We start from the raw sequence: 123,069 nt of genomic DNA, 5'->3' as shown, positions 1-123,069 counted from the left end.
TCGTATTTTCCTTTGACCATTTCATCTATCTCCTTCCTCTGAACCCTTGTTTCCTTCTCACTTTCATTCTTGTAGCGCTTTTTTTCTTTTTTCTTTTTTTACTTTCATTTGATTTTTTGCACAGGTTTGAATTTTGTATCTTCAGTTTCGAGAGGAAGCCTTTAAACACTGATGCTGTAATACCTATAATTTTCCATTTATAAAAAAAACAAGCTATAATCATCTCCGAGACAATGGCCCCTACAAAAGTTGCATCTGATCTCTCTTTCACCAACATCATAACTACTACTGGCAGTACTGCATATAACTACTGCCACATAATCCATTTACATCCACATGCGTAAAACAGCAAGACCTACACCAAAGACGGAAACAACTGCTTATGACATTATAGTTGGATGCTTCCAGCTTAATTTGCTCTTACAGAATGGATATCCGGGATATGAATAGCAAAGAGGTTCAGAATGCAAATTTCCATGGGATGAAATAACAACTTTTAAATGTCACGTAAGGCTTGTTTAGTAAGCTTATCTACCAGTAGAAGAAAATAAGAAATAAAAAATAAAATGAATTTCTCCATAAATTAAAGTTTAATTATACATAAGTTAATTTGTAGAAGTTGTCTCGTATAATTTTTCTATGAGCTTATGGAAAAGGTCTTTTTTTTTATTTCTTATTTTCTTTTCTTAGGAAGAAGTGTTTTTGGATAAGCTTACCCAAACAATTTCATAATTGCTTACTCTATCAAGTTTGTTTATCTTGTTAGATTCATCCGTGTTAGACAATTCCTCCTTTATTAACAACCTGCATCACATAAAAATCGTAACAGAACAATCCAATATAGCTATTAGTTGATCAAGACCAATTGTTAAAACTGATAAAGTATATATCTCAACTTACTACCGATCTTCTCCATAATCATTTCTAAGCTTGCGAGACTCACGTTGTATATCATTCCTAAGCTTCTCAGACTCAAATTGTATATCATTCATAAGCTTTTCAGTCTTATGTTCTATATCATTCCTAAGCTTCTCAGTCTCATGTTGTAAGAAAGAAAAATGGTGTTCGTAAATTCCAAGTTTTCAGCATATTACAGAATCAGACAAACAAAACCAACCTCGTCAATATCAATAAAACAAATTGAGGTAAATAAAATATAAAGGATAAAGAAAAAGTGAAATTAAGACCAAGACCAAAAAAAACTAAGCAGTTCCTAATGTAAAATTGATATCCTCTCGGCGTAAATGTCTCAACATAGTAGCAACAGAAACAATCATACATACTACGTATGTATTTGCCACCACATGAATTACTACCCAACCATTTGAATCACTCTCCTAACTCCTAAGCAAATGTTTAAACAGGTATGCAAAAGGCATTCTCCACATATCTATTATGTATTAACAAAGAATCGTTGATTTAAGGTGCAAGTGTTGGACCTTTCCATTTGGGAAAAAAACTAGTGGCCATAAGGTTTTCTGTTTTCACTTGTAATCACAAAAATCTCACGTTTCAATTTGAGAACAATGTTTTCTTTGTTTCCTATACAAATATTTCAAAAACAATAAATAAAATTAAAATAAGGAAGCACTTTGTAATTAAAAGTGAAAACAGAAAATGAAGAAAATATTTTGGCAAACCATTCAATTTCTAAATAAATCTTATGTTACCCCATTATTACATGAGATAAAAAAAAACCTTGAGGAGGATTGCAATTATTTTTCCAAGACATTTTACCATTGTTGTCAAATTCAAATTCTTGAATTAACTCGTAAACTTTATGAGTTTATGATTCTAAGTAAAGAAAATGAGTTAATTTACCATCAAACTTTCTAGAATAAACTCATGAAAACTTGCATAAACTTGAGCCAAAAAGCAAGTGGATGAGTTCAAAATCAAATACAATTTTTGCCCAATAGTTACACTGTTCTATGCTACTTATGCATTGTTTTTGAAGCCAACATAAATGTAACAATTTACAAGGGCTCAAATGATTTCAAGAAATTGGCTCTTTTTTATAAATATTTTCACTTTAGAAACTTATGTTTTCATGAATTTATGTATAATGTGACTATTAAGTAGTTTTATCTTATGTAGTAGTACTAATTTACTGGCACATATTATTGTGGTTCAGTACTTTGCTTATTGCAGAGTTGAAGTGGTGAATGTGTTAAGAGTATTATGTTATGCATATATGCTATTAATAGGGTTTTTTAATATTAATTTTGATTCATAATAAGTAAACTCTTATGAGTTTACTACTGGAGTCTACAAAAGCTCCACCAATTTAGGTAGTGTCTTAAGTTTGACAACCTTGCATCCTACCATTTCTAGAAACACATGAATAATTTCATGACAACATAGAGCCATTTAATTTAAAGATCTTCAAATTTATCCTTACCATATGCAGTTTGAAAAACAAATGTCTAAACATCAGATATGACCATTTTAATTAACCATACATAATTAGTATATTGAATTTTTTTCTGCCTCTAAATTAAAATTTGTGATTGCTTTCTTCCTTTGCCTTTTCCACACTATCTGTTTTTACAAAAATCATATGTTAGCAAGCTTTCCCAGAGGTTTGAACATGTCATTAACTACCTTATGCAGCACAAAGTTAACAACTAAAATGAATATAACAATTAAGAAATGTGACGATAAAAGTTGAAGAGTTATCAGATCATGAGCTTCTACCAAGTCTCAAAATTGAATTGTTTCAAGAAATCCAACATTGAATAATTTAGTATAGTCACACTAATTTCAAAAGGGACTATGGATGATAGAGACAACTGAGAAGATCTAGAAGAGAAGCATTGAGTGGAAAGAAGGAGAAGTAAAGAAAAGAAAGAGATGGGGAAAACAGTGAAGAAACAATGTGATCAACTTCAATTTTGTATTTGATTTTGTCATAATCGCAATCAATTTATTAACGTTTAATTAAAAAGAATATTTTATTTGTGTTTTTGTTAATTTTTATTTTAAGATAACACATGCTTAACAATCAATTGTAAATATTCTATTAGGATAGCAAAATAATCATAAATTTCAAGTTAATTTGCATAATCTGTTGAGATATGAAAATAATGATTATTTAGTTGTTGACTTATTCCTGCTTAGTAAATACTTAATAATCAATTTTATATTGATTTTTCCGTAATCATGGTCAATTTGTTCATGTTTAATTAAGAATGTTCGTTATAAGGTTACAGAAAGTCGACATCTTTGTGTGACCTTATTTTAAAATTTAAAATAATCATTCAATTATTTAAATATATTTAATTTTATAATTTGAAAAACACTTGAATTAAAGATCATTTTAAATATATTCAAATAATTATATTATTATTTTAAATGCTTTAGATAATATGAGTCACCAATATGAATCTTTTAAATATGAATGATTTTGTAACTTTTCAATCAAATGAATAACTAAAATAAATTATTTAAAAAAGATAAATAGTCAGATTAAAAAGAAATCAAATTCATCATTTATCCTTGTAATCAGCCCTTTGATCACCTCTATCTCTACATTTTATGTTTAATGTCTCTATAAAATTAAAACTCAGATCATGCAAGATTTTAAAATTTCAAATTTTGATTTGAATTATGATATCATTAACTTTAATATATAATACTTTAATTGATATCATTAATTTATTTATTTGATTATTAACATGTAATCAATTAATATTTATTTAATTTATTCAATGTTGGTACTAATAGTAATAGTAAACATATTATTTTGATTGAATTTTTAATAATTATTTTAATTGTTATTGAATCAAATCATGGTAACATACAACTATTTACTATTCAGCATCTTAGAAATAATGAGTTTCATTACATTGATTAGCATATAATGATTGATTGCTATATATATCAATTCATTAAATATTAATATACACGTAATTAATTAATGAATCATTATATAATATTTTTGTCATTATTATATTTGATTTATTATATAATCCAATTCAATATAATGATATCTTACTATGAATACGAAAAAATTAATTGTATTTATTATTTATTATTTAGAATCAATCAAAATTAAAACATTTGGTTATCACATGTCATCTTCCCTTTTAAAAATTATTTCAATTAATTATGAAATTATTGGGAAACAATCAAATTGTTTGAAACAATCAAGATTGAATCACAACATAATTTTAAATCAATCATATCCATATTTTCAAGTATATATATTTTATACAACTACAAATCAAACACAAAGTTAGAAATTTTATAAAAAAACATTAACAGGTTCTTAACAATCATTTTTAAATATTTTGTTCAGATATGAGAATAATCATAATCTTCAAATTAATTTTAAATTTATAAAAATAAGACTTCGGTTGCTTTTCTAAAAAGTTAGACGTAAGTTTAAGAACTTTAATAGAAATATATACAAACACTAAACAAACAGACTCTTCATCCTCTAATTAAAAGCAAATACTATTATTAATCCATGTATACTCTCTAAATTAATTTTAATAATTTTAGTTGCAAATGACATTTTTTAAAATATTTTTGTTTAAAACATTTACATTAATCCTAATATTTTAGGAGACTTTATACCAATTTTAAAATATAAAAAACTACTCTTTTTAATATAAAAAGGCTCAACATTAATCCTAATATTTACCTTAAAATCATACTTTATTCCTTATTCCTTACATGCAACTCAATATTAATTTTACCTGTTTTTCCAATTATCGATTTTTCTTGTTACGACCATTTCAATTTATGGCATGTCCATTTCCTTCTTTTGCTTACTTTTCCTGTTTGTGGCTTTTTTGGGGGGTATGTCTTTTTGAGGTGTGCTAGAGGGATGGATCCATCAGGATTTATGGGACTTGAACACCCAATTTCTGCTTTGACAAAGCCACGCTGGGCTATTGAACTACAATCCTAAGAAAAGTTAGTTATAAAAAATAATTTGGTTATGTTTCAGATTCTACAGAAACATAATCTGTGGGGGGATTTGAATTTTACTACATGTGGTTTTCTTTATTTAAATTCTGTTTCTATTTTTACTTTTGTCCATAGAAGAAAATTTGATGAAGGAGATCAAACGAAGAAAAAAATTAACTATCGATTGGAGGTTTTTTAAGTTGCAAATAATAAATTGAATTATTCAAGTTCGGATTGGTTGATATGAAACTTGCGATATTTTCGTTTATAATTATTGAATATTTTAGTTTTTTTCAAGCAACGGAAAAAACATTTTTTTCCCTTACCTTTCTGTTTTGCATTTTCGTTCCCCAGAAAATGACTCTTCTTCACTGAATAAAAAAGTCAGTGGTAACATAAGCAATGGATTGCTCATTCCTGTCTCACATTTGGAAAACAACATCACAAAATATTGTCTTCGATTACATTACAGTGGAATGAGAGAGAATGAAGAACATGTAGTAAATAAAAGAAGGAGAATGAGACAAAGTATGAGAATATAATATGACCATTCGTGGGAAACATTATGGTTCATATTTCGATCAACCTGGTACAAGAGGTAACATGTTAACAGGCAATGCATTTTTTAATTACATTTGGTTCATATTTCGATCAAGCTAGTTAGTGTAAATGAGACTAAAATATGTTTGTTGTTAGAATTAAAAACATTATGTCTTGAAAATAATAATTAGATAAAAAGGAAACAAATCTCAATTAAGTAACTAATATGACCATTCGTGATCAACAATTATATCGCAACTAACTTTAAATCCAAATAAGTGCATTAGTCACCAGGTAATTATCCCGAGCAAGGAAACCCATTTGGAGCCAAATCTCTCTAGCGTGTGAACAATCAAGCAAATAGTGAAGAGTATCCTCGAAGTGATGTGAGACACGAAGCTATGCCAGATAAATGGCGATGCATTCTCAATGCATTGTTAGGAAGAGCATCTCTACAAATGAAACCTTGATGGTCCTCTTCCAACCACAACCATATTTTAAATCGAGTTCCGTCAATTCGAATTGTTCATAAATATTTGTGACTAATTTGATATAATGTAACTAGATTTAAAATGTAAACAAAAAAAAAAAAATAGAGTTTGAAAGGAATGAAAATTGACAAAAATAAAATTAAACACCCAATATAAGAAAATTTACAAAGGATAATTTCTAAAAATACTCTTACTCAAGAATGGTAAATTAAATTTGCAGTATTATTGTAAAAATAATAATATTTGGAAAGAATAAAAAATTAATACAAAATAAAATTAATACTCATGTAAAAGATTAAGAAAGTTACGTCATTGAATGAGAATGAGAATAATTTCTAAAAATATTATTTTTCAAATGACAATTAAAATTTATAGTATTGACTATTGAATGATGATGAGCCACCACCTGAGTTTAGAACTTGGGATGAAATTGTTCATGAAAGTTGAGTGCTGACCCTGTGATTTATGAAGTTCGTTAGTATTAGAAAAAAAGAGAGAGAGAGAGAGAGAAAAGAGTAAGGGTTTGTTCGCCCACAATTGCCACAAATGATTCAAAGAGTAATCGTTGCTCCAGAAATTTGAGATTTTTGCCAAGTTTTTGGTCCAGTAGATTTTTGTTTATTTAGCATATAGCTTCTGCAAATAGACACCATGCTATGATAAGCAAAAAGTAAATTATAAATTGAAAAATCAAGGATCTCAAAATATGAATAAAAATAACTTTATCCAAATTGTACAGTGATCAAGAACAATTCCAACTGAACAAGCATATCACAAAATATTTTGAATTCAGTTAATATTTCATTCACAGATTCTCTTGAACTCGTAGATAGCAAATGATACATGAGTGGTCTTTTCTAGGCAAAGCAAAACAGCAAAATTGAAAGGCTTAATATCAAAGTAATTAATAAAATATTAAAGCTTAATCACTATGTAAAATGCGGTGCTGCCATGCAACTTTCTTAAGCGGTGCAGCTATAGATGAATTAGGCGGTGAAGAAATGTTTGATCGGTGCAATTAGATGGTGAACTTAGCATTGAAGTAAATGGTGCAGTGAAACAACAAAACATGCTATGTAATTAAAATATAGTCGCCTTTCAATCTGTTAATGGCTAAGCAAATTATGATGACGGCGTAAAATTTTGAATCTGAATTAAATTTTACTGACAACATACCACCCCGATCACAGCATCATATATAAAAGGATCCCATCACTATTGTTCGACACATAACAAACAACCTTCCCCCTCCCTGTATGAGTTTAATTTATTTCCATATAATACCAAAACACATAACTGATTCATGCTCCCTGCTGTCTAGTTTCCTTCCAGCGCCATTATGACAATAGCTTCCAGCATTTCGGGGGCGGGGAATAGAATAAGCAAAAAAAACTGAGAGATCTTGAAGATGAACAAAAAATTCACGCACTAAATAACCAAAAATCATAAGAAATTCCTATCACAAGTGAATAAATGAGAAATCAAAAACAAATTGAACAAGGTCCAATTCAAGCAAGCGTATGAACCTAAGAATAGTCTTTCGGAAAGTAGGTTCTGGAAAGATGGGATGTATAAATAGTTTCCGGGATGAGAGTATTTTGGGAAAACAATTTTGAAAGGGGAGTGTATTAGCAAGAAAAGGAAGTGAAAATAACAATTGCATAATATTTTTCCAAGCCCTCTTGGGTTGGCTCTGTACCTGAATTACATGGGCCTTTAGGCTTTTGGTGGACATTTACTTGGGTGTTGCTTGGTGCACCCAGCTTTATTGCTGGTGCATCCAGCATTTTTTTTAAAATACCAAAATTGCCCCTGCACTTTTTTCACATTTGTGATGGATGTGTGTGAGGGTGGTCCGTAAATCGTATGAATTAAGTTGATCCTTAAGGTTGATACGGATTAACTTGATCCGTAAGTCTTTTATAGAACAATACGGATCAACTTGATCCATAAAAGTCTTACGGATCAAGTTGATCTATAAGGCTTCTACGGATCAAGTTGATCCATAAAAAGCTTACGGACCAAGTTGATCCATAAGACTTTTATGGATCAACTTAAATGACTTACGAATCAAGGATATTTTTATCATTTCACCTTAAGTGCTGGGTGCACCTAGCAACACCATATTTAATTTCTGCTTTTTTTAACCTGCTTCGTGTACTTCTCCATTTTTTAAATATCTCTAAATTATCGTTTTCAAATATTTTTTCTTTATTTTTCATTTCACACAACCAAACATTCTTTTAATGATCTACTGAAGTTTATTTAGTAAGCTAAGTCCCGTAAGTGACACATTTTTAAATACCGTTTGGCAACTATTTTTCTTCTCGGAATTATTCTTATAGTAAATAAAATGGATTTTAGAAGAAAAAACATTTTAATTTTTATAAAATTAATTTTAAATACGAAACTTATACATTATACCTATATTTTGTTTAATTTGATTTATTTCCTATTTTTTGTCTCTCGACCTTATTATGACTTTATTTAAGCCTTAATTTTATTAAAATCTAGACTATGAAAGGGGTGATTTTACAGGGAGATTCGGGAAGAGTGATAGCTGACAGTGTTGACTGATGGATTGGATGTGTTGCATTGCACCAACTAAACTCGTAGTGAGAATCCACGCTCACGCTGCGTCAAGATTCAACAGTGCAAATTCCACCCATTCATCTACTTTGCATTGCATTACGTAACCCGCGTGCGATACGTGATGTGACCCTACATATTAGATTTCCTTTTTTTTTTAATTATATTATTAATATGAAAAATTTATAGTTAACTATTAGTTTCTTGACCAAAAAATCTCACTTATCCTCTTTAATTTTTAATGACACTTTTCTTTTTTAATTTCCAAATCAATCATTTCCACCAATAACTTATTAATCTTCTCCTTTTGTCTAATTCATTATCTAATAAAATTTAGTTTTTTATATAACTAAGTTTTAAGAAGTCTTATAACATGTTTAATTTACAATGAAAAATGTGACATGTTTCAATGTAAGCTTAACAAATAAGCATAAAAGTAACTGCTTCTTTGACAATTTCTTTTTTCTTGTCAAATGTAATTTTGTAACCAATTTCCAAATATGTTCTTAGTTGCCCAACTTTTAATTATTTGTTTAGTGATAATTGTTTTAACTTTATTTATTTTATATCACATCCTTAAAAGGTATCAAACGCCCGTCGGGTTAGGTTAGAATTCCTTATTGGATTCGGTGACAAATGAAACGCCCTGAGTCTCTGTGGGGCACCCAAAAGAGCCAAAACAAAAGTCGTCATTCCAAATAACTTGTACCGTGGTACGTATTACGAGGAAAAGTAAAGTTTTGCACTTCTTAAATATACATTTTAAAAAAATTAAAAAATGAAATAATAAGCGAAGTTTTTAGTATAAAAAAAATAGTAAGCAAATGACTTTAATTTTCATGTATTTTGTACGAGAGTTAATCAATAAAAATAATATTTCACATTTAAATTTTCATTATAACAGAATAAATTTATCATGATAATATTTAATTGAATGATAAAAAAATATATTTAAATTAAATTTCAATAATAAATATATATAATTAAATAAAATGCACCCCGCGCGCGCACTCTGCATGTATAATATGTTCATGTATTACATACTTTATAAAAATGATATGTGAATCTGGAAAAAAATAATAGTACTGTACTATTATGACCAAAAAAACATATATGTTCGTAGGCCATAGCAAGAAGATTTCCAGTATGAAAAAGGAGAGATAACCAGAATTTTTTCGTTTTGTTTTGTTTTATCAATATAACTATTTGGAGACATTAAGTAATACAATTAATTCTCCAATGATCATTTTATCTTTATGAGAATATCAGACAAAGGAAGCTCAAAGATAGTCACAACAAACATATTCGAAGCCTTTCTATACATACTAGAGATGCCAAACACAAGATATGGGAATTGTTGAAGCTTTAACGTTACTTTTTGATTTCATTCTTGTAATCAAACCTGTGTGAATTGTGAAAAATCTCTTGAGTGTAAATGTTGTTCTTAATAATTGTACATTTATATCTGACCATGAAGATTGTGAGAGCTTTACCCTTATTTTTCTTATCCCTGTTAGTTGCAGAGAAATTGGAGGGAGGGAAAGAATGATATTTTTTTTTGGTTGTTTAGTAGGAGGGAGAAAGAAAGAAGATGACTTTAAAAAAAATGATAGGACTCATTGTATTATTATTATTTTTTTACCTATTTTTACTGGTCTCTCTCCTTATTCCTTTAGTATTTCTTTTGAACAAAACACATTTAATTTACACTTTATTTCTCACATATATCTATTCATGCCTTTTTATTTTCATTCATACTATTTTTCTTCTTTTTATCAATCAAGGCAATTATTAATTTTAGTTTAAACCTAAAGAGGTTTTGTAGCAAATAATACTTGGAATTATTTATTTAGAACAAGGGAAATACTAGTTGAATTGAGTCTAAAGAGAATAATTTAAATAATACTTATAACATTGATAAATTATAATAAAACTTAAGTGGTTTATCAATAATTTAACTTAATTTGGGTGAGATGAACTAATATAAAAATTTGTGTAATTTTATTATATAACTCTTATCTTGTTTCTATCTAACCTTATGTTTCAAATATCCTTTTAAAGTTATTTTTTACAAAAGGTTTAGATAAGAATTTTTAAATCACAATTTGTCATAATGCTTTTACATCATTTTAAGAACAAGCAATATAAGGTCTTTTAAAAAGATTTGCAAAAATTGATTGAAACAAAATTCAACCTTAATTTCTTCATGTGTATTGGTTGCAATTCTTAAGAAGAAACAACTATTCATATGTTAAGGGACTGGATGTCCTAGGATTGCAAATATTTGAAAGTCTCTCAAGGTTGAAACTGAGTTTTTTTTTTTTTTTTGAAAAATCCCTCAAGGAATGGATTATTTCTAATATTACTAAGAATGACCAGCATAACATTTTGAATTGGCCTTAATTTTTTGCTACTTTATTGTATGAAATATGGACTACGAGGAATGTGCTACATTTGGAGATAATAATTTTTGTTTCTGATATAGTGTCTCCTAAAAGGCAGCATGCAACTAATATAATTATATGGTCGAGCAAGGACTAATTCTCAGTATTTTCGGAATGCAAAGCCTGAGTATTCAATCATTTATACCAAATGGAAGGGACCTCCTTCGGAATGGGTCAAGTATAACATAGATGGTTCAGTGTACTCTAATGACAAGACAACCACTTGTGCAGAAGTTTTTAGGGACAATCATATTCATATGGCATTTGGCTTTATGGATTTCACAATAATCTTGGCCAAACTCTGGTTCTCATTTGGGGAATTTATATTGCTCTACAAACAACTTGGAATATGGATGTTAAATGAGTGACTCCCTCATTGCTATTCAATTGTTTATGAATGGATGCCCTGTAACTCATCAACTAATGGAAGGATAGACCTTGGAATATCATGCACTCCCACACTTTTTGAGAGGAAAATTCGTAGATGAAATAGTCAAACATCCTTACTTTGAAGAGCCCACAAAAGATTAATTAATGTGAATCTATTTTTGAGTTCTTGGAAGACTTGAAAATGATAAATGTCATTTGTTTCCGTAGAAAGTGCAATACTCTTCCTCTATCCTTACTCTAAAAATTATAGTACGAAGAAAAAATGCGATCTAATAAAATTAGATGGACAGATAATATTGAAACATATATAAAAGACATTTAAGTGCATGTAACTCAAAGTTGTTGGTATAACCACAAAAGGAACCAAGAGGTTTGATTTTCAATTTAGGCATGAAATCTCAAATAGAGATACTATTTTATTTTAAAATAAGCCAATTCAATAAGTAAGAAAGATTAGTGGGTGTTAAATAAAAAATATATATCAATCATTTTCCACTTAATTAATTTATAGGAAGAGAAAGTCAAAAGCTGCGGTTTCTATAAGGCGTTTCTCATTGTATAGTGGAGTTTAACGTGGCACCCCCAGCCGAATCCCAGAAAACATAACCAAAACAGCACAAGCACAAAGTTGAAGCGTGAAAGAGAAATGTAAACCAAATAACATCAATTGTTTGGTAACGTGAAAGAAGGAAGGTGGTAAAGTAAGTCAATTGTCCAACAAAAGAATGGGTAGCAGATATTACTGCAGCATCGATCAGGCGCACAAAGTTAGTCACGAACACAACACAAAACAGCCTCGAGTAGAGAGAGAGAGAGGGTGAAGAGATTCTGGCACACTCTGGCAACAAGACAAAAACTGTTCAATGGCCCAGCAAGCTCTTCATTCACTTTGCCACTTTACTTAGCCCTCACCACACCTGATGAAAAAGAAAACAATGGATGCTATTCTACTTCCCTCTGATAGTCAGATATGTTTTATTTTTCGGGTTAATTGTACTTTTATTTTCTCAATTTTTATAATTTTAATTGTAACAACTAGGTTTTTTACTATCGCAATGTGTCATTTAGTCGCAGGTTCTAATTATGTCAATTAGTTCTCACATGTGTCACAGTTATTTCATATATATTAACAAGAAGAATAATGTTAGTTTATTAAAATAAAGCACTAAATTATATAATTATTGAAAGTTGGAAGATTCAATTGATGCAATTTAAGCTGAGGAATAAAATTACAATAGAAGACTCAATTAACACAATTATAATATAAAAGATTAATAATTTTAATACTTAAAGGATTAGAAGTGCATTTAGTCTTTATTTTTTTAAGAATGTTATAGGATTAAAAAACAATATATAATTTAATTTTATGTAAAATTAAACATTTTAAATATTTTTACCATTCTTCTATAAAATCGGTTTACTCAGTGATATCAAAAGTTCAAATTATAAATAGTTTGATGTTATTTTAATTATTCTTTAGTTTTATTATTTTAAAATTATTTTACTAATAACGGTTGATATAAGTAATTGATAATAATTTGTAATTTTTAATTAAGTAATTTATGGTTTGAATCTTGATTGATTTTTAATATAAAATAAATCGTGTTAAAAAGAAAATATTTTTCTTATATATACTCATGCAGAACTCCAATAAAAATTAATCACCACTTCTCATGAAATTATTTCATATCAATATTATTTTTAGCAAAACAAAAGATCTGAAAAAAAAATATCAAAAAATTTACAATATTCGGATAGGCTGCTCGTTGGTCATTTGTGGTCAAGATATTTGTAAGAATAACTTTTTCATCTATTACCTTTAATTTGCATGAATGAAACAGCTTAATTCTAATGCAAAAATTTTGGTTACACGAAAATTCCTGGCAAGTGAGCCATTTCTCTAATTCTCTCTAGCATTTTCCCTTTTGCGCTATGGTGGTTTAGAGCACAAATTCATGTCATTTGAAGGGGTTTATTTGGCTTAACTAGGGTTTTGAAATTAAGAGTGGCTGAGAAAAGGCAATAATTAGGAACTGGACCAGCGTGCCGGGTGTGCGAGAGATAGAGAACCAACATGACCTCTTGTCGGTTGTTCTGCAAGACAAAACTTGCAGTGTAGTCATCACTCTCCGTGAGTGCAAAACAACCCTACACTGTTCCTTTTTTATGCGGCTTGATGCATTGCTAGGAAACAAAACTCTTCATTCTATTTCTTTGCCCTCATAAATTAACATTCAGAATTCCCACTTGTCTCTCTCTTATTCTATGTCCAAACTTGTTACTAGTCTTTAATTTCCAGGTCTCTCTCTCTCTCAATCTCCTTGAAGGTTTTGCCGTGCAATTAGGCTTCATGCTCTTCAAATCTTAGTGTCTAATTTAGCTGCCAAGGTGTGTCTTAATTGAAGCTCCCTAGGGACCCAGTTGATAGGCACATCTCAAATTTTTCTTCAATTTCCAATAGTTTTGCTGTTTTTGTCCTCTGTCTCTCTCCCTCTCTTAAGATTTTTCTTTTTCATACAAATTGTACAACTATACATTGTTTCCACTTTTCCAGTGCTACTAGTGCTACAATATACGTACATTTTATTCTCCTCCGATAATAATAGTATTATTAGTATTGACTATAGTGAAATTTAATTGGTAGGTTTAGCACCCAGAACGTCAATGTCAAGATAAGCACAGGAAAAAGAACAGTTGTTGGTGTGCAAGTAACCCTTTGATTAAGCCTGTTCTTCAATTAGAGGGGATGAATTAGGGTTGAACACGTTACAGGACGATCCACAATCACAAATTAAAGAAAATCCATTAGTGAGATGATGATTGTTTAAGGAAAAAATTATCAGATTAAAAAAAAAAAAAGGAATTAGCTAGGGGAATGAGATTAAGTTTTAGATCTTGGCCTTCTTTATATTAAAAGTTGATAATCAGATTTGATGGACATGAGAGAGCAAGATAAGGTTATAGAGATGCCTAGCACTTTGGGTTATAATAACTCCTCTTCTGGTTCCAAGCTATCATCACCAATAGGTGAAAGAAGTAGTGACCAATTACCTCCTCATCAATCTCACACATTAGTTTTCACTGATCCACCCCAAACTTCTTCACATCATCATAATCTCTATCCCCCTTCACTCCCACCAAACCCTCTTCAACTTCCACAACCTCATCACAGACCCAGAAGAGATCCAGATCCAAGTTCTATTATTTCTCCTCCTATCATAAGCACCACCCCAACAACAGCACCACCACAACCACACACAACAACAACATTATTCAGATACCGAGAATGTCTGAAGAATCATGCTGCAAGCATGGGAGGTCATGTCACAGATGGGTGTGGAGAGTTCATGCCAAATGGAGAAGAGGGCACCCCAGAATCCTTAAAGTGTGCAGCTTGTGAGTGCCACCGCAATTTCCACAGAAAAGAACCTCATCAAGGAGTACTAGTAGAGTCACAACTACAACATGTTCTTCTCAACAAAAACAATAGGAACATAAACACTATTATTCATTCTCCAGACTCTCATCACCACCTTCAGTTTCCTACACCACACTCTCATCTTCATGGTGGGCCGCCTGTTGTTCAGCCCGTGATGTTGGGCTTTGGGGGATCAGGCCCAGCTGAGTCCTCAAGCGAAGATCTCAACATGTTTCAGACCAATGATCATGGAGGAGGAGGGAACAACTTGTTATTATCATCAGTGCAGCAGCAGCCACCACTACTCTCATCATCATCTTCAAAGAAGAGGTTCAGGACCAAGTTCACACAGCAACAGAAAGATAGGATGATGGAGTTTGCTGAGAAACTTGGGTGGAAGATCCAGAAACAAGATGAACAGGAACTGCATCAGTTTTGCTCCCAGGTTGGTGTAAGAAGACAGGTTTTCAAGGTTTGGATGCACAACAGCAAGCAAGCCTTGAAGAAGAAGCAAATGTAATGTAAGCCTAGATTAATCAATTAATTAATTCCATCTCTTTAATTTAGATTGTTGATTTTTTCTTTTATATTTTTCTGTTCAATAAAAATACTCCAGCCAGGCTTTAAACTCTTAGAGATGTGAATATTATACAGATAAGGAAATAGGTAGCTAGCTAGATACATTAGTTGAAAGCTGCTATTATGTATTCTCATCTGTATGTTATTAATCAAATTAAACCATTCAATTTAAATTTGCAATATAATCTTCTATGATGTGTCCTTTGATTTATAATAAACACAGGCATATCAAAGAAAAATATCACCAATTATTATTTCAATTCTCACCCTCTAATTGCTTTTTGGTAGACGAAAATTTTCTCTGAAAGAAATTAATTAAGACTTAAGTCTAAAACATAAGAATTTAAAAAGTGAACTAATAGATGATATATAGAAAATTAAAACCTTTGTTGTAGTGATGATCTTGGATATATATGTATTAGGTTATAAGCAATAACTTAAGATGGCTAGCTAGCTAGGTCATGCATTATCCTGGGAAGTACTACTTTGTTGTTGTTTTGATAATAATAATCAAGGGGGTGCCTTGCCTCGGTTCGTGAATCCATTCACTTTTCTTGCAAAATCAAATAGTTGAAGGCTTTGGAGAAAATAGGATCCCACCACCACATCCACCCAACCACACAAATTTGTCAAATTTGTCCTGTAATAGGACACCGACAGATGAATTAGGAGACAGTACCCGCTCTTTTCTCAAAATGCCTTTCTAGGTATTCAATGTGTGTATGGTCTACCAGAATAAAATCATGACATAACCAAAGTGAAAAGAAAAAAGAAAAAAGAAAAGGAAAAAGGAGCTGCAGGGAGAGAGGAAGAGCTGAAGAGGGAAGGACAGAGATTTCAGGCTTTTTAGATATATATGTATAAACTATGTATTTCGATAAGTGCAATACGATTTTTCTACAGGACATGATATGCACTATGACACCATGCATGCGTTATTATTTGGTTCTTAAAATATGTCACACTTAACGTCGAGTGGTCATGAAATACTGAGTTATGTGTCTATGATGATAAGTATTTATTATTCGATAAGTTATTTTTTATTTGACATTCTTTATTTTATTATTATATTGTTATGAACACTGAGTTATGTGTCTAAGATGATTCTAGTAACATGTCCTTTATATTTTTGCATTCATCTATATTTATTAAGTTTTTTTTTTAAATTTCAAGTAGTTTTAGAAATTATTTTAATTAATTTTCTTTAAAAACAAAACAAATACCAAATTACACATTTCAATATTTTCCCAATTACAAAATGAAATCATTTTTGTTCATTGTGTATGTTAACTTTTCTACATAGCAGAAACTTATTTCTGTTGGGATTCTTAGACAAAGACACATTAGAAAAAAAGTTTCGGTAGAATAAAAAGGGATGTGAATTTATAATATACAACGCAAACATGTTTTTATTGTGTACGTCTACCCTATTACTTAGCAAAAACAAGTTTCTGTAGTGTCTTTCTCTGAAAATTGCAATGGAAACAAGTTTTTATTGTGAAAGACATTTTCGTCAAATAAATATCAATGCCATGGAGGGTTTATGTAGCAATGAGGGGTGCCAATAGCAATCCCTTCATGGACTCAAGAACCACAACAATCCACGTACGTGTCCTTCTCATAAAATATACAACATAATGAAGACATTCACCAAGCTTAATATGGATTTGACAATATTTGATCTAATATTTGAGCAACATAAATCAGCTCAAGAAGTTAAAAAAAAACAGCCTAAGAGAATTGGCAAACTATTAAGAGAAAAAAGATTGCACCTGATATTGTAAAAAGTTTTACATAGTCATTCGATCACAATCCATCATGTATGATAAGTTTATTAACTTTTAAAACTGTTTTACACCATTACTATACAAACATTAAACTCAACTATTAATCAGGTCTTACTTGCAACACAACCAAAAAATTAAGTAAATGTAAAGTAGGAAAGATAAAACTCAGTCTTGTTTCACCAATCAATTAATTATGTCTACAAGAAAAAGAAAAAAAAGATTAGGCGTACATCATATGAATAGCCCATAGAATCAGCACAAATTGCTATAAATTACGCCCAAACAAAACAAAGAAGAAATTATGAAAATTGAGGAATGAATTCTCATACGACATACAACAGCAAAAAAAAAAAAAAAAAAAGCTCATCACTTTGTGAGAATCAAAATACAAATTCACTCCTCTTGTATGTATTATTTCTCTCATTTTGTTTAACAAAAAGCCCATTCATAAACTAACAATACTAACGCTGATAAAAAAAAATCACAAACTAAAATCAAATAATTACAAGAAGATATAACTTAGGTTACATGATTAAGAGAAAAGGAAGAAGGAGAAAAGATTGTTGGTTCGATTCTCTTTGTCAACAAAGTTAATATTTATCAATAAAAAATCAAATAATTACCAATTAACCAAAACACTTGCAGCACAAGGTCTATCCGGGACAAGCAAGGAATGAGCAATGGCTTTTACTAAGAAGGGACAAGTGTTGGTTTTGAACCTGCTTGATGGGTAGGCAATGCCGGGGCTTTCATTAAGTATAACAATTAACAATTAGAGTGTTGGCTCATGAGCTATATGCTCATAGACATAGTAGCTAGGTTATTGGAGTGAGAACAATCAGAGTTTTGGTGCTGAGCTTGGTCGAAATTTTACAGCAACAATGGTTGTACAACATTTGAGCAATGGAGGCTGGTAATAGGGTTAATTATTCAAATTCAGACCGTCTTATAGTTGTTATCTTTTGAACCACAATTAAAGGCTCAATTTTAGAACGCAGTTTAAGTTTTGTTTGGATAAAATTCTTCATAAAAACTATTAAAGAAAAAAAATTCCCTAAGCTGTTAAAACTAACTTGTATATAAGTTATAATTAATTTTCGTAGAAACTATATATTATGAAATGATTTTAGAATAATTTTAACTTAGGATACAAATTTATGTTTTTTCTTATAAATATTTATGGAGAAGTTTTTTTTTTATAAAAAAAATCTAACTACATATATACAAAATTAACATTTAACATCAGTTTTGAATCAATGATAAAAATAACAATCATCGTTAAAAGTAGATCATTTTTAATATCAGTTATAAAAATTAATATTGAAATTTATTATACAACATTAATTTTCTCCAAAATCAATATGATATAATAGCAAATAGCAACAAAAAAACAAAAACGACATCAATTCTAAAAAAATAATATTATAATGCATAATTTAATATTAATTCTATCAAAATCAATATTATATAATACTTACAACATCAATTTTGATCAAAATCGATGCTAATTTGATGCATTACAACATCACTTTTGATATAATTGATATTCTTTTTATATTTTTTTAATATTTTATTTATTTGTTAAATGAACCAATTTTGACATTATAATATTTTGTTTATTGTTGTGGTTATACGGTGATCACTTATATTTTACTAATTTTATATTTTTTATGAACTTTTTTTTTATCAACAATTAACAATATATTGAATGCATCACAGGTGCTAGAAAGAAATTAACAAATACAAATAACCAAGGTGGCTATACAATCCGAAACATAACACAAATTGCTATATCCTAGCTCACGAACCTTGGTCTATAAAAAAATATTTAGCATAACAAAAGATACACTTCCTAACACTACAAATATTTAAATAAATCATCCCTCAATTTAGATATTGAACAATGGAATCATGTTTGAATATTCATTAAAAAAAAAAAAAGTCATCTTTGAATATTTGATCAACTTTAGTGTTACGGTGAATTCAATTTTTTCAAGGCTCATACACACAGACACACTCACACCAAGATAGCTTCTGCTACAAACTAAAAAAACTAAAACCTAAATTGACTTGTAGTAGACTCCAGTTATCAAACTTTTTTCAGTTCCTTACAAGTATCTAAATAGTTACAATATTCAATTGATTAGATACTCCAAGTATATTCAATTGCAAAACTCCACTCTTCTTTTATACTCTATGTTTTACTTTGTCAGTCGAATTTTGATTTTGGCTTTGACATAGTATCATTGCATAAATTCAATGCATTCATAGGAACTAGATTTATATTTGCAATAGAAGCACATTTGCATTGACTACATTCATGCAGCAAACAAACACATTTTCACGTCACAAAAATTAAAAAACCTGAAATAGCAGGATAAATGGCAAAAGATAGAACATGGAATGGCAGCACCAGCGACGAGGCGAGGGATTCATGTTTCTACTTCCTTCACCCACAAAGACTTTCATACCAGATGGGCACAAGGCACAACAACGCCAGACACGACAGCAACGAGACCCACAAACACGTTCACACATGAATCAAAGCTAGCTGAGGTGGCAGTGGCCAAGCTCGCGTTTAACAGAGGGCCAAACAGGAGAATAGGGGTTCGTTGGAGAAATTAAGCCAGGGTTTCAAACTGAGCTCGAGAACGTGTAGGGTGCACCATAGTTATTATTATTAAACTGATGTTAAAATTGTACTAGTAATAATGATTTTTCAAAAATCATGTTAAATTTATGTTAGTAACATTAATTTTTCGAAAACTTACAAAGATTCATTTATTTACAAAAATGATTCTGCAAACAATTTAATATCGATTACAAGAAAAATTGATGTTAAATTAACGATGTGTATATTTTGTAGTAGTGTTAGATTCTAAATTTTTGTTTTAGATACAATTTTAATAGCAGTTATTTATAAAAGGAATTACAATTAAAGGAATGATCCGTTAGTAATGGTTCTAATTTTAACTACTATTAAAATGTATTCGTTCATTTAATAAGTAATAGCAATTTAGAAAAGAATCACTTTTATTTTAATTAAAGACTAAATATAGAGTAGTACTGTTAAAGTGTTATGATGGAGAAAATCAAATGAAGAACAAGCTAAAAAGGGAGTAGATGAAAGATAAATAAGACGTGGAAGAGAAAATGTGAATGTAAAAAAAAAAAAAGGTTTTATTAGGCTTCACGTAGCCCGAGTCAAAAGAACCTCAGCAACTGGGGAATTCAGCCACAGTCGTGGGAACAAAAGAAAAAAAGAAAACAGACTCGTTAAACCGTTACTGATATAACGGTCAAAACATTGCTAAAACATATCCAATTAGCAACATATTAGGAGTCCCTTAATAATCCATTGAACTTGGAGTCCTCTCTTACTTAGTCTTGGTCTCCCGATTTGAACCCCAAGCCACTATCATCACAACAACAAAATTGTAAGCTAATGAGTGAAAAAAGATATATTACTCAAGGTTTGGCCTTATATGAACAAGAAAACTAGAAATGTAACAATTAATAATATTTATACTAACCATAACATGTGTTATTATGATATATCATATTATCATAGTAATCATAAAAAAAAAATATTATCAGCATAGATAATTACTAAATTTGCATTCCTCATACTAATAATTTAATTTCCATTAAAAAGAAAATATTAGTTAAACGACAAATCATTAGTAAATATTTCCACTGGTCTTTTTTTTATAAAAAAAATTAATTTTAGTATAACATAAACTAAAATTTATTTCTTATCCGGCAATAATATTTTATTTTAATTATTCTAGATAGTATAGCATGTGTGAGAAAGAGAAAGAGGATTACTGGGAAATTTTGCCATAAGCCCATGAAGCAAAAGACCCAGACTTCTGCGCGGCAGCATCAATGGTCGGTGCGGGGGCATCGACGGTCGGTGCTGCGGCATCAATGACGGAGTTAACCGTTGGTGCGGCAGCGTCAACGGCGGTGTCCTTGGCCTGCCCTGCTTTGGTTTTGGCGTCATCAATGAAATCATGGCCCCAGGAAGTGCCCACGCACACGGCAAGGCACACCACCAACACAACAAACATCACATTCTGGGTCTTCATCTTTTTATTCTGAATTGAAATGATATCTTCTTTTATTTATTGGTGAGAGAATACGTACTCTTTTATTCTTTTTTTTTTTCTTTTATGTTAAACTAATTTGCTTAGGGGTGTATTTATAGTGAGAAATAGGGTTGCATGTTGTGCAAGTAATGTTGCGGGGCACGCGCAAAAGCAACCAATGTTGATGGATTTAAACGGTTTTTTTTTTTAGCAACTCAGTCCTTAGCCACGAAAATAACCCAAAGAAAATGTCTCACATATAGGGAGAAATTTTTACGGAATGTGAGTTGCTATCGGTACGCATAAATATTTGGTGCTTATGAATTTCAGAAAAATGTTTAATCCTTTGTAAATATAATAATAATACCTTTATTAAGATTATGAGTCGGAGGTGGAAGGAATATATGAGAAAGATTTGGAGATAAAAATAAAAGGAAACAGAAGATGCAAAACAATATAAAAAAAGTTGAAAATGTAAACAGTACGTGAATAAAAGAGTGTGAAAAAAGCTTAAATATATTTTTAATCTAATAAATTTGAGTCATTTTTAGTTTTAATCCTCTAATTAAAAGTTTTCTTAGGAGGTTTGAACACCAATAATAAATAGTAACTATTTTTTCATAAAAAATAAAGTAAATATTTTTAAAAAAATAAATTTATTTTTATATAATTTTTTTATGACTTAAATATATTTTGAATCCTTAAATTTGGGCCATTTTTTTTGCTTAGTCCCTCAAATTCATAGTATGTTATTTTTAGTCCCTCAACTTCATTTTAAAGGACTAAAATTTTCTCTTTTTAGTCCCTCAAGTTCACAAAATTTTCTCTTTTGATATAAGAAGTCTTTTTCAAAGTTTGTTTTATGCTAGCAAAGCTACATGAAGATTTTTTTTTTTATCACTCTGTCTTTGTAAAAATGTTTTCTTATTACGTACAACTTTATTATTTTGTCATTCTATGTTGACGAGATGCTTGTTATTGAGAAAACTATTCACAAGATTGATAGGTTGAAGATACGGTTAGGTAAATCATTTATAATGAAAGACATAAGAGTTACTAGATTGATTCTTGGTAAATGACATTGAACGAGTGTTATAGTGATTCAAGATGAACTATAATATGGTGGTTAACATATCTTAAACTACTTATTTCAAGCAAAATGCTAAAGAGAATTACTTAAAAAAAGTTGAAAAGTTAGATATGAAAAACGTTCCTTATGCATTTGCAATCATGAGTAGTTTTTTTTTTTTTTTAATGAGCAAAGTTAGAAATTTTATATATAAGTGGAAAAAGGTACAAGTGGTACCTGAAAGTTACAATATTAAGCATCCACCACCTAACATAGCCGTACAAGGCAAATGGTTATTGCATATTTATGGATACAATGCACATATCTCGGCCAACACAAAGACTAAGTTGTCCGCCATTAATATTTTCACCAAAGAGACTACTATATTTACCAACGAGCTAGACTTCCAAAAGGCACACACACACTTGATCCCAAAAGGAGATGCTCGTACGACTACTATATTATACAGCTTTGCTTCACTTCCATACTTGCCAAACAACTGTTGCTAAAATTAACCTTTAGATTGATAATAGTTAATTATGAGTATATTATGAGGTTAAATTATATAAGAATTTATAATTTTTGTCTCTTAAGTTTTGCAAAGAATATTAAAAGTGATGAATTTATAATATTTAGTGAGTAAAATAAAGTCCAGGAAAGTGAGCTTATTAAGGAAAGCAAGTTAATTGAAAAAAGTAGGATTAATTGACGAAAGCAGGATTAATTAAGGAAAAAATAATAATTAATAAAAATATAATAATTGAGGAAAATATGACTAATTAAGGAAAGTAAAAGTGGACTTAATGCAAGAAGCCCGTTAATCTGCAAGAGAGAAGAAGAAAAAGACACACAGAAATTCCAAGAAAATATAATTTCTTATAGAAGACAAATGTTAAAAGAAGGAGAAACAAACATTGGGAGTTATTCCTTCCCTTCATTTCCTTTCTTATCTTTTTTTCCTTTACTAAATATTTCCCTCTTGCAATTGTAAAACATTCATGACAATGAAAGACTAAACCCCCTTTGTTGGGAACTTAGCAGCCAACATGTAATTTATCTTCTTATCTATTTAATAATTTTACTTTTGCATTATCCTTTCTTGTGTTTAATATTATTGATTGTGACTTGATCACTCATTTGCATGATAAATTTTAGGGATAGCATTGGGAAACATTATTTTCTAATAGAACTGGGAAATTGTATCTAAATAAAGTCATCACTAGGAATATATTGATATTTGTTTAGCCTGTTATACATCTTTATTCTTAACGTGATTGATTATTTTAGCTCTGCAAAGGAATTTGGGAGAAAAAATAGATAAATTAGACTCTTTCATGTAGGGGACCAAAGTTAGAATATACTAGTAGATGCAGATGTAAATTGGAATAATTATAAATAGAGAAAAATCATTAACATTACATCAAAGAGTAACTCTGGTAGGCTAAATTTCCAACATTTTCATCTTCTGAATTTCATTCTACAATAATATTGTATTTTCTCATTATTTCTATCTTTAATTAATTAATTTAAATTCTTGTTTAATTTTTTCTCTTTTTAATTTAATTTTCTGTCAATTTAAATTATTATTTTTCTACAACCTTCACAAATCCTTTTTTTAATGAAATATTCATCTACTAAGTACAAACAAAATCACTGTAGATACGATACTCGAACTTTCATTTTAATTTTACTACTTGGAACACATTGATGCACTTGCCAATTTATCAACATGGGTCTACCTCAAACTCAAAGTAGCTTAACAAAGCCTTAATACAAACCACATTACAAGGGGACGGGTCCACAAAAAAGAGGGTATCATTTGCAACCTGCTTAAGAGATACGTCAACATCTTTTGACCCAATTGTATAACCTGTCAAGCTCCCCACTCCAATTCCCTTCTCATCATCCCACTTAGGCCCTCCTCAACAAAAAAAAATGAAAGGTGTTATTGGAATCACCTATCTAAGACCTCTAGTAGTAATAGACTTCTTTAAAATAATATGATTCATTAAAATAATTTTTTCAATCAACGAACATGATTTATGTTGTTAATAGTCTAATAAATGTATCCATTTTATGAGAAATGAGTGGATATCTTATTAATAGATTTTATAATAAATTAAGGATATAAAAGAAAATAATCCATTAATAGTACTATGATAGTATGATTCTTATGATTAGAAAAAAAATACTCCCGTATATTTTTTTATATAAATTACTGGAGATAGTATTTTTTTTTTTTTCATGACCCCTTTCACTCGTACTAACTCATGTTGGCATTTATATAAAGTTGTTATAATTACTTATTAATATATAAAAAATTAGACTAATTATAAGTAATTCTTCATTACTTGACAATGATTAACTTGCTTTAAGTACAATATTAATTTGACAACATCATGGATAAACAAAACTTAGTATAAAAATAAAGGAGGAAAACAGGGTAGAAGACTGCTGCAATAATGGTAGGGGTGCAGTTAGATTGTTTTACTGATTTCAGCTAGAAATACACTATTCGCTATTTATTGTTGATAATGCTAACGGATGTTCATACAGTACTTGGTAGCCACTGGATCTTCAAGAACCTGCAAAGTGTGCAAAAGAGAAATATTATTAATCAACAGAAATTGTTATATATACAAACAACATGTTCAAATGGAGGCAAAATTTTCAAATATTGTAGAAGAACAAAAGGTCTAAGCTTGAAAAACAAAGTGAAGAAAGTTTTATCTGCATTAATTGGGTACATAGAACAAGCCACAAGATACTCATTTGAGATCTCAGACAGAAAACCAGAACTTTCTATGTCAAATCACATGGCTCTTGTTGTTCTTCATTATGGCTTGTCTTTTTTTGTTGCCCTTTGGTTCAAAGCACATGGCAGTGGTTTGAACTAGCAAGCGTAGGACCATTACTAATAAGTTATCAAGCAATGGACCGGATAGGATTATTAGAACTTTCGACGAGCTCAGAGAATCAAATTCTCATTATTAAGTGCAAAAGACAAGGCATTATTAAATGTATAGACAAAGTACTCGAGGGTGTACAAGATAATTTGGCCATTATGGTAGATGAAAACAAATGGACCACATAAAAACTAGCATTTTCAGGGTTTCTATTTAAAAAATTCCCATCTTATTCAATGGACCCCGCGGCATGTAGTAATACGTAGCACGGCCAAAGTATCATCAGGTGTAATTTTCTTTTTAATTTAGTATTTTGGGGCAAATTTTAAATTAATATTCCTATGGGAATAAGTTGTAGTAGATGTTAAATATAAAATTATCAAACTATTATGATTTTTATTTTACTTTTTACGTTGAAATCGTAAAATATTTTATGATTTTTTTAAATATGACTTTAAAGTTATAAATTTTTTTTTTTTACGATTTTAAAGTCATAAAACATATTTTTTTTTTAAAAAAAATAATCATTGAATTCATAAATAAATTTACGAATTCAATTATTTTTATAAAATGTAAATAATTTTTTAATTTAATTATTTAATAAATAAATATATGTTTTATTTTTTAGTTTTATTTAATATTTTTATATTTTTTACTAATGTTGATTATTTTTATAAAATTAAAAAAAATAATATAATAGACTTAAATTTAAATAAAAATATTAAAATTTATTTTATTTAACAAAAATATCAAAATATTATATTTAAAAATTAATATTATTTGATAAATTATAAATTAGTATTAATAATAAAGTATTTTAATATTTTTATCAAACAAAGTACATTTTAATATTTTTATTTAAATTTAAGCTTTTTTTAATTTATAAAAATAATAATCCTTAACATTAGTAAAAAAATATATAAAAAAATATAAAAAATATTAAATAAAACTAAAAAATAAAATACACATTTAATTATTAAATAATTAAATTAAAAAATTATTTATAATTTTTTAAAAAAATACATTTAAAATAAATTAAAATTATAAATTCATTTACAAGTTCAATAAAAATTTATACTTTAAGACATTAAAGTCGAAAAAATAACTCTTACGATTTTAAAGTCATATTTAAAAAAATGAAATCGTAAAATATTTTATGATTTTAATATTAAAAAAAGTAGTCGGTATTACAATTTTTTATTCAAAAATCATAATATCCATTACCACTTACATCTATCTATTGAATATTAATTTAAAATTTACTCCAAATGATAAATTAAAAAAAAAATACACCCCCTTATGATACTTGGGCCTACCAAGCACCCGACAATCATATATAGTGCAAATACTAATTGGATTGTATCATAATAAACTTCAATCAGAGAATAGATGGTCACATCACATGACATGTTATTATGTTATTAAAAGAATGTTATATTATAGAGCTTTCTATACAACGTTAAAGCTAAACTATGTATAGGGTGCTCAGAGATTTTATTTTTTTAAGACAAATGATTCCAGAAACTACAAGAGTTGTTCTTTACTTACCAATGGCTTAGTTAGTTGTTGCTGGTGTTGGTTTTGTAACGAGGAAATGGAACTTGGCCATGTTCAATGCGTTTGACATCTTCTTTGAGGATCTCATAGTGCCTTTTAACATCCTCAACTGATCTTCCCACCACATTGGCCACATTCTGCCATCTGTCAGGGGTTTCCCTGTCATATAAAGCCAGGGCTTGTTCAAACAATTTGTTCTGCCGTGGAGTCCAAGATGATGCCATTTGTTGATAATTTCTTCTTCTTTTTTGTTTTCTGTACTAAGTCACTAAGAAATGGGATAGTGAGGGATGGCAGAAGGGTAAGTAAGAAACAATAAGAATGAATATTATAAGTCAAGAGAAGGCATGGGAAAGAGGTGACCAACGTAGCTCCTTATAAGTAGGAGAAAAAGGTGGTGGTGTGGGGTTTGAACCTGGTGGACGAATATATCTTCCAAGAGGACACTGAAGATAACGTGACCCGTCCCCTTAAGAGCCACAAGTGAAGAGGGACAATGGACAAACAAGTGGAGGAGGAGAATCAGGATTAAAAGACAAGCTAGCTAGCTTTTCAACGTTTTAACCAAAGATGCCTCTTACTACCATTTGGTTCATATCTTTGGCAAGTGGAGTTTTAATTCCTTTCCATTTATGATTTACCACTTGGTGAATTACTTTCCAAGAATTTAATTTACCCTGCCGCAATCAAACCAGGAAGTACAAACGCCTGAAAAATATCATGATATATGTCGTATGCATTGGTCTCATATAAATTCATTTTCTTTATTAACCATGGTATCTTCTACTATCTTACAACCTCAAATTTGCTACATCCTTAAGGGCGGAGACTATTTATTAATTAACCGCCTTAATCTTGATTTTTAAGTAATATGAAAATATTTTGGTGTCCCAAAACAATTATCAAAGGATATAGGCTAAGAGACAAGAGCACCTATCAATCCTCATGTGTCACTAAGACTCTCCTTCTAGTATCAAAGTTTTAACCTCAAAGTCTGATATTTACTTGTGTTTGGTGATATATATATATATATATAACTTCGTACCCCATTGCCCAGAGGCCCTTCGCACGCTATGCGAAGGTATGAGGGAGGGATGTTGTAGGCAGCCTTACCCTTGCATATGCAAAGAGGCTGTTTCCGGATTCGAACTCATGACCAACAAGTCACCAAGGCACAACTTTACTGCTGCACCAGGGCTCGCCCTCTTGGTGATATATATATATATATATATATATATATATATATATATATATATATATATATATATATATTCATTTTCTTCCTATTCCTATAATTATCTCAATTTTAAGCTTTAGTTCTTATATGAGACAGCTGCATAAAAAATACGCTTTTGTTCACGTAATTACATAATTAAAAAAAAAACTTCTAACGGTATGCAACCCCAATGAAATATTGATTTGGTTTGTTTAAGTTTATTTTTTAAAGAAAAATAATAAAATAAATAGTTACTATATTATAATTTATTTTAATACATCCTATACTATCAAATTAATTCAATCTTATAAAATTGACTTTTATTTATATATTTTATCTTAATTATATATTTTTACCTATATATTTTATCTTCATTATATCACTAGTGAATATGGAATTTCTCATAACATGTGTAAAAAAGTTTAGCACTAATTATGCATATAAATAAAATTCAAAATAATATAAATACACTTTATCTTTAGTAAGCCTCACAGTGGACCAGTTATTACTCTTTTTCGATTAAAATACTACAAAGCATTGTTTGTACTGCATTTGTGTTTGTGTACTGAAAAGTAAAACGACTGAGCTCGGTTATGCACTAATGCTAACTATGCTAATCAATTTCAAACTCTTTGCTTCAACTAGAATTAGAAGCGAATAAATACATCTTTGAGTGGATGTGTATCATTGGGCCACTTTACATCTTTGAAGATTATGGGACCAATAATTGAATTCGTCGTGTTCTGGTTCTTTTTATAAATTAACTTTCAAGGACCTTATTTACGAGTATATAGTATATACGTCGCCTTTGATTCTTCAACTATCATATTTTCCAACTAATTAAATATTTATTTTTCTTATTCTGCGATAAATAAATATGCATGCATCTAATGGATGGTTAAAACTTAGCTGATTATTTTTATAGTTTGTTTCCGCCAATCAGGGGCAACTCCTTTTATAGATGAAGTAGCATTGGCTATTGCCAAAGGAAAATAACAAAAATATTTATTACCTTACATATAAGTTTTCTTGATAAGTTTACGTATTTTTATCAAATATGTCTCTTTTGCTTAGAGTATCTCCTATAATCCGAATAAAAAAATGCATATGAATAAAAAAAATATCTCCTACAAGATAAAAGATTTTATATAATCATTTAATCACAACTCATCATATATAATAAATTTATTAATTTTTAAAATAATTATTTTAAAGTAATTCAAATGATTATTTATGATTGAAAGATAGTGTAAAACTATTTTTCACATTACATAAACATTAAACTCATAGTTTAATGACTTTTTTCTTTAGTTTCTAACTTTTTACATTTTTATTGCATTTTGCTCTTAAAAAATGGCTTCATTTGGTCCCTTGTACTGATAAAACAAAACAATAGTAAATTGCACTTTTTTTTTCTAATTTCGTCAATTTGTACTCGACACCTTTCATTTTTTTTTTTACTTCTATACTAATTTCTTAATTATTTGTAAAATATTAGACTAACACATCTTGTACATTACACTAGTTGTCACTGTTAATTGTTTGGAAATATTACACCATGTATCTCTATATATAAGGAGAGTTGTTATTATTTTATAAACCTTACAAAATGTGCAATCTCAATAAATCTTAAGGAGAATTAATGTAATTTATTTAAAAATAATAATATACCGATAAAAACTAGTTGGCCCTTTGTAAAAACGAAAAGGCTAACTTCCCCTGTCCACCATGAATAAGTGTGAAGTAAAATAATGAAAGACGAATCAAAATCATTGAAATATAATACCCAATTGGATCCGTAGCTATTATTCGAGAGAGTGATTTTGTTTTATGAACGAACATGGCAATTGGATTTTGAAAGGATATTTTGGTTCATTTGGTTGATAGGACGGACGCTAGAAAGCTCCTACCCAGCAACTTGACTGCAGGGACCTGTCCTTTCGTGATCTCAGTGGGCCTTCTTTCATGCATTCGCATAGCTGCCAACTCATTTTCACCTCCTCAGTAAGAAGTTAGGTTATGTTTGGTTTTTTTTTTTCTGGAGTTTCAAATTAACTTTGGAGAACAAACTTATTTTGGTGACATATTTAGTTACTCTTAAAAGTATATTTGTATATGAAAATTTTGTGTTTGAAAACTCAATTTTGTAAAAGTAAGAGTTGAATTGTTTTTACAAATTGGATTTGTAAATTTAAGTTTGACACAAATTACTTTAGTTTATAAATTTTAATCTAAACATGTACTTAATTGATCTTTTAAATTACCAAGTTTATTTGTAGAAAAAAGAAAATGTTGCACACAATCTGATCACAGAAAAAAAAATTGCTTTTGCTAAAATTGAGCTTGACTTATCTTCATTGGGGACGCTCAAGAAAACTAATTTTAAAGAAATAACTATAACTGTAACTAGTTATACAACTTTCCCTCTAAATTCATCCAAAAAAAATCCCTAAATTTGTAGTATCTCCAAAACATTAGAGAAAACTGATCAAAAACAAGGCATAATTCACTCAAAACATCACAAAATCAAATTCAAGCTGAAAAGGGGGAACCCATCCAGAGTTGACACTGAGGAACAAGGTTGTTGAAGACAAACGCAGTTCCTTCAATTTCAAAAGTTTTATAAAATTTAATTCCTTTATTGATCCCTCTAACAAGTTAGATGAAAGGTCTAATGTCACTAAATCAGAGAGAGTTCCAAGAGTTACATGCATATCACCAGTCAGAGAATTAGCTCCAAGAAGCAGAAAAATCAGAAGAAACCTTCATTATATGGTCTTCAATGTTGGATCAAGATATTCTACTCTAAAAACAAATGAAAAAGGAAGGGAAAACAAAAACAGAAATAAGCAGAATGCATGAACCACAAATGGAGTTAAGTAATATTCTTTCTGGCTTTCCAATACAATTCTAAGAATTGAAGCAATAAGTCAGAGACTAAAGGACAGGTTAGAATCATAACCTTATAAAGCTTAGTTGACTTCAAATCAAGAGAACTAAAGTAATCTAATTAAACATTCCCATACTACCCAAGCAGGGAACAGATACAATCAATGCTAGTTATTTCTAGTTTCTACATAAGTAACAGTAGAATTCATCGTTAGCAGGTGAGTGGCTAAACTAAACAAAATTTATGATAAACTTTTACATAAGTAACTTGTGAGTATAATTTTTACATAATTAATTATTCATAGTTCATAATTAATACATACTTTCTATGAGCGGTTAATGTTTAAAAAATTATACTTTCAATTAATAAAAAATTATCTTTAATATAAAATTTGAAATTATTAATTATTATAAAACTAAAAAACTTAATATATGTACAAATCTTTATATAGAAAATTGTAATTGAAAGAAAATAAGAAATATCAAACGGGTGTAATACTGTAATCTCTCTGCCTACAGGTGTGTATGTTATTATTTTTTCTTTGATTAAATATATGATTTAATTGTTATATGTGTTGTGAATTCTCAATTTAATCCCTATACAAATGTTATCGATTTAGTCCATGTTGTCATGCATTCATCATTAACTCTCTAACGTATTCTTAACTTGTTCTCTATGCATGAGATCAATTTAATAAATTTTTACATATAAGAATCAAATTGAGATTTAACGACGATAGTACACGGACTAAATGATATGCTTCACCTTACTCTTCTTGGTTTCATACAGAAATTTGTTGAATACTTGAATGGAATATTCAACTGTTCTGTTGCTAAAGTTACGCCTACGTAGCATGTACGTGCCACCTTTATTAAAACCTTTGCATAGCAGAGATGCTTGATACAAAGTGTATCAATTAGAAAATCTTCGATTTCAATTTCAACTCTTTGCTTTTTTAAACTTTTTCACCATTTGTTCCCCTCTAGGACGAACTTTACCTGTTGCCATGACTCACATTTCTTCGACACGGTGCTCCACTTTTCCCCGCCATCGCTTCCAAATTCCCTTCGCTCTCAAAACAATATTACCATTTGATTTAGCGAATATCATATAGTTTTGTCCTACACTTCCTCAGAATCCAGAATCATGCAGGTAAACCACTCAATTCCCGCACCATTTTTATTTATTTATTTTAAGGAAAATTAATTATGATAATCCAGGATTAGCATTCAACGTAATCTTCACTTCATTTGTTGGCATCAATTCTTGTTCTGTTTCGCAATTTGCATGGATGTCATTACGAGAATCCTGTGTCCAGACAAGACCGACACAAAAATATAACAACTAAAGTTGAAGTTTTACACCTATAAAAAAATTATTTGTTATTAGTTTTTTTTTTATCTGTGAGGTATATTTGTTATTAGTTTTAATTAAGCAAAAATACCTCCTATGTTGTTAATAAAAGGACTAATATATAACTTCCATTTAAAATAAATAGAATTATCGTAGAAGCATAGATAATCGTACCATAAGCACAACGATTATCCATTAGATTTATTAGGGTCTATTTGGATACAAGTTAAGCTTCTTGTTGGAAATATAAAGTTTTATTTTCCTGTCGAAAAGCTCTAAAAAAATTCCTCTAACGTTGTATCCAAATACACCTTCAACGCACTCTGGAGTTGAAACTAGTTTTCTTTTGTTTTGGACTTTTGGTAGCCGTGCAACAAGAGGAGTATTTGATTGTATTACCAGATAGACAAATAACTAGTTCTTTATTAATAATTAGTACTGGTTTATAAACAAGGTTAATTTGTAAATACATCTACATAATACTTTTTTTTTTACTATAGCAATCACATGGTTGCTTACATATAGACTTTTTACTGTTCACTTCTGATGGTACTTTCTTTTGATTATTTATTGTGGATTCAAGTTTGTTGGATTCTGGATCAATGACCTGCCAATGATAGAAAAAGGGAAATTAGGTCAGTGAAATTGTGTTGTTGCATATATCTCACAAAGGTTTTAATGTTAAGAATTTGATTAGAATATGGAGGAAGAGTGTTGAAGACAGCTTAATAGAAAATAGATGGTCTAGACCAAAATATAATGAGGTGAACAACTACTAAAAGGATAATGAGGAAAGCACGGACTGAATAAGCTTCAGTTAGATAGAATACAGACTGAGTAGATTATAAAATGGTTAATGATGATCGCCCGTCATATTTTTGTCCTTACTAAAAAGCACTTCGATAGGTTGAGAGAAAGAAGATGTTTATAAACTATTATTGGTCTCGACTCCTAAGTGAAGTGAGATTATGTGGCTACCGGAACAATGGGGATTATGGAATATGCTTTTAGCAAAAAATGAACTGTTGAAACCAAAATGATTTTGGAATATCTGCAAGCAGACTATTTAGTCAGATATCAAGAATTGGAACTGTTCAACACGATGCCTTAATTACTGTTAGAATTGCTTGTTCTGTAGGGGAATGCCACTTGACCACGCTCAATGCGTCTGATATCTTCTTTGAGGATCTCATAGTGCCTTTTAACCTCCTCTACCGATTTTCCCACCTCGTTGGCAACATTCTGCCACCTATCTGGGGTTTCTCTATCATATTTAGCCAGGGCTCTTTCAAACAGTTTGTTTTGCCTTGGGGTCCAAGATGATGCCATTTGAAATGTATGAAGGTGAAGTTTCAACTTAAGAGGAGTCTTAAGCAATGGTACTATTAACAGGCTAAGTAGGAGAGTGGAATAAAGACTTCAGAAAAGTGTGGAAGTGGCTTAGTGAGTGTCACAAACTGGAAAGAAGAGAGAAGAATTGATTGCTTCTGTCAAGCTATGGTATGGGAAACCAATAACCAAGCTAGTCCCTGATAAGTAGGGAGGAAAAGTATTGGAGACGTTACAATTAGGCCTGTTGGATGAGTATATTTTTCAAAAGGACGGAGATAAAGTACTTGTTCCGCGTCCCCTTGGAACCACTTTATGAATCGGAATAGTGGACAACAAGTGGAAGAGGGAAATCAAGATCAAAGGACATGTCTTTTACTCTTATTCTTTGAACCAAAGATACTCCTTTATTTTCTCATTGGCAAGTTGGACTTCTCTTTATTGATTCTAGTCAGTGGCTTACAGTGTCAAAATTCAACATGCAATTACCAGACATGCTTTTAATTCGGTTATGTTTTGTTTTCTAAGAGTGGAATTATGGATACTGTTGTCTATGTCTCATTTAAAAGTAACAACTAACAAAATAGATAGCAAGCCTTGCAGCTCTATGGCTAGTTCTTTGGTGGAAATGGTGATCTTTTGAAGGATTTCACAGTGACAGTAAAGCATCAAGCATGTTTGGAGCCAACTCTCCTCAAGTCTTGAGATATTACATGAATGCTCATATATGGATTTATTTCATCTTTAAAATGCTAAAGTGTGGACAGCACACATGCCAAACTATACCATCTGCGGAAAAGTGATGATACATGAATAGCAAAACACATGAACAATAGCTGTTTTGCACCAAAGTCCAACTTTGAGTTCATGCCATTTTATCCTTATTCCTTAGTATTGGTTTTGGACATAATTTATTGAAAACATCCAAGATTAAGTACCTTGATGCGTGCTTGTTGTCAATGACATGCTCCTAGTTGAAGAATAAAAAGGTGAAAAAATAAACCTTTAAAAACTTGCATTTTGGGATAGATGTGTTGGAATCGAAGGCTTTTTCTTAATTAAGAGTAAAACAGAGTATGAGTACAAGTTTCATGAAAAATGGTTTGGCATTGTTTTCTAGGTGAAAAATGAGGTTCAGAGGTTGCATTGTTTTGGTATCTAGCAAGAGATGGAGAGGCTGATGCAAATATTACACATAGAATTCAAGTAGGTAGATGAAGTTGAGTAAACTGTTCTAGCATAATTTGTGATCAGAAAGTACTTATCAAATCTGAAGGAAAATTCTACCAAACAACTTCAAAGACAATTAATAATACTCAATAGAAGTGTCAAGAGAAGCAAAGCAAATAAATTAGTATAGGGATAGAGAAGATAATAATGCTAATTTAGATGCATGGACATACAAGAAAGGATAATCGTAGGAATGAATATATCTTGGTGAAAATTTGAGTAGCAACTAATGAAGAGAGGATTACAAAAATTTGTCTGCAGTGATTTGGTCATATGGTGATGTTACAAGAATGTCGATGGAGATTCTAATAAGAAATGTGAATCAAATGAAAGGTAGTCTGGTTAAAAGATAGATCAAAACCTAAGAAAATATTTTGATTGTTGAGAGATTGATTGTGTCAATGATCCATGCCACTAAACCCTATCTATTGAAATTCTTTATGGATTTCGTTGTTCCTATTTCTAAAATGTATATTGCCCTATTGGATGATCTGAAGAATAGTTCCAATTGATGGGACTACTTACTAATTGTTTGGCATGGAATTTCATTGTATACTAATTCTGAACCATAACTCTTCTTTCATGGCATACCCTGTATTTAATATTTTGAATTGATAAAAGTATCAAGTATTTTTTCCTTTTGAAACTCATCTTTCGTTTTCAATCTTTATATTGTGTATTTCATGTTGAAGAACCATCCTATGTAGTTCTCACAGTGCATCTTGGGAATACATGATTGATCTGCCTTTCTTGGATTGACACTTGTTTGATAGAGATAAATTGCAACATGGGCCAGCTGGAGTTTATCTTTCTTTATAGTTCATCAAAAAGATCAAATAAGGATTCCTGCAATAACCAAAAGAATGACAACTATATTAGAAAATTTTTTGATAGCATTTGAAAACTTGATCAGCATGGCTATAGATACTTTTAATCTGCACTGAAGTTCAAAAGTATTTGTTTGCATTCATCTATTATGCCTGTTTTATCAGTTTAGGGCTTAAATCATTTTGAAGATTCTGGCAGAAGGATGATATCATATAAGGACTATTATTCTTTGAGGTCAATACAAATTAAAAGCATGTATATTGATGTCTGGTTTGAGGAATAAAAAACACTGTGATTACACACTATGCATTCTTTAATGTCATTCTGACAATTAGTCTAATTTTGGAATCTAGCTTTTTCAAATAATCTCTTTATTTGTGTGTAAGGAATAGAAATCTGCTACATGAAACAGAGCATGTTGTACACAAATTTTTCTATGTATCTGAATCTGATTAGTCATTATTCTCCTATATTCATTTTCTTTTTTAACTTGTACAATGCCAATTTTAATAAATCCCATTTGAACCTCCAAACATACAAAAATTGGCAATTTCAAATGGAAAGCAGCAATGAGTGGGTAATTTTTTTCATGGGTTAGAAACACATGGGTGTTTCCTAATTCACTGGATCAAAGACTAATCTCATTCGCATGATATGATTCTCGCTAATTCAAATTTTTTTTACACGGATAAAATTATAAGTTCTCTCGTTAAATAGATTGTTCCTTCATTTGAGCATGAACACAATAGACCTCACCATTGTGTCAATCCTATGAATTTGATGAGTTGGTATTTATTTATTAACATATTTAATGGTAATTATGTACCATTTTTAGTCATTATTCTTTTCACTGAAGTGAACCAACCCTTAATATTGCAGGGTCGTGGCATTAATATATTTATCGTATTGGGGCATATATGTATGGGGATATTCCTTGGATGATACACGAGTATATATCATTACATATTTTGCTTTGATTCTTCCACTAGATACTTCTTTAACCGAAAGATGATCTGACTTTTCTTCAAAAAGTAATTAATTATTGGACAGCAAAGTTGATGTTGGCCATATTATGATGATAGATACTAGAAGCAGTTGGGTTCATGCAACTTGGTTGCGTTATTTTGCATAAGGAATAATGTTCTGTCCCTAGGAATTTATATTGTGTTTGGTCCTTTTGGATCAAGTAACAAATCTGGTTGATGGAGAAAGAGACGCTTGATTGCATGTTTGTTATGGAGTAATTGACTAATTGTTAGCTTTTAATTTAAAATTTGAATTATTTAATAATTAAATAATATTGATTATAAAAATAAATATAATGTTATTTTAAATTATATTCATAGATGTTAATTATTTGAGCTTATGATTGATTAGACTCTCATTTGGTGTCTAAATGACTATGCTCTCATTACACAATTTATTATTATAATGTTGTAAGAAACTCTAACTACCAAAAAGAAAGGAGTCTTTTTCTTATATTGTTGACTGGAGATCTGATCATGTTACAAGGAATTCAGGCTCCTTTTAAGTTTGAGAAAGCATTAGAATCATGAAATGAGAAGTATACTCTTTATCATTATATTTATGTGTGCTCGTGTTTAATACAAAATTTAGTATTAATAAAGATTTAATGCGAAAATAATTTAAAATTTAAATTTTATTTTTTTAATTTATTATATTTTTATAATATCATATATTATCCTTTAAAACATAATATATAAAATTGAATTCTATTTTTACATAAATTAAAATATGTATATTTATATAAGTTTTATTTTTATTTCATATATTATATTTATATTTTAAAATAATATCTGTGATTTAGTAATAATATTTTTTATATATATTAATATATTCATGTTATTTTTTTTAATATAGATAAAAAAATAATGTCACTAAATCACATACATAAATATTTTAAAAAATAAAAAATACTATCATTTTATTTAATTATGTATCTTTATTATATAATTTAATTCTTTAAAAAATCACATACATATCTCATTAAATAAATTTAAATAAAAATAAAAATACTATTATAATAAATAACAAAAATATCTTAATATAATTTAAAAAATAATATCATTAAATCATATATATAAATATTTTAAAAAATAATAAAATACTATCATTTTATGAAATTATAATTTATATAAAAAAATATACATTAAAGATAAATTATATTATATCTTTATTGTATAAAATAAGTTTTGAATAATGTGATAAAAAAATAAATACATAAGATTATAAAAATATAATATAAAATAAAAATAAAACTTATATGAATATACATATTCTAATGCGAAAATAGAATTTAATCTTATAATTGTATTTTAAAAGATAATAAAACTTAAATTTTGAATTATTTTCGCACAAACCTATATTAATATTATATTTTATATTAAATATTCAAATGAATACTTAGATAGTGATAAATGAGTGTGTTTCTCACTTCAAATATCATGGTTCTAGTCCTTGATATATGTTGTGGCTAATATGGATTAAAATGATGTTGAATTTTTTATTTTTTATTTTTAATATTTTGAAAGCATCAACTCTTTTTTTTGTGTCCAATCTTTTTTTTTTCCTTCAACGGCACCAAAGGCCCAAAAAAAGATTACAAAATAACCATGCAGAGGGGTAGAAACCCCTAAACTATCTTCGATTGAATATTATTCTTATTTGAAAGGTTTCAAAACCTTGTCTTTGCTATGCTTTGAAAAATTATTTGGGGATTTTTTCCTTATTAAATATTTAATAATGTACCACAAAGTCATAGTAAAATTATTTGAACTTTTTTTAGAGCGATATTAAGCAATTACATATGCGAGTTGCTTAAAAATAAGCATTTACTTTATTGACGTAGAATTTTTTATCGTTATATCATCTACTTCATTGCTTAACAAAAATTATCATTAAAATATTAGACGTAACGTTTCTTACCTGGATCGATGTTTATATAAGCATCTATTCTTTGTATTAAAGTGAATTTTTTATAAAGTTTTTTTTAATTTATGTAGTATTATAAGACTCACAAATTTAAAAATAAGTAAAATAATCATGCATTATAGATATTGTTAAATCAAATAATAATGAGAAAAATGATTAAACACTAATAGTGTAAAAAGTTATACACACTCATCCAAACACAATCTATCTATTGTAAGTTTGTTGACTTTTAAAATAATTACTTTAAGAGTGTGTTTGGATGAGGTAATTTAAAATTCTTAAAAATTTTAAATTATGATAATTTCAAATGCTTCAATTTAAATTCTTTTATTTTTAAAATTCTGTATTTGGATACAACCTCTATCTTCAACAATCACAGAATTACCACCAAATCATGAGAACGCCGCCGCGGCTGCCACCCCTGACGACCGCAGAAACATCGGACTCGCTATCGACTTGCTCCGCCGCAACGAGCTCCCCCCTATCGTACCTCACGCTCGACTCTGACAACGGAAAAAAAACCCTCCTCTGGAAGAACAGTGGCTTCATCCCTCTATAATACCTAAACGAAAACACCCTCAGCTTCCCCAATGATCCGAATGGCGAAGGCCATTTGCTCCAGAAATTACTACTCCCTCTCCGATATCGCCATGACGATACCGTCGCCGATTCCATCACCAACCTCTTCGATGCCAGACTCCGTCCAAATCCAAATGAGTAAGACCTCTTGAGCAGAAAATCCCTTAAACAATCCTCTGAGTTAACGTTCGCCTGAGAGCATGTTGTAGGAGAGGTCGTTGCCGGCGAACTCGTTGCCGAAGAGGGCGAGGTACTGGATGTGCTGCCAAGTGCCGTACTCGAGAGGGATCTGGCCGAAGAAGAAGTTGCCGCCGAGGTAAAGGTGGCAGAGGAGGGGCATGGCAGCGACGGGGAGAGGAATTTTTAAATTTACTCCCTTTAAGATAGAATTTAAAATTCTATTTTTTCAACTAACTAAAATCCCTTTTAAAATTCTAAATTTTTGAATTTCTTTTACTAAAATATCCAAACATTTATTTTTAATAAAAAAAGAATTTAATTCCTTATAAAAAATATATTACCTAGTTAAATTATCTTATCCAAATACATTTTAAAGTAATTCAAACATAATTTGTAATATTAAATGAAAGTGTAAAACTATTTTATATTATTAGTACATAGGCATTAAACTCAATAATAATTACGAGTTTCTTTTTTATTTTTATTCTAATTTTCTCAAATAAACTTTTTCATTATTTTTTAGGTCGGAGGATGCACGTGACCGCAAAACAAAATCATCTTTTTGATAAGTTTATAAAACATGCAATTAGTCTAATTGTCCCAAAATATTGTTCTTTTTTTTAACCAAAAAATATTGTTCTCTTCTTTTTTATGCTTCAAGGTCTATTTGATTATATTTTTACTTGTTGGTTTTTAAAATAATTTCACATAACTCATCAATCACTTTCTCATTTTTAAGTTTTGAAAATTGTTTCTAAAACTAAAAAATAGAAACTATTAAGAGATGTTTTTTTCTCTTTTTCTTCTGTTTTCATCTTGCCCAAACCTCTCTCTCAATTCTACATTGTTCTTTGGCACTATCTTAAATTCTTAATATCCCATTTAGTTACACACCCTTAGTTATCAAGCAGATCCCACCACTTTTTTTTATGTGATGGAGATTATTCATTATCATTGTTTCCCACTCACAAGTGATGAAATGGAAAAGGGAAGATTCGGCGAGAGGGTCGTGGGGAGAATTTCCAACATGTGGTCCATTTTGATGCCAATAATATTGTCATGGTGTCTTTGCTTTTCACACACTCCCAATAAAACAATGTAGAATGCATGCACACGCTTTCCTTATTTTATTATCATAATAAGGAGTGATACGATCGATCGTTGCTCATATTCCACGAATTCCGTAAGAACGAAAGGACATCCACGTTGACTCCCTGTATAGGCAATCTATGAAAGATTATGGTTCTTTTGATCTCTGTAAAAAAAACTTTCATCTTTTGCGTCATTAACGTTTAATTATTCCTCTTTTTAGCACCAAACACACAGAATATTAAGAAAAAAAATTGACAAGAAAATTCATTGGTGCTTCGTGCCTCCTGGTCCACACGGGCGCTAGAACATAGCATAAGATCCTTGGGATGAATCTTTGTGCACAAGATTGGCTAAAGTAAATGTTCCACTGAAACTGGATATGCTTGGAAGATTTATAAATTTACTACTTGCTGTAAGAGATATTACTACAGGCTTTACAATAAATCAGTATGTCTAAAAAAAAATGACGCTGACCTGACCAGATAATATCTATACTAATAATAAAAGAAATACTTTTATTTTATGTTTACATTTTATTGTATAATTTTATCCTTAAATTATTTTTTAAATTTTTAATTTTTTCTTTTAACCTACGTTAACTTCTCTTCACTTTTAACCTACGTTGTTAACTTCTCAGAACTTTGAGGGGATGAAGTTGGTCAAGGAGAAAGAATGATATCCATTAATTATTCAATCTGATTCATAAGTTATTGTGAAGTCTCTCACTGGTTCTGGAGCCAGTTGTGTTATTCGTCTTAGATTGGTTCGAGGAATTCATTCTTTAATGCAACGAGGTAATGTTATAATTGTTCATACTTAAGTAGAGAAGGCAATAGATGTGTTGATGCTTAGCTAATTTTATTTGTGATATAGAGTTGGAGTTCATGAGTTTTGAACATCCAGCATTTGTAGGTCATTTGTTAAATTCTAATATAATGGAGATCATCACCCTCAGGATTTATTTATTTGTAATATTCTTTTGGGCTTTCTAGCCCATATAATACCAAAAAAAAATTAACACCCTTACTAAATAATTGAAAATTTTAAACACCCTTATTTCAATGCAGTTTTAAACTGAGAGACTAATTAATTATATAATAATTCAAAATTTTGAGGGGTTATTAATTTGCTATAAAAGTTAGTAGAGGATCAAAATCACAAATATTGAAATTTAAGAGTTTAATAATAATGTAAAATAATTTTATATTATTATTCAATCACCGATTATTTGTTTGTAGAATTTTAATAATTATTATAAAAATTAATAAATTTATCAATACATGATAATTTGTCAATGAGGGTATAAAAATATCTTATAATATACATGCTTTTTACTCAAATTTTAGTGTATTTATAAACTGATATTTTAAGAGAAAATTAGTATACCTACATTTCTCAGCTCAATAGATAAACTAACTTCAAGAAGCTTTCACCAAACTCAATTCTGAGTCTTTAAACCCGTGAAAGCATGATCAAACGAGAAATCAAACAACATGTCGAAATACATTCATCCCTTCCAAACCTTACGTTTGAGTGCACCACCTAAAACCAAACACAGGAAAATTAAAAAGGTCAGCAATTCTCAAATTCCCTCAGCCAGGTTAAAAATTAATATTCCCCTGCCCCGAGTTTCAACCTTACGTTGCCCATTTGAAATGCATGCTTAGACATTTGGATTCAAAGATCATGCAAAATTCAAGCAGTAATTGATGTGTCCTTTTACCTTGGCCAAGTCTTTTGCTCATACATATTAGTAACAATCAATTATCAAAGTCCAATATGATAGTAACAGTCAAACTACTGGCTATATATGAAGGTTTCATGATTTTTCATGTTATTGCAAAGTTTGATATTTTCTCAATCTCTATCACATCGTAAATCCGGCAACCAACGTCGTTTTCATTACGTAAATCATTAATTTTTTATGTACATTTTAATTAAGGATGAAATAATCGTACTAAAATTAATATGTAAACAAAATTGAAAAATTCTCGCTGGATGGTTAAAAATTATCAAATCCAACATGTTACATGTACGTTGACAGTTAAGTGTAATAAACAATTATAAAAATATATTTATTATAGTTATAGAATTTTTTTTGTCAATTTTTATTTCTGCATCAATGTTTTAAAAGTATATGAAACGATTTTCTTAAGTTACTTTAGAAAATGTAAATTGAATTAACGATATTGAAAAATTATATATTTACTTGCAATTTTTCTGGTATTTATTTAATTTTAACAGAAACTCGGGTGTTCTTAGTAATTCTCAGTTGGTTTACTTTGAGTTCCTAAAAGGCAATTAATTAGCCTATAATAAATTTTAACGGGTCTTACTTCTTATTTAATTTTTAATAAATTTTAATAAATAATAGAACGGATTAAAAAAAAGAGTGTTAAGAGAAGTATTATTTCCTTCTATCACATTATAATTTTCATCCTAGACAAAAAAATAATAAATAAATAAAAAAGAATAATAATTTTATAAAATTATTCTTTCATAATTAATTCATTTTTTATTTTTGTAACTCATATTATTAATATGATAAGGACTTTAAGTGAAAAAAATAATTAATCTTATATTAAAAAATAAAAATGACAATTATTTTGAAGAAAAAAATCTCTTTCGACGATCATTAATATGGAACAGAAACAGCACCAACAATCCTGAGTGAGTCACCTTAACAAAAAGGAAAATTACAAATACAAACAAATTCCTTTATATTGTGTGAACAGAATCTTTGTCAATACATTGGTTTCAACACAATTGAAGACTTTAAGTTGAAAGAGCATTCTACCCTTACGGGCGTATACCCCACCTTTGGAGAAACAAAGAAGGAACGCGCAAACTTCTAGCATGCTACGTTAACAAGTAGTGTTCACTGATTGTGTCGTGTTCAGTAAAACAAGGCTAAAGATTTTGATCTTGATAAAATATTTAAAGTATGCTTTTCGTTCATGTAAAAAAAAAATTGTATATTTTTAATCCTCATCATTTTATAATGTGTGATTTTTTTATTAGGAGTAAGGCTTGAACAAGTCCAACCTTTTTTACACGAATAAAAAGCATACTTTAAATATTTTATAGAGATCAAAACCATATTTTGATCGTAAAATAATTTGAAATAAAAAAACAAAGATCTCATGAGAGAAAAAAACAAAAAAAGTTAAATTAAAATGACGTCTTGCTCAGCAAGTACTAATTTTGAAATGGTTGCAAGATATTCATATTGAATGAAGAAATATTTAAATAGATTAATGATTTATATTTGGACATTTCATTTTCTTATAACTTATTTTTCATCCTAATTTTTTTTCTATTTTTTTTTATCTTTTATCTCATCATATATATTTATCAATTTCTCTTTTCACTTTTTTTTCCCTCCATTACTGTAAAAGGAGGAGAGTAATGGAGGAAAAAGAAAAAAAAAATGAACAGAAAAATTGATAGATGCATGTGATGAGATGAAAGATAAAAAAAAAAGAAAGAAAATTAGGATGGAAATAAGTTAGGCTTAGCTAGCCAAGCACTCATTAAACTCTTCTTGTATATATGTAAAAAAATTCATCTAGTTGATTTAACAGCACAATGTGGAATAATATCTATCCACTAATGCTAGCTAGGCCTAAACATGCTCAAATTTGTTCCTTATAAGATGTGAACGGCCCCAAAAGGTAATGCAAACACTCATTAAACTCTTCTTGTATATATGTAAAAAAAATAAAAATCTGTTGATTTAAAATATAAATTAATTTAAAATAATCTTATCTTATTAATAAAATTATTTTTAAAATATTTTTCTTTATAATGATTCTTTTTATTTTTATATTAAATTTTATAAAAAAATTAAATAAGATTGAAACTAACTTTTTTTAATTAAGGTTAAATTGATTCGGATGTCCCATATACTTTTATCAAATTTTCAATTAAGTTTCTAAACTTTATTTTTTAATCGGGTATCTGAACTCTCATTTTTTATTTTTTAAGTGAGTCCTCCCATCTAATTGATCTAATTGATGTTTGAAAAAATTAACCTCTAAACAATAATTAGAGGTTGAACTAATGCTTCTGAAGTGACACATATTTATATATTGATGAGAGTTTTCTTGGAGAGTTAATAATAGCGTGTAGGTTTGCAAAGGTTGAAATTCTACAAAGTATGTATCATCGATTAGAAGTATATGACGAAAATATTATTTGTTCTTTAACACAATAGCCAGTAATTAATTGTACTATGATTTTCTCAAACACATCCGCAAAATAGCCGAGTGATTTTATTGTCGTATCTATTTGCCTCAGTGCATGTCCGAGAATGACTGCTTTCAACTTCAAATTTAATTACAAATATGTGTATTGTAAACAACTCGACTAGAGATTCTTTGAAATCAGAAAAAAAGTTAAATTCATAAAAAAAAACTAAAGATTCTTTGCACTTTTAATTATGATTATGATTTGTTATATAATTAAGAGTTATTAATTCCAATAATAATTATTTTATTTAATATATTTTTAATCAACCGACAATATATAATTATTTTTTCATATTAAATTTTTCAGTAAAATTTGCTTTTTTTTTATACCATGCAATTTTCTATTTTTGACTTTGCAATTATCCTATTTATTTATTTGACTGATACTATTACTCTATTTCTTCTGTTTTTTTTATAGGAATATTCATGGATTGATTTTAGTTAAATTCAAGATCAAATTTGATTGGTTTGTTTCGATTTGTTTTTCACATTTTTTTTAACCCAACTCAACCCATCTATGAAAGGTTTGATTCGATTTGGGTTAATAAGTTACCCATTTAAGTATGATTTTTTTTTACTTAGAATTACATTTTATATCATGATTCATATAAATATCTAATGTAATTAGCACTATTATTAAATGTCTAAAAATAGTAAAATTGATTCATTTAATACAATTAACATAATATTCTAAAATAAATTAATACAAATTAAAATAAAATATTATTCAACAAGATTTACTATAATAGTTAGAATCATAATTATTTCCTAGAAACTAATTTCTTGCAATAAGCTTTTGCAATCAAATTTGTTATTTGCTGCAATTATATTTGTTGAAACAAATGAAAAAAATATGATTCATTAATATTATAAACATGGTAGAAAAAATAAATATGAAAATAAGATAAAATAAATATGAAAATGAGGTAAAACAAATACTAATGTACTTCAAAGTAATACGTTAATAAGAAGTTTTAACACTTAGAGTTCCAATATCAATCATATTTAAAGCAAAAACAAACAACTCTATAAAATTTAATTGATTTTGACCGATTTAATTCGATTTTGATTCAAATACTTAAATGATTCGACCCAAACTGTTTTGATTGATTTCCATCAATTTGGATTCGTGGATGATCGTAAACACCTCTATTCTTTTATAAATAAAAAAAACTTATTTTACATTTCTTAAGAAAATTAATTTGTTTCATTATCAATTAAAAAATAATTATTTTTAAAAAATATTATTTATTGAAATTTGATATTAAACATAATTTTTTTATTAAATGAATGATATTTAAAAATAATCTCATTAAATAAAATAAAATAAAAAATAAATTTTACTAATAATTATGAAAAAAATTGAGTTGTTTTTGCTTATGAAAAAAATGGAGGAGTATTCTTGGCAATTGCAATTGCAATGATTACTCCATATATTTGGCCACTTGATAATAATACTGCCCAGTGTCGACTTGGGAACAATAGAGGTTCCTAGTTCCTACTACGTCACAGCCACCACCCTGGGACCCACAGACACCACATGTGTGTCCATGACAGCCCTCACAGGTAGGTGAGCCAATAACGATGACTGTTCTTTGCTCTTTTTTGAGGGCACTATAGTGTCTTCATCAGCTGGTCAAACTGCAACTGCCACTGGGATTGCCACGCTGTTTCGCTACCCTTTCCTCGACTTAGTCCTTTCCTTTCTCTATTCTCACCACAAACTACCATTTTCATTTCATTTCATTTCGTCGCTAGTAATTTTCTCCATAATAATTTGTCTTCCCTCTCCTCTCAGTCTTCATTTGATACAGTGGTTGCTGATTCTATTTTCAGTGCCATGCTTCGCTTTCACCCAAGATAGAATCTTTTTTCTTTTTCCTTTGGTGGGTTATCCTGATTGAATGCTCTCTCTCTCTCATTAATCACAATCAATTCCGCGTTATCATAATCAATTCTGCTTTATTAGCCCTATATTTATCTTCTCTTCTTTTTCCTTTTTTTTTTTTAAATTTTCTTTTTTTTCTCTCTCTCTCTTCCTGTGAACTTTTTGTAGGGTGGAACGTTTATGACTTATGAGGAAAGAAGGACATCGTCAACTGGGGGTTTGGAGATAATAAGAAAATATGATAATAATGAACTCAGACACGTGCTGCTACACTTTACTTTTAATAAAGTTTCTTAGGAACCGTGGGGTTTTGTTTTTGTTCATCATGCTTCTCATTGGTAGAGCTGCACGAAAGCGTTGTGAACCCTCTGAATTTAGCTTCACACGATCAAGTTAGTAGAAAGTGGTGATTTCACTGTTTCAGTAAGTGCTCATTTGACGCCTCGTGGATTTACTGCTACAAAGATTTTATTTAATTATTGATGGTGGGTAGTGGCATATTTGGAGAGTGTGATCATGATGATGGTTTGGAATTAATCAACTTGGTTCTGTCGGAAGGTTTCTTCTTATCGTCTTCGTTAAACTAGGTAATTAACTCTCTTCCCTTTTGTTTGCTATTGTGTTATCCAGTTGTTACTTTTAACCACCCTCTAATTCTATTTTAGGTTCAAATCGTTTCCGGTATACTATACTCTCAATTGTCATCTGTTTTCTCTCCTTTTCATGTGGCAAATTGGCTTCATTTTCTTTTTTTTTTTTTAAGTTTAGTTTCAGTGTAAATTAACTGAAAGATATGAAAATCAAGATTTATGTTTAAGTTCATTTGTACCATTTGGAAAACTTATTGATTTGCAGTAGTATTGTTTAGGTAATGATGTTCACTTTATTGGCTGGAATTACTACGCCAACGTATATCAACCTTCTGTTTCCCTTCTTATGCTTACTTTCATATTGGTGTTTTTTACTGTGTTTTGAGATGAATACTACCCGGGACACTTTTTTTGTGGTAACTTCTTTGTTTTTTTGGCATATAGCTTTGAATTTTGCTGCCCAAAGTTATTACTCTACGTGTTGAAAATCATGAATTAATAGAAGTTAGATGTTTCACATGCAGTGAGTTTTTGTTTAAGTTCTATGCATGAATTTGCGCATGGAGTGAATTAACTTGCTTAATGCTCTTTCCCTTTATAATTTGTAGCTAAGGATACTCCCCTGAATGGGAACTGATGGCGGTGAACAGATAGAGACATTACCAAATCCTCGCTCCTTTAAGGTACAGAAAATAGTTTTAGTGAGGATTTGTTTGACATTTTACATTCAATTCCTATTGTAATTTTGAGAGAGAAAAAAATAGAAGCCTTTTTTTACTGGGTCAATCTTTAAGTTGTTCTTTTCAAATTAACTGCCTTTGTTCTTTTTTTTTTCTCCTTTTATTTGTTTGACCTAGAAAAAAAAAGCAACTGACTTGTAGCTTGGCTTTTACGTTTAGGATATGTGGGTGCTTTTTCAACGGAAAATGTTCCGTGGACACCCTGATAAAAGTCTATACTCTGATAGAGAAAGAAATAGCAAAGAGAGAAATGATAAATGTAATAGGTGATATGATACCACAGGAAGAAAACTGAAAGAAATGAGGGATATTATTGAGTATTTGCACTATTGGGGTGTAAAAAATATTACCCTTTTTAACAACTACTTTGTATATTGGATGGAACTAAGCATTTTATTGATGGTAATTCTTGTTTGAAGGTACATCGTACAATGTGCACAGAACTCAGGAAATTAGTTGATAGGATATTGCGGATTATTCCACAGATAGAAGCAGCACGCCCTTGTGGAATGCAGGCTCTGTGTTTGCTGAACAAGGCAATTGATAAAGCCAGACAACTGCTGCTATACTGCTCCGAAACTAGTAAACTTTACCTGGTGTGTAGTTTTTTTATTATTTCAGCTAGATAAAGCTATATAGCGTTTTATAATCTGCATAAATAATATCTTAAACAACTAAGGAATGGGGACACCATTTCTTCTTTGGGAAAGTTCAAAATTTTTCAAACAAATTATCTTATGTTGTACTATCATATCAGAGACTTAAGCAAAGTTTTGGAGAAATAAGTTTATGATGCGTAAAAAAATATTGAGCAACTGACGTTACATATAATATCATCATTGATGATCAAAAAAATAAAAATAATATCATCATTGATTATATTTGTAGCATGCTGCATGCTAATTCAGCTGGTTCTAATATCACTTTCAGGCAATAACAGGGGATTCCATACTCTCAAAATTCCAGAAGGCAAGAAAATCGTTAGCCAAAAGCTTAGTCCAGATTCTGAATATGGTTCCAGTTATGTTGGCTGCAGAGGTTAGTCAAGTTAACACCGCTATCCATTTTTATGTGTCTTGTATACCGCTTTAGGTTATTTTATTCACTATATTGGCTCTGGGAGTTATAAGGTTGGCTTGGTGATTAAGAGAGAAGGAGGGGAGAGAAAAGTTAACAACTAACATTGACCTTTAAAATAAACTATATTGTCTCTGTTTGTTGCATCATATATTTATTTGGAACTTCATTTAATGCCTTTGTTGGCATTGCAATGTCTCTTGCAGATTTCTCGACTAATTGGTGATCTTGAGTGTGTGACATTTGTCTTCGACTCTGCTGAAGAAGCAGCTGGGAAGGTTGTGAAACGATTGCTCCAGCAAGATCCTTCAACGTCAGATAAAGATTTAATGGAGGAATCTGAAATAAAAGATTTTCAGTTTGTAGCAGCAAGACTTGGTATTACATCCCCAACGGCCATCCTAATAGAGAAACGATCTATTAAGAAGTTGCTAGAAAAACTCAAACGAAATGACCAGACAAAAGAGATTGTCTTGAAAAATCTTTTGTTTCTCCTGATAAAGCACCGGAAATCAATCACAGGAGAACAAATGGAGGTCTATTCTCAAATTGAAGTACCAATTACAACTGAGAACTCAGGTCATGAGTCTCAAGAAAACCTTCATGTCAAGTCAGACCCATACTTGAGCCATGGTCAGTATAGAACTCATGCCGGTGATTTGAGCAGACTTACACCTCCTAAGGAATATACATGTCCAATATCTTTAAGGTTGATGTATGACCCTGTTGTCATTGCTTCAGGAAAAACATATGAAAGGATGTGGATACAAAAGTGGTTTGATGAGGGTAATACTATATGCCCCAAAACTAAAAAGAAACTGGTTCATATGGCATTGACTCCAAACATTGCCTTAAAGGACTTAATATTAAAGTGGTGTGAAACTAATGGAGTCTCCATTCCTGACCCGAGTAGGCTAGTGCAAGATTGTCACTCATGGGAAGCTTCCTCCAACTCCATTAGGAGTTTTGGAAGTTCTTTGTATGATTTGAACTTCCCAACGGATTTTAGTAACATGTCTCTTGGATCATTAGATACCAATTATAATTCAGATTCCTCCCACACTAAGGCCAATCATAGCTTAAATTTGATGTTGAACAAGAGCAGTGACAATTCACACAGGCATCAATCTCGTGCACGGATACATGATGCTGATTGGATGCATTTGTCTAAACTCCATGAGCGTCAATGGGAATCTCAATGCCAAGTCATTGAAAATATAAAAATGGATTTCAAATGCAATTGCCAAGCTTTTTGCTGTGTGTCATCTGAGAATTTCATTGACCCACTCACGAGATTTCTGAGCACTGGGTGTGAGCGGCATGATGTAAAAGCTCTGAGAGCAGGAACTAAGTTGCTATTGGAATTTATGAAGTGTTGCAGGTATAATTTATTTTGCCCATGCAATTTGGTTCTTGGTCAATTGCTAGTTACTTAGTATGGCTTACATTTGTTTGATTTGAATTCTTTCTGTGAGTCGTTACAGAATTGATCAACAACAACTATCCTTTGAATTTTGAAAAGCAAGATTCACTCACTTGGTTTAGAGTAACAACGAAAGCTTGTTAAGCTTTTCTTCAATTTTAAAACTCTTTCCAAGGAAGATACATTGACATTATAGTTTCTTCCAATTTTGAATTATATACTTGGAACACATTTGATGGATTTGCTTCCTAAAAGCAGGGGGCAGGGGAGTTTCTTTTCTGATCTAAAAATGTTGCCGTGCTTTATCTATGCTCCTGTTTTTTATATATTGGATTGACTTTGTGGTTTTCATGCAGAAATGGTATGACCAATTTAAGTGAAGATACGTGCATTATGTTGGAAAGTCTTCTTGATACAGAAGTGATTGGTGAAGCTCTCACCATAATGGAAGAACTGACAGGGAATTGGTATGAAAAAACTAACATTGCAGCTTCCAGTGTACTCTCTTCTGTTTCAAAGATCCTTGATTCAGGTAATGAAGAGTTCCGACGAAAAGCTATTAAAATAATGAATAATTTTTCATCCAATGGTCAAATTTGTCCCTACATGGTGTCTCTCGGGTGCATCCCAAAATTACTGCCATTTTTTGAAGACAGAACCCTTTTGAGAGACAGTATACATATTTTGAAAAACCTTTGTGATACTGAAGAGGGTAGGGTTACTGTTGTTGAAACAAAAGGATGCATATCTTCTGTTGTTGAAATACTTGAGACTGGCAGTGATGAGGAAAAAGAACCTGCGCTGGTTATTCTTCTCTCCTTATGCTCTCAACGTGTGGAATACTGTCAGTTGGTTATGTATGAGGGGATTATTCCTTCTCTTGTCAACATCTCCAACAAAGGAAGTGATATGGCAAAGGCTTATGCATTAGAACTACTCCGTCTTTTGAAGGGTGATAGCGAGTTTGAGTATGAAGATTGTTGTGAGCCAAATCTCAACGGCTCTCAAGAACCTAACAACAATCACTATCAAGAAAAGAAATCGTCAAAGAAACCGTCAATTTTGAAGAAACTGTCACTCTTCTCAAAATCCATTTCAGTTGCACCAAAAACCAAGAGATGAAACTGAATTCCCATGCATTTTGACCTTTTGTATATATCCTCCAGAACCTTTTTATGTGCTTGATAAGAGACATTTTGGATTGCTGGATGACAGATAGGATTTTTATATAGGGTCTTTTAATCTTTGTAGTGGGTATGGTCTACTACATAATTTTGCAAAGTAACTGCTGACTGTATGAAGTATAGTTCTGCTTTATGGTGTATAGTTATTATTTTGACATGCCAAGCCGGGGATGAAGATGGTAGAGAAGTTCTCCTTTTTTTCTTTTCCTCTCAAGATGTCAACGGGACGTTTGATGCCTGTGGCTTGGTGGTCTCGGATTCTAGTTATAGGAACAGCCTTAGTTGGTAAGGCATTGAGCTGCCTTTCTATTTGTTATTGTATATGCTGAACAGAGTTTAGGGGAGATATTTTGAATGGTTTATAATTATATTGTTCTCATACCACTCACTGTCTATATTATTTTATTTTATGTTCAAAGAAACAATAAGCATTCACATAATATTCGCAACTATTTCTTTTTCTTTGAAAAGAATAGCAACCATGTTAGAAGATTAATCTCTCTAATGTGTACGAGTAATATAACTAACGTGCTATGCGAGTCCCATATTTAAGTGCAGTATCTATCTGTGAATGTGAATGCGTGTTTTAATATCAAACTAGGTTGTCTGTCCCTTTAGAATGTATAGTTTTTTGTATATAGTTAGGCAGATAACCAAGATAGATTGAACTGCTCTTGTTATGGTTGGCAAATACTGAAGTCTGACATTGAATAGTTACATATGTGAATATGTTAATTATAGATGAATGTGTCACTTATTTAAAGTATAATATTCTACTTTAACGTGTGAGCCTGATATAAGTGGAACATTATAAAGACAAAACTGACACGCAAAGCGGAAGAGAAGAGAAGTCACTCAAATTTCAATATTTCACTCAACAATTATAATTGATACATTGAATATGGTACATTGATTGCCTTTTATAGGTAAATATGTCCAATATAATGATATAATATTAACACAAGCCAAATATGTTAATTCTTTTTTGTTCATTTTATTAGATTATTTTTTAATTTTTAAATATATTAATTCTTTTTTGTCATATATTCCTCTTATAATTAAGAACGGAAGAAGTAATATATTGTCCTTATATTTGTGTTTGCAAAAATTTCTGTCCCCATATCCATATTTATGAGAGTAAAAGAGTGAGCTTGAATGCTTGATATCTGTTATGAACTGCTGGGTTTGGGCTCGTGTAAGCTTAAGGGCTCTACTATTGGTACTTAAAAAAAGAAAACTCCCATCTTTTTACAAAAAGGTATGTTTTTAGTCTTTTGGTGAAATTTGATTCTCTTAACTTTAATCTTGAAACTTATCCTTGAATTTTACAAAAAATTATAACACAAATTATTTTTTCAAAATCGTATCATAATTAATTCACTTAAAAAACCATTTCAATCCATTTTATTTATCCAAACAAAATTTAAAAACAAAAAAATAAAATTTAAAACCAGGCCTATTTTTGTTTTAATTTCAATCCTTTTTTCTTTTTTGTTCTTAAATTCATTTTCGGTTCTTCCCCATTTGCATTTCTTCCGTGGAACCAGTAGTCAAAACTTGAAATCAAATCAGGAGCGGGGGAAAAAGAAAAGAGAGAGAAGTAGGGTTCGAAAATGGCAGCAGAATCATCAGAGGGCGAAGAAGAAACCAAGTTAAGCGGAGGGAGCTTATTGCTGACCGTTGACGACGACTTAACGGAAATGGGAAAGAAAGCCGCTTGGAGCGTCAGTTCCTGCAAACCCGGTAACGGCGTTTCCTCTCTCCGTGACGACAATCTCGAAACCTATTGGCAGTAACTCCCTCCCTCACTCTTACTGCGTGTTTGGATGATGGCTGATAGAATTGATTTTGAAGTGAAATTCAGGATAAACTTTTTCATCTAATGCTGAAACTATTTAAAATTGTTTTGATTTAGAATCAATTATGAAGTCTTATCCGACGTGAAACAATGTAAAAAATTATCTAAAATCAATTATAGACTTAGAATCAACGCACGCACTTATTTCTTCACCTTTGCTCGCGCATTCTCATTTCTCAGTCACTCTTTTCGTGCTTACAGATCCGACGGAGGGCAACCCCATTTGGTCAACATTCAGTTTCAAAAGAAAGTTAGACTTCAGGTACGTTGTAAATAAATAAAATAAAGTTAGAGTTTTTAAATGTTAATTTTTGTTTTTTTGGGGTTGTGGCAGTTGATTGTGCTGTACGTGGATTTCAAGCTTGATGAGAGTTACACGCCGAGCAAAGTTTCCATCCGTGCCGGTGATGGTTTTCACAACTTGAAGGTAAATTTTTTTTTTATTGGTTTGGGTTTGATTGGGTTGGTTATGGTTAATTATTTGGTGATGACTTTGGGAACATTTTTAGGAGATTAAGACCGTGGAACTCGTGAAGCCAACTGGGTGGGTTTATCTATCCTTATCTGGAGTTGATCCTAGGTAAGTACAGTGTTCTTTCTGTTTTGCAATCTGAGAATTTGTTTGTTGACTGTTCTGCCATCGTGTGATTTTGGTCTCTTTTGCTTAATTGTGCTCTGTCTGTAGCTGATTGTGGATTGTGTTTGTTTTTAATGGGGGAAACTACAGTAACAATAGTTTATTGTAGGGAATGTGAAGAAACAAATCCTGCTACTTTATGAATTTCCGTTTCATGATGTTAGTATAGTTTCAAACTTTCTATACGGTTTCAAAAAGTTTTATGTTGAGGACTTAATACAATCCTCCTCTTTTAGTCAGGCTTGAGATCACAGAGTTAAGGTGTATTGGAATGATGAAATCGGACCTTCTCCCTGCTTTTGATCATATTGTGTTTGGGGCATTATCAGTGTTGTTAAATATCTTTTTTGACAACCTCCATAAGCTATTGAGGCCGAGGGAGGCCCACCATGGCAGCACCATAAGGCACAATGGCATGTTTATATGGCAGAGTTTCAGCCTTCCACCATGTTCTGCCATCCACCATTAATAACACTGGGCAATATACTGTGGCTACTGCCTAGTGATCTTCTAAATCCGTGGCTGAATTCTTGCCTTTGCAGAATTCTTATTGATTTTTCTTTGAATTCCATACTGTCATACTACTTGAAGATGTGTTTGTTGGTATACATGTATGTAGTAAACAGTTCTTTTCATTTATTGAACCACTGTATTGTCTTTGATTGTTACTCTGAAAATGAAAATGCAATGAAGCATCAGTGGTTGTAAGTTGTAACCGAGATAATGGAATGTAACTTAAAGATTGTTTCTCCTTCATATCAGTACACTAGTTAATAGAATCTTGTAATTGCCTTTTACCGATCTCAGGGATACCTTTGTGAACACTTTCATGTTGCAAATTGCTGTGTTGTCAAACCATCTCAATGGAAGGGATACTCACGTGCGGCAGATCAAAGTTTACGGGCCTCGACCGTGCGTCTCCTTTTACTTTTGAAACAATTTCTTAGATACAGTTATAAATGTATTAATTAATGTTTTTTATGTAAACCCCTACTGCAGGAACCCTATCCCACATCAGCCATTCCAATTTACTTCAAGGGAGTTTATCACCTACTCTTCTATAAGATGAGAGTTTATGGAAGGAATTGATGAAGCCACCTAGTGTTAAATCAAAGGATGCTGCCCACTAAGTGATTATATCATCTGGAAGGTCTGAAACCAAATCACTGCAGACCGAAATGTCAAAAATACATTTCACTTCAATATTCTTCTTGAAAATTGTCATCAGTAAATGTGACCATCAGTGATTCAGTACCCTTTGTGTCTGGCTAGTATTTATAATTTGTTTAGATTCAGGGTCTGACTTCCTTGAAGAGTTCTATAATTATTAATTAACAAAATGATATGTGCATTGTGTGAATTTCTATTTCCTCTTTCTTATCATCATAGTTTCTATGAAATTGGCACTAACGCCATGGTATTGGTTTATCTAGTTCTACTGCTGAAGAATATAATCTACAGACGTGTTTTTCTTTTTCATTCAAGGATTCTGGTGTGGTTAATTAGTTGGTTAGTTAAAAGATCTCATTTAACCAAATGAATATTTCATATCAATGTGTCTCTCTTCCTGACCTTTTCTGCTGTTTTGATTATTTTGCCTTTATCTCCATTTTTGTTTTATGATTTTTTTTTACAAACCAATTAAAATCATTTTCAAGTTTCATGCATAACGTACACCTTTTGTAGGTAATGAAAGAAAAGTGTGTTTAGGCACAAAATAGAAAATGTTGACTTAGGTTTGGGGTTTATATTTTATTTATAATGACCTTTTCTTTATATGTTACTTGAAAGTATTGCTATACATTTTAATTGAGACGTTTTATAAATCATAAAATAGGAGAATATTTTCTTCTCTTAAACTTTATTTAGTACACAGACAACTTTGATGAGGTATTATAGTCAATGAATATTATAGGTAAGATTCGTGAAAAAATGGTATTATGGTCTAAGATTCACATACAATATTGCAAAACTCGCAATGGACTAGTGAACTGATCAAGTAACCATTTCGGTCCATAAATTGAATCAAATATGCTTTCTAACTAGCGCAAAACTAGTGTGACGCGATATTTTTCTTAAAAAATTGGTAAATTGAAGGATTTGTAGTAAACAGAAAAAGAAAAAGAAAAATTAGCAGTAGCCTAATAAAGACGTGCTAACATGAGTCTGAAATTGAAGCAACTTAAATATATATATGTGAGAAATAATTAAATTATACCAGTATAATTAATAACTATTACATAATTCTATAACTTTCAACTTGATAACGTACTGTTGGATTAAAAAAAAATTCACATAAATTACATATCCAAAATTTTATATTAGTCTAAAATAATTTATTATCTTTTTCGTTTAAATTAAAATCATTTATAACCAGTTTAATCGGTGTTGAACTAGTGACCTATCAATCTAATACTTCAACCAACGCTTATCCTGCCATGAGTCATGGATCCATTCGTTCTTGCAGTAACAGTATTTAAGCAAATCAAAGTATTCGTGAGGAACACCGGAGACATACATATCATAGAATTCACTAAACTTCATTTAATTTAATTTTACAGGACCACAAAACAAAAGACAGAATAAATTCCAGAATCAACAACCAATTTATAAGGGGGGGATTCCAACGGCAGCACAGCTATGATTTCAGCTGTATGCCACCAGGATTGGCAATCAACAACTCAGCAGATGACGATTACAATGTAGTAATGCAACACCTCTCATTCACAGGCAGGTTTAGTGTCAAAGCTGCTCAAGCAGATGGCGAAGGCTTGGAAAGTAGAGAGTGGATAACAGTAATCCATGGTAAATATGTCTTTTCCAATCTTTCCAAACTGCAAGATTACCTTTTCTTGCTCCTCGGCAGAAATATTATGAGATGGATCAACAGCAGCTACAAGTTGAAAGTTCTTAACAGAAGCCACTGAAACGCGACCCTTGAAGTTTAGACACCAGCACTGTAGCTGCTCATGCCATCTGGGAGCCTTGTTTTTCAGTGCTAATTGCTCGGTTGAGCCTTGGCTCAATACTGGTGGCTCTGATAAGCTTGCAGAGTTTAAATCTGTGACTTGAGCTTTTTCTTTCAGTGCTGGTGATGGAGAAAAAGGTTCATCAAATATTTGAGGGAAAGATGTTGGAGTTGGGGCGTTGCCTCCTTCCTGAATAGCTGAGACAGGTATAGAGTTCATGACACAATGCATTCTTCTTGGCCCTCTAGTGCAAAGGACATTCAGCTCGTAGGAAACAGTGCTGACAAGATAGCTACATGCTGGAACTCTTGGTGACACCTGCTTAGAATGAAATCTCCTACTAGATTGACAATTTGATTGAATTGCAGAATCATGTGGAGCTTGACTGTCATATACGGTGAACTTGGTACCCAAAAAGTTAGACCTGCCAAAAGGGCAACATTAAGTTGTGGATAAGATGATGTAAGGCAATTTGAAAATTGATATGAATGTAAGGTTTCTATAGACCAAAAACTTGCCTTAGTTTACCAACATATTTGTTGCTGGCTCGAGAAAAATCATCAGCAGCCAAGGATATGACAAAACCGGTGCCTGTTGCCCTTCTTATCCTTTTGGCAGCTAATAACAACTTATTACTGTCATTCTCTGCTGTACAATTAAAACCAAATCAAAACAAGCTTCTCAAATATCATATCTAGAACTAATTCTATCAAACTTCAGGGATTGACAAACAGATCACTAAAGGAGGAAAACAAAGCAAAATTAGGCTTTGACAGATTTCGAAGGTGCAAGATCAGTTCTTTCTTGTTTAAACACCTTTTAAATTATATATATAAATAAGATTTTATGTGAAGCAAAGTGCATTCTTCTACACAATATATGAACTTAAAAATGATATGGATACTGAGTAGTACATTTGAAAATGGAAATGTGATGATGAAATCCAAAGAAAAAAAATGATGATGCTGACACCTACAATGAAAATGACAAAAAATATAAAAAACTTAAAGTTCAACAATCATAGTCATTCACTAATAATGCCAAGCTTTCAAGAGCAATTTAAAGATGAGAAATTTTATATCGCTTTATTTTTGGTTAAAAAAAAGGAATGGAATGTTTCAGCAATGATTTATAACTTACATGGAACCAGACCAAAGTACAATAGATATGTAGAAGTTTCTTTGTTCCTCCTGATAAAGCACTGTATTGGAGAATCACGCGGACCCGGCTATTCATACATATACAGAAAACAAACACAAGAAACATTAAAAGTTAAAACCACAATGGAAAAGGAGAACATTAGACCAGAAAAAGAGTTAAGAGTTTATTACCTGCTTCAATGAAATGGGAAATGTGATCCTTCCACATTGTTCAGGAGTCTTGACAATCTCTCTTGTAATGGACCTCCATGATTTACATACTGAAGCACAAAAGACAACAACAGCACGGGCAGGCCAAGATGTCTCACTCTCTTCGACCCTCTGGATTATGTCCAAAAGCAATTCTGATGGTAGATTTGCCCATTGTCCCTGTTGAATAGGTTCAAATGGAGTTGCAAGAACATCTGGAGCTACATGTGACTTTGTCCGACTGAGCCGATGCTTGCTTTCTGCACCCCGCTTTGATGTGCTTCCTATTCCATCTCTCATCTCCTTGAGTTCACGGACTATGCTTCTCAATGACATATTCCCACAGCTTAACAATCTTCCTCACAACATAAAACTGCTCCAATCCAAACAAAATTAAAATACTTCACATTCTATTCTGATTGTGAGGATACATACTTTAATATATTCTTCTATAGTTTAGTAGTTTACTCATACTAACAAGACAAAGCCAAAGACTGATAAAAACAATGACATGTTTGGATATACTTGGCATTCATATAAGTGCTTTTTAAACTCAAAAAAAGTTCTTTTTAATTTATTAGAATCAATCTTACATTATCAATAAGTACTTAATAAAGATCATGTTTACATAAACTTCTCCATAAATACTTATAAAAGAAAAAGTAAGAACCTAAAATAAATTGAGCTTCTCTTAGCTAAAATCAACTTATGCACTTAACTATTCTCTCATCTAACTTTCTCCAAAAGCTAAGGTACATAAGTTGATTTTAGCTTATGGGTGAAGTTCAATGCATTTTAGCTCTCTGATTTTCTTTGCCTATAAGTGCTTATAGACAAATTTATCCAAATAAGACCTAAGTTGTTTAGGCAAATAAACAATCTTCTAGTTCCCCATCATAACAGATATACACCGCATGTAGACACGGCTCTATGTTCAATGCTTACAGCTTCAACAAGACAACAACTAGAAACAAACCAACCCCAAAATTAACTAATATTGGGTTATAATCACAATAATTTAATAATATCATCAAGATTTATGCTTTACTACTGACAAGGTAATACATACAAAACAAAAATGTTGCGCTAAAATGTCAAAAATAAAACTCATCAACTATAACAGTCCTGACAAAATGTGTTAACATTTTGTCATATTTTGCCATCAAACATGCTTAAGAAAGGAAGAATCTATTTTTATCCACCTACCAAAAAATAATAATAAATGAAACAAAATAAAAAAAAAAAAACGAAGCGAGAACATCGATCTAAGAAGAAAAACATGAAAATTCAGAACTTTTGGAGAATACGGATCCAGAAACAGCAAAATGCGAGAAACACGAGCGCGAGCAATAAGAAGAAGCTTAGACACTGTGTTCTCTGGTTTTGTGGCGAAAGTGAAAGGAAAGAGGAGTGGTACCCATTTCTTGCTCCTACGCCGCTACAATCGCCGGCCACCGCTACCGCCACCGCGGCTCCAAAATAAGGTCGTGGAATCGTGTGGTTTGAATCAGATCCACATTATCTTTCCACCATCTTTTCTATTTTTAATTATTTTTTCATGGAAAAAGTGAAGTATGATTTGTGGGATGAAATCTAGTGCGGGGATCTGTACTGTTCATACACTGTTACCTTCGTACACGTGGCCGTCTTTCTGATCTGCTTCTTCCCATAGAATAATATTAGGACCAATATCATTTTAGGTAAATACTCATTTTAATTACTGTCTCACACTTTTAAGATTAAAATAAATATTTATATAAAATATTATCTTCATCCTAGTTTATAAGATATTATTGACTAATTCATGTATATTAAAAATTTATTAATTTAGGTATTACTATTAAATTCATTTGTATTATTTTGCCATCAAACATGGTTTTGGGGCCTCTGCATTCCACTGGAGGTTTGTTTTCTCTTTGCCCCATTTTTTTCTTAAAAATAAATCACCTATTTTGTCCCTGATTATTATCCAATCTCCTAAATAGTCCTAAACTAATAAAGCTACTCAAGTAATCTCCAAAGTATTAAATGTTGATGTATTTTAGTAAATTTGACCTCTCAATTTGAAGAGTATTTTAATATTTGGGGACTACTTAGCACAATTTCTTAGAGGAGTACTTGCAACACACCATTTAACACACTCTTGATCTTTGTTAGTGGCTGCAATTGTCTGTCCGATAAGATCATTTTTTATTTGTAGATATAGTTATATATATCTTTATTTATATCTCCAGGTACAACATTCCCGAATTGGCTAAGAAACACAAGGTATATGCCTTAGACTTGCTTGGATTTGGGTGGAGTGACAAAGCACTTATTAATTATGATGCCATGGTGTGGAGGGATCAAGTGGTGGACTTCGTGAAGGAAATAGTAAAAGAACCAGCAGTTTTAGTTGGAAATAGGTGAGAACTATAATACTGAATTTACATCAGGGTGTTAGGCTGAGATGCCAGATTCTCCTTCATTTCACATTTTTTTTTTCCTAATTCTGAAAACCTACTACTCTAATACACTAGTTGGATTTCCACTGGAGGCATGCTCTGGTAATTATGTTATTTTCCCTCAGCAACAGAGATTTCATAAACAAAAAAAAACATTCGGAAAATTATCTTAAACAAATTAAGTCTCAAGTATTATGTTGTTGAATTTGGTTGTTGAAATGTTTATCTTTTCCTTACTTCTGAGTTGTCAAATGAATTGATGAGTCGACAGCTGCAGGACCACCATCTTATTTGTAGTAAATAGCAAATTTGTTTTTCTATGAAATTGAAAATTTTCCATTATGTGCAATAAAAAACAAAAAATATGATGTTTACCTCAATCATGATAATTTTTCAGCCTTGGAGGATTTACGGCTTTGGTTGCAGCAACTGGGTTGCCTGATCTTGCCAATGGTGTTGCTCTACTAAATTCTGCTGGGCAATTTGGTGATGGGAAAAGGGAGACTAAAACTTCTGAAGAAACAGCTCTACAAAAGTTTGTCCTAAAACCTTTGAAGGAAGTTTTCCAGCGTGTGGTTCTTGGATTTTTATTCTGGCAGGCAAAGCAACCAGCTCGGATTCTGTCAGTTCTAAAAAGTGTATGTTACTTGCTATCTTCTCATTAAAAGTATATTTGTATTACCCAAATGGCTGGATTTTTAATCTTAAGAATAAGAATCATATCCATGGAGGCTTTTGTCTTTGGTGGGACTGCTTTTTATTTTGTTTTCTTATTCTTACTAGTTGTTGATTTGCCAATCAAGCGCATTCATATTAATTTTGTGGCATTGTATATTAATGTTTTAGTGCTTAATTTGTCAATACAGGTGTATATAAATTCTTCCAATGTGGATGACTATCTCGTGGAATCTATAACAAGGCCAGCTCAAGATCCAAATGCCGGAGAAGTTTACTACAGGTACATGATCATATCCATTCTAATCAGCCTTAATGTGTGTTAAGAACATTGGGAGAATTACAACACAAAAATGTGAGTGTGTGTTTGGAAACCAGTTTTCCCAACGTGAATGCACATTTGAGCCAATGGCTTTTAAGTCTCATTCCTTACAATTGGATTCCAGAATCCCACCATGCTCTACATTCCTTGCAATTGTATCCCATGCTCTACAGCCCCTGCGCCCACGCATGAAGCTGAGAGACATAATAAAATGCTATATTACTAATTGATAAGAACCTTGGGAGAATTGTACTACAAAAACTAACCATTGTAGTTAGAAAGCTCAAGACCTTATAAATCCCACATCAGAATCCCATACTTCAACATTAGTTCTTAATATTAATAATATGCTATAAAATTCTATTTTGGCTTTCGTCGTGATAGATATGGTTAAAGAAACTTGGTTTCTCAGGCTTTAGCAATGTACATAAGCAGAGGGGATGCTTATGCTCTAAACCAACAAATCAGCCATTTTAGTTGCCTGAGTGGTGTTTTAATCATCAGTTTCTTCTCCTAATTATTCCTGTTTATTTGTTTTCACTACTTCACCCAATGTTGTCAACAGGTTAATGACACGCTTCATGATGAATCAGAGAAAATACACTCTAGATGCTGTCTTAAGTGAACTCTCTTCCCGTTGTTGCTGCTCTGGGGTGACCTTGATCCGTGGGTTAGTCCAGCCAAAGCGAATCGAATCAAAGAGTTCTATCCAAAAACAACTCTTGTGAACTTGCAGGCTGGGCATTGTCCACATGATGAGACACCAGAGCTTGTGAACAAGGCTTTATTGGATTGGTTGACCACCCTCACTTCTGAAGTGACTCTCCAAACAGTTTGAAGACGTATGATTTTGTAAAGCCAGACAAAGACAAGTTCTTGATTAAGTTTTGAGTTTCAGATAGTTAATAGTAGTTATCGGTATATGTTGCGGACAAAGAATTGGGTAAACTGTAAAGGATACTCGGGATAGAGAGAAATCACGGCAAGAATACTTTATGATCATTGTTCTACTTCTGCATACCTGTACATTTTTCTAAGATCATGTATGCATTCATTATATTTATTATTAATAAATGTAATCATAATATATTATATTAAATATATAACTTTATATATATATATATATATATATATATATATATATATTTCATGATTCTTTCCAATATATATGAAAATTTAAATTGACACATGAATACAAATTTTGAGAATGACAAAAATTAGAGAATATAAATGAATGAATCATTAAGTGAAGAGTAATATAAATAAGATATATGTGTATTTTTAATTTTTTACTCAATAGAAATTTTTGTCAAAATATATACCTAAAATTAATTATTTTATTATTTCGTAATAAAAGTAAGATTATTTTTTCCCTTTATATTCTCAAGATTAAAAAATCTATCCATAAAACAAAGCACCTAAAAACTCAGGACTAATCCAAACACATTTTATTTTAAAAATTACATTTAAAAAATAAAAACTCACAATTAGTCCAATTTTTATTTTATTTTAGAAGAGATACCTTCTTACGTCTGATTCTTTTGGTTACAGAAAATTGTGAAAAAAAATGATAACAAAATAGAAAACTGTAAAAGGTTCCATTGCCGGGAATCGAACCTGGGACGACAAAGGATTAGATGTAAATTTAAGGAAATATAATTTTATTCTTCCTATTAATTAACTTTATGAGCACTTGGCACTTTTTTTCTTTCTTAAAAACTGGGTTGTTTGTTCATTCGGAGACTCAGAAAGTGCTATGCCACTCTCGGACCACCATGGTTGACCAAGGGATTTCATTATTCACAGCATTTATAATTTAATTTTAAATGGACCCAATATTCAATCATTTTTTTTTTTTTTTTTTTGCTTCATGCTATAATGTTGCGCAAAACAAAGGAGCTAGCTAGTCAAGTCATCATCGTATGTCTCCGTTAATAATTTCTTTCGTGCTCCCCAACAGTGTTCTAGATGTTTATGCTTTACCTAAAACAAGAAGAAGAAAAAAAAGGTTTTGCACGTATTACATTATTTGAAAGGTGTAAAACAGAACTTGTAGTCATAGTTCACAACTTCACATAGTTTATAAGCATCAACCCGAGTCCAGGATCTGCAATAAAGTTACCAGCCAAACTTGTATTATTTATATGTCATTTCTGACAGACAATTTCTTTAAAAATAATGTCATATCTTATATATAGACAATTCTTTTTTTAGAAAAACAGCTTAACCAAAGAGAATAATCTAGAATTTACAAATATTATAAATATCGATTTTCATAATTAATTATAATTCACTCTAGACTTAACCTTTTGTTAATTTAAATATACATAGTAAGGTAATTGACGTTAAGAAGGCCTGAAAGTCCTCATAATTTGATCAATAACTTGTATAAGTTGGGCAGCAATATAAAAACAAACGACATAATTGATTATTAGAAGATTTTCTTTATATGTATAAGATTATGACTAAGATTTTTGTGTACGTATAACGTTTTCTTATATGGATAGGAGTGGTGGTAGTATGATTAATACTCACATTATTAAACAAAAAGAAATTGAGTAGTATGAAACAAAGAAATTGAGTAGTAGTAAGTGGCAGCATGATGAGTCTGCGAATACGAGCTTTGGTATACGTGACTCAATATTAAAGTAGAGGACACAAGGACCCACTAATCCCCTCCTTTTTCTTTGGATTTTTGGTTATATGGTATCAACCATCAAGTGGACCCTATTATCTTCTATGATTTCTTGAATTCAAATCTTCTTAAACAAACAGTGAAAAAAATCATTTGACTTAAATGACAGAATAATCATTAATTTCATATGATATAATTGATAAATAATTTTATATCTTAGATATATAATTATTTATAAGTTTAATTTTTTATGATTATGATGAAAAAATATATTAAAATATATTAATCTCTCAAATAAATTTTAATATTTTGAAAGATTAAGTTTTAGTTTTCGACTGAAGATAATAAGAGATACTCTCGTTCATCCAAAATGTCGGAACAACCACAAGGACGGAAAGCTCACTGGAATGTGATTGGTCACCAGTGAAAAAACATTGAAACCGTTTTGGTTAGATTTGAATCTTACTTTTCTTTAGTTCTCTTTTCTTTTCTTACATAAGCTTAACATCTTTGAATCTGTTTTAGTTACTAGAAAGAAGAACCCTTTGAATCTTAGGAACATGAAATTATTAAAGAATTCGTTTTAATTTTTAAAGCACAGAACTAAGAATAAGTGCAGAAAGTTGCTTATATAATATTTAAGAAGATAAAAGTATTTTATGGTTATTAAATTATATATTTATTTAAAAACTCAAATAAATTTGATAAAACAAAAACATGTACAATTTTGCATATAATAATTTATATAAAATATTGCATATGAAATTGTGGAAGTGGGTAGCTTATTATATGGTGGTTGATTGTTGATGCCTCGTGCCTTGACAGGTTATTGGGAGGCAAACACGAAAGTGACGATAAGATTTAAAGAAGACACCTCAATGTTATTTGGCTGATCAATCCACGAAAAAAATTATACATACTATAAACTTAATATTAAATTGTATTCAGAATTTGAGATTCCCAAGACCAGGTTCATTCTTTTTAGTGTACTTGTGCTCCATCATTGTCTCTTCCAAGCTCCAAGCATAGTATTTTTTTTTGTAGTGTGCATTTTTATATTGATGAGTATCAGTATTATTTTATTATTTTTTCGATTTTCTTATTTTATAAAATAGTTTAGTAATTTTAGTCAATGACATTCCTAATTTACGTAAAATAATTTCTAAGGACACATAAAAAACTACAAAAGTCCTTAAAATTATATTATTAAACTTAAACATGATAAAGCTTTATAAACTTTTTTTTTACATTAAAGAACTTTATGAACTTTAGTTAATAATGAGAGACACAATGTTAATAATCTCGATCGTTAGCCTAATTCCATAACGTTTAAACATATGATTGTATTCTCAAACTCAAGATTCATGTATGACAAAAACCACTAATTGCGTTTAGTGCTTGCCATATCTTGGAAAGATATCTATTAATTAATATAGGGTAAGAAACATATATAGTATAACACAAGTAATGGTATTATACCTACTTATATGTTGAAGAATTCTTCAGCAACCGGCAATGTTTGACTGTTTCATGATAATTTAATTAATTGAAAAACATGCACCCACATATATATAAAAATAAATAATGTGCCTATATATATGTGTTAGGCAGCAGGGAAAAAGTGCATGATGTTTCATCTCAGATTATTAAAATCCCCGGAGCAAGAAAACATGCCATGCTGAAATCTTTCATTAAATATTAGTATATTGCAACCGAAGAAACGCGTTCTTTTCCTTTTGAATTCATGCACTAAAATCATGATGGATGTTTTGTAACCAAATTTGAAATTTGGATAAGCATACTACCAAATATAAAATTCAGATAGGCAATATAAAGATGTGTGAACAGCTAGAATGATTAATGCCATGGATTATATTTTACTTTTAGCAAGTAAAATTATCTCTGATCTCTATTAGCTATTTAGTATTTACCTCACTCATTGCAAGTCCCTAGTTCAAATCAACATTGATCTGAAAGCAACCATTAATTCAGCTAGTGGGGTCCCTAATTCTCGTCCACTCAGCAATGGCTACAGCTTTTAACATCTATTGGAGACAGTTAGCCTTCAAATTTAATGCTGTAAATCACTATCACTATCAGAACCTTCTCAAGGTGATATTGATATACCTACCCCAATATGGATATGATGCATGTCAATTCCATTATTTACGATGTATTTTGTTAGAAAGATTGCCAAACCTCACCATCCACCAGCTTCCATCGATATATTGCCAGCTCAAGCTGCGTGCACCCTCTACCATTTCATTTCTCACATTTAATATGTTCATTGTCTTATCTTAAATTATATATCCAACTGAAAAATAAAAGGTTCCTTAGAAAATTGCTTTCATTTTCGTCCTTCGCTCTTAATTTTAATTAGTGATAAAATTAACGAATCTTTTTTTTATGTTAGAGATTGACTAATCATATGATTAAAATAACATATATAATTAGAGGGTAACGTGCATAGAAGTAGACTTACCTAATAGGAAAAAATAATTAAAAAATTAAAATTCATCCAAACAATATATATATATATATATTAATTTTATATAAAATATTTATAATTGCGTGTTCTTTAAAATGATTCAAAAGCATGTTAATAGAAAATATATTTATAAAAGATAAATTAAACATTTTTTAAAGGGTTAATATTACTAATATCATCTCACATCTCATCAAGGTTTATTTTCAGATATTTGGTTTGCTTTTTCAAGTTTTACACAAAGACATATTTGAACCCATGCACTCAAGGATACAAAAAACAATGATAATAAGAAAAGAGAATATTTATTACTATATCTGAATGTTTAAGCTATCAGAGTCTTGTATTGACAAAGATTATTGAATAAATTTAAATTTTGAAATCATTTGTAAAAAAATATAAAGAAAAGGTTAATTATGTAATTTGATTGCAAATGCAACCATTTATAGTATTTAAAACAGAAATAACGGATTATATACAAAGAAACTTTATTAAAAAATAGAAATAAATTATATTTAAATATTTTATCCAAAAAATGTATTTATCTTCACAATAAAATAATAAAAAAGAAAAATAAAATATTTGTTAAAAAAAGAAGAATTATTTTCACGCTGATCGAATAGTATAAAACAGGAATATAATACTTTATAAGAAAACACTCAAGTTTTTTTTTATATTTTTACAATCAATTTCCCAAAAAAGAAAAAAAAATTCTATTATTGAAATAGCACACATATTAAAATAATTTTAAATAATTTTTTTCCCCAACAATACATGCATGTAAATCATGTCTCTAAAAACTACAACACTTAATTCATGTGTTAGCTTTTAAAATCGAGATAGACTAATACTCAAATTACAAGATAGTTTCAAAAACCTATCTTAATAGGTATTGTTAGGTTTATCCGTTGTATTATTTATTATCATGTCATCATTAAATCACATGTATATGTTTTATGTAAATTTCACTCTCAAGATATCAAGAAAAAATAATATGTTCAAAATAATGTATAAATAAAAAATAATCCTTATTAATGAATCAAATTTTGGAACTGAGTTAGAAGTGATCAAAGTTATTATATCAAACACATGAATTAAAGAATGTAAAATTATTTTTACTTCACAAATGATCTTGAGTTTGAATCTTGATGTGCAATTGCACTAAATAACTGGAAGAAATTTTTTTATCCTATATTATAATTTTATTCAACTTAAAGAGAATTTTCTTCTGTGAATAATACTTATCTAAAAAAAATTAAAAAAACTGACCCAAAGGGCGAGATATAAGATTATAATATTCAAAAATCAAAAGTCGTTTTCATTTTTGTATCCCTAGCTGTTTTATTTTGTTTTTGTTTTTTTTTGCTGAGTGGTATCCCTGTTTTGTGCTTACGCGATTAATTGAGTATACGAAACATATTTGTGGTGTGTCATTTTTTTCAAGATAATATATCTGTACCACTAATTATGTAGTTGAATTCTAATGTATTATGGGAATAATCATAATGATTTTCTTTTTTTATGAAGTAATAAACATAATCTTTGTTCTACGATCATGGCGCATGCGCGCGTGTGCGTATTAGATGTACATAGATCATTTTATATAATTTTTTAAACTTGTTACTCAAGTTTTCATTGAATATACTTTTATAGCCTTTTTAGGATACTTCTTCTCAGGCATATTTTCCTGTTTTATATTGGTTGGGCGTGACTTCGGGAAGATATATTATTAAGGCCAAACATTTTTTTCTTTTCTAAAATTTTATTTTAAAAATGCCATTTCGGATAATGATTGGCAGAAAATGTGAGTTTATCATGATATCTGATGTACTGGCTCTATTCTATGGATCAAAACTGTTTCAATAAGATTATGAATTAAAACTTTATTCCATATATATGATCATAGTGTCATCTCAACAACTACTTTTGCCGACGTAGCATTCATTCTATAGCTGCTGAAAACAAGATGAATCGAATATTGGATAGTGATAGTAATTCTTTTGTTGTATGCTGATGTGACTGTGATTCTTTAGTGGAAAGTGATAGTAATTCAATAAAATAATTACTCAATAACAGAATGGATTACAACTGTGAATCTGTAATAGCGAAACAGGTAGAGTAGAAAACTAAATTTTCATTTTGGTGTGCTACATGTATTTATACGGGAATGTGTATATCACTGTGTGAACTTTTATTAAAGAAATTAATTCTGTATAATTTATCTAGTAAACTCTACTTTTTTTCTCAAAGGAAAAAGATGAAAATATTATTAATAACACTCATTTTGAGCACAAGAGGTGCCAAAACCAAGCCAGAAAACACTAGTAAACTCTACTTACTTAGAAGAAAAAAAAAGTTATTATGAACATGTGTATATTTACATACTTTCAACTTCACCATAGAGGTAGTTGTAGGCGTAATACCGCTAGAATGGGGGTTGGGGGTGGGGTGTGTCATGTGTGTGTGGAAAGACATAGGTCCAGTTTATAATTTTGCATATGACTAATTTATGGTTTTGGTTCATCGTGGGACTGCACTTTGGTGTATTAGTGCTGTATATTAATGTAAATATACAACATTTTGGTGCATATTAATTTGCATTTAGTGTATATTGGTGCTGCACATGTTCTGCATTTGGGACTACTACATAGTAGTGTTACATTTTGGTGCACATTGGTGTTGTTTTACATTTGGGTGCAATTTGGGACTCCATTTGCTGGTCCTAACCTACATATGTACTGCGTATTAGTGTGCCTATATAGCATTTTTTTTACTACTATGTGATGCATTTGGGTGCATTTCTGGATTAAACTTTTGTGCATATTATTTGTGCCAACATATGTGTGGATCACATTTTGGGAATTAATTAATTTGGTGTTGCACATGTAAAACATAAGACTCCGGAAAAGTTGATTTTTCTAACATTAACCAAACGTCAAGAGTTTCGTATTAATGAAAGTTCTTTGAAGGAGTGATTTTTTTTGGAATGTATATCTCACAAAGAAAGCAAACTGGAATCTCAATTCATTTTTTAAGGCTGTAAACATCATATACCTAATGTGTTAACCTTCGCTTTACTTTGAGGGTATCTAAATCAAATGAAATTAAACTTACAATACACCTAAAAGCTCACTGATGTATAAATTATTTCGTATACAACTCCAATGGACAATGATCTCTGAGTCAACATTTGAATTTTGAACCATGTATTGCCATAGTGCGTAGTAGATAAATAAAATAAACCCCATGGTGCATAGAACACAGCGATATAGCAACCTCAAACAACTCTCACGACAATTTACCAGGAACATGGGATATAAATTATTGTTTTATACTTATATATGGTTGATGTAAAATTTTTGATAGCCATCAATCAATAATAAATAACTATTATTATGATTTTTAAAATGATTATTATAAAAATTAATAAATTTATTATACTATATGATAATATAAAATTATTTTATATTGTTTATCTATAAAACTTTTTTTTTACTTTATTGTGAAAAATATTAAAGATAACTAAAGTGTGTCAGAAAAGTTAGTCCTGAATGTGTTTATTTTCAAAATATATGATTTTTTAATTTAAAATTCAAATAATAATCGTATTATCCATTCCCAAAATTTTAGGAAATTCAGTTCGTAGCAATTAAAAAAATATATTAAAGACGAGTAGCATTGTACTGAGGATCTTTCAACTGAGTATAGTTTAGATTAGACACAAGAAATCTGACTCCTACAGTCCTACGTTGGATCAGTGCGTCACCTTTGTCTCTATGCTTCAAAGGTCTCTCGGTTTTGTTTTGTAGCAAAAACAAAAGGTCCCCTAGATTCCCACCAAAATAATACAACAAACACCACAGCACTTGTCTGTAGAAAATTGAAATAATCTGGTACTAATATTCATTTATTCGATTTTATGAACTATACAAAATTCAACGTGTAAAATCTGATCAAAAATTTATTCTGCCAAGGATTTTAGGGTTGTTTGTTTGAGTTTTTGTTATGAAATTTATATTTATTTATACATTAAATTTAAGAGCTCATTCTTCATCTTCATAATAAAACTTTATCATACTCTTCTCCTAAAGTCAAGTGTCTTCTTATGTTTTGATACGTGTCATAAATTTTTACACTAAATCAAATCAAATTAATAGCATTGGTTTCTTTCTTAGAGATTTTAACTTTATGTAATTCCATTAATAAATATTTAATTTTCTTTAATCAAAATTAAATATGAAAGAATGGTGATTTGTAAATCCTAAATATACATTTTTATTAATTAGAAAAACTTGAGAATTTAAAAATTTAAAAGTTTTAAATATCTATATATTTGACCTAAATCTCTCTCTCTCTCTCTCTCTCTCTCTATATATATATATATATATATATATATATATATTTATATCTATCATCGTTAAAATAATTATTGATCAATAAAATTAATTTTATTTAATATTCTTAATTTATTTTTTTAGATTTTTATAATCATATCCATGCGTTGCTTGAAATACTTACTGGTTAAAAATATGCCGAAGGATTTCATGGTGATAACATAATTAACATAAACCTTTTCCAATTTTTTTAACATACGATGAAAATATTGTATTCAAACTTCAATCAAAACACTTTCTTAAATAGTCGATATCCAGGTGTGCAAAGAGTTTTATTAAAATCATTTTTATTATATACTGATTATACATCGTTTTAAACAAAAGTGACTGAAATAAGGTCTAAAGTAAACCAAAAACAAAAAATTAAAAAAAATCACTGTATTCTTCTTTTAAATTAATATATATTTATCTGCGATGTTAGAAGATCTTTTATGCGTTAAAGTAGCGAAGCATGTCTCCATCTTACTAACGTTAACCTTAACAACTCTTCATCTTTCCCGCGTTGTTAACGCAAACCACTTACATTTCCGTATTTTAATTATTCCAATCAGTTACTTTATTTTAATTTTGGGACCAAAGAAAACGAAAAAATATCCCTGCGGATGCACCATCGCATAACTTTTTTTTTTTGTTTAAAATTAATTAATAACTGTAATTTTTTTAATGCTGTAATTGTAATTTTAGTCTCGGTCCTCTATCTTTTTTTTTTTTCATTTGATTTCGCACATTTTCCCCCTCAAATTAACTCCTTTTTATTTATATTATTTTCTTTTTAGAAAGTCTCTTACTATTTTTTTATAATTAAGTCTCTTACTATTTTAATTATAACATTGTGGTCCAATATTTAATAAAACTACTAATACGACACTATTGTGTCTACCTAAATATTTTGCTGCCATATCAGCATATCTAATCTAATATTAGAGGTAAAGCTAATGAACAATCAAAATAAAGTTTAATTCTCTGATGACTAGTGGATTGGAAAAAAATAATTAACTTTTATTTATAGTCATTATACAAAAAAAATTCATCATTAATCATTTGTGATTAAATAACATATACTAATAATATAAAGTTATAAACTATAAAGTACATGCATTATTTTAGTCTTAGAAAAGTATTGACAATATACTGTGTAACACACGTTTTATTGTTGATTAAAATTTACTACTATTATAAATTATAAAATTGAGTGAATTTATTAAATAAAAAGTAAAATTTATAATTTTTTGTATTTTTTTATTAAATTTCAATTCTTAATAAAGTGTGTTAAAGAGAATACTATATTTTTAACAAGTTAATGGTTTAGCTAAAACTGAAACAAAATATTAAATTTGAATCTTGTAACTAAAAAAAGTGAGTGAAGGAAAAATATATCTAACTTATTAGTTGAGATTATTTATTGAAAATGCAATAAATAATTCATATTAATAACTAATAATATGGTTAAAAACCATCAAATGCATAAATTAACTAATATAAGATTATTTTAACTTAAGAGATATTTTGGGATTGGAGTCCTTGAATATACATGTGCTATACAGAAAAAAGAAATATGGCTAAAAAAAGTGGAGTGTTATCATTTCTAAGTTCGATTATGCTGGTTGAAATAATGGAGACCAAATTTATTACCAAAAAAAGAAAGGCTGGTTTGGTCATTTCGCGTCATTACCTTTTCCCATTCGTTTTCAATTTCATCACTCATTTTTTCTCGTTTCGTCGTCCTCCTCCTCTGACGCCGAACAGAGTCTGCACTCACACAGAGCCAGAACGCGCAAGAGAGAGAAACCAAAAAAACAAACGAAGCAAAAAAAAAGAAGCGAGCGAATAGAGACAAAGCGTAAGAACAACAACACAACAACCCTAACGTTACTTCTCATGGAAAGCGTGGCGCATTCTCGGCAACCTCCAGACAAGAAAATCACCGCCGGCACCGGCGGTTTCCCAGCCGAAACTCTATACGACCACGTCTACGGCGGAGCGGCGAAGTTCACCGCCGGCGGCCACCACCACTCCCTCTCGCCGTGCTTCGAGGACTACGGCGAGATTTTCGCCAGCTTCCACGAGCCGCGCGCCTCCGCCATTCCGGTGCTGGATCTTCCGGCGCTCGACGCCGCCGGCGAGGTCTTCTTCGACTTCCGAAACGCCGCGCGCGACTACTCCGAAATCTTCCGTGGCTTCGACGGCCTCGACTTTTGGCTCTCCTATGAAGACTTGTTTCGCCACGGTGTCTCCGAAGAAGAAGATGATGATGATGATGAAGAAGAAGAAGACTGGTATGAATGAATGCGATCGTGCTCTTAATGTTTACACTTTACCGTCTGGTTCTGAATGTTTGATTAAATGCATGATCCGTTAGTGTATCGAACTTGTTTTTATTTTTGAGTTTTTTAAGTTTTTGCAGTTTAGTGTTAGTGTGTGATTTTAGTTTCGCCGTTGAAGCGAAGATTTTCTTAGAAGTAACGGGAACTATGGTTCTGCTTCTGGTTATTTCATAAGAACTAGAGTTATTGTTCAATTCAAATATTCGATGGTTTATTTCTCTGATAAAATTCCTTTTTCTTTTTACAGAAAAATTTGAAGATGCTGCGTTTTTTCTTTTTTTTTTAAGTTTTAATCTTACTCCCCTCCCCTGACTAAAACAGGGATGGTAAATGGTAATTATGGTTTCGTCGATTAAACGGTGAATTCTTTGGATTTTCAGATATATTTGGTATATGGACTTTTTTTTGTATATGCCAAATGCTTTTTGTCTGCTTTTCAATATTTTTGTGCGTGCTTGTAGAAGTTCTTCGTTGCGTGATTTTGTTTTCTTTATACCTATTATTTGATCTTTGGTTTCTATATATATTTAAATTTACTGAGATTGGAATTCGATTATTGCAATGATGTAATTGTGTTCTTTCATAATCTGTAGGTCACCGGTGGAAACTCACTCATTTTCTGGAGACTTGGAGCTTTTTGGAAATAATCAAGGTATGTCAAATGGAGATCATTTGCGGCCTTTTGATGGAAGTACGGAGTTCAACATTTCGTATCATAAGGTTGATGGTACAAGCAATGAAGATATATCGAAGGGGAAAAGTCATATAAGTCAGCTGCGTGCTGATCTTGAATTCACTCATGTATTTGATGAAACCACACACTTTCATAGGACTGATCCTTCCTTACAGGTCGTTGATGATGTTGACCTTGACATGGAATATAATGCAAGGCAGACAAAGAGAAACCATCTGAGAAAAATGGATTCCCAACCGGGTAGTTTTAATTCTGGTGAACTGGTTCTTGGTGGTGATCTTGATTGGCATGACGGATGCAACAGAAATGGTTCTCATTCCAGTGAGACATTCGTAACTGTGTCTGACATCAGCCTCAGAACTCTAGCCTCTCAAGTGCCACCCCCTTCTCGGCCACCACCTGCATTGGATGCAATACAGGAGCTCACTAGTAGATTTCATTCAAACAATGAGTGGGTTGATTCTGAAGAGACTCTAGGTGACACTTCGCCACCCTTCCTTGATGTGGAGGTTGATATGAATTCATCTGCTGCTGCTGTCAAAGAAGTCATGCACAGACCGGAAGCAAAACCTAGGAGTGCCAAAGAATTAAAGGAGAGGAAGAAAGGGGTTTTCCAAAGCAATGTACATTCAAGTTATGATGTAAAAAATAATGAAGCAAAGGTGAGTGTGAATATAACTAGATTTAATAGTTTGAATGACGAGGGAATGCAGGCGACTTGTGATCAGAGAATTGGCAAAAATAAAGTTTCTGCCACAGATGAAAGGCAGAAAACTAGGAAGGCTGCCCCAGAAACTCTTGAATCGTTAGAAGAGGAAAGACTTCTACAAATGTTTGAGGAAAAGCACATCAAGGAATCCAGGTCATCTCAAGAATCAGATAGAAGTACTGGAGTTGGGACATGGAAAGAAGCAACTGAATTTTTTGAATTGGTGGGAACAGAAGAATCTGGAAAGTTAATTCAGCCCATAAATCATAGTAGTACAAAGAGTTTGGTACAAGATACCAGAATACATGAGCATGGCAAGAAAGAAAGAGAAGCATTTAACATTGAGGAAAGCAAGAAGAAATCTAAAGCAGGAAATGGGGCTTATGAACAGGGAAAAATCATTAAGAAATCTAAATCATCTAATGAGGAATGCAGGCAGAGAGAAAATGTGAAGAATGAGGAAATGGTGGATATCTTTGAGCTTGAAATGAGTGAGAAGGCAAGAATTGTTCGCTCGCATGGAAAAACTGACAAGAAAGTACCTAAAGTTGACCAATCAGGAAGCTTAAAAGACATGCCCGAGACACAATGCAGGGAGCTTAAACGAGTGGAGGGTGAGAAACCAAAAAAGGTTGATAGACAACTGCTAAATGAAGTTCAGCAGAGCACAAAACATATTGAAAATGAGAAAAAACTCAAAGAGGATGAACAGCAACAACTGAGTTTGAGAAAGCTCAAGCAGTCTAAGATGAAAGAAAATGGAAAAATTCAAAGAGAAGCTTTTGCTCTTGGAGTTGCAGAGGTTGAGCAAAGGGTGAAAGGTTCTGTGATGCTGGAAAAATTTGAAAGATCAAATGAGACCTTTAATCTGGATAGTCCTGAGGAAAATATGACTGGCAAAAGAGAAAATATAGTCATCCTTGAACAAGATAAACAGTTTCAGAACAAGAAGGAACTGAAAGAGACATGTGAAAATGAAGAAATTGAGAAAAGTCTTAAAGGTTCTTTTAAATTGGAAGAAAATGATGAAGGCTTAAAGCATGCTCCTGAGCAGGTACAGTATGAAAAGGGAGTTCAACAAGACTTTGAACTGGAAATGAATGAGAAAATAACTAGAGTGCCTTTCCAGCAGGGGGAAAATGAGGCATATGAAAGAGATCAAGGCAAAGAAAAACTTGGTGAGAATTATGATGGGTATAGAAAAGGAAATAGACTAAAAGATGTGATTGATAGCAAAGGGGTTCAGAAAGTTCTGAAACAAGCTCCAGAGCTAGAAATGTATAGTGGAAATGAGGCTCAGAGGAAGAAAGAAATAGAGAGCCCATCAAACCAAGCATTTGACAGGGAAGTAATTGTGGCTATATCACATGAGGATAGTCACTCCAAGCAATCTGAGAGGATGCTCAAAGATGCTGATAAGAATGAAAAAGATAAGGGATTGGACAAACCTTTGGAACAAATGGAAGGTGGAGAAGGGATAAACATGAGTTTTTCAAAAGAAACCAATGAGGCATGGAAAACAGAGAGTGATGAAAATCTTCTGGCAGCTCAGTCATCCTCCATTCATGAAGAAAATATTCGAAAACCAGAGGTATGTCAAGACCCTATTTCTGACCAGGAAATTGAAAAGACAGGAAGTGACTGCATAGTTGGTGGAAAGAAATTGGAAGAGGTGTGTGTGGAAAATCTAAAGGATAAAGGGAAAAAAGGAGCTTCAGAAATGTCCCAAGGAGAAGCAGAGCATTCAGGAAAGGCGGCTTCCACTGCAACAAATGTTGATGGTGATGAGCATAGTATTAGTTGTGAAATGACAAGGACTGAGAAAACTAAGACAGCCCCTCAAATGGAATTTGATCCTCAAAGTAGAGAGAGGAAAATTGTAACAAATGGCGATTACAGAAGGAACACAATAGCTGCTGAACCTGCTACAGTGCAAGACCCGGTAAATATCCAGAAACCTTCTCAAAGGTCTCATGTATCACATTCCACCAGAAGCAAAGAGAAAATTCTTGATGAAACTTCTGCCTCAGTTGACAAAGATGGTGAGAGGATAAGAAGAGAAAGAGAGTTGGAAAAAGACCGTCTCAGAAAGATAGAAGAGGAGATGGAGAGAGAAAGGGAAAGACAGAAAGACAGAATGGCTGTTGACAGAGCAATGCTGGAGGCTGAGAGGGAAAGGGAAAGAGAAAAAGATAGAATAGCAGTTGATAAAGCAACTTTGGAGGCTCGTGATAGAACATTTGCGGATGCTCGTGAGAGAGCAGAAAGGGCTGCATTTGAGAGAGCAACTGCAGAAGCTCGACAAAGAGCACTGGCTGAGGCCAGAGAAAGACTTGAAAAGGCATGTGCTGAGGCCAGGGACAAAACATATGCTGATAAGGCAGCTGCAGAAGCCAGATTGAAAGCAGAGCGAACTGCTGTAGAAAGAGCAACTGCTGAGGCTCGAGAGCGTGCAATGGAAAAAGTAAAGGTTGATAGAGCTGCATTCGAGTCCAGAGAACGATTAGAGAGATCTGTCTCTGACAAATTTAGTGTTTCTTTCAGAAATGGTGGAACACAGGGCTCTTCATCCTCAGTAAGTATACACAGATCCACTTAAATATGCAAGTGATCAATTGCATAATTGCCTACTGAATTTATAATAATTGCATGGCAGGATATGCTGGATCCACGTTGTCAGAACTCTACCTCCTTCACTCATTCCAGATATCCATATTCCTCAGTTTATGGTGGTATGTGATGTGTGAAACCCCTGCAGTACTTCAATATAAAATTTCAATCAACATTTTACTGCTTCGACTTGATATAATCCTAACCAGGCATTATCCTCTACTGTAGCTTCCTCTTTTTCTGAAAGATCAGAACGAGAAGGCGAATCAGCTCAGAGGTGTAGAGCTAGACTGGAGAGGTATCGCCGAACAGCTGAGCGTGCAGTAAGTTCTTCAACCTTGTTATGTTAATCATGCATAAATTGTACATATAAAATAAATGAGATTGACCATGAGTTTTGTGTGAATGTAAGGCAAAAGCTTTGGAAGAAAAGAACATGCGTGACCTTGTAGCTCAGAAGGAGCAAGCTGAGAGAAATGTGAGCTTATATCCAAACAGTTGCTCTTTTTAGCTTCTGAATTGTTGTTTCCACTTTTGTTGATTACTCCAGTCTGTTACTCTTTGCAGAGATTAGCAGAAACTCTGGATACTGAAGTCCGGAGGTGGTCAAGTGGAAAAGAAGGAAACCTGCGTGCATTACTTTCAACCTTGCAATATGTAGGTTTTTGTATTCTGAAATAACACATGTCACTCCTTTCTTCTCTTAGCTGTAATTTCTTTTTACTCAACACTGTAAGGGTGACATTTGAAGGTCCACTAAACAAGTCTCAAACAGATGAGACTAAATTGGTGGCTTAACTTCCTTATATCATCCTTTTTCCCCCTATTAGGAACATATGCTTATCCTCATAACAAAACTCTATTTGCTGTTCCTTATCTAATTTTTTCATTTTGTCAGATTCTTGGGCCTGATAGTGGGTGGCAGCCAATCCCACTCACGGACGTCATTACTTCTGCTGCTGTAAAGAAGGCTTATAGGAAGGCCACCCTTTGTGTCCATCCTGACAAGTTACAGCAACGCGGAGCGAGTATTCAAAACAAATACATATGTGAGAAGGTCTTTGATCTCCTAAAGGTATGTCATGCATGCCATCTTTCAGTTGATTTATTTTGAACCATCTGCAAAGGAGGATTTGTCAGAGCAAACCATAATAATGTTGCATAACTAAAATCTATCAAGTCACATGCACATCACTTACACGTTAGCACATGAAAGTATGCAAATACACAAGCATGCTGATAAATGCTCATGTGCTTGGTGAGGTTGGTATCTGGCACCTTTTACCAAACTTCCTACCCCAAGCTTGAATGTCAATAAATGTTCACTCTTCTGTTCTTTGTTTCTTACTTGGCAAGTTGATCTATCCAAGTTCGATGGAGCATCTTAGTCCTTGGACTTTATTAATTGATTATTATGATCGACCTCTCATTTTGTCTTTCTTTGTTTTCCTTTCTTTGCCTCCTTTTCAATATCCAGGAAGCTTGGAACAAATTCAACTCAGAAGAGCGATAGCACACACTGTTCTGTTTTTGAACATGTCCCTTTGCAAGAGAGCAGCTCCCTTCCCTAGCAATGTGGGATCCTGCTTATACCTCGTTATTTTTATCATTTTCCGCGTTCTGTAGTATTATTATTCCCTCCCTAACTATTTGTATGTAAGTATTCATCCTACCTATAGCAAAAATTAAAAAGTAAATACATACAAACAAAAGCATATAGGGGCTTGCATTTATATGGCCAACAAACTTTTGGAATTCGTGTTATAAATCTTAGATCATAATTTATTTTAAGAATATAAAACACTATGGAATGCTTATGGATTTCAGCTAAGTTTAGTAAGATATGATTTCACCCTTGATCATTCTTTAGATTCGTGTTATAACTAGTAAGATATGATTTCCCTACAACAGGTCAGTAAGCTTTGGTTTGACCTTGATGAGTAATTATTTTAATACTTTAATAATATACTAGTGGGATACACATCTGATTAAATTATAATTTTTTGTGAGTATTTAGTATTATTTATATTTAATATTTTTTAAAATAATATAAATAAATAAAATTATTACGTTTTTAAAATGTTTAGTATTATATTAAATAAAATTACATTAAAATTGAATCAAAAGATTAATTATATTTTTAATTGAGCATATATTATCTTATTAAGCCTATTGAAAACAATCATAATTTGTTGTGTCTCAAGATAACAATATTGATATAATACATATACAAGATATATAAATTAAAAAAATATATGAATTTATAATTATTCAAATTAAAATTTATCAAACCTTTGCATTGCACATATATTCTTCTTATCTCACGTGTTTATTTAAATATAAGATAATTTAAATACATAAAAATATTTTTAAAAAATGTTATTAATTTACAATGTATTACAAAAATTCATTCTGAAAAGAGTTTTTAAGTATTATGAGCATTTTTTTTAAACTAAGCACATTAATTATCAATTTTTTCATGAGTTTATCATTATAAAATAAAATATATTAAATATTATAGCTTATTAAATTAAATTATCAAATATTTTTTTATAAACTATATATTTCATATTTATTAATATTTAAATAAGATAAAAACAAAAAAATATAAAATAATTAACTTAAATATAAAATTATTAAAGATATAATTTTATAGCACATAATCATAATGATGACGTGAGTAATTTCACTTACATAGTTTATCACTCATATAATAAATATGAAGTAAGGGAAAACATTATCAAACATTTATTTTTCACTTTGAAAACTATTTTTCCTATATGAAAAGTATAAATTAAAAACAAATCCTAGAAATATATGAATTATAATACAATATAATAATTAATTTTGATTGTTTATATTGTTTATGGTTGATGTAATATTAATATGTAGTAATTTTAAAATGCATTTATCATCAAAATTAAAATTTATTTTAATTTTTTTGAAATAGTGAATTTTTTATTAAATAGATATAGTTTTTAATTAATTTTAAAATAAGACCATATATATATATATATATGATATTCTAGGCCAAAAATAGTGATGAAGAGAGAGATTATTTCTCATGATAACATCTTTGGAAAATAATTTAATAGAAATGTTAAAGGGTGAAAGACTTGTTCTTGTATAGGATATATATGAATTGAAGTCGTGCACTGTGTTGTTTAAAGAATGAGAGGGGATAGGAGAGGAGAAATTGTACGTAGTCAATGGGAGGAGAATAATTTTTAACTGAGGTGGGAAGACTTGTTTAACTCATGAGAAGAAAATAGGAAACGAAATGGAAAACAATCAGTTTTTTTATAAAAAAAAAAAATAATTTTCAGTATATATACTAGTCTAATTTCTGTAGCACACAAGCTCCACTACTATTAAAAAGACCTTTAACATCAGTTAAAAAAGGCTTTTAACATCGTTCAAAACAAAGTCTGCTTTGGACACAGGACGTGTAACAGCAGCTGGAGTTGTAAAAGGTTCAATTTTGTTAAATGCATTGCTTGTTCGTTGAGCAGTTGTGCCACTTTGCCTCATCAAATGAGACCACCGTTTCCGTAATCTCATAACAAGGATAAATTTATTTTTGACTGATTCGATCTTGAAACGTTCATCATAAATATTTTATAGGCAAAAACAAAAAACAATTACGAAATCATACAATCTACATTAACAAGTATTAGTTGTTTAGATTAATTTACACAAAGTGGCGGTTAGAAAGTAAGACCAATTCATTTAACATTTTTATAGTACTATTTGCCTCATTCAAACTAATTACATTGTCTACTCATCAATTATTAAATTGTTTAAAGGCATAATTTTTTTTGCGGGCATTACAAATTTAAAAGGTGGATATACTATTAGGTGTGATGGCCGAGGGACAATTTGACCAAGAAAATCAAGATTGGCATACAAAAAAAATGTCTTTTTCAAATATTAGCGGAAAGAGAGAGAACTTTTTATGCACCTTCGTGGAAGTGGAAATATAGTACTTCACAACTTGATTGATAATTGGATATAAATTTTATAATTGTGGGGACGGCAGAACAGAAATAGTCAACAAAATTTGCAAAAACTGAATGGTTCCAAATCACACGGGTGAAGTAGCCATTCAAAACATGATACATTATTAAATAATTAAAAAAACACATGAAGGACCAAACTATACTTGCCAACCAAACTTGACCCCGTAGATGCAATTATATAAAGCCCTCCACACTATGTTGTGCTATACTCCAAGTTATCTCATCTACGATCTCCACAACCCTTTTGCTCTCACCTCTTTAATCACACTGAATCATACATCAATCAAAATCTTTTCCTTCACACAACAAGATCCAAGCATGTTTAGATCCATGACTACTCGGAGAGGGTATGAAAGATTAGGCAAAGAATCTGCCACCACTGCACTTTTGCATGAGGGGTTCAAGAGGAGCACAAGTTTGCCTTCTTGGGGATCCAATTCTTCAAGAAAAATGGCTCTTGGTTCCACCTATGGAGAAATCAATCTAAAGAGAAACCCCACAAAGAAGGGTAATAATAGTGACAAGAAGAGTCACCCACTTCTCAGCTTCTTGGCTCTTCGTAGGAAAAAGAAAACAACAGCAAGGCCTGAATTTGCAAGGTATCTTGAGTACCTCAAGGAAGGAGGCATGTGGGATTTGAATTCCAATAAACCTGTGATGTATTACAAATGATCATAGCAAGTTTGCTTCGGGTTTGAATGCAAAATTAATTTGTTGGCATATTAATACGTTAAGAGTTTATATAGTACTACTACTATTTGATTCTTAATTATGTCCAATTACTTTGACAAGATGTAGAGTATGGTTACTTTTGCTATTAATTAATCATTCATTTGAATAATTTGCAAACATCAAAAGTTCATCTGCCCTTTTTCGATAGGTTTTAGTAATATAATTAAAGAAGTTAATAAACAGACTTTTTTTTCCCCACTGAATTGGTAGTTCATTATGATTTTGTTTTTAATAACAGCTTCTTTTTATTCTATTTTGGATAAATCAAAATTCATAAATATTTTGGGCAAATTACAACACATAGCTGATGTCGTAAGGTACAACTGATTATAACTAGTGATTATATTGGCATACACTAAAATAATCCATGTATTTGAAATGTGCGTGTTTAACTATTTTGAGGAATAAAGGATATTTTGCAATTGATGGATTCAATTATGTTATGCTTGTCTGCTTCATTAGATCCTATTTTAGTTGGATCAATTGTTTAGAGGCAAATTTATTTTTAAATTTGAAGGAATTTGATGACGCGCAAACTTATAAAATAATAATAATATATACATGGAAACCCAATATACCCATTGACACCAAATAAGAAAGAGATAAAAAAAAAGAAAAAATATATATAATTATTATAAGTTTTGGAGATCTCACATTAATTATTTTTCTTTTTTTGGATTTTTATGTCTTCTATTTTCTGAAAAAACACAACTCTTGTCGAACTCCTTTTCTCTTTTCTTTCTCACTTTTTTTCTTTTTATTTTTTTTTTACCTACAAATAGTTTTTTTATAATAAATATTATTTTATTTAAGTTTTATTACTGTTTTATCTATTTTAATTATAAAAAATTATATTCTATATTTTATATTAGTATATATAATCATAAAAACATTTTTACGTAAAGATTATTAAAATAAATTTAAATTATTTCATAAATAAATATTGTGTTGATTAATATTTATTATAAATAATTTTAAATTCTTTATCAATACTATCATAAATTAAATTGGTTCTATTTTTATGTAGAGACTATAAATATTATTCACAATAGACAATCATGCTTTCTTTTTTTGCTGGAAAATAGCCAATCATGCTTAACATCATTAAAAATGAGAAATTTTTATCTTTTATTACAAGTATCATCTATGGGAAACAATCTTGTTAAAGATTATAGACGACAAAATTCTTTCTTTGATTATTTAAAACCATTGCATTCTAAAAATTCAATAATATTTTAATTATTACTTTGAAATCTTATAAAAAAATCATTTTTTACATATAAATTGTATAAAATAATTTTAAATAATTCTCAAATAAATATTTTGTTGAATAATATTCTTATTATGAGGTTAAAATTTTAATAATAAAAAATAATTTAAATCTAATTAGTTATATATTCATTAGAAAAAAATTAACTTTATGTTTAATAATTTCATATACAAAAATTTTACTAATTATTATTTATATAATAATTTTAATATATTAAATATATTCTTATTACAAATTAATTACTCAACAATGTCATAAATTAAATTATTTTTTTATAACAGAGAGTAAAGATTATAAGTATTATTCATGAGAGACAATTTTACTTGATACTTTTATGAGCGAGAAAACTCTTTTTGCAAATATTTAATGCGGTTTCCTATAAAAAAAACTCAACAATTTTTATTTTTAATTTGAAATCCTATAAAATTAATTGTAATTATAAATTTTATAAAATAATTTCATAAATTAATATCTTTTTGAATAATATTCATATTATGAGGTTGAGTTTTCTATGCTAAAAATTTATTTAAATTTAATTAGTTAATACTTTATTAAAAAAATATTTTTACTCTTTTTAATAACTGCATATAAGAAATTTTTTATCACTATTTACTGTTAAATTATTTTTACTACAATATATAATAAATTTAAACATATTAAAAGTATTTTATGAAATATATTTATTATAATATAATTTTAAATTAGTTACTTAATAATATCATGAATTAAATCAATTTTATATTTTTATGAAAGATACCATAAAAATGTTTTATTAAAGACAATCTTGTTTCACACCAATATAACTTAAATATCAGAAGATAATGTATAATATATTAGATCATGTATACATTATCAATTAAATTAACATGAAATAAATATTATAATCAACATTAAATCCTGCTCGACACAGAATACAAACTGAAAAAAATATAATACAAACTTCAGTACATGTCGAAGAACCAAATATTTGTGCTTTAGCCATACTTGTTAAAAAAAAACAAATAAAAATGAAGAACCAATTATATCCTCTGAAGTACTTTATAAGATGTATACCATCACAATAATTTCATGAATGGAGTTAAATTAATCTATATGTCTTTTCGTGGTAATAGGCAGTAGTGGATACATACTTCACAACTTGATAATTGAATATAAATTTTCTAATTGTGGGGACGACATAAATAGTCAACATAAGTTGCACAATTGAAGCTTTAATTTCAAATCACACGTGTATATAGTAACCATTCAAAACATGATAGTATATTATATTATTGAATAAAAAAACAAGAAGGACCAAACTACTAGCTATCCAAACTTGACCTAAACAAAGATGCATATATTATCACATGGTGACGATGATATTGGGAAGCATCATTATCAAATGTAGTAAGTATTTTTTTTAAACTAAAATCCTAATTCACAAATACTTTTTTCTTAGTTTTAAAAATGAAATTAAAATTATTTTAAAATTGAGTTAAAAATTATTTTAACTAAACATGCTTTGTTTAGAAAATTGCATTTGAAATAAAAAGGTCAAAACTCACAATCACTCAAAATGAGTCATTAATTTTCACAATTTAGTTTTATAATATTTTAATATTTTTGGATGTTATAAGATTAATTACATTTCCAAATTTAGGTTTTGAAACAAATACCATTTTTTTTGTGTGTAAAAAAGTTTATAGGAGGGGAATGTTTGTCCCCCTTTCAAGGTCATGAAAGACCATCAATCTCAACGAGAATTTATAGAGGAATATATATATCACTTTTCAATAGGATGAATTGAGAACCGAACTAAAGTCATGAGTGAGTTCAGATGACTTAGACCAAATGTGAATTTCTAATGGTGAACAATTAACATTTAAGTAAATTTCAAAAATTAGTTTTCAGAATGGGATAAATAGTTCCAAAAACTAATTATATGCAATTAAGTTAGTTTGTATAGTTAATTTAAATGTTATACAATTAATTTTTTTGTTAAATAACTTGATAAATAAAATAAGAGACTCAGATAATTAATTAGTCAAATAAAAATAAGAGTGACATAGTAATATAATATATAAGTCAAATACAAATAATTCAAATATTAATGGAAATTAAAAATGGTTATATGTGAAACTCGCCTCAATGTCAGTCTACTAGATGTTAAATGTGTCTGACATAGTGTTTCAAGCTCCAATCCACTTGCAAATGGAATTTGACATAATTAAGGACTTAGTGTTTGACATAGTGTTTGCAATTAATCCTTAGATCAAGCCTCGAAAATCTTCTCAAACCATTCCTACAAAAGGAATTTGACATAATTAAGGACTTGCAAATGCGATTATCATTAAATACATAATTAGAAAAATACATTTGACAAGCATGAAAAGTCACCCGAACTATACTCTGCTTTTGACGAGTAGGGAGCTAAATTGGGATTCTTGGTGGAACCAATCAATGTAGCCACCCAAGCATTTTGTTGGATCAACCCCTCACACTCCTCTTGTGACATTGTAAAATGTGATTGTGGTAGTGAAGAAACTTGTGATCACAAGTCCTCAACTTTAGGCACATGTCTAATTCGCGTGCAATGCTCGAGCCTCGAGGAGTAAATATCCTGCATATAAGTTGATGAGTAGATTTATAATTTTCATGTACTTTCGTGGAAGTGGATATATACTTCACAACAATTGATAATTGGATATAAAAAAAACTTCACCTTACCCTAATATATGCAAAGAGGCTGTTTCCGAATTCGAATCCATGACCAACAAGTCACAAAGGCACAATTTTACCGCTGCACCAGGGCTCGCCCTCTGATAATTGGATATAAAATCTTATAATTGTGGGGACCAAAGAAATAGTCAACATAAGTTGCAAAACTAAAGTTTTCAAATCACACGTCTATATAGTAACCATTCAAAACATGATAGTATATTATTGAATAAAAAAGCATGAAGGACCAAACTACTAGCTAACCAAACTTGACCTAAACAAAGATGCATATATAAAGCTCTCCACCATGCGTGCTACTCCAAGTTAGCTCTCATCTACAATCCCCACCAACCCCTTTGCTCTCACTTCTTTACTTACACTGTACTGAGTACATCAATCAAAATCTTGTCTTTCACAACAAGATTCAAGTTCAACTATGTTTAGATCCATGACTACTCGGAGAGGGTATGAAAGATTAGGTAAAGAATCTGCCACCACTGCACTTTTGCATGAGGGGTTCAAGAGGAGCACAAGTTTGCCTTCTTGGGGATCCAATTCTTCAAGAAAAATGGCTCTTGGTTCCACCTATGGGGAGATCAATCTAAAGAGAAACCCCACAAAGAAGGGTAATAATAATAGTGACAAGAAGAGTCACCCACTTCTAAGCTTTTTGGCTCTTCGTAGGAAAAAGAAAACAACAGCTAGGCCTGAATTTGCAAGGTATCTTGAGTATCTCAAGGAAGGAGGCATGTGGGATTTTAATTCCAATAAACCCGTCATGTATTACGAATGATACCTAGCTTGCTATTTTGAATGCAGAATATGTTAGGATTTCGTGTAAGAATTTATATAATATTTGAATATTCTCATGTCAAATTACTCTGAGAAGATGTAGAGTATACGGTTACTTTTGGTATTAATCATTCATTTGAATATTAATTGCAAACAATAAAACATCGATCAAAAGTTCATCAACCTGTTTTCACTAGCTAGGTTATTGTGATATAAAGACGTTCTGTTCTCAATGGTGGATTGGAGATGTTAATCGGACAATTTTTTTTTGTACTGAGTTGTAGTTGATAATGATTTTGTTTTTAATAACGGTTTCTTTTTATTCTATTTTGGATAAATTATAAAATAGCTCATAGCTGATGTGGTAAGGAGCAAGTGATAATATTTTGGCATACACTGAAAAAAATTGTTTTTTAAATGTTACTATTATATATGTGGATGTTTGATTATTTTTTATTGTATGTAAATTGCTTTTATGATGCTACTCGGTTGATCAAACTGGACTTGAAAGTTTCTCTAATTTTTATGATTCTGCGCCATTATCTTGTTTTTGGCCACTTGAGTCTGGAATTTGATCCCCCTAGAACTGCAACTCCAATATAAAATGAGATTAAAGATCATAATAATGATAAATAACAACAACTACTACTACCTGATGGGCCGAATGAGTTTAATTTCTTAAACTCAAGATGCATGGCTATGGGCTCTTACAATTGCTTATCTAAAAAATATAAACATCATTTATTATTAATTTACCAGTCATACACAAATGATGAATGCGTATTGGCACTCCTTTTACTTATAGTACCAGTCAGTCCCCATCTTATTTTGGTGAATTGAGGTTACTTGTCTAGTAGAATTGGTCCCTCAAGTTTTGTATTCATGTATCACACTAGTATTTGTGGGACTTGTGTTGTTTTCCATTTGTTTCATGATTCAACAGTAGTTTCTATTTGAAAAGAGAGGTCATGGATATTGAATCTAGTAACGTGGATGAAGAACAAAATAACGAAGGGGGAGGACATTAATGAGGTAACTGGTAAGAGGAACGAAGTAGAAGAGAAAGGTTCATGATAAACATTATTTTACCGTAATACGTAAGAGATTGTTTGGTTGAGAGGAGGGAAAAGGAGAAAAAGAAGATAATAGAAAAAATAAATAAATAAAAAATAGGAGTGAAATATAAGTGATTTGGTTGGAAAAAAATAAATGAAAATAGAATAAATTTTTTTGAATTAAAGTTAATTGGGAGATCAAAAGAAATATTGGAGTTGAATAAATAACTATTTTAATCTTTTTAAAATAGGATATTTATACCACATACTACTATAAGCCATTTTAACTATTATTGGTTGTTTTTTTTTTGTTACTTCCAAACATAAAATTAAAAATTATGCTTTTTTTTCCTCAAAAAACCGAAAATTAAATCAAACCAAATTTTTTGGATTTAATTGGATGATTTTTTTTCAAAAACAACTGATTCGATTTGATTTGCAGTTTGTGTTTTTAAAATTGGTCCAACCGAATCAATCACAATACTTATATTACTTTAGTGTTATGTAATTTATTACATGTGTGTATATCTTAAGTTTCATTATATCTTGTAATATTATGTATACCAAATTTATATAATGCATAAATTGTTTTTATAGCACTTTTTTATTATATGTGTATAAAATATACTTTATATTATTATCGGATAATAATAATTTATCATATATAATAAATTTATTTATTTTATAATAATGACATGATTTGTGTACGAATGATATTTTTACGGTTAAAATACTACTTTTTTTATACATGACAAAGACAAAAAAGTTTCACTGATAAATTAAAATTAAGATATAAACTTTATTAATATAATGAATATAATTGATAGCATAGATCTCAAAGCTAAGAAAGAAAATCGAGCGAGTAATTGTTCATTTTATTCTTGATACATAAGTAAGTAATTAAAATCTGAAATGTAAGCTGTAAAAAAAAAAGTGAATAATATTTTTCACCAAAAAGAACTCTAATAATTAATTGATTAATTATGTAATTGCAATGCATTTTGTTTTTTTGTTTGTTTGGAGAAATTGAATAATTGGTAAACGAAAGATAATTAATCATATAATTTTTTATCAGTAAAATCAGAGAACATAAGATAAATTTACGATTTGTCTTAACATTTACAAGTTTTTGCAAGAAAAAAAAGAAATTGTGAATCCAACACAAAATAACACGCCATCTTTGTTTATGAACTCATCGGATTTGTGATGAGTCATCAAATCAAATTTGACGAGCTCCTAAACATTAGGTAATATTTCATATATATTTTTAAAAACAAACATAAAAATAATAATAATGTAATTCCAATATTATATAAGTAGGGAAAGGAATATTTCATTCCCTCACACCAAAAGCATCCTTAATCAAGTGGGTACGTAATTCATGAACTCATGTCATTAAACCGTTAGTTAGTGGTAGTTGAATATATAACGTTACTACATAATAAGAATTTTTTTAAGGAACTACATAAAAATAAGGAAAAGAATTTGAAAAGGAAAAGTCAACTTTGTGAATGACCAAATTTTGCACGGCTAATGTTCAAATTGTGCTTTATTGACCTTATTAACAATGATATTCAATTTGCAATTGAGGACATGTGATTGCAACGTGTTGTTGACTGGTTGGTGGTGCAATTGAATAAGGAAGACTTGTCTTAAAGAAAGAAGAAGAGCCAGTAACAGTGTGACACTGTGCCACCTTCTCACGACTCCTCTTTATCATTGTTGTCTCTTTTAGAAGGCACCTTAATTTTAACTCAAAATAGTTTTATTTGGCCTTCTCAAAGAGCCAAACAACCATTCAAACGCAAGTAGCTACCACCAGATATTCATACTCATTATTAAAACTCAATAATATGCTTCTCCAAAATTTGCCAAAAATATTACATTATTTCCACCTGACGCACGCAATGAGAATGGGCCGGGCCCATCACGAGAGATGCGTGCTCGTGGCACCACCACCGCCACCACAGAAAAAGAAAAAGAAGAATCTCCTCAAAATAAATATATGATGAATAAATGATGTATGCATACATGCTGTAACAAAATAATAATAATAATAATATCTTATGTAAACATTTTTTACATTTTTACTTAAGAAAAAGAAAAACAGTTTTATATTTTCATCTAATTATAAATTATCACATGATAAGTATGTTATTTTTTTACATAACTATCTTTTTTTTTTTTGCTGAATACATAACTACCTTAAAAACATATTCATAATTTTTTTTCAAAAGTTATATTAAAATTATTTTTCATCATCATCCAACGTGCAACTAATTAAATACACAATAAAAATGTTATCTTTAAAAAAACATTAATGCATACTCCCTCCAGAGTTAAATATAAGAAAAAAAATTAATCTACTCAAATTAAAAAAAAGTTGATTAACAACATTTAATTACATTAATCTTAATTTAAAAGTATTTTTAAGAAAATTTAAAAGTAAGTCATTGTCTTAAATTACTCTTCGTTCAAATTTGATACCACGAATGAGTTATTGAAATTTAAAATAAGGAGTAAGAGTCAAGATAAATTTTTTTTTTTTGCTTATATTGAGAACTGGAGAAGGGAGTATTTATTTAAAAAATATTAACACATAGCTATTAAAGTCATGAACCCATTAAACTATTCTTTTTATGTAGATAATTATCTTAAAATAATGAATGGATACCTTTTTTTATGGAATGATTGCATACCTATTAAAGTCATAAATAAATATATTTTTTAAAAGAAATAAATGAATAAACATAACCAATAATAGAAATAGATCTCCGAGGAGGTTGCCACAAAAAATTCCGTAAAAAAAATTATAAGAGGACGTTTGTTTCATAAATAATTTGTTTAGTTTAGAAAATAAAGTATATGAGAGTGTTATTTTTGAGTATTTAATAAAAATGTATTAGGTTATCAACAAAATTAAATGAAAATATTTTTTATATTTTTAAGAATAATTGCAACATATGTTTAGTTAAACTATTTTTTTCTTAAAATATATATTATAATTATTAAAATTTTCTTATTACGTTATATAATACAAACAAATTTATTGTAATACCAATAAATAATAAATAAATTATACTCAAAATATTATATATATATATATATATATATATATATATATATATGACGTGTCATCACAAAATTCTTCTCATTACTCCTTTATTTATTAGATTATGACTCAAAATATAAATATATCTATACATATGTAAAACTAATGAGATTAAAGGTAAATAAAAATTGATACGTTAATGATAATTTAAAAAATGAGAAATTAAAGAACACAAATAAAAGGATAGTTAAAGAGAGGGTGTAATAGTGAATAAAAAAGAATAAATATATATTTTTACTCAAAAAGATTTTTTTCTCATGAAAATAAATATCTTTTATTGTTTTGCACGAGACTAAAAAATCTATCTATGAAACAAAAGTATAAAAAAAATGAAAGAGTGAAAAAGGGGTTAGTTAGGGCAAGGTATGGAAAGTTGTGGGGCGTGTTGAAGGTGGAAATTGATTCCACATGTGTGGGAAGAGTGCGCAAAGAGACAAAATTATATAAAAAAAAAAAATACATAAAAAAATTATGCAGCTTCTTCGCACGCCTCCCATTTCACCCTGACGCGGCCTCCTTCTCCTTTTTCTTTCTCACAACTTAGAGTCATTTTCACTTCCTCCTCTTTCTTCTTCTTCTTCCCTGCCCAAGGTTTGTCTCTTCTTATTATTTTAACCTTTTTCTGATTTTTATCGCAATTTTTCATTTCTGATTGCTGATTTCGTGGAAAAATAAAATCTCATGCCAATTTCGATTTTGCTTTCTTAGAGAGTTCGGCTAAAATAGCGATTTGGGTTTGGAATTGAATTCCGTTTTAGGTTTCGGCTATATTTCGGATTCATGGATTCCTTGTGAGCTTTTTTTTTTCTGTATAATTATTATGATGCTAAGAATTTTTGGTTTCGTTTCATTTCTTCTTTTCTTCTGCAATGAAACAGAAGATTATGATTTGGTGTTAGGTTAGAATTGTGCAAAGATTCTTCTGTTTTCGATGTATTCAAAGGAGGAGAGAATAGGTCATTATATAAGGTTAGGGATTTTGCGTTTGTTTGATCTTCTATGTTACCTGATTTTGCTTTTCTATGTACATGGTTCTACCGATTTTTAATTTCTATCGATTAGATTATATGCAGCATAATTGACATTTGCGTTCAATTAGCCTAGGAACGGTCTTAATACATGATTGGTTAGTTATTCAAATTTTAACGTATGTATGATTTTGATATGAATTTATACAGCTATGCCGACCTTTACTGCAATAGCATTTGATAGATTGATAGAGCCTGGAGCTTCGAAACCTGCCTATAAATCTGCTCCGGTGCCAATGCCTGTCCCAAAGAAGCTCGAGAGGCGAAGTAGTGAACCGAAGACTGTAAGAAAGAAGCCCCCCCCTCGTCCTCAATTAAAGCCAGCACTCTATGCCACTCCTGAGGTGACGCCGCTTCTGGATGCGCCCTCTTCTTTCCCTCCCTCTCCGTACATCATCAATCACAAACGGCGTGGCCCACGCCTGCTGAAGAGTTTTTCTGAGGCCAATGTGCAGTCCAAGCAGGAGAATCTTGACAATGAAATTCCTAATGGTATGAGCAATGATGCTGTGGCTGCCAGTTCAGATGGTGATCTTCAAGTGAATTCCACGAACACTGAACCTGTTAAGGAGGAGCAGGTGAATGGCATACATGATACCAACCTTAGTAGCAGTGGCAACAATGGTGGTGACCTTGGGGAGGGACATAGGGAAAGTGAAAGTAGTGGCATTCTTAATGGATCATCACACTTGGATAAAGTAGTGGCATTCAATTTGGAAAGAGAGGGTGAGAGTGAAGACTTTTTTGATCCCCATGATTCAATGAGTTTAAAAAGTTGCACGGATGCTGAGGATAATACTGGTGCAGATCAAGCAGGGAAATTCAGCGCTGCTGGTGGGGAATTTTTTGATGCCTGGGAAGGTAAATTGAGCTAGTTTAAGTGCCAATTATTTCTTTGAAGTTGAGTGTATGCATGTAGACAAATACAACCCTAGGGATGTGCTCTTCAATAGAGTTTGAAATTGGGTGTAATGTGTAGGATCATTTTTCTTTTCCTTTTTTATTTTAAATTTTGATTTCCATTTTTCTCTGCCTTTTCTTCATGTCATTGTGTGTGGGCGTTGCCGCAGTGATAAAAGGGATATCCTGCTTTGTCAATTGGTTTATCAGTTTTAGTGCTTATTTGGATACTGATCAGATGTGAGGAAGAGAGGAACAGTAGATGTCTTGGAAATATTTCATGATATAAGATTATCTTGGCTCTTTTTTTTCCTGTAGAGCTCTCTTCTGATGGTGGGACTCAAAATTCACATCGTGATATTGAAGCTGAGTTGCGTGAAATAAGGTTGAGTTTATTGATGGAGATAGAGAAGCGGAAGCAAGTTGAAGAATCCCTTAACAGCATGCAAAGCCAGTGGGAGAGACTTAGGCAACGGTTATCTCTTATGGGAATTGCTTTGCCTTCAGATCTTACTGCTGAGGGTGGGCAGCTGAGTTCTGATCCTATGGAAGATGTATGTCAGCAACTTTACATTGCTAGGTTCATATCAAACACTATTGGGAGAGGAATTGCCAGGGCAGAAGCGGAGATTGAAATGGAAGCTCAATTAGAGTCAAAGAACTTTGAGATTGCTCGACTATTAGAACGTCTTCACTGTTATGAGACCATGAATAGGGAGATGTCTCAGAGGAACCAGGAAGCTGTAGGTAAGATTTATGTCGTATTTTTGTCTGCAATTGTATTGATATCACATTTATCCTTCTTCTACCTTTAACTGAATATATCTATTTTGGCTTTAATGTTTGATAAATGTACTGTTTGCTACGAGTTAGAATTGTTTTGATTTGTCATTTTATTTTACCTCAAAAACACATCTACCACTTGCCATTTAAAATGACTAATGAATATTTGTTAAGAGATAGTTGAATAAACACTGTATTGGCACAGTATCTGCTTTATGGTCATTGACTGTGAATATGCTACTGCAGTTTTATTGATGGAGTAAGCCGTATGTTTGATAATGTAAATAAGAAGTACAATACTAGGCTGTTTGGTGGCTTAATAATGTCTATTATGGGCTATGTACACACAAAACCTCCAAAAAGAGAGAATTACTGGAAGAAAAGGAAAGAATGCAAAAACCATTTATTATTATTGTGAAGTGAAGATCAATTAAATAGTTATGATGACATAGTATGAGCTCATATCTTATGCTTGTATGCAGTGTCATTGCAATAATAGGTAAAATGACAGCTGTATATCTTTAAGGATTTCTACTTGGAGTGCATTTGGGTAAACAAAATAATTATGCACTTAAGTGGTTATCACATGAGGGTTACTTGTGAGCTTTACTGTGAAGCAACTAAAATAAGTTAATAAGAACTTGTTTTGATAAGCTTCTGATTTATAGCTTGTTGAAAGAAATTAAAAAGAACTTATAGGAAGGTTATGAGCCAGTTTCATAAGCTCAAATAAACCTTGTAGGATTTTATTTTACCAAACCTGCCCTAATGCTACAAATGATTTATGGCATGTATTAGGTATGCACTAAAAAAATATTGTGCTTGGATTCTTCATATAAGTGCTTTATACTTCTAAATTTTCTTTTAAGCCTTAATTTCTGTTTTTTTTTTCCTAAGCATTTTGTTTCCGTATTTCTATACCATTTGCGATATTAGGTACATAAACTTACACATATCTAGGAGTGAACGTTATTTAATTGTTAGATTCATAAACTTACACATATCTAGGAGTGAACGTTATTTACTTGTTAGATTGGGCTTTTACCAATCATGCCTACTTATGTTAAGTTATAACTGATCATGATTCGAAACTATTTTTTATTTAGCGGTCAATTCTCCCACGATGGTAGAATTTTATTAATGGGTATGTAATACAATGAGTTTTTATCTAATGCTTGCACAAGTACACAATCATAGTGTCTTATTGACATGCACTGGGGAAAGACATGCTTTACCTTGTTTCCATCCTAAATATAAGCCCTAGTTTGTGTGGCTTGCTTCATCTGTTTTCTGTTTCATTTATATTATTTGTTGTCTTGTTTAGAGATGGCACGGCGTGAGAGACAAAGAAGGAGTAGGAGGCAGAGATGGATTTGGGGATCTATTACTACTGCCATTGCAGTTGGTACTGCAGCAATAGCATGGTCCTATCTCCCTGTGGGTAGAGGATCAACATCTGCAGTTCATGATCAGGTTTCTGAACATGATGATGCAGCCAACTAATATACCGTCAATACTAACTTCATTGCCGAGTTATGGTAGAGGAGGAGAATAAAAGTTATATGTGCCACTATGTGGCTAACATGTTACATATCTCTTACTTGATCATTACAATTTTCCGGCATCCTGAGTATGTGCATAATTTTCTCTAACGTGCCTTTCATTGGAAGTCTAGCTAGTAGATTAGTGAAAGGGTTCAGTCTTGAGTTGATTGATGAAATAATAATACACCATAATTTCCTATGGATTCTGGGTGCAAAGTAATTGCTTCACCTGATACATTTCGCAGATCATATTTGTAATAGATTCTTTATGCTTGCTTCTCCAAGCATTTTAACACCACTGAATATATTTGATACTTGGTGTTGCTGAATCGTAATAAAGGAAATCTGGTCAAGCCATGATGCGTGCATGACCTATTAGAATTCTTTCCAACTTGGTGTTTCTGTGCCTTGTTTCAGTTGGTTGTGTTCCATGGCAAGGGTGGATGAGGGTTTATTTTTCGTTAACGCCTTCAAATAAATGTTGCTGATTGTAATATTTCTATAACCTATTGGCTTTCCTACTGTAACAAATTGCATTCTCTTGGATTTCACAGATCCCGTCACCTTACAGATGCGAAATTGAGAAATTTTTTATAATGTGTTAATCTAAAATTATATGTTGGATATATTTTTTGCTTGCGAGAAATGCTGCGCTCCTCTCATTTTGGTAGGATAAAAATAAGTGTGCCTATTGTTAATCTAAAGTTAAAATCATGAAATATTTTAATTTAAATAAATGGTAGTTATATTTTTACTTGTAAGGGATACTATTTTCTAAAACAATTTTTAAACATGCTCTCAATTACTTTGTGAAGTTTTTTTTTTTCTTTTAATGCAAAGCTTGTACGAACATACTAAATTTCATTGGTTTCACTCGTATTTAACATGTCTGATTCAAAATTTTGTAGTTTTTAATAAATTAATAATAAAAATGTGTCAAAAAGTTTTAGCACTTCTCCTATGCACTTTACTTAAAATAATAACTACCAAACGAATGCATACAATTCAATTATTAAATTATTGATTTTAAAGATTATTATGTTAAATGTAAGTAAACAAAATCGATTTATTATATAATTTTTTAATATGAAAATTAATTTAGTTTAAATTTAAAGATAATAGTAATAATAGCAATAACATTTTGAAGTTAATTTTAGAGCTAATTAATAATAAGGCTTAAAAAATTTCCACATGAAAAAACAAGGCTTTAATTTTTTGTTTACGTACATTCACAGTTTTTCAATTTTGAATCTTGTAGTTTTTTTTTAGTTTTAGTGCTAGTAAGTTTGTTGTTTTTTAATTTTGGTATTTGTAAGTTTTATTTATTTATTTGTAGTTCATCTAAATTTCTATATTTTTTTTCTTGAACAAAGACGCGTCTGAGAGACCACAATAGGTCCAAAGTGAAAAAGGATTTGTCAACCATTGATAAGATAAATTTGTTTTTAAATTAAACGGCTGGATATATTTTGCTCTTTCCAGATTTAGCCTTCCTGTCCCCTTCCGCTACGAAATTGGAGCAGAGGAGTGGCGGAGGACGAAGTCGACGGCGACAATGGTTAACGAAACGGTGCGGTGGTGTGCTTTGTTGTAGTCGTCTCCGATCATCATCGAGAATGCGCAATCTGGCTGCACCTCATTCCTTGGGGGTTTTCATCTTTCGCCCCAATAAGCCTCCTTTTCTCACTCTCCCCTCACTCTCTCGAAGATCTCTCCCTTCCATCCAGTGCGGTGCAGTTCAATTCCGCCCCTGCATCGATATCCACAAAGGGAAAGTGAAGCAAATTGTAGGGTCCACCCTTCAAGACTTGAAAGGCTCCGATCCCGTCACCAATTTTGAGTCTGATAAGTCAGCCGCTGAATACGCCACGCTTTACAAGCAAGATGGACTCACTGGTGGTCACGTCATCATGCTTGGTGCGGATCCTTTGAGCAAAGCTGCTGCCCTTCAAGCATTGCACGCTTATCCCGGTATCTATGTCTATGCCTATACATATAGCATTCCCTGTGTCTTTTATTGTTCATGATATCATTAAAACTTCTAGATTTTTCCCCTGCTCAACTTAATTTGGAGGACTCGTATAAAATTTAGGCGGTCTGCAAGTCGGAGGGGGAATAAATTCTGACAATTGTTTGAGTTACATTGAGGAAGGAGCAAGCCATGTCATTGTCACTTCTGTAAGTCATATCTTTGAGTTGTTCAATGTTTTCATTCCATTGTCTTTCATCCAATATTCATCGAGAAAATGTATATGGATAGGGCTTCTTACTTAAATGCACTCTCATTATCGATTATCCGCATTCTATATAGCACCTGGTCTGCAATCATGAAGAGCAGTTTCCCTTTCATTTTGATTCATATCTAGACTTTGAAAATAAAAACACAGAAAGGATCTATAATATGTCTGCAGCGGTGGCAAGAAAAAGCTCGTTAATTTTCCATGGGGGTCTCCAATATTGAAGAACATGTGATGATTTGACCTTTGTTAATGGAAAAATATTTTAGACGTTTATATTTATTGATTCTGTCTTTGCAGTATGTATTCAATAATGGACAAATGGATATTGGAAGGCTAAAAGATCTTGTTCAAATTGTTGGAAAAGAGAGACTTGTGTTGGATCTCAGTTGCAGAAAAAAGGTACTTACCTTTATATTTGATGGTAAATTTATTCAAGAAAAATGGAATTTTGGTAATTATTGGCTAAAAGTGTTCAAATACTCTAGAGCAAATTACACTTAACCCCCCTGTATTTAGGACTTATTACACTCTCACCCTCTCCGTTAAAATCCATTACTTTCGCACCCCCTAAGTCTCACTGTTAATTGACGGTGTTATTTTTTTAGTGAAAGGTCTAAAAAACCCAATGTGTCACAACAAAGGAGGGGAGGTGTGTGTAATTTGCTAAATGCTCTAGACTAGAGCAGTTCCATGTAAGCTGAGGAAAGTGTTTGTAATGAGGAAATAATTTAATGCACATGTGAATGTTCAATGGTCAGGAAAATTTCATGATGTTACCTACACATCATAACATTTCTATGCTTTTTATCCATTAGTTGGATTATTTATTAAGCACTCTTGGTTTTCATTGCTCAGGATGGTAAATATGCAATTGTCACTGATAGATGGCAGAAGTTCAGTGATGTGTTTGTTGATCCTGATGTAATGGAATTTCTTGCCAACTTTGCTGATGAGTTTCTGGTTCATGGTGTTGATGTTGAAGGGAAGAAGTAAGCAATTTTTTTTATGTTCTATGATAACTGCATATAAAGACAAAAATTCTAGTTGTAGAATTAGATAGGAGGGTGAGAGATCCATAATTTTTAGAATAGTTAGTAATGTATCCTGGAAGAAGTAGAAAAGTATTCTGTATGTAACTTGTTCTACCTATTTCTTGGTTTTGTCATTGTTACCAGAAGACATTAAAAATCTTTACATTGTATTCTTGCATAAGTCTCAATCTCTGTGTACATCCTAGACTGCACTGGAGTGAGTGGGCTAATCAAGTACTACTTTTTAATAGTATTTTTTGGATTGTTGAAATATTTGAGCTCAAACTTTGATTCTGTATGAATGCCATCAAAGTAGTTTAATTGTTGATTGATGAAGCTTTCTTCCCTTTGTGGTTTTGCGCTTAAAGAGATTGTTTCGTAATCAAAAGTACACTACAACCTACAAGTTAGATATGAAAAGATCAAGTTAGTATAATTTTTTTGGATTGGTATTTGTTAGATGTATATGGGGGAGAATTTAGAAAGACAGAGAACCTAGAGAATGAAAATGCTTTATTATTAAAGGGAATGTAGTGCATAGGTTCAGCATAACATCCATAGTGTCTTGATAGACTTAATGGAGACTATTTCCTTGGCTAATGTTAATTGAGTGCAACTCCTTGTGCACTAATACCCTGAACAATAAATGCATTTTATCTTGTGATGCATGAATATACTATTTGTCTATTTCCTCAATGCACTAACTGTTATTATTTCCAACAGTATTGTATATGCTCGTTATCATTGTTGTCCTTTTAAATCAACAGTTGATTAAACAAAAACTATATGTTGTACTACAATCAAAGTGATGTGTGAAATATGTTTTAAATTATCTTTTCTGGTAGTTATTTCAAAATATTAATTAAAGAATATAACTAGGGATCTACGGTTGTGTTCAAGATGAACAGAATTTGTTTCACAGATTGAAAAAAAATCACAACTCCATATGCATGCATTGAAAATACATCTGATGATAAATGAAATCTCCTTGTAGGTTGGGAATTGATGAAGAACTTGTGGCTTTGCTTGGCAAATATTCAACGGTTGGTAGCCCTTGATTTTATTTCCATCCATTTCAACAAAATTTTCAAATTGCTCAAATATCATAAGTAAATGATTGTTTGTGGGTGGTTGACCTTTTTAAATAATGTGTATGTGCATTTCTGTTGAGGAGTGGTAAATGTGAGAAAATATTTTTTCGCTGTTTGAAAGACTGGCTCTGAAATGCCAACAGTTAAAAACTTATGTCTTACATCAGATTTCCATTTGTGCTTCTATCTGGAAACCATTTGAAGTGTGCATATTATTTGATGCCATTTTGATTATCAGATTCCTGTTACTTATGCTGGTGGTGTGACTGAAATGGCTGATCTAGAGAGGATAAGAACGGCTGGAATGGAGCGTGTGAATGTTACTGTGGGCAGTGCCTTGGATATTTTTGGGGGAAACCTGGCTTACGAAGATGTTGTAGCTTGGCATGCCCAGCAAAATGCCTCTGTAGTTTAATTAGTATGTTTTCTTTAGTTGGGGGGACTGGTAAGCAAAGATTTGTTTTTAGTGTTTCTCTAGGTATGTAACCATGTATCAAGTGATTTTTCTATCATTTTTTTCTTATAATTCTAGCATTTACCCTCATCGTTAACTTTTGTGATTCTGACAAGATTATTATCTACCACTAGTAACCCAAAAGCAACCCTTTTAATGGTCTTATTTTAAAAGCAATCTTCTTGTTTACTTCTATGTATTTATTTTGCAACTCCGATCTTTGGTGAACAAGATCACTATAAAACTCCTACACAAGTTCATGTTTTTTAATGTCTAAATCAGTTAAAGCATGCATCTTCTAAATCAGTTGTAAAGTTATATTTGTTTATCAAGATAGCTTTTATTCCTTTTTATTTTAAATTATATATATATATATATATATATATATATATATATGAAATAGTAAAAATAATTAGGTTTAAATATGTTTTTTATTTTCTAATATATATTCGTTTTTGGCGTTTGATTCTTAATAAATTTTTCCAGCAGTTAACCAGTCATTGGCATGCAATGTGTGCTGTCACAAGTACTTGTTAGCTGAGTGGGATTACATGTTAATTTTTTTTTTAATCTTTAAAAAGTAGAAACAATGTCGTTTTTTATTCTTGTTTTTGTTTGTTTCTCTCTTTCTCTCTCCACTGCCTCCATCACCTGTCGTGTTGGGTCCACCGCCTCTTCCATCGTCGCCATCTCTGCCAGTAGCGATGTTGACTCCTTCCGCTTCAACACCACGAATCGTAGTAGCTTTGCTACGCCCATCTTCCTCCACAGGGATTTAAGCATGGTAGAGAAATCAGGGTCCAGCAGAGGCGTGGCGCGAAGGAGCTCTACGAGCGCAGTTTTCGATTTCGGTTTGAGAATATAGTCTTATCACTCTCCAGTGGCACCAAATGCACCGATCTCTTCACCACCCACTTCTCCTCCCTCCAACACCCTGTCGCCGAGAAATCTCAATCTCTCATTCCCTCTCCAAAGAAACCCTTAAATCCCTCCACTGTCGTGAGACATCCATCCCGAAGCACGAGTCCTCCGTCGTTGCCTGCATCGAGGAGTCGAGGGAGGCCATGCTCACATTGCAACTCACAGCCACCATCTCCATCCTTCTTCAGATCTGGTTCACCATCACCATCTCGAAACGACGTCGTTTTTTATTCCTTTTTTTTCACGCACATGAACGAGGGCATGATGGTGGTGTTTGTGCACCGTCTTCACCTCGTGGTGGTGTGCTAGCATCACAATCTGTGGTTTGTTGTTCGATGGTGGCAGTGGTGCATGGAGAGCTTGCAGAAAAGAGGAAGAAGGAGCTTGACAAAACGATGTCGTTTTTAATTTAAAAAATTTCAAAAAAAAACTTTTTTCTACATGTAATCGCATGTCAACGTGTTTGATTAACTGTCACATAAAACAAGTAATAGATCTCGATTAATGGGAGGTACCTTGGATAAGACGGGAGATACCAAAAAATGAGTATAGCAGAGACAAAAACATATTTAAGTTAATTAATTATATTTATGTTTATAATTAGAGGAAAAAATATTTTTCAAATAATTAATATGTAATTTTTCAAAAGAACAAATAAAATAATTGTATAATTCAACATTAAATGAGACACTAATAGATTTTCAGAGGAACAAAATTGTAATAGTGAACTGTGGAACAACCTTTCTCAATTCTTAACCTATACCGAGAAAAAAAGATGAGTATTAACTTTGTGTTGCATAAGATAAGGTAGTCAATGACATGTTCAAACCTCGATTTCTCTAAAAATAGATAGTGTGGAAAAGGCAAAGGAAGAAAACAATCACAAATTTTAATTTAGAGGCAGAAAAAAATGCAATATACTAATTATCTATGGTTAATTAAAATGGTTGTATCTGATGTTTAGATGTTTGTTTTTCAAACTGCATATGGTTAGGATAAATTTGAAGATCTTTAAATTAATTGGGCTCTATGTTGTCATAAAATTATTCATGTGTTTCTAGCAATGGTAGGATGCAAGGTTGTCAAACTTAAGACACTAAGTAAATTGGTGGAGCTTTTGTAGACTCCACTAATAAACTCATAAAAGTTGACTTACTAGTTACTATGAATCAAAATTAATATTAAAAAAAATCTATTAATGGCATATAGGCATAACATAATACTCTTAACACATTCAGCACGTGGGATTTTTGTGATTACAAATGGAAAGGTCCAACACTATACGTAATAGATATGTGGAGAACACCTTTTGCATAACATTTGTGTAGTAATTCATGTGGTAGCAAATACTTACAAATACTTACGTGTATGATTGTTTCTGTTTCAGGGAGAGAAGATGCCTAGTGAGTTGAGGTATATACTTTATCAGTCTTAGCAATGGACTAGAAGTTCGTCTTGATCAACTACTACACGTGTACACGAAACTGTTCTTATAATTGGAATACAATCCATTACATCAATATGCGCAAAACAGCAAGATCAACCGCTCACATAGAAACAAGTGTTCCTATGCAGTATTTTGTGATGTCACAAAATATTGCATAGGAACACTTGTTTCCATTTCTGCGGTTGTTTTGCCTTGATGTAATAAACTGTATTCCAATTATAAAGGATAGTTGCATTGAAGATCTATCTTGTTAGCACAAATCATTTTTGAAATCGTATCATTTATGAAATCGTATGGTTCGTACTACAAACATTCTATTTAGCTGCATTGAAGTTTTCTACTTGGATTGACTAGTTCCCGGTTTTATGTTTTTTCTCACTCTTTTTACTCTTGTTCTCATGAGCATTTGTAATCTTAGAATCAATATTTTTTAATATATTTAATAATTTTAATAACTTATGGGTAAAAAATGTCAATAACTTTGAAGAAGTAAAAATTATTTTTTTATATATTATCATTATATATAGACCTTTAAACCAAATAGGACATTTATGATTTTGGACTCATCATTATAATTATCTTAATCATCTAATCATTAGATTAATTTTTAATTATAGCATGGATGTTAGAATATATATTAGAAAATTTAGTGTTATGTTATAACATACTTGACTCTTCAGCTTAATTGGTTATAACGTTGTGTTAATAAGTTAAAAATCACGGATTTGAGTTTTGCTTGGACTGGTATTTTTAAATTAATTGGTAACAAATATTTTTCAAAAAGAAATTAAAAAATGTAAGACACTGTTGGAAGAACAACCCTCTTCCCTAAGATCTTCTCGGAAGCGTGAAGAGTAAAATTGAAGAAAAAAAAAAAAGAGAAATGCTAGATGCATCTTAGAACACTCCAAACCTGCCTGAAGACTGCTTGAAGACCAAGCTGGCCTGGCAGCCAACATGTCCAACTCAGGGAAAGAGTTAGATAAATAGAAATGGACGAAATCCCCTGCTGTAACAAAAAGATTTTTGTAACCATAATAGTTCCTCCTGTATCAGCACTTGCTCCTATTCCCGCCACAACTCTTGTTATCTGTAAACGAGATCATCAGAAAAGGAGGAGCCCAAGCACGCTTCCAATCTCTGAATTTGCTTAAGGAGACCCTATTTCGGAAGATATTGCCAAACACCTCCCGGTTCCAATTTTGGAGATCATCGGAGAAAGAGAGAATCCCCTGATCCCAATTCGAGCCACGACCCTAAGAGCTTCGCAGAAAACGATTGAAGTCCTCGTGAGTCAGCCAAGAAGCAAGGAAATGAACCAGGGGAAGACCTTTCCCTATCCTGAAGAATCAACAAGAGCCTGTGGTCCGATTTACATAGAGGCTTCTGGAACAGCAAATGCCATTCAAGGTTCATAAGCATCCTATTCAACCTTTCAGAAAGCCCAACTCGAGTACAAGTATATGCATATCCAGATAACCCAACATCAATCAGATTACGATCATCCACTCAAACAAGTCTTGGTAAGCTAAAGAAACCGCCATTGCCGGCGAGGTCTCAAGTATCATCTCAAACTTTTTCTCTGCCTACGCCATATGGTCATTAAGATAATGGCCCATTTGCTGCAATCTTGGTCGTGGTTCAATGTGTCAATGAGGAGAAAAATTACTTATTGGATACCCTCTGCTTGATGCACTTGTTGCTAAATTTTTTGCCATATACCTAAGGTCAGACACACTGAGACCGCATGGTCAAATCTGAAGGAAATATGTCTAGGGTTTTCAAGATGGTTGTGGCAGAAAAGGGCAAGTTGTTGAAGGGCATTGAACTCCTTCTGAACGAAGCCTAACTCTGGAAGGAAGACAAATCTGGTTGAATCCTCCAAATAAGATGCATGACTTTGGGAGGTATTTTTAGAGCCCATAATTTCTTCCCGTTTCCTTGAACACGCTTTATTCCTATTGAAGAAGAGAGGTTCTAAGAGTAACGAACCTAGTAGGCACCACACCATTCAAAGCAAATTTCCAGATTTGAGCATCATCATCATCATCATTGGTGTTGAAAAGAAGAATGTTCTGAATTTGATGAATGTCTTTATTGTTTAGAATTTGTTGCATTATATCTATGCATCAGACCTTGTTTTCATGATCAATAAGAGAATGAACCTTCTTTTGTTCAAAACCAAGGGGTGTTGGAGAAGAAATGAATTGATTGCTGCTTGATGTTTAGTCATGGTTGGTTCCAAATGTTGATTTTGTGGATCAACTTATAATCAAATTGTTCCAAAATTACCGATTCACTAATTTCACGAGTGATTATCAATTGTTCCAATTGGATCAAAACATTGGTCCTATTTTTTAAATTATGCTTTTGGGCAAGACAAATATAATAGTTAGTTGAATATTTTTAAAATTTTGCATATTTACGGGTGACAAGTCGACTCCTGATGCCAACACAAGGATTTCATTGATAATTAACAATAATGATTTATTATCCTATAACTTGGATAAAAAAAGGAGCAGCGCAGCGTAGTAACGGCATTGGCAATGGAGAAGCTCGCTTCTTCAACTGCAACTGTTATTCTTGTTCCCACTCAACACTCTCTCTTCTTCTTCCCCGTTCCCGCCTTCTCCACCTTCCACCGGAACCGCACCGAACCGCTCTCACCCCTCTGTTGCAAAAGCAGACACCGTCGCCTAGAAGCGTTCTCCAACAAACAGGACCAGTTCTGGGTCAGCGAAGAGGAATTGGAGCTTGAATTGGAAGAAGGAGAAGATTCGTATTTGGACGGTGATGATCACGGAGACGACTCATCGTTCTTATCTCTCAGTGACAAGCCCGACAGGAACATGGCCCTGCTCGATGATTACGAGGGCGAGGAGCTCGACTTTGAATTCGGTCCCGACCACCGAAGCGGTTCGTCTTTCGCCTTAGGGTTTGTTTGTTTGAGGAATGCTAGCCACACCCTCTCTGAGATTGTCTTTCTAACACTCTATTTGTAATTAGCCGAAATTTATTGAAAATCTATCAATTTTGGTGGTCCTACTTCTAAATTAGGAGATAGAATCATTAGATGAGGAGTGTCGCTAGCACTCCTCTTGTCGTTTTTAGTCGTTGATATGAATGCTTAGAGTTGGGTTATGCTTTAACATTTTCTTGAAACGCAGGGTATGTAACGTTACTTGGGAAGCCAAACGTTGGGAAGAGTACACTGGCAAACCAAATGCTTGGCCAAAAGTTGTCAATAGTTACAGATAAACCTCAAACAACAAGGCATCGGATTCTGTGTATATGTTCTGGCGAGGATTATCAGGTTTCAATCCTATTTTTAGCTAGTCCTTTGGTTTGTTTTTCCTACTAAACGCCTGAATGTGTTTATTTGGATTCACGTTGGATTATTCAAAATCATGTTGAAATACCAATTAACGAGATTTTAGGTTAATGGTAACATAACATGTTTGGTCTCTGCTTTTGGCTCCAAAATTGATTTCGAGTTAAAAACAACTTTAAAAACTTTTTCAGTTGAATAATATTTTTAATACTGATTTGGGGTTAAAACAATTTTAAGTACTTTTTCAGTTGAATAAAATTTTAATACTGAATTTTACTAAATTAATGGATGTACAATAGAATTTATATTTATATTTTTTATTTTTTATTTTTCTGACTTTTGAATCTCTTGCAGATGATACTTTATGACAAACCTGGTGTACTACAGAAGGAAATGCATAAGTTAGACTCAATGATGATGAAAAATGTTCGCAGTGCGGCAGTTAATGCTGACTGTGTATTGGTTCTTGTTGATGCTCGTAAAGCTCCTGAAAAAGTATGGAGCTACATCTTCCTTTACAAAATTGTTTGTTTTATTTTCTTTCCTGTTTTTCCAAATCGCTTCCTATCTCTAGATTGATGGACTGTTGGAAGAAGGCATAGGAGACCTCAAAGATAAACCTCCCACTCTACTGATTCTAAACAAGAAGGACCTTGTTAAACCTGGTGAACTTGCAAAGAAACTTGAGGTTGGAACAGAGTAATTAGTATTTATATTAGCATGTATTAGTTAATTCACTGGTTTTGGCATGATTTTTCCTGTGTTTTATGTCCCAATTATTTCAAATTCCTTGCAGTGGTATGAGAAATTAACTGATGTTGATGAGGTTATACCAGTAAGTGCCAAATATGGTCAGGGGGTTGAAGATGTAAAGGACTGGATACTGTCAAAGCTTCCCAATGGACCAGCTTATTATCCAAAGGCATGTTAAAACTAAGTCAGAATTTTGTTGGCCTTGCCCTCATTCAAACTTCTATTTTTGCTGCCACTATTTCATTTCGTAGCTAGAGATAAAAACAAGAGCCAATTAGACCACAAAAGATCCATTTCTTCTGGTATTCCACGCCTGACTATGAAAAGAGTAATGTATTTGATTATAGAGTTTTCATTTAAACTGAAGTGAAAACTGGCTAGTAGTTACCATGTTTAAGCTCACTGAAGTGAACCAGGGTGTATATCAATGTCCATGACTGTCAAATATGCATGCTTACTTGATTCATAACAATACCTATTGATTTTTCCCTCTGTATAATGACAATAAATCTAACAAACAAGCAAACAAGCCTTTTCCCACTATGTGGGATTGGCTACATAGATCCTTTGACATCATAATGTTCTGTGGTGAATCATTTTAACTTTGCTTGTATAAAGACATTATACAATTATAGATCCTACTTCTTGAGAAGTCACGGCATCATTTTGTAGCTTAGCATATGCGTCCTGATTCATATATTTTTTTGACCTAAATCCAGCAATTCCATTGTAATTAGCTTGTCAATATACCATACCACTTCTAGGCAGAGTGGCATGCACTTCTAGACTGGTAGTGTGATAATAGTATGGAGAAGGCTTGTTAGTGGTTGCTGGCAACCACTGTGTAGCTAATTATACCTGCATTATGACCATAATGGTCCCTGTACCGTAAGAACTGGAAAAAGAAAGCATTTCAGATGATATATATCATATAATGTTGTGTTGATCAGCTACACCCCAAATGGCATGACCAATGTGTGATGATATGCACCATTGCAGAAACCATGCCATCAATATTGTTCCAGTATCGCAAATAGTGTGTGGTTGTGTGCTATTGCGTATTGCTCTATATATAGATTTCACTAAGTGTGTGGGTATAGCATAGTGCAGATCCCCTCTGCTATCACCCTAGCAGGCTATTAGCAACTTTGGATACAATAAGAACTTTAATATACCCCTTGTTATTTCTGCTGCATATTTGTTTCTTTCATGTGCTATGCTTGCCCTAATGCTAATGTTGTTCCTTAATTTGCAGGATATTGTCAGTGAGCATCCAGAAAGATTTTTTGTAGCTGAAATTGTTAGAGAAAAGATTTTTATGCAGTATCGAAATGAAATTCCATATGCATGTCAGGTAATCATGAAGTTCATTTTTTATTTGTGATATGGCCCACCTTCCCCTCCCAAATTGAAGGAATAACTGATCTCTTTTTGTCAAAATATTTGGAAATATTTTCTTATGTCCAATTCTTTCAGGTAAATGTTGTAAACTATAAAGCTCGGCCAAATGCAAAAGAATACATACAAGTAGAGATTTTGGTTGAGAAAAACTCACAGAAGATTATCCTTATTGGAAGAGTATGTCACTTGTACCCGAATTCAGTGGATCATTTGGGAATATGTGGAATTTATTTTGTACAGCACATAGAGCTGTGGCAATACTGCCAATGTTATTACGGTTTTTCTGCCTTGTATTTACTCTCTTTAACACTACATTTGAGTATTTGACAACATTGTTGCAAAAAAAGAATTTTTATGTCTTGCTGTTAACCCTGGACATGCCTTGCAATCAAGTAATCTCAATTTCCTTATATTTTGTTCATCTTTAATCTTAGTAATTGTCTTTATTTGATAAAAAATCAAAACACTGCTAAAAGATGACCCTGCCCCCTTTAATGAGCACTTATCTGGTGCATCTTAAAGACTGAACAGTACCAACATTTATGTTGTGCTCAACTATTTCAGGAAGGAAAGGCTTTGAAACTGCTTGCAACAGCTGCCCGCCTTGACGTTGAAGACTTCTTACAGAAGAAAGTTTATCTTGAGGTGCCAATTTACATAGTTCTTTTATTCTGTATCTGTGCTACTCATTTTGAATCTGGACATGCATATTTTGCTGATGTGGCATGCATTTTAACTTCTAGACTGGAATATTTACTCTATTCTGGTGTTTGAACTCTGAACTGAACAGATTGAAGTGAAGGTTAGAGCAAATTGGCGACAAGATGAAGGGCTTCTTAATCACTATGGTTATGGGGGTCAGATACGTGTTATATAATGAGAAGATGCCAAACAAAAAACAAATATTATCAGACATCTAGTATAATATGTAAGTTAAGATCCCTTGCCACCTTTGCCATCAAAACTTAAACTGTATACTATTTTCTCTGACACTAACCCTATTCCGTTCCTTGTAGGCATGTCAATTTGTAATGTGAATTAAAAAATATGCTGAATGGAAAAATTAAGATATGGAAGCAATTTTCACATTAGCTTCTACTTCCTTTCCCATCATATTTAATTACATTAATTTTTGTTTTCCGGTTTAACTGTAGGAATGAAATAATGTTTACTTATACCTGAATTTCTTACCATCTATTTTAATCGTAATGCTTTTAAGGAAAAGCAATTGTTAGGGTTGGTCTACTTATTTATTTGGAAAATAGAGACTCTAGTTGTTCAAGTATAAACAGAGTGTATGTAAACTGCGTTACTCAGTTGAAATTGTATGATAGACTATAGTTGATTGGGAATATCAGATGTGCAATAGTATTCATACCATTAAGATCTTATTTTTTAACTGTAGGAATGAAATAATGTTTACTTATACCTGAATTTCTTACCATCTATTTTAATCGTAATGCTTTTAAGGAAAAGCAATTGTTAGGGTTGGTCTACTTATTTATTTGGAAAATAGAGACTCTAGTTGTTCAAGTATAAACAGAGTGTATGTAAACTGCGTTACTCAGTTGAAATTGTATGATAGACTATAGTTGATTGGGAATATCAGATGTGCAATAGTATTCATACCATTAAGATCTTATTTAAACAAAGAAAAATGAAGTTGCCGCTGTTGATGTACTTAATTGTGTATAAAATCAGGGACTGTGTCCTTTCTGCAAATAAATAAAAAACTTGTGTTAGAATTTTTATACAGAGCAATTCAAACACAAACATACCCTTATTTTATAAATGGTAAAATAAATAAATAAAGATGAAAAATAAATAATGAGGTTGAAAAAAGATTGTTCACTTTGGTTATAACTTAAATTGATGCATATATTTTTTATATTTGCCTCGTACATTTTTATTGCATTATTAACTATAAATTAAATTTTACTCTAAACTTTTTATATTGCTTAGTCTTTCATGTAACCCATTTACTACAAGCTATTCAATTAGTAAAACAACAAAATTATGTTAATTAAAGTGGACAATGCATTGATAATTTTCGTTTGTTTAGATATTGTCAGTTGAAGTGTTCTGATTATGAGATTAGTTGAGAGACGACATAATAAGCAAATCAAATGAATAAATAAGAAACATAATAATATATGATTCATAAGCAATTTTGCTGAGCTTTCTTTAGATATTTGTGCAGGACAGCATCAGGGTTAACATGACTGGACGATGCTGCTGAGTTGGATACTACACTATGCGCAACTGCTGCTGCAGAGCATGGGTCCTTTCCTAGAGCTCTGAGTTATGCTGCTTCTGGATTCGATACTAAACAGACATTGTATAACAAGGAAGTAGCAGAGAAGCGGAAAAATCAACCATCTGAATCCCCCTTTTCTAATCCAATTGTTTTCATTACCTAAGTTGGTCCTTTTTCCATGATGTATGTAATTCTCCATTAAATTATTTTAAGGTTTTCTTTTACATTGTTTTTGGTTGGGGGCCGGGGGGAAACAAATCTTATTTGAACTTTATATTGAAGAAATTAAGTTTTGATCTTACCATAAGATTGTTAGTTAATGATTTGCGAGGTATCTGGAAGAGCTTTCAAAAATCTTATTAGGAGTTTAATTTTAACTCCATGTTTGACTAATTTACAAAAATACTTGTCATATGAACTTTTCTTAACATATTTTTGCAATTTTCGTTGTAAAGTTTATTAAAATAAGCAAATGTTAACTAGTGCTATTATGACAATAGTTAAGGAAGTAAAAAGAGATTTTGTTTATTAAGATGCCTAAAAATATACTTTCTTATGACTTTTAAATGTATTTTTATTTGATTTTCAATAAAAAAATTTAATTACTTAAGCATTAAAATAACATGTAAACTGATGGTAAGTTGTTATTAAATAAATACCTAATTGCCATAAAAATACTTAATTAAATTATATTAAAGCGTTAAAGCATGACGTTTGTCTAGTTTATAACTTAAAAGTTAACCCTTAAGTGAATAAAGAATATTCCATTCATTCCATTATAATTATCATTTTAGGTTGTTTTACAAAAACTAAGAAAAATCAATAATAAATAAAAGAAAATAATAATTTTACAAAATTAACATTATAATTAATATTTTATTTTTTTATTTTTCTAGCTCATATTATTAATATCACAAGCGATATAAGTAGAAAAAATAGTTATATTAAAAATTTAAAATGATAATTATTTTGAGACAATTTTTTCTTCGTACACAACAATTATTATAAAAGAATGGAGGGAGTATCATTATTTTATTTGGGGATTTGTCATGGTATCATTTATTAACAAAAAATATTTCACATAGCAAATCAGTAATAAACATTTTTTATTAACAAAATATAATTTACATAGCAAATCAACACACAATAAATATATTACATTAACTTAAACAAAAGAAAAATAATTTGAATTTTATTTACTAGTATCAACATCTATGACAATTTTTTTTAAGAAAAAACATATTTTTTTCTAATTATTTTACTATAACTTCAAACATGAAGAGTGTTCATCTTCGAATTTTGGAGACCCCACAACTAGAAATTCTAGAATCCTTCACGAAATCTTAGAGTGCGTGTGAACTTAAGGTTACAAAAAGAAGTTCACTCATATTTAAGGAATGTTATTAAGCCAAAGGTTTGAGGCACAAATATTAGAGGTTAAACTGTTCCACTATGGTCTATCCCACTATTCTTAGTCGACCTACTTGGTCGGACGATCCATAGCCCACCAAGCACTGAACCTTTTAGGTGTCAGTACTTAAGCATTTATGTATGAGTCGACTTGGGTGGAATGATCTCTATCGACTGGTCCACAACCCATTAAGCCTTTAGCGTGAGTGTTTAATTGTATATGTATGAGTCAGTCTTATTGGGATGATCATAACCAATTATTGAACCTTTAGGCATGAGTGTTTAAGCGTGTGCATATATGAGTCGACTTGAGTGGAACAATCTTAATGTCACATATAAAGTGTTGTTTATATCACTCACAAAAAAATAGTTACTTTTCGTATAAAGAATCAGTTTTTTTTTTTAAAAGAAGAAGTCACTGTTAATTTTTTTAAAGTTTGTTTAAACTTTTTAAGAAAACATAAAATATATATAAAAAATTCTATTTATTTTGATTAACTTTCTTTAAAATATTATAACTGTAATTACCTTTTACAATAAAAAAAATGCTTTTTATGATCACAATTTTCTTTACATTAAATTTTTCCCACAACATAAATTATTCTTTGCTACAATTTTAAAAATAACTTTTTTCCTAAAAAATGTAAACAAACACACGAATTCTTAATTATTCAGGTGTAGGGCTTAACTACTCAAAGCATTAATTATACTTAAAAGAAAATTGGGCTCTCTAATTTTCTAAGTAGGCTTTAACTTTTATCAGTCCTATAGCCTAGCCCATCTCTTCCTCTAACTTTAACCAAACTCAAATAGGAATATCTAGGGAACGAGCCAGCGCATGATACGTCAAGTTCTCAAACTCTTTGAAAGAGTTGTCAAGTGCTACACACACACACACATATATATTCACGGGCTTCAAAACTTGTACCCATGGGCTATGGCAACATAAACATAACCCATAGGTTTTCTTGAAAGCTTCTCGTAGTGTGGCTGTGAAACCAAGAAACATGTTTGGTATGTCCGTGTAATAAGCCGAGAGAGAATCATGCTCCATAAGGAACAACAAGATAAGTTTAAGAACAAAAGCAGCAAATAGAATATGCCTAGCTTCAAAATATAAGATCACGATTTTGAGTGACAAATGGTCAATGTCATCCTTTTTCAGAGCCCATTTGGACCGCACGATTATTCCAATTGAGAACAAAAGGAAAATGAAATATCATAAACCAAAAGAAAAAGGAAATTGAAATATCTAGTGTAGTGAGAGGTGTACTTGAGATAAATGTTTTTAACTCCATAAAGTATCTTCTAACAACATTTACAAATATTCCCCTTTCCCCCATTCGCACTTTCCAGGCAAGAAAGTCGCATCTATTTCTTAAAAGAAGCTTCTGCTTTCAAGACAAAATCCCTTTTCAAGATCGTTGTCTAAAGTTTCACGTAATTTTTCTTCTGTTTTTTCTTTGGCTAATGTGAGAACCACGAAACAATTTAATTAATATATGCGTTGCCTAAGATTCCGGTTAATTTCCACCATCAATGAAGCTGCCGTTTCACCTTTGATCTTCCTCTTATCGTATCAATTCTTTGTAAGTAATAGTCAATATTAAAGCTCTCGTAACTTTTTGTTTATTAATATACATACGTACATGCATGATCTTTAAGAGAAAAGTGTGTACTTAATGGATGAAGGACAGATATTGTGGGGGCAACTGGAGCCCCATTTTAATCATATATTTTGAAATTACGGACTATAACTAATGAAAGGAATATGTTTAATTCGTTATAATATAACTCTTTTAAAAGTGAAAAAAATGTGTTAAGTATTTACTATTCATCATTTAAAGGGTACGAATCAAAGGCTTAATTATCGATTATACATATGATTTTTAGTAACAAATGGATTTAAATACTGACTATCTTAATTATTAATTATACATCTCATTTTCAGTAACAAATGAGTTAGAATTCTGACTATCAAGTGCATGGATCAATCATTCATAATAATTTTATTCAATTTGAATAAGATTACTTCCAATAAAAATATTCGTAAAGACAAAAAAAATAATTAAAATACTAAAAGTTATCAACTCAAGATGGTTGAACTCAACATCATTTGACTAAGGTTTCAATTCTTAATTATTTTGGCCATAGAACCTCATATTCTTCGTGGTTATAAAAAAACAAGGGTTATATTTTTCCATTTTATTAGGTAATTATTTTTTTATAAAAAATAACACAATTTTCATTAAGTTTATTATTTCATACACAATTAATAATTGAATGTGAGTTTATGATTTTAAACAAATTTTAATTAAGTCATCTATTCATTTGAGTAAGAATAAGCTGATCCATCTCGTCCACCAAAAAGTTGATCAATATCTCTTGATATACCTAGTTTTCATCCGGTTAAAATTTATTTAATCAACAATTGGATATATAAGGTGAGTTTGATGATTAAAGAAGACAAAAAGTTATGGATCAGATCCCTCCTACTAACAAATTAACATTTTAACAATTAATATTTTTCAATAAAAAAAATAATTTTATTAAAAAAAAAAGTGACCTAGTTATACGTCCTGCCAAGATATTATTATTGGCTTAGCTTGTGCATGAATTAAGACTAAACCTCCTCACATGGTTAATTCGGGTAGTACGTCTTGGAATGTTTTTAAGATTGAGCTCGAATTTTTTGTATATCAAAATGATTAGAAAAATTAGTCTCATCGTATTATAGACATTCTTAATTCTTAACTCAATATTATATTTTCTACAAATTAAGGATACCATATACCTGTGGTTCTAGATCATAAAGACTAACCCTTACTCCAACAAATCTTATCCCAACCCCTTCCCAGCAAAAAGAGAAAAAGAATCCACCATGTTATCGGCTTGTGCATTTAAAGAATAACTCTCATATTCCAAATGTTCACAACCAATAACTTATCAAGATAAGAACGACATCTCCTTCATTATAACCAATAACCCAACTCCTTACAATCACACTTTTTTTCACCTTATACCCTTGTTGTCAATTCAATAATAAGTAACCAAATTGTATACATACATACATACAGTGACATCAAATTTGGAAACGAAAGCAGTTGTAAAGTCATTAATTTCTTATCGTAAATGCTAAATGAACTTGGGATCATAAAGATACATTTTTCTTCTTTTTTTCATTAAACAAAATAAAATAAAAATGATCATTGCTAGCTAGCATCTCTAACTAATTAATTTGCAAGTTGGTTGGCATGCACCTGTGTCCATTTGACACAATCTTTGGCCTGAAGCTGAGTAATGTACGGTATAAACAATTATGCATACAAGACGCTGATAGAATGGCTAATTGACGATTGTAAATACACTCACAACATCACATACAGGACGATCCATGCATGCATATGCACCCAAATTAACCCGGTGAAATAGTTAATAGTGACACGGTTATTAGCACGCCAAGCCCTATCGAAGTGCAGTAGTGCAAATTGGCATTTTCAGAGCACATGCTGGGCGTGTTCTGCATTGTTATTGTTTTTACAATAGGACTCTTGAGACTCAGTCACATCAGTCTTCTAACTCCAAGCGGAACAATGCAACATTGAAACCACCAGCTAGACATAGCTGAAAACTACCGGGTCTAGTACTACTATATGTTAGTCTTTTTGACCAATTTAAACAACTTTTATGAAACTACTTATGGTCTTTATTCCGCTAGTACGTGGGATATGTCCTTTTTGTCAAGCATACAAAGAATTTATATTTTTTTTTTGTTATATTCTTTTATGTCAATCACACTGTTGTCCTGCGAATAAACTATTTTAACCTTAAAACAATGTCTTGATAAATTCAACGAGCAGTCCAATTTTAAAAATATTGAGATTTTCGATAGAGAATCAATTATTTTGTTTTTGTAAAGATTGAATAATTGTTATGAAAATTTATATTGCTTAATTGAGTTTTAATTACATGTTTTATGCTTCAATTTCACTCTTCTATGCTTAAATAATAGAATAAAGTAAAGTATACAACTTAAACATATATGGTATATTTAGTATAGCATACGATAATATCTACATAAATAAATATATTATCGTATGTTATACTAAATATTATTTATTAAATGAATTTTTAATGTTTACAATATAATTACTCGAAAAAATTATACTTAAAAAAATAAAAATAAAACATTGGACTGGACTGAGATGATTTAAAGTTTAATCTAACTCTTCTTTAAAATACATGCATCAAGCTTACTTTTTAAAATTTGAAACCGTCAAAATTAAGTTTAGATGGGCCAAATTAATAGGATGAGACAAGTGATGCATTTCCTACAAGAAGTAATGCTTATTAGCCTCATCTTTTCCTGTTCTTTCCTTCTCCATTCATTTGAAAGAAACATAGATAGCCTAAATGTCATGTCTATACGTAAAGTTTAATCGAGATAGTTACTTTTTATTTCCGTTTCTTTTTAATTGTTGAATTTTTAAAGATTTTTATTTATTTATCGTTTTCAAAATTTGAAATAATATTAATTATTATTTTTATAATTAAGTTATGCATATGCATTTATTGTCAAGTAAAAATAAAAATAAAAAAGCAAATAAAAACACCATAACTATTTTATGAGGATTAAAAAAGACATGTAAAAACCAACCGGGGGATCGAGTATCTTTTGTATTCGGGCAAAATGTTTACCATTTACTTGTGTTTGAAAACAAGATCATGATTCATGACGTGATAGACCACGTCCAAGTGCTCAAAAATGCAGAAGCAACATTTATTAGCTTCAAAGTAAACGTGGAAAATCACGTCATGAAATTGCAACCAAACATGCTATTAAACTATAATGCATTTTGGGGCATTTTGGGGCATCTTAGGAATTCTTATGGGTTTCCGTTTGATTATATACAGCCTCAAATTATGGCAAAAGAGGAAAAGGAATTATTAGGGGGCCATAAATGGCCCTTGCAAACATGCAACTTCAAAGCATACTTGTAAAACCATGGGGTGTAGCTGCCTTCGCCCTTAGGAAATTAATAAATCTTACAAATCATAGTCCTCATTAATGTTAACCTAAATTTGTCGTGAGAAGTGTCGAGGATGCTGACGAAAGTTCCAAATTTTTATGGAGTGCTCAACAAAACTATTTAGGGGTGCCGTGGTCAAAGTCATAGTCCCAGAATTCAGCTTCATACATTGATTGCATCCAATTAAAATATGTGCATTCAAATTTTTTTAAATTTTGAAACATCTTGTCAATCGATCTGAAGCGACTTGATAGCTAGCTTCTTCACAGGTGAAGACTGGAGAAAGACTAGTAGATACACAAAAGCTACGGTGTAGTTTCTCAGGTGACATCTCCAATTCAATACAGATTACAAAAATTAATTATGATTTAGAACGAAACAGTAGCCTAAAATAACCTAGTACTATATCATAAGAGACATGTTTTAATCAATAGTAGCAGTTCAATTGATACAATTTTAGTGCAAATAACCATTTCAAAAAACTTCTATGCATGAAATTAAATTCAAAACTTTTATGCATATGTTAAAGAAATTTAATTTAGTTCATTAAATAGAGTGTGTGAATTATGATAAATTTTTGAATATTATATTTGATTTTTACAAATGAAAAAACAAATTAAGCATGAATGCAGTAAGTGAATGTTAGGTGTGATCAATTCTATGCAAATACGTGATTTTCTTATAGATAGCGGATAATTAGTGCTCCACAGAGAACTTATTTTATATTTTGTAAATGAAAGCTTCATGTGACAAGGATTGTGATGTTCTGAATCTGAGTACTACAGTAGAAAGTGATATAAGAAAAGGCATACCAATTGCACACTGCATGATCACAAGGAAAAAGGACTGAAAATAAATATTGGGACTCAACGAAACAATAAACTTACAATTTTAGAGAGAGGCAACAGACACTGTCAGTCTCTGGCAATTGCAGCCCCAACACTAAGATAAAAATAATAATCAGTAAATAAATAAATAACTTACAGTAGTATTATTACATCTGGAATTGGCCCCTCTTTTGTGCTTCACTTGAGCGCCACGTGATGCATGTAACACACGAAAAGATTACTTTTTGCAACTTGCAAGGAGCAAGTGCAATCGTGTACGGTCCTCACTGCGCAAACAGACACACACCATCATTTTTTTTTTCACTGCACCTAATTAAATTTTGGTCCCTCAATTTCAAATCCATACAATTATTTCTATGTGCCCAAGTCCCGTGTGCTAGTGGAAATTTAAATTATACTCTATCTGTTACTATCATTATTATAATTGATGATCGATAAAACTAAGAAACATTGACTAAGAAGAGTAAAATTAAGAAAAAAATTATCAAATAAAAATACGCAATATTTATGTTATGTCCATTATCTCATGAACATGATGGACAAGTTAATTTGGCCATCATAACTAGCTATAGACAATTTGTTTTTTATTTATTTATCAGAAAACAAACCAAAATTCAATTGAAGGGATAGAAGAAGTACCCAACCCATGAAGAAAACAAAGTCATAACAGAGGACCCACAAAAGCCATAATTAGTTATACACATATACACATGTCCTAAACTAAATCAAATTTACGGACCTTACAACTATAAAAACAGTCAAATATATTATATGCGAGTAACTTATGTAATGTTTCTGCTAATGATAATTGTTCAAATGATGTTCAATTACGTCGATCCTTCCTTGATTAATGTCAGACAAGTCTAGCACTCTTGACTAAGACTTGAAGCTTATCTTCCCGTTAAAATGGGGTTCATGTCAAGAGCGGACACAGGATCGATCATGAAATCCGAAATCTCTCGAGAGTTTCAGATCATGGTAGGATTTCTATATAGCATGCGTGAATCTAAGTTCGTTGTTTGAATATTCAAGTCAAGGTTTTAAAATTGGAATTTCGGCCAAAACATCAACATTTTTTTATTCACCGCAATCAGGTAGCAGCTGCATTTATGGCAATATTGTAAAGAATATATGTGGTTTAGATAAAAAATAAAAATTACGGCGGTACTAACCCATAATGTCATACGAATCGTAATGAAATCTTGATTACAATCATAATATTGTTATCTCATAATTGCAATTTAAAACCTTAGGTCAAGTTAATAAGAAAATAAGTAAATTTTGATTATTGAATATGATCTGAATTAAAAGTTATGCAAGAATTAATGTACTTCTTAAAACTTAATAAAATTTGATATATATTCTTTAATTTGACCTATACATGCAAAATTAATGATTATTCTTATTCTTCTTATCCGCATACTAATTAACTATATAGCAAACTGTGAATGAATGAATTCTGATTTGGGGCATAGATTCGCCTAACTGGAACCAAGTGGAAAGGAAGGGTCGATGCTTAGTTACAATAAGTTTAGTGGTAGAGATGGAGCTGTGACATAGAAAGCTCAAAACCATTGAAATTTGAAGCGTGGAATGTTTCAAGTTGGGCACTGCACAGCCACGTGATATGAAGAAGGACGTTCACTTGACTTGGTAAAAAACATTGTTTAGAAGAAAATAGTAAAAACAAATAAACAAAGTTAGTTTTTTTTTTTTTTTGGAAGTGAATAAAGTTAGTTCTGACTTCTGAAAGATATCAATCATGTCAAATTGTCAATAGGCACTGAAAAATAAAAATTACTACCGCATAACGTCATTAAAAAAAAATTTAATTTAATCAACGGAATATATATTTTAATGAGGTCTTCTGATAATTTTCATTTTTTAAACACTAATTAAGGATGCTATTGGTAATGGTAACATAGAAATAGAATGTTTCCTCTTACAATAAAGTACAAGAACAGAATGCACAAGCTGTAACACCTTGCAGATTGCACTGTCACTAGTACATCGCCTCACGTGAAATGCCACATCTTATCTCAACACCTTTCACGAAGACTGATTCTCATTAGTAACAGTCATTACCTCTCATTCAAAATCCCCGCTTTGTTTTCTCCCAACTAACTGGTGAAGAATGAAATATATTCCACACCAAAAAAATGAAAATGAAAAGCAATCTTTGAAGTTTGAACCATAAATCGACTCTAAATATATTCTTTGACCATAAGTACCAGTTTTATCTCCACTTATCTCCCACCATTTGGGGACGAAGGAATCATTAATTACTATGGTTGCAAATAAGTGTTTTTTTTATTGAAAAGTAAATTAATCTTGTTGATATAGGTAATGTTAATTTATTTAATTAAGTCATCTTGAATTATATAAGGTCATACATGTATAATTTTTAGATACTTCTTCTTATTTTTGTGTATATTTGATTTATTTATGTCTCATCTCTTTTGCATCAATGATTACTCTCTATTTTTGTCAGCCGCATAATTAATTATGCTAAAGTGCATAATTGCTTTGAATACCAAATATGAGCATGTATACATCGAAGCATAAGGATAATCAGGAAGGGATCTACATAGGTAACCAGGGATGAATCTACATAAACATGCACAGACAATATATAGCTCCACCAAGAAGATGAGCAGCAACGCAAGAGAAGAAGATGAAGTCCACGACCAAGCTAAAGACACGAGTAGCACAAGGAGAGGAGGGGGAACTTTGGTAATCAAAGTAGTTACACAGTGTGTATTTTCACTTCCTCTTCACACTTCAAAGGAGATGATGTGTGGCGTGGACTCTACTATTTTTTTCAAATTAAAAGGTAAATATGATTTTATTCTTTCAAATATTGAGCGTATGTTTAATTTACGGTTAAAGTTGTTGTAACATGTATTTCAATGTAAATTTAATAGGTAAAAGCAAAAACATGAATCCTAATCCTTTGATAGAATGACTTTTATCTCAAATGTCATTTTGTATTTGAGATAAAGTTGTTGTAACATGTATTTCAATGTCATTTTATTCTTCCAAATATACACTGACTCATTAATTTTAGTCCTGAAAATACATTTACTGTTTGAAATTTTCAAAATTTCTCCGGTAAGTTCTTTATTTAACTTTTTTTTTTTGTTTTACCTTCACCTGTTGTAAATTATGTGGCTGTTGAGACTCAAATCATTATAATCGATGCACCTATTAATGTTTATTCCCACAATCAGGTTAAAAAAAAAGAGAGAGTATATATGAGCTTAATTGTATAAAATGGGCTATAAAAATGAGATGTAACTTGTTTTTGGCCTATTAATTATTTTACGAAAAATATTTTCAAGTTAAAAGAAAGGAAACAATAAAAATAAAAAGACATTGATGCGTTAGGATGACAGATAAATGTATGTATGAAGGTGGCAGGTGTGTGGCGGAGTCTATATAAGAGCCAACATTTGTGTTCAAAGGAGCTTCACTTACGCCAAATCTGAGACAGAAGAAAGGAACCGTGCTCTCTCTGTTTCATCTTTCTTCCAACATAAGTACATAACATAACCCTTTCTTTTGTTTTCTTTTCCATTCACACCACTTAGTTAGTGTCTCTTTCTGTATCTAACAATGGACGAGTTTCTCTTGAAAGCTGAGAAGGCCAACGCCATTCCAAGACACAACAACAACAATATTTTGGCCTTCGTTTCCAAAGCCCTTCGCATTCTCGAACTCTGCCTCGCCCTCCTCCTCCTCTCGTGGATCCTCACGCGCCTCCCCTTCGCGCTCGCGCTCTCCGCCGAGTTCCTCCGCCGCCTCTTCGCCTTCGCCGCCAGCCCCCTCTTCGTCTTCGCCGTCTCCAACGCCATCATCGCCGCCCTCCTCGCTCAGTCCCGCCGCCTCTCGTCCCCCCACTCCGCCGACGCACTCTACCGCGAGTTCCTCCAAACGCGCACCGCCGTCTCCGAACCTCACGCGCCGCCGTCACCGACACCGCCGGAGCCCGTGTTCCACGACAAGCAGATCATCGCCGATATGGTGCAGGACACGCCTTCCGCCGACGCCGCGGCTGCCGCGAAGTACCGCCGGAGTCAGTCGGAGAAGATAAAGGTAGACGCTGCCGGAAAGCCGCCGCGCCGAAAACAGCTCCTGCGGTCGGAGACCGAGAAGCGGAGCGACAGCTCGCCGGAAATTTTGTACCCGCAGGATGAGCTCAGCAATGAGGAGTTTCAACGCGCCATAGAAGCTTTCATCGCGAAGCAATTGAGGTTTCTGCGAGAAGAGGAGTCTTCCGCCATTGTTGTTCAGAATCCCTCCTAGATTTTAAAACCCAGGAAAAAAAATAAAAAATGCGCTCAATAATCAAAATCCATTCCAAAAAAAAATTAAGAGAGATAGTATAATACATGGGCACTACTTGTTTCTTTCTTTCTACTCCAATTAACTGTAGTACGTGTACAGTGTTGATATATATATTTTGATATTTTCCGCACAATCATATGTTTATCTTTTAATAATTAATAATTACCCGTGTGTAATTGTTAATTTGATATGAATATTATGTTTTGCCGAGAATAAGGTGAGGAAGATACGTGATAATAGAAGGAACCATGGAACTGGAGAATATGTTCGGAGGTGTATTTGATGGTAATAATGAGGGATTTGATCGAGAATTGGAATGAATGCTGATCTTATTCTACAGTTTAATGTTAAGGAGTAGGAGTAGTTGGGAAGAGGGAAACGGAACTTTATGGAACTAAACGTTTGCTTGTTTGAATGTGGTAAAAGCAAGGGAATGGAATTCTATTCCCAATAAAACGTGAATGGCTGATGATGCTTAATTAGTTCATGTAGCATCCAGAAAAAAAAAAAAAAAAAAAAAAAAGAAGAAGAAGAAAGCATACCAGCTACACGGTTGGATATGAAAATATTTTCCAACTGTCTAGTGTATTTAAATCTATTTATTTTAATGTGTATATGTAGGCTTTCGAGTTTGAATTATGTTTCATTAAGTGATTTATTATGGGTATGATCAAAATTTAATTTAGACCTAGTTTATGTCTAAATTCAGTTGGGACAGTTTGATTGGTGCTACATCTTGTAGAGCATTTCAATGTTCTACTTGAAAGAGTGGAGAGGCAAACCACGAAACTTACTTGGGTCCAATTATATTTCCACCTAGGACGAGCCACCAATAATTCCCTCGTTATTCGCATTCCATGCAATAGATAACCGGAAAAAATATCACCAAGTT

At 31.2% G+C, this 123,069-nt stretch overlaps 11 protein-coding genes, 3 long non-coding RNA genes and 1 pseudogene across 26 annotated transcripts; 12 read left to right on the top strand and 3 right to left on the bottom strand.

Moving 5' to 3' along the window:
• The first annotated feature begins 13,445 nt into the window (after positions 1 to 13,445).
• On the top strand, positions 13,446 to 15,590 carry LOC100810719 (zinc-finger homeodomain protein 6). Its single transcript, XM_003520261.5, has one exon. It carries the CDS (start codon positions 14,305 to 14,307, stop codon positions 15,307 to 15,309), a length of 1,005 nt encoding a protein of 334 aa, XP_003520309.1. The 5' UTR covers positions 13,446 to 14,304; the 3' UTR covers positions 15,310 to 15,590.
• A 9,125-nt stretch (positions 15,591 to 24,715) lies between these two features.
• LOC100809113 (uncharacterized) lies at positions 24,716 to 27,751 on the bottom strand. The gene is made up of 2 exons (XR_413060.4): positions 26,770 to 27,751; positions 24,716 to 24,900 (listed from the first exon to the last, which is right to left on the bottom strand). It is a non-coding gene; the product is annotated as an uncharacterized lncRNA (long non-coding RNA).
• A 2,032-nt stretch (positions 27,752 to 29,783) lies between these two features.
• LOC121173837 (uncharacterized) lies at positions 29,784 to 36,854 on the top strand. Of its 3 annotated transcripts, none has more exons than XR_005889347.1 (4): positions 29,784 to 29,998; positions 31,674 to 31,739; positions 31,871 to 32,036; positions 36,504 to 36,854. It is a non-coding gene; the product is annotated as an uncharacterized lncRNA (long non-coding RNA). The 3 variants fall into 3 exon arrangements; XR_005889349.1 differs by lacking the exon at positions 36,504 to 36,854 and adding an exon at positions 35,489 to 35,929; XR_005889351.1 differs by lacking the exon at positions 31,674 to 31,739.
• A 9,488-nt stretch (positions 36,855 to 46,342) lies between these two features.
• On the top strand, positions 46,343 to 51,958 carry LOC100797572 (U-box domain-containing protein 5). 3 transcript variants are annotated; one of them, XM_026124797.2, is made up of 8 exons: positions 46,343 to 46,563; positions 46,734 to 46,988; positions 47,059 to 47,152; positions 47,764 to 47,838; positions 48,315 to 48,491; positions 48,826 to 48,933; positions 49,179 to 50,353; positions 50,752 to 51,958. In XM_026124797.2, exons 4-8 carry the CDS (start codon positions 47,782 to 47,784, stop codon positions 51,515 to 51,517), a joined length of 2,283 nt encoding a protein of 760 aa, XP_025980582.1. In that variant the 5' UTR covers positions 46,343 to 46,563; positions 46,734 to 46,988; positions 47,059 to 47,152; positions 47,764 to 47,781; the 3' UTR covers positions 51,518 to 51,958. The 3 variants fall into 3 exon arrangements, with proteins under 3 accessions (XP_025980582.1, XP_040866824.1, XP_040866827.1); XM_041010890.1 differs by having other exon boundaries at positions 46,344 to 46,563; positions 46,734 to 47,152; XM_041010893.1 differs by having other exon boundaries at positions 46,344 to 47,152.
• A 706-nt stretch (positions 51,959 to 52,664) lies between these two features.
• LOC100806981 (anaphase-promoting complex subunit 10-like) lies at positions 52,665 to 55,558 on the top strand. Of its 3 annotated transcripts, XM_014763531.3 has the most exons (7): positions 52,665 to 52,837; positions 53,127 to 53,371; positions 53,639 to 53,699; positions 53,772 to 53,864; positions 53,947 to 54,017; positions 54,882 to 54,986; positions 55,074 to 55,558. In XM_014763531.3, the coding sequence occupies exons 2-7, from the start codon at positions 53,193 to 53,195 to the stop codon at positions 55,141 to 55,143; spliced, it is 579 nt and encodes a 192-aa protein (XP_014619017.1). In that variant the 5' UTR covers positions 52,665 to 52,837; positions 53,127 to 53,192; the 3' UTR covers positions 55,144 to 55,558. The 3 variants fall into 3 exon arrangements, with proteins under 3 accessions (XP_014619017.1, XP_014619015.1, NP_001240007.1); XM_014763529.3 differs by lacking the exons at positions 54,882 to 54,986; positions 55,074 to 55,558 and adding an exon at positions 54,315 to 54,871 and having other exon boundaries at positions 52,678 to 52,837; NM_001253078.2 differs by lacking the exon at positions 52,665 to 52,837 and having other exon boundaries at positions 53,106 to 53,371; positions 55,074 to 55,150.
• Positions 55,559 to 56,589: 1,031 nt separating this feature from the next.
• Positions 56,590 to 59,975, bottom strand: LOC100805380 (tubby-like F-box protein 2). 2 transcript variants are annotated; one of them, XM_006574635.4, is made up of 5 exons: positions 59,810 to 59,975; positions 58,375 to 58,765; positions 58,184 to 58,271; positions 57,562 to 57,691; positions 56,590 to 57,467 (listed from the first exon to the last, which is right to left on the bottom strand). In XM_006574635.4, the coding sequence occupies exons 2-5, from the start codon at positions 58,726 to 58,728 to the stop codon at positions 56,795 to 56,797; spliced, it is 1,245 nt and encodes a 414-aa protein (XP_006574698.1). In that variant the 5' UTR covers positions 58,729 to 58,765; positions 59,810 to 59,975; the 3' UTR covers positions 56,590 to 56,794. The 2 variants fall into 2 exon arrangements, with proteins under 2 accessions (XP_006574698.1, XP_040866973.1); XM_041011039.1 differs by having other exon boundaries at positions 59,687 to 59,947.
• A 275-nt stretch (positions 59,976 to 60,250) lies between these two features.
• Positions 60,251 to 62,920, top strand: LOC100797032 (pheophytinase, chloroplastic-like; annotated as a pseudogene).
• A 10,082-nt stretch (positions 62,921 to 73,002) lies between these two features.
• Positions 73,003 to 79,524, top strand: LOC100795978 (auxilin-like protein 1). The gene is made up of 8 exons (XM_003519845.5): positions 73,003 to 73,623; positions 74,265 to 77,649; positions 77,731 to 77,806; positions 77,913 to 78,007; positions 78,097 to 78,162; positions 78,252 to 78,341; positions 78,583 to 78,759; positions 79,162 to 79,524. Exons 1-8 carry the CDS (start codon positions 73,226 to 73,228, stop codon positions 79,195 to 79,197), a joined length of 4,323 nt encoding a protein of 1,440 aa, XP_003519893.2. The 5' UTR covers positions 73,003 to 73,225; the 3' UTR covers positions 79,198 to 79,524.
• Positions 79,525 to 81,908: 2,384 nt separating this feature from the next.
• On the top strand, positions 81,909 to 82,558 carry LOC100801665 (uncharacterized). Its single transcript, NM_001253981.2, has one exon. It carries the CDS (start codon positions 82,022 to 82,024, stop codon positions 82,373 to 82,375), a length of 354 nt encoding a protein of 117 aa, NP_001240910.1. The 5' UTR covers positions 81,909 to 82,021; the 3' UTR covers positions 82,376 to 82,558.
• A 3,244-nt stretch (positions 82,559 to 85,802) lies between these two features.
• Positions 85,803 to 86,470, bottom strand: LOC121173840 (uncharacterized). Its single transcript, XR_005889353.1, has 3 exons — positions 86,412 to 86,470; positions 86,082 to 86,304; positions 85,803 to 85,986 (listed from the first exon to the last, which is right to left on the bottom strand). It is a non-coding gene; the product is annotated as an uncharacterized lncRNA (long non-coding RNA).
• A 253-nt stretch (positions 86,471 to 86,723) lies between these two features.
• On the top strand, positions 86,724 to 87,481 carry LOC100527189 (uncharacterized). Its single transcript, NM_001249261.2, has one exon. It carries the CDS (start codon positions 86,839 to 86,841, stop codon positions 87,193 to 87,195), a length of 357 nt encoding a protein of 118 aa, NP_001236190.1. The 5' UTR covers positions 86,724 to 86,838; the 3' UTR covers positions 87,196 to 87,481.
• Positions 87,482 to 91,742: 4,261 nt separating this feature from the next.
• Positions 91,743 to 96,112, top strand: LOC100798468 (uncharacterized). 3 transcript variants are annotated; one of them, XM_014765157.3, is made up of 5 exons: positions 91,743 to 91,952; positions 92,240 to 92,330; positions 92,540 to 93,250; positions 93,608 to 94,036; positions 95,397 to 96,007. In XM_014765157.3, exons 3-5 carry the CDS (start codon positions 92,542 to 92,544, stop codon positions 95,573 to 95,575), a joined length of 1,317 nt encoding a protein of 438 aa, XP_014620643.1. In that variant the 5' UTR covers positions 91,743 to 91,952; positions 92,240 to 92,330; positions 92,540 to 92,541; the 3' UTR covers positions 95,576 to 96,007. The 3 variants fall into 3 exon arrangements, with proteins under 3 accessions (XP_014620643.1, NP_001357535.1, XP_040862143.1); XM_041006209.1 differs by having other exon boundaries at positions 91,776 to 91,952; positions 92,070 to 92,330; NM_001370606.1 differs by lacking the exon at positions 92,240 to 92,330 and having other exon boundaries at positions 91,766 to 91,952; positions 95,397 to 96,112.
• Positions 96,113 to 97,132: 1,020 nt separating this feature from the next.
• LOC100800577 (1-(5-phosphoribosyl)-5-[(5-phosphoribosylamino)methylideneamino] imidazole-4-carboxamide isomerase, chloroplastic-like) lies at positions 97,133 to 100,621 on the top strand. The gene is given in 6 exon segments (NM_001253062.2): positions 97,133 to 97,587; positions 97,709 to 97,794; positions 98,154 to 98,255; positions 98,712 to 98,845; positions 99,882 to 99,930; positions 100,217 to 100,621. Coding segments are annotated over 6 exon segments (903 nt in total). The 5' UTR covers positions 97,133 to 97,232; the 3' UTR covers positions 100,394 to 100,621.
• A 2,955-nt stretch (positions 100,622 to 103,576) lies between these two features.
• LOC100795454 (GTPase ERA-like, chloroplastic) lies at positions 103,577 to 110,843 on the top strand. Of its 4 annotated transcripts, none has more exons than XM_014765156.3 (10): positions 103,577 to 104,707; positions 105,968 to 106,113; positions 106,486 to 106,626; positions 106,706 to 106,819; positions 106,928 to 107,053; positions 108,140 to 108,238; positions 108,361 to 108,462; positions 108,850 to 108,930; positions 109,076 to 109,213; positions 110,486 to 110,843. In XM_014765156.3, exons 1-9 carry the CDS (start codon positions 104,695 to 104,697, stop codon positions 109,160 to 109,162), a joined length of 909 nt encoding a protein of 302 aa, XP_014620642.1. In that variant the 5' UTR covers positions 103,577 to 104,694; the 3' UTR covers positions 109,163 to 109,213; positions 110,486 to 110,843. The 4 variants fall into 4 exon arrangements, with proteins under 4 accessions (XP_014620642.1, XP_014620641.1, XP_014620639.1 ...); XM_014765155.3 differs by lacking the exon at positions 110,486 to 110,843 and adding an exon at positions 109,302 to 109,383 and having other exon boundaries at positions 103,577 to 105,716; XM_014765153.3 differs by having other exon boundaries at positions 103,578 to 105,716; positions 110,474 to 110,843.
• Positions 110,844 to 121,264: 10,421 nt separating this feature from the next.
• LOC102663539 (uncharacterized) lies at positions 121,265 to 122,339 on the top strand. The gene has a single exon (XM_014765151.3). The coding sequence runs from the start codon at positions 121,446 to 121,448 to the stop codon at positions 122,133 to 122,135; it is 690 nt and encodes a 229-aa protein (XP_014620637.1). The 5' UTR covers positions 121,265 to 121,445; the 3' UTR covers positions 122,136 to 122,339.
• Positions 122,340 to 123,069: the final 730 nt, after the last annotated feature.

The sequence above is a fragment of the Glycine max genome, chromosome 2 (genome assembly GCF_000004515.6).
Source record: "Glycine max cultivar Williams 82 chromosome 2, Glycine_max_v4.0, whole genome shotgun sequence".
NCBI lineage: Eukaryota > Viridiplantae > Streptophyta > Magnoliopsida > Fabales > Fabaceae > Glycine > Glycine max.
This window is presented reverse-complemented; position numbering and strand designations above follow the sequence as displayed.

What these genes read in the sequence shown, in the direction of transcription:
- LOC100798468 (NM_001370606.1), top strand. Translation starts at nt 92,542, where the DNA reads ATGCCGACCTTTACTGCAATAGCATTTGATAGATTGATAGAGCCTGGA. An exon ending in ATTTTTTGATGCCTGGGAAG is followed by an intron (nt 93,251 to 93,607) that starts GTAAATTGAGCT and finishes TTTTTCCTGTAG; the next exon opens with AGCTCTCTTCTGATGGTGGG. An exon ending in GAGGAACCAGGAAGCTGTAG is followed by an intron (nt 94,037 to 95,396) that starts GTAAGATTTATG and finishes TGTCTTGTTTAG; the next exon opens with AGATGGCACGGCGTGAGAGA.
- LOC100795454 (XM_014765153.3), top strand. Translation starts at nt 105,347, where the DNA reads ATGGAGAAGCTCGCTTCTTCAACTGCAACTGTTATTCTTGTTCCCACT. An exon ending in GACCAGCTTATTATCCAAAG is followed by an intron (nt 107,054 to 108,139) that starts GCATGTTAAAAC and finishes CTTAATTTGCAG; the next exon opens with GATATTGTCAGTGAGCATCC. An exon ending in AGATTATCCTTATTGGAAGA is followed by an intron (nt 108,463 to 108,849) that starts GTATGTCACTTG and finishes CAACTATTTCAG; the next exon opens with GAAGGAAAGGCTTTGAAACT.
- LOC100795978 (XM_003519845.5), top strand. Translation starts at nt 73,226, where the DNA reads ATGGAAAGCGTGGCGCATTCTCGGCAACCTCCAGACAAGAAAATCACC. An exon ending in GATGAAGAAGAAGAAGACTG is followed by an intron (nt 73,624 to 74,264) that starts GTATGAATGAAT and finishes CATAATCTGTAG; the next exon opens with GTCACCGGTGGAAACTCACT. An exon ending in AGGTCTTTGATCTCCTAAAG is followed by an intron (nt 78,760 to 79,161) that starts GTATGTCATGCA and finishes TTCAATATCCAG; the next exon opens with GAAGCTTGGAACAAATTCAA.
- LOC100801665 (NM_001253981.2), top strand. Translation starts at nt 82,022, where the DNA reads ATGTTTAGATCCATGACTACTCGGAGAGGGTATGAAAGATTAGGCAAA.
- LOC100527189 (NM_001249261.2), top strand. Translation starts at nt 86,839, where the DNA reads ATGTTTAGATCCATGACTACTCGGAGAGGGTATGAAAGATTAGGTAAA.
- LOC100810719 (XM_003520261.5), top strand. Translation starts at nt 14,305, where the DNA reads ATGGACATGAGAGAGCAAGATAAGGTTATAGAGATGCCTAGCACTTTG.
- LOC100797572 (XM_026124797.2), top strand. Translation starts at nt 47,782, where the DNA reads ATGGGAACTGATGGCGGTGAACAGATAGAGACATTACCAAATCCTCGC. An exon ending in CAAATCCTCGCTCCTTTAAG is followed by an intron (nt 47,839 to 48,314) that starts GTACAGAAAATA and finishes TCTTGTTTGAAG; the next exon opens with GTACATCGTACAATGTGCAC. An exon ending in AAACTAGTAAACTTTACCTG is followed by an intron (nt 48,492 to 48,825) that starts GTGTGTAGTTTT and finishes TATCACTTTCAG; the next exon opens with GCAATAACAGGGGATTCCAT.
- LOC100805380 (XM_006574635.4), bottom strand. Translation starts at nt 58,728, where the DNA reads ATGTCATTGAGAAGCATAGTCCGTGAACTCAAGGAGATGAGAGATGGA. An exon ending in GTACTTTGGTCTGGTTCCAT is followed by an intron (nt 57,692 to 58,183) that starts GTAAGTTATAAA and finishes TTAATTGTACAG; the next exon opens with CAGAGAATGACAGTAATAAG. An exon ending in AAATATGTTGGTAAACTAAG is followed by an intron (nt 57,468 to 57,561) that starts GCAAGTTTTTGG and finishes CCCTTTTGGCAG; the next exon opens with GTCTAACTTTTTGGGTACCA.
- LOC100806981 (XM_014763529.3), top strand. Translation starts at nt 53,193, where the DNA reads ATGGCAGCAGAATCATCAGAGGGCGAAGAAGAAACCAAGTTAAGCGGA. An exon ending in ATGGTTTTCACAACTTGAAG is followed by an intron (nt 53,865 to 53,946) that starts GTAAATTTTTTT and finishes GAACATTTTTAG; the next exon opens with GAGATTAAGACCGTGGAACT. An exon ending in TTATCTGGAGTTGATCCTAG is followed by an intron (nt 54,018 to 54,314) that starts GTAAGTACAGTG and finishes TCTTTTAGTCAG; the next exon opens with GCTTGAGATCACAGAGTTAA.
- LOC102663539 (XM_014765151.3), top strand. Translation starts at nt 121,446, where the DNA reads ATGGACGAGTTTCTCTTGAAAGCTGAGAAGGCCAACGCCATTCCAAGA.